At 36.7% G+C, this 144,179-nt stretch overlaps 4 protein-coding genes across 6 annotated transcripts; 2 read left to right on the top strand and 2 right to left on the bottom strand.

Moving 5' to 3' along the window:
• Positions 1-13,822: 13,822 nt before the first annotated feature.
• LOC127787859 (bifunctional monothiol glutaredoxin-S16, chloroplastic) lies at positions 13,823-17,598 on the bottom strand. Its single transcript, XM_052315909.1, has 2 exons — positions 17,098-17,598; positions 13,823-14,553 (listed from the first exon to the last, which is right to left on the bottom strand). The coding sequence occupies exons 1-2, from the start codon at positions 17,497-17,499 to the stop codon at positions 14,050-14,052; spliced, it is 906 nt and encodes a 301-aa protein (XP_052171869.1). The 5' UTR covers positions 17,500-17,598; the 3' UTR covers positions 13,823-14,049.
• Positions 17,599-22,532: 4,934 nt separating this feature from the next.
• On the top strand, positions 22,533-45,184 carry LOC127788655 (phosphoinositide phosphatase SAC8). Of its 3 annotated transcripts, XM_052317211.1 has the most exons (20): positions 22,536-22,782; positions 31,203-31,274; positions 32,694-32,821; positions 32,933-33,024; positions 33,160-33,217; positions 33,871-33,927; positions 34,156-34,189; positions 34,340-34,420; positions 34,507-34,613; positions 35,429-35,515; positions 35,589-35,666; positions 36,960-37,024; positions 41,701-41,799; positions 41,923-42,022; positions 42,233-42,341; positions 42,426-42,498; positions 42,579-42,672; positions 42,780-42,866; positions 44,303-44,369; positions 44,864-45,184. In XM_052317211.1, exons 1-20 carry the CDS (start codon positions 22,632-22,634, stop codon positions 44,989-44,991), a joined length of 1,767 nt encoding a protein of 588 aa, XP_052173171.1. In that variant the 5' UTR covers positions 22,536-22,631; the 3' UTR covers positions 44,992-45,184. The 3 variants fall into 3 exon arrangements, 2 of the variants coding, with proteins under 2 accessions (XP_052173172.1, XP_052173171.1); XM_052317212.1 differs by lacking the exon at positions 31,203-31,274 and having other exon boundaries at positions 22,534-22,782; XR_008020440.1 differs by lacking the exons at positions 42,426-42,498; positions 42,579-42,672; positions 42,780-42,866; positions 44,303-44,369; positions 44,864-45,184 and having other exon boundaries at positions 22,533-22,782; positions 41,915-42,022; positions 42,233-42,281.
• A 3,118-nt stretch (positions 45,185-48,302) lies between these two features.
• LOC127788658 (protein RESPONSE TO ABA AND SALT 1-like) lies at positions 48,303-49,669 on the top strand. The gene has a single exon (XM_052317214.1). It carries the CDS (start codon positions 48,660-48,662, stop codon positions 49,404-49,406), a length of 747 nt encoding a protein of 248 aa, XP_052173174.1. The 5' UTR covers positions 48,303-48,659; the 3' UTR covers positions 49,407-49,669.
• A 27,544-nt stretch (positions 49,670-77,213) lies between these two features.
• On the bottom strand, positions 77,214-124,105 carry LOC127788657 (acyl-coenzyme A oxidase 4, peroxisomal). The gene is made up of 13 exons (XM_052317213.1): positions 123,957-124,105; positions 123,474-123,578; positions 111,307-111,413; positions 110,660-110,737; positions 110,453-110,576; positions 110,262-110,335; positions 110,078-110,137; positions 109,157-109,266; positions 97,855-98,014; positions 79,870-79,946; positions 78,834-79,005; positions 78,657-78,749; positions 77,214-77,551 (listed from the first exon to the last, which is right to left on the bottom strand). The coding sequence occupies exons 1-13, from the start codon at positions 123,991-123,993 to the stop codon at positions 77,420-77,422; spliced, it is 1,329 nt and encodes a 442-aa protein (XP_052173173.1). The 5' UTR covers positions 123,994-124,105; the 3' UTR covers positions 77,214-77,419.
• Between the last annotated feature and the right edge of the window lie 20,074 nt (positions 124,106-144,179).

The following is a 144,179-nucleotide window of genomic DNA, read 5'->3' as shown; positions in this document are numbered from 1 at the left end:
ATTTTAGCATCAAGCCAAGTGTTCATATTTATAGCATGCTCATTACTTGTTTCGTGACTTTTAAATTTAGTACTAAGATTTTTCCAATCTCCACATCCTTCATTTGCTAATTGACCTATATTTGATTTCAAACTAAATAATTTACAACAATAACAAAATACTTTATCTAATTCTTTTGAATATACTAACCATTTTCTATTATATTTTTCTCCATTTGGTAAATTTCGAATATAATGAATTATAGAAAAGTGTCTAGAATTTTTATCTCTTGGAAAATCTAAAACATGTTTAATTGGACATTTCTCAACTAATAAATCAATTAATCTTGAGTTTAAAATTTTCTATTGTGCTGGATCATAAATATTTTTAATAGTTGTTTCATTTTTATTCTTGTCGATTAGAACATTTTCTTCTAAATTTTCTTCATATTCTTCACTATTTTTTGGTGAATTTAAATTATTATCCTAAAAAATTTCTTCACAATTTTCATCTAATTTTTCATTTGATTTTTCAAACATTTGGTGTTTAGTATTAATAACAAATCTATCGAGTACACTTTTTTGGGATTGAATTAATTCTTCTACTTTTCTTTTTTTCTTACCTTTTTCAAATTCAGAATCATACTTTTTACCATACATTTTTATTCAAATAATAATTAATTTAAACCCTTTAATATTATTTTTTAAAATAAAAATAATTTTAAAAAATACAAGAAAGTAGGAAGGGTAGCACTTGACCATGCTCCTTTAGATGTACTTTATGATGAAATAGCAATAAAACTTGATATTATTACCTGCAAAAAAAATAATGAAAATATACACCATTCAAAACTAATCATAACATTAAAACAAACTAAAATATACACTATTAAAAACTAATCATAATATTAAAATAAAAATAACAGAAAGAGAAATACCAAAAAAAAAAAAATCAATTGCCACATTGCTAAATTGTCAATATTCTGTATTCTGTAAGCTGTAGTAAATTAGAAAAATTAGAGAAATCATATACATAGAGAGAGAGGGGGGTTAAATGTAAGCTCGCTAAAACTTTTTATACTCTCATTCTGTTTCAATTTCAACGGCTTAATTTCTTACCGTTACCCCAAATCCCAATCTCATAAGTGATAAGTGATAGCTACATATATTCTGTAAATTTAGAAAAGCTAGCTATGTCAGCCAGCAGTAGTGAGATGAGCCTAACTCACACCTCTCTCTATCTCTTTCACTCATATCACATATCACTCAAAAGTCAATGTCAACACACATTTATTGTTGCGGCATCTTCACATTTATTGCATTTATTGTTGCCGTGCTTTGTTTTACTCTGCTATGTAATTTTTGCTTCTTGGGGGCCCTCTTTTTTAAGAGGCCCTATGCCTTGAGCCAACCCTGATTTAGGATGAAGAAGGTGAAAATTTTGTTTACTTTTTACAATGTTAAAGGAATTCAAGTCGATATGAAGAATTGTTTAGTTTGGGTTTAATTTGAATTTAGATAACCCAACTCAAAATACGAGTACATATAAAATTTTTGTAATTAATCCAATAATCAATTAAGTTAAGTTGGAATTTTGGACCTATTTCTTCTTCTATAAATAGAATTACATATATATTTGATTATTAGATTGCACGGATGTGCACTAACTAGGATGCACATAAGATTATGAGTTTGAAAGTTTGAGTGTACTGGGGTTATAAGTTAATAAAGTTTGACAGTTTGGTGTTGTAGCGACTCATAAATAGTAAATTAAATTAATTATTGATTTATTGTGTTAATCTAAATTAAAAGGGACTATTATAATAACTTGTTGTTATAAATAAAAATAAATTATGTGATTTTAAGGAAATAAGAAATTATGATAATTAATTATGTTATTTTAGAAAATTTCTAGAATAAGAAAAAAATTGAAATAAATTAAATTGTGGGATTTTTAAAAGTTTCGGGCATTAGTGTAATTAATAGGAGGGTGTGTGTGTTAATTATGGAAGTTTGGGGGTGCTAGTGCGAATTTCAGAAAAGGCCAAAAATTACTTCAAATATAACGTAAGGTATATATATGTTGAAGGTGGCGTGCGGGCGCGGGTTCGATTCGAGGTGGGTGCGTGAGGGCTAGATTTTTGGCTGATTTTAATTAGCCAAGGGCGTCCCGAAACGACATCGTTTTGGTGAGGCAGTGGCCTCCCAGTGGCTGGCCCGCGCGCTGCCACGTGGCTGCGCCTCATCCGCTCATTTTTGGCCGATTTAAGCCCGATTTTGGGCGTTCTTTTTGCAATTAAATAGTGAGCAAATTTCCAGAAAGAAGGCAGCATGCACGGGAGAAAAATTTGGAGAATTTGGGTGGAAAATTCAGATTAAATCCAGTTTACTTTAAGATTTAATTTGCCAGGTATGTAGACAAGCTAGTAATAAATATTTTGTACGGTCGAAATTTTGTTTAGGGTCCAATTTTATTAATTTTGGCAAATAATTGGAATATTGCAGTTTGTATAATTTTTACCGTGTTGGGTCTATTCGAGCCTAAGGATATTTTCGTAAAGGCAAGTTCTTTATGCCTCCTCAACGTTTCTTTCGTTGTCAATTTATTTGACTTCCCTTCGCTTGTTTTGACTATTAGTAAATTATGGAATTTTAAATGGTTTGTTTTAAAATTTAATTTATTAAACTGGTCTTGAGGATTTTATTCGTTGGTTGCCTATGGGGGTTTGTGCCACCCCCAAGCCTATGGGAATAATGTCGTACTCACTCGGGGCTAGGTTCTTAGCTATTCGGGTATTATTATGGATTTTGATTGTTTATAGGCTAGAGCGGTTGGGCAGTAGGGGCAAGGATCAGTTGTTCGGTGACGGAGTGACTGTTGTACGATTTATCTTAGGCCATTGGCTAGTCTCTCCTATTCACTGACCGTTGACCGGTGCCAAGCACTGTTGACTAGCTCTACCGTTACGTGATTATAGCATGACTGGTATCATTTTATTCTTGTTGCATGTTTTGATGTGCACATGGGTACGAGATGCATATTGGGGTTTTCATGATCTGGTTTTGCTTGGTCACGGACATCCTAGCTTGGTTATGATGCATCTAGCACGGGCATATGCATCGCGTGTGGTGATAAGGATCAATATTTCCTATATCCTAATGAATTATATCCCTATTTTGGCTTTATATTTATGCTTAAAGTAAATAATTATTCGTATTACATATTATTTCAGGATAAAACAAGGAAGTTGGCTTCTACAATTAATTAGGGGCATAATCGAAGACATTGGATTACCCATTTTAAAATTGCTCAAATTCAAAGGCCAATTATGAAGGCTAAAGGATATTTCAAGTGCACTTGGCCCAACTATCAAATGGAATCCAACCAAGGGCCCAAGATCAACCAAAGGCCCAAGACCAATCAAAGGCCCAACAAAGCCCAATTTGTAGAAGACTTTTCTTTGTTTTGTAATTTTTTTAAGTGATTTACTACCTAAAGTCTTTTGTATTCTTATGAGAAGTCCACCACACAAAGTCTTTTGTATTTTTTGTCTTTTACCTAATTTTCTTCCATTAGTTAGGTGAATGTTTTGTTGAATAATTGTGTGGCTTGCATTGCATCTTGTGAGCTATAAATAGCTCACTTTGGTGCATTTGTGAGGGATGGTTATTACTTGAATCAAAGTTTAGTTTTGTTCTTAGAGTTTCCCTTAGAGAATTTCTCTTATTCTCTCTCTTGTTTTCTCTTGTAATCTTACTTCATTTCTTTCTTCTTTTAAATTCTTATGTCATTTATTATTACTTTATTATCCACCGCCTAAATGGTCGGTTAATTTCTGCCTTTAAATTTCTGCAATTTTAATTCTTGTCTTTCAATTATCCACCGCCTAAATGGCCGGTTAGTTTCTGCTATTTCAATTCTTGTCATTTAAATTATGTTATTTAAATTATGCCATTTAAATTCTTATTAATTAACTTTTAAATGAAAATGAGTAGTTAAACCTAATCTTGGGTTAAGACAAGGACAGTGTCCAACGCCAATGATTCCCAAAAAAAGCTGCGCTTAAAATGAGTATCATTAATTTAAATTTCAGTATGAGTGAGTTTTAATTATTGGGAAATCACTAGGTTTGGATTGGAGCGTAAGCCTAACTTAGAGCTTTCATGTCACGCATGAGAGTTACTAGAACTAGAAACGCTATCATACCCAAATCTGGATTATTAATTTAGTTATTTTGTATATTAATTGTAATTAGATTTATGGTAGTTGCTTAAATTAGAATCCCGCATATCATGTATGGGGATTGCTTAAACTAGAACTATCATCATCTCTAATTGCATTTAGTAACAAACCCTCATATTTGAAATTAAATTAATGTTACTAATATTGTTTACTAAAATTTGGGAATCAATGGGTTGGTGCTGAAATTGTCTTAACTCAAGTGCTATCCAATTTAATATCCTCACATTAAGCATTTATTTTAACTTCTACCTTGCTTTATTTTCTAATATTTGTTATAAAAAAAATAAAAACAATTTTCATAAAACAAAATCTTGTTACCAATTCATCTAAATGCGTGTGCGTGTGTGTGACATTCTTTTGCTTTTGCCATGAATAAATCTCTCAGTAGACGACCTGGACTCATCCAGAAAATATAAATTTAAATTTGGACTACAACTGCACTCGTACACTGACGAGTATAAACCTCTCACCTAAATAAAAAAAATATATATATATAAATTTTTTATTGTGTTTTGTTTTGTGTTTTAATTACAGGGTGAGAGTGCAGTCATGTGGTTTACTATATGGGCGGAGCATGGCCTGATGCCTGGATGTATGAGCGCCATGTATCAAGTTAATGCTCACTACGCCATTGCATTTTTATGTGCATTGCATGGTTACTGGTAGTTATTAGTTCTCGGACGGGAGTACCGTTCCGAGGGAGCCTATGGCTCGGGTGTCGGGAGTACCGACATGGATACAGGTGACGGGAGTACCGACCTGGGACAATGCGCACAGGTTGCCTTTCAAGGCAGCAACAGGTTGGTATGGGACTTGGGTGACAGGTGTCTTATGTGGGCCCTAAGGATTGATATGTGCTTTTATTATGCTGCACTATTGTATTGTTGCGTCACATGGCTTGTGTGTACCTGCGGGACTGTGTTGGGGTGATCTCCTCTATTTATTGTACAACCTTCCTTTTCTATAACTTGCTGAGTCTTGCGACTCACCTTGCTTTCCATCATTCCAGGTAAGGGTAAAGTGAGGGTCGAGGGCGAGGATCGTCCCACCTAGTAGCTAGCCGTGTCGGTAGGGTGTACATTTAGCTTACCCCCATTGTCTCTGATGTTTTGTTGGAGTTCTGTCTCTCATTTTTATCTGTGCCAGGTTGTTCCTTGTATCTTTTATTTGTTGGCACAGGTGTCTGTATATTTTTATATAATCCTTGACCGTTGTTCCAGCGGGGTTCTTGTGGGCGTGCATGTATATCGTTTTGCTTGCGCTGTTGTATTTTTCTTATGTATGCATGACAGGGTATTTTTGTCTTGTGTTTATTTCTCTTCCTTTATGTAAGCGCTTTCGTTCGGATAGACCAGGCGGTTGGGATATCCGGGCGGGGGTGCTTACAGGTGTTGTATGTTATTATTCTATATCATCCTTGTAATAACCTTTTTTCGGATATCCTATGCTAGTGGGACTATCTGGGAGTGAACCACCACACTTTGACAGAAATTTTTCAACTTATTCATCAAATTCAACATTTGTTCATTAAATAGCTCAAAACAATCACGTGAAATTGTCTAACGAGAAGGAATTCAAAATTTAGGTCAAACAACTGACATAAAATTCCTAAACCCTTCACACTCCACAAATTTGAAAGGATGTTCATCTACCATCACCACATGAACTAAAGTCTTTCTAGCAATTCCTTAATCAAATTTCCAATAAATAAGTACATTGATATTCTCACCCTCATCTGAAGTTGGTTGCAATCATAATTGCATTTGTTGGGTTTTAATAGCATGAGAGTGTTTTTTTACAAGATATCATATGATTCCTTAAAGAAGTAGTTGTTAGTGTTAGTGCTCTAATGCTAAATTTAGATAACATCTAGCAGTTGTATTTTGGGACTAATGATGTAAATCTTGCAAATGTAATAAAATATGAATTTCATATTTTAATGTCATATCTTCATTCATACCTCTACAATCTTATAATATGAATGAGTTCTTAGATTTTCTGATGAAGGTCAGTTAAGAATATGTGACAAAGACTTTCAGATTAAGGATTTCTTAGAGTAATTTCTAGTTCTTAGATTTTTTAGAAGAGGACTATGATTAATCAATTATGGACTGGTACATGGGTTACTATCTTTGATTACTATGAGATACGTACTAATGATAAATAATGGTGAGTCGCATGCCATAATTCATGAGATGGATATAGTAGACATGTGGGTAAATGTTAGTTGAACATCTACTGAATGTGATACAAGTAATAGATTAAATGGCTGAAAGGATCTATGATTTGCACTAGCTTCAATTGTGTTACTGGTCCTTAGACCAAAGGCAACACAATTGTCTTATATGTTAGTACCTGAGATTTGTTGTTGCTAAGAACCACCTAGAATCCGCAATAGGAAATGCACTGTGCGGTCTTTGTGCAGTAACATATGGAGGCATGTGATTGCTAATGGGAACTATTGACCTTCAGCGTGATTACAACAATTTGTACTCGAATAAATTCTTGCTAAAGCTAAAAAATATAACCATTACAAATGCATTTAATGCACACTTTTGACTATTAAGGCTATAAAATTGCTCTAAATTATCTCTCATTCTTTTATCTTGATTTTTTAATATTCTAATAATTATTTTAAGGAGAAAGAATGTTGTTTTTTTTTGTTGTTGCAAATATTACATTTTTTATTCTCAAGACAGCCATCAGTTCTAAAGAGAAAAAGTATAAAAGGGAGAAAAGGTTAAGGAAAAAGTTGTTGTTTGAATTCTTTTTACTCCTACCTTAAGCCAAAGAGTTCTTCAAACTTTCATCTTCTATATGCTGAAAAAGATAAAGAGAGTTCTTATTTTGTTATTCTTCCAATCTCTCTTTTCTTTGTAAGAAGCTATCTCCATTAATTGAGTGATATATTGTAACAACTTCTCTAAGTTTTATCTTATATTTTTTTAGCCTATTAGCATGAAAAATCCAAACCTTTTTGAGTTCTTATGATTTTATCCAAAAGTTTTAATTTTGGCAATAAGGTCCCGATTTGATCAATTGGTTGCAATTTTATCCACAACCAGGATTCGATTTGAGATGCGTTCAAGACCTGCTGACATGGGATGTCACCTGGCATTTTAAAATATTTTTAGTTGGCCCCACATGCACACGTGTACAAAATAAAAAAATAAAATGATGTTATATATATATATGTTATATATATAAATATATATATGCACAAAGAGAAGGAAGTAGACGGGTAGAGGACGGTGATAGTGACAAAGGAGGACGGAGATGGCAATCGCTACGATGGCCAACGACAATGGTGATGATCAATCTGTAAGTTGGAGGCGACGATCAATTTAGGCTTCCTTTTGCTCAAAGCCACTTCATAGAAAGCAACCGATGACCTTCTGCTCTTGCTGGCAGATGACATCCTTTTCCTGCTGCCTCGGCCTCGCCGTCGATCGCTTGAACCGGCCCCATCAATGTCAACAATCGGCCATTAAGCTTCCAGATTCAGTCTTCTTCCAGATCAGACTCCATCACCACCTCCAATTTTTAGATCGACCACCGCCTCAAACCCAACATTGTCGCCTATCGCCGTTGCCGTCCTCCGTCATCGTCGTCCCCATCCTCTGTTAGCTTTCCTCTGTAAATATATCTATAATACACACACACACACACACACACACATATATATATATAACATATATATAATATTATTTTATTTTTTTTACATGTGTGCATATGGGACTCACTCAAAATGTTTTAAAATGCCAAGTGACAAGTCGCATCAGCGAGTCTTGGATGCCTCTCGAATCAGATATGGGTCGTGAATAAAATTACAACCAATTGATCAAATTAGGACCTTATTGCCAAAATTAAAGCTTTTGGATTTCTCGTGCTAATAACCCTATTTTTTTCTATCTTGTCTAAAGCTCCAAGTGTTTGTTCTTAAGTTTGTAAAAAGCATTTGTAAGAGGTTTAATCTAATCCATATAAAAGTTGTGTATTTGATTACTACTGATCCATTTTAAAAGTAGAGGTTACAATTGCATCTATTAAATGTTGAGATTATAGTTGATCATATAAAAGTTAAGTTGATTGCTAAATCCTTAGTGAAGAGTCAAGGTAGTGGAGTAGGCTGTGTGAGCCAAACCACTATAAAATCTTTGTGTGTTGTATTATTCATTTCTACTTTTCATTTCAACATGTTAAGTTTTTATTTTCAGCATTTAAAGTTTTTTGTATTAGTTCTAAAATTGATCTTGTAAAGTTCATTTTCACTTAAATCATACTCACATCATTATTTTCTTAATCAACTAAAGATAAATCTTTCAATAAATACTTTTATCATTATTTTTCAAAAGCTCTAAAAAAAACAAACAATTTTCTGTGCATAAAGTTGCTTCAAATTAAAAAAAGTTTTGAAACACCTAATCCACCCCCTCTTAGGTGTATATTATTTCTTACAAAGTCTTTTTCCCATTCTTGGAACTTAGGGTTATCACTACCCGGACTAGTCCAATCTAAGTGGCTAATCTTCCATTTCCCTTTCAAGAGCGTCTTCACCATCTGTGGCTATTGATTCTTTGAAGTTCTCCACTTAAATTAGTCGATGGGAAATCAAGAACAACTCTAAGATTGGATGTCACACTCTCAAAAGTCTCATACATCTTTCCATCGAATAATCAAAAAACAATGAAGGAGATTAAAGAGAACAAGAAAACTAATGAAGACCAAAGCAACAAAGGTGATGGCGATGAAGGCCAACAAGATACCTAGGGAAGAATAGAGGTCGGTAATGAAGGCTGACAAGAAATAATGAATAATGTAAAGGGTTAGAGATACCCGAGTACGAGTTGCTTTGATACCATGAAGAAAGTATCTTGAAATAAATATTGTTTTACAATATATACTAGAGATCAAGATATCATATCTCAATATCTTAGGAAAGAGAATAATAGAGAAGATCACGAAATATACAAAAGGGAAAGAAAGGAAAAAATAGAAATTTTTTTCTAAGAAATAGGAAAATGACATATTTAGGAAAGGGGATATATTTAGGAATAAATTCTAAGAAATCTCCAATAATCTTCAACATAAACTTTCTAAGTAAAATAAGTGTGAATATCTAGACTCTAATAGCCCAAAAGTGTAGGCTTTGTTCAATAGTATCAAGAAGAAATTAATTGACTACATTATAAGAAAAACAAACTTTCAGAGTAAAAACAAACTTTCATTTCAAGGCCTATCTTTTGGTAATTTTAACCATTAAACTGTGTTTTATATGGAGAATTAGGGAAACATTAGCAGCCACAAGGTTCATGACCTGAATATGGTAGTTGTGGATTATGGTTTCTCCAACCACTTTGACATGGTTGAAGGCCATTTTTTATTTTTTATTTTTTTTTGCCAATACAAGTTCTATGAACTTTCTCAAGCTGCATGGAGGTAATGTGTAGTAACTTTGCTGCAAGGAATGCCATTCATAAGTCTCCACAAAGTAATGTGCAATGTCTGCCAGGAATGGCATTATTTATAGTGGGTCCTCCTATCCATTTTTATTTTGGGCTAAACATAATTTTAAATATTTTATTTTATTTTTGACACATGATCTTTTTTTTTTTTTTTAATCTAGATTCTAGAAATAAGGTCTTTTTGAAAAATTAAAAATTAATATTTAAATCTACTATTTTTCCAAATAAAAAATTGTACTTATGATGTTTTATGAATAATGTTTTTTTTTGGGGGGGGGTTCTTTTGAATATTAAGATCTAGATTTTAATTATTATTGTATTTGCTATTAATCTTTTAAATTTTGGTAGTAGTATGTGGTGTAAGTCATTTATATAGGAAAAATATGACTTGAAGCACAAAATAATAATTTAAGATAAATTATATTATTCTTAATTTTTTATTAAGTATTCTTATTTAATGGGTTTCGAATATAAAGATAAGACTAGGTATGGAAAATAGATCTAAAACACTCTATTTCTTTGAATCATGAGATAAAGTAAACATTGTAAATAGATAAAATAAAAATTAAAAATCAACAATTTTAATGATGGTTTAGTAAACTCTCAAAAGATGTGAAAAAGTGAATGACAATTTTAGTCAAATGATCGACAAATTATGTGAAAAATCTCTACAAAATAATATTGGATAATAATATGTTATGGAAGAGGTTGAGTTCTTAACTCCTTAATCTTTTATTAATGGCTTGTACATAATATAATGATTGTTATATATGGGAATAAGTTGATATAAAGGTATTCAGGATATAAGTCGAGCGGTTAGATGAGTAATATATCGATATCAATTCGGTGAATTGTGAGCTCGATTCTCGCTCAATATAAGAGCCAAAGACCCAACTTACAATTTACTTCTCCTGACATAATCGAGGGCATAAACAGTGGGAGCCGCGCAAGGGCGATCATCCCAAGTTCATATAGAGATTGAGTAGAGTTTGATTATTTTGAGTATTTATCAATATGCATACATATATATATATATATGCTTGCTTGAGATGACAGCTACCATTAGAACATTTGAATTGGTGGCTCTTTGATTGTTTGCAACACTCACTCAACAATTAGTACGCTATTTATTAGAAATAAGAGTGAGGTGTTTATACTCGTCAGTGTATGAGTGAATGTGTAGCGCAAATTTAATTTCTGGATGAGTCCAAGTCGATTCACTGAGAGATTGTCTATAGAAGTAAATAATTATACCAGAAAAAAAAATATTTTGTTATTTTTTTTCTTTAATTTGAACAGTAGTGTGTTTGATTAAACTAAGAGTTGCAAAAATGAAGTAAATGGTAACTAAGTGTAGAGAACCTTGAGTCAAAGCAATTTCAGTACCAATCCTATGACTTCTCAATAACTAGATAACTGAAACACAAATTTGGATAAATTTTAAGGGTTTGCTATTAAAATGTATTCCAAGATGATGATAGCTCTAGATTTAGTAATTTCCATATATGATATGAGAAATTATAAGTTAAGTAACCACCATAAATTAAAATACATTCACTACACATAATGAATAGCAGATAATTTCTTTGAATCTGGGAATAATGGCATCTCCAATTCTAGTAACCTCCATGTATGATATGGAGACTCTAAGCTGGATTCATGCTTATAGTCTAGGTCCAAAGATTCAATACACACACAACATTTAAATTAACCAGACTTCTATTCATGCATATGGGGTTTGGTTATTCTAGGCAGTCTATGGCACTAGACTGTTTAGCCACAAATCTCCATTATTATATGCAAGAGATTACAGAATATGAAAGAAACCTAAAATTACAGAATGAAAACATTCAGTGTGTAATTTGCAGGGTTTAAAATGCTAAGAACTTAACTTTGAAAATCAAAGGTGTAGATGAACTTACGTAACTGAAAATACTTGAGATGAAGTTTCTTGAACAAAGATAAGATGAATCTGTTTAATCGAAAATGGAAGAAAAGAACATTAATGCAAGAAAATAAAGAAAATAAAATAACCAGAAAAATTGACAGTAGCTGAGTCTCTGCTTCAAGGTAACTGGTAAGGAGACTTTGATGATAGCCATGATTTGGAAAAATCTTTCGAAAATTTCACCTAAAAAAAAATCCCCCCCTTTTTCCAATGAGCATTAGTCCCTTTATATTCCTTTCTATTTTTTTTCTAACGGAACTCTCAATTTTCAAATCTCCCGATAGTTCTTTTTTTCATTTCTCATTATTCCTCATCATTCTTCTGCCCATGCTTCTGCAAAAGACTTTCCACTCATGCTCTCTTTTCATATGTAAAGCATATCTATACTCAATTTGTTCCCATCGTGCGAAGGTGTGCTCTATGCAATTATTTATCATGCATCCGGATATGTAATGTAATATCTGGATATGACTTCACTAATATTCGGATACGTTGTGGGGTATCCGGATGTTAGTCTTTGCCTCTTCTATCTAATATCCAGATACGTTGTGGGGTATCCAGATGTGTTGCGCGAGTTTTGTGTCTTACATCTGGATTCTTCATTAATATCCGGATATGTATTTTTTGGATTTTGCTCTTGTATCCGGATGTGTTGAGGGACATCCGGATATATACTCTTCATATCTAGATACACTATGAGGTATCCGAATATCTCTCTTGGCAGCTTCTTCGTTTGTATCCGAATGTGTTGAGAGACGTCTGAATGCAGCATCTTCATATCCAGATGGCTTTGGATGGTCATCCGGATGTGTCTTCATGCATTCAGATGCGGCATCTTCATATTCAGATGACCTTTGATGGTCATCTGGATGTGCTGAGTAACATCCGGATGTTCTCTCTCCACACACCCAGATATGACTTTGATCACTTACGCTATTTGCATGGCTTAGGCACAATTTCGATAAGTCCTTGCAAAAATAAATAAACATGCCAAATTATCTTATTTATTAGATAGAAAATGGATGAAAATATGATAATATTTGACATATTTAACCACTAATCACTCTTTCATAACATTTAGGGTAAATTTCATGTACCATTTTTAAAGTTTAATTAAATTTCATCAATTATTTATGTATTTTTACAAATGACACTGACCTTTTTTTAATAGTAACAAATTTTATGTAATGATTATTTTATTCTTATATTCAAATTACTTCTTTTTTTATCTCTTTCCTCTCTCCAATTTCTTTCTTACCCTCTTCCCTTAACCTCTCTTTCCTTTTTCTCTAGCATGGTTAAAAATATATATATATATATATATACCTTCATTGAACTAATATTTATTATCTATTTCTTTCAACTCCTTTCTTTTTCATCTTCTTCGTTTGTAAAATAAAACTCATTTAGTTTATCGATTGAATACTGATAAGAGAATATATGAAGAAGATGTTGGTATATTCTCTCTGTCTCTCGCGTGATTGGTGAACGAACAAAAAATATGGGTTCAAACTTAGATTTTTGGGTTTGACAAATGATGTTAAGTTGGACTAACCTAGGCTTGAATTCATTAAACTTAAATTTCTATATTTAAAGTCAAATCAAGATATGTTTATTCACCAAACCTATCGTGGTTTGATTTCAAACCTAAAATTGAGTTGATTTTTAATTTTTCGAGCACTCTTTCTCTTGATTAACTTCTGTGATAGATGAGGTTTATAGTCAATCCCATCATAAATGAAGAACTCAAAAATCTGAATTTGATAAACCTAAATTTCTAAGTTCAATCTAAGTTTAAAGAAGTCACCCCAATTCCTCTGATTCACTCTTTCTATCTCTCTCCTCCTATGGAACCCACACCAGCGGGTTCCACATGACAAACCTATAGTGCAATGGGTTTTGGTAGTAATTTGTTTTAGTTGTTCTATTTTATTTTTTTATTTTAGAAAGAGAGAGAATGAGTGAGAAGAAATATTTTAAGAATTTTTATAAAATTAACTGCCTTTACTTAACGACAAGAGAGTTTGGGTTGATAAATTTATCGGCCTAAAACATTTTATATCTTCGATTGATACTATGAAAACATCATATGAATGAAATTGCAGACAATTTTTTTGCATACCATGTTTATGTCATGTCGCATTTTATTATCCTACAAGATATAACCATAAATAAAAATGACCAAAAATTTCTAAAATTCATTCATTCAACCCCAGCTAATCATATCAATACTTCTTCTGATAACATTATACCATCATTCAGAAACTTCAAAATCTCATTCCTCACAGAAGTTAATCAATCTAACACAATTAACAAATAGTTGACTTGAAAGTCTGGGTTTCTCTATGATCCTAAATCATATTCGTCCCATTTGCACTCCACACCATTCCTATAGCAACAGACAGAGGGTGTATTCTACTTTTTGAACAAACTAGCAAGCTCACCCTTCTCATACATTGAAGACAAGATGTCACACCCCCCAACTAGCTCACCGTTCACAAAAATCTGAGGAAATGTAGGCCAGTTGCTGTACTTCTTCAGTGTCTCCCTCAATCCGGAATTATACTCTTCGTCGAGCACGTCGACACTTTCATAATCGACCCCTTCGGTTTCCAGTATGCTGATCACCCTCTGTGAAAACCCGCATAATGGGGTGCTTCTTGATCCCTTGATGAAGGCCACCACCTTGTTTTCTTTCACCAGCTGATCGATGAGTTCCTCCAGCGGGACTGTAAGCTGGACGTGGGGGCCAGGGGTTAAGCGTAGGTCAGGCTTCTTCTTTGGTGGCTGACGAACCCATGTTGTGTTTCCTGACTCGTTGCCTGGTGGAACCTTTCCTGTGGCTCCTATGTGTTCTTCCATCCATGATTTCCAGGCCTGGGTTAGAGCTGTTCTATCTGGCTCATCCATCACTCCAACCTGCATAGAAATTTTAGAACAAAATACTGTCATATTAGAATCATGTTACCCATCTATAAACACAAAAAGAAAAAAGTTGAATACAGCGGCATATACTTGCTAGAAATCTGCTTACAGCAACATTACACTTTACACCTTAAGAGCCAAACTTACACATTTGAAAATCCGACCATTGAATAACAGAATTCACCACTTTCAACTTGCTAGCTGAAGCGGAGATGGAGCCAGTTTTGTTTTTTTTGGCACTAGTTTGGCCTGCTCAACCTCAAAGGACTCAGCTTGATTTATCTGAAGCCACTTAATGCTCAAAACTCACAGGCATGGAGGATCAAAGGCACCAAAATGCAAGTGCTATATAATTTTGATTAAGGTGTCTCTAGTGCGTGAGACTGCACTTTGTGAGGATTGGAGGAGAGTTATATTTGAAAGCAACATTCACTTTGCATTTTTGCAAAGAGACTATCTCCATAACTCAAATCCGTGACCTTCTAGTCACAAAAGAACAATTTGACCCTCCCTGCCAAGGCTTACCCACAATTTTGATTGCACAACCTTTTTGGCATCATCCTCCAATGCCAACTCTAAACATCCAAAGATAGACAGGATAACTGTTAAGTAAACATTGCATGAACAACATGCTACAGATTCATAAGCCAAACACCTTTGTAGCATATGATAATCTCTTACAGCATTTGGTGTTCACAAGAAAAATTCGTAACTAAAGGTCGAGGCACTTGCCTGAAATGTTCCCATAAATATCCTGGCATATTTTAAGAACATGCTAGACCAAGGGAAGGATCAAAATTCACATGCAGCTGTCTTAGTGGGGGTCACATCTTGCAATAATCACAAGGAACTAACTTCTTCTAGCCAAGGGATCTTGTACTTAAAATAGCACCCATTTACCTGCCAATATGGAAACTGGACATTCCCCCTACCTAATTTCTGGACGCCTAATCATGAATCGCCCATTTACTATGAATTTTAAATTTACAAATGACAAATATGCACTAATATGCACATTCTCCTAAATCTTCCATATTGGCAATGCAGATTAATTCACCCATTAATCTGCCAATATGCATATTTGTCAGTTGTAATATAATTTTGATACTTTATTATGCTTTTAAAATGTAAGAATTTATTTTATTAATTAATGTATCTCAACTGTGTTGCGTCCTACTTTTTTAAAAGTGTCGTGTCCCCATATTGCCGCGTCCTTGTCCATGCTTCATAGATGGACACTATTCTCCATAAGTAAAGCACCAATAGAGTTGTCTAGATGAATAATGGAATTCTGTGGAGCATCCGACTCCAGTATAGTCTTTGATGCAGGAGCAGTTTTTTTTTTTTTTTTTTTGCTATTAGTGTTTTTACTTTATTTTTATTTTTTTAATTCTTCTTAGTATTTAAGTTATTAGGTTTTAAATAATTTTTTTATTTATTAGCTTTAAAAAGTTGTAATGTTGCTAGGATGTGACTATTAAAATAGATGGATTCCTAAGATTGTATGGATTCCTTTGTGATCAAGGATTAGGCTTTATTATAGCTGTAACGTAGTATAAATGGTCTTTTAAGGGACTTTGTAAGCAACTGTTTTTATTCTCATTCAACATTTGAGGTTTACTCAAACCCTAATTTCATATCTTCATTCCAGATTTGATCTTACACTGTTTTCGCACAATTTTTGCTCTTGTTTTTGCTGATTCTTCCCCCCCCCCATACTGCGTCCGTCTTCCAAGGAAACACTTGTTCTCATCAGATGGGGCACCGTAATAAACGCAAACAGAGAAAGAAGAGGGTTTCCTCCACTAGCCTTCAAAGCCCAAACCCATTGATATTCTCGCTGCCTTGCTAGTGACTGATCGTAAAGCATTCCAAGAAATGCTCTCATTAGATCAATCTCGCAATCCAAAAAACTCCACTTAAAATGTGAGGACCCAGTTATAAAAAGAACAGAAGAACTCACTAACGCCACCTTAGAATTCACAGCCAAGCAAAAAGGCTGGGGAAGACCTCAGACAAGAGCCTGTGGCTGCAGGAAAGAAGCAACTAAAGCCTAATCCTCTCCCACAATTTAATATCTTTTCTTCACTAAAATTGAAAAGAATTGGTTACAAGTTATAAGAATACAAGTCCAAACTCCAAGCAGTTCAAAGGATGAGCAAGGACGTGGTCTTATGAATCAAGGCCTAGGCAAAGTACACCGACATTCTGTCTGAATTGGTGGGCGGAAAACGGTGAAATCCCATTTTGCGCTTACATCAACACTCACAGATCCAAACACCCTCTAAATACTTCTTATATTTTATTTTTATTTGTTAGCTTCCATTTCTTCATCTGTCAGTGCTATTGTGTGTGTGATACTCAAATTAACGCCAAACACCAAGTAAAATTCTATTTTATAAAGCCCTCCACAGTTAAAGCCTCTACAAGGCTTCCTGCTGACAAGCAACAACACGGACCACTTCTACGACGTCGTTGGCGAAGCGTTCATCACGGAATTATCATAAAATTTCAGGGCTTAGGCGAAAAAGGCGTTACCTTGACGGACCAACAGAGCTGCGGCACGGATTTCTGGTGGGCGAGAATACTGGCGGCGATATTCCGAGATATCCCAACGAACTGCAGGTCGCCGTTCTTATCGTAGACCGCGTACACCCCGGTCTCCCCCGGGAATTTGGCGGCCAATTCGTCGGGTTCCTGCGGGACGACGACGGAATCGGTCTCGGCTAGCTTCCCGAGAGCCGAAGCGACGGCGGTCCGGCGGTGAGGTCTGGTTGGGGGTTTGGGTCGGAGAGAGAGAGAGGGAAAGAGATGGGAAGGGCTGGGGTGTGAATAGAGCGAGAGGGTGGGGCCATTTTGGAGAGAATAGGAAGGGAGAAGACGCAGAGAGGAGGAGGAAGAGGAAACTTGAGCCGGTGATGGTAGGTTGATTGCCGCCATTGACGAGAGGTATGTGAAGCAGAGCGAACCAGTTTCAGGGGAGATGGCATCAAACCATGTGGGTGGGTGAATGGTGAATGGGTTCGGATATTTTATGTTGGGTTTATTCTTGCATTTTAAAAATATAGTTGTAGGTACTGTCACTGTCAAAACTTACAATTTTTTTTTTTTGGATATTTATTTTTTATCATAAATTATATTCATTAAAATTTAAAAATTCTAGCAAGTGAAAAGAAAATGGGGACAATCAATCAATTTTGTCGGTGACTACAACCCATCTCTTTCTCTTTGTCTGTCTCTCTCAAAATATTAATATTAACAATAAATCATGATTTAATTAGAAAGAATAATGTATTCCTAACAATATTTTTATATATTATTATGTTTCATAGATGATGTGATTTTGAAAGTTCTTTTCTGTTGCCCGAACAGAACTGATGATTCTGAATAAAGATAAATTAATGAGATGTTGATGATAAACCTTCAAAAACTTAAAAAGAGTAATTTAAATTTAAGATTGAGATCAAGTTAAAAGGATGCCTCAAAAGTCAGGTTTGTTTGAAAACTTGGCCTAAGACAATTCAATCAAGTAACTAGGCGGTCATGCCTCAAAGCCTACGCCCATTGCTAGTTGGTCTATCACATCTAGAGAGTCAAATTAGATTCTTCTTGTGATTTGTCATCAACAATACTAATCCCACTACTAATCCCTCTATCTCTCTCTATATAAAGGGATCGTATTTTAGGATATTATATATTTATTATATTATTTTTAAATATAGTAATTGACTAAATATTGAAGGATCTACAGAAGGACTAGCTCCCATGCTCTTTTTTAGTAGGAAGAGCCAATTTAAATAAACTCGAATTTAAGACAATCTTGAAACAAAAAAAATATCGAAAAAGCATGAGTTGGTGATTGGCTTTATAACCTTGAGTGTTAAATGGGTTAGGCCATTCATGAGTTGGTGCAACATATCTATCAATTACCCTAAATCAATATGACCTATTAGGGTAACAAGGAGGTCATGTCTGTTTGATCCATCATTTTGGCCCAACCTAGCATAGCATGTCTGTGGCATGAGTTATTTGGCTTGTTAGTGAAAAAAATATAAAATATAAAATAAAAATAATAATAAATCAAGTACATTTTATAATAATTTAAGTTTTGAAGTTAATTTCAAAACTAAAAATAATATGTCAAAACATTTGGAGGTTAAATTTCTTTAAACGAATAAAAATATGTTTAAAATATTTGTATTTATATTTTAAAATTTTTACAAATTATTTTTTTTAAAATTTACATGCCCTAACTCATTTAAACCAAAACCTATCCCACAAGGATCAAGGTTGGCTTGACCCTAACCCAATCAAACATGACTCTTTTATTAAGGGATCAAGCAGAGTGTCGGTCCTTTTTTATAACACGAGTCTTTTTTTATTTAAATTAAAGTTACTTTTGAAGGTAAAAATAATATGAAGAAAAATTTTCACCACACCCAAAACCCTCTAGTGTTACAATAAAAAAAAAAAAAAATGTATAGCCTTGGCCAATTGGCAGGTGCATGGCCATAAATATATACTATATATATATGTATATATCTTTTATTTTTCTATCTTTTTTTCTTAATATATATGTATTTCTCTCTCACACATATATATACACATATATATATATTTATAAGACGAAAATAGTAAACATATGGGTGTTAAACATTTGGCCCCCTCAACTTTGGACTGAACCTATTGTGCCCCTCAATTCTTGAATTTGGAATAAACACACACTTCATTCCAATTGGGCGCACATGAAATATATATGCTAGACAAAGTTGGGCAGGTGGCGTGGGAGGCGAGCGGTCAATCAGTTGCCTTCCTTTCTCGTGCAAGTCGCCGGCAACAGATGCAGATGGGCAGACAATAGCAATGATGTGTGTGAGCAGATTTGGGTCGATGGTGTGGGAGGCAAGCAGTCGTCTTCCTCGTTCGTCAGCGACATGGAGGAAACACCACGCTTTGGAGGCTATTGTTCACCCATCACCCTCCTCATACACACGTGCTTTCACACGCCATGCTCACAAGAACAAAACGTGCATGATTGGACCAAAATTACAAAGTGAGGTGTGTGTTTGATCTAAATTCGAAAGTTGAGGGGCACGATAGGTTCAGTTCAAATTTGAGGGGGAAAAATGGCTCATTGGGCAAAGTTTGAGGGCATATTTATGCCTTTTGCCTACGAATGAATTCCTAGATCTATTGTTAAAGACCTCATTTTTAAGTTGTTAAGAATATTGCGACGAGCTTCTATAATATAGGATTTCTTAAAGTGTTTCTAGTCCTTAGATTTTTCAAATGGGGACTTTGATTAATTGATTATAGACTAACACATGGTTTACTACATTTGATAAGTATGAGATACTAATAATAAAGAATAGTGAGTCACATAACATATTGCATGAGATGAAAATAATAAACATGTGGGTGTTAGTTGAACATTCATTGAACGTGACGTAAATAATAGATCACATGGTTGAGAGAATTAGTGATCTATTATTTGCTTCAATTATGTAATTGATTCTTTAACTTGAGGTGGCACACTTGTCTTGTATGATAGTGTTCGGGATTTGCTAGTGAGCTAAACTATCTAATTACTAGGTGGGAATGTTCACTATGTGGTTCTTCTTCTACTAGTGTATGGAGGTAGGTGATTGCTAAATAAGATCCATTAACCTCTTGCGTGAAGTGAACATCCTATGCAATCTTTTGTTAGTGGTTGATTGGTGAAATCCTTGGCCAGGGTGTGAATGATTGGAAAGGAGTTTCCACTTGATCACATAAAATTAGATTGTGGCATTAGTTATTGAGTTTAGTGAGCTTAATCAATTCATGGCTCTCACTCGATTATTTTATAGGATCATTTTCATATAATGGTAGTTGTCACCATAACCTTTCGAGGTATTTTGAGAAGATGGAAAGATTCTCAAAATAGGTCGAAGAGTTCGATCAGTGTCAAATGGGTTTGAAGTTTTTGATTGCTATTTTCCGGTGAACCTAGAAGATCACACACCCAAAAGCAAAGTTATAATACCCCAAAAATCTAATGTAAAGGTTGGGTGATGCAATAAAGTGTTTTAATGGAAGTTTTGGAATTAAGTGTAAATGAAAATGGTTTTAAGGACCTAAATTGATAAAGAAGTAGAATCTAGATTGTGTAAATTGATAAAGAATTTTGGATATTACACAAAATGCTAGATTGTGTAACACACCCAAATCAAATATAGATATTACCAAAACTTATTCCCGGTCATATGTGGATATTGAAAGACCAAATGAGTTAATATATAGTTTATACAAATTAAATCAATTATAAACCACATCTTCCAGATTAAGAGCTAAATCAAAAGACTCCTACATTAACCATATCACATAATCCTCGATCAATTACATGGTTGATTTTTTTTTTTTTTTTTGCAAATTCTTTAAATTTGGATGTCTTATCTTGATAGTCTCGTGGCAATGACAACTAGAATGATAAGGCTAAGCTTTTCTAACAATGGATCTCAATGTTATAATGATAACTCATCTCCAACAACAATCGATTCTTATTGTATTGGAATGAGTTTCTCCATTGCTTGTGTCTATATTAGGTGTTATTCTTGATGAGTTGACTTGAATTATTTTCTAAAATGATGAACAAGTTGTCTTGCATGACTATAAAACAAAACTCTTTGTCTAAAATAGAAAAAATATTCTTTGTGTTATGTTGTGTTGTAACTATTTTGTTATATTGTGGTTATTAGTATTAAAAGTAAATAGTAAGATGAAGTGTCAAAGAAGTCACTATACTTTAGTTAAAGAGCCAAATTGATCACTATACTTTAAAAATGATCAAATAAGTCATTGTATTTTAAAAGATGGGATTAAATTAGTTATTGTACTTTAAAAAAATATAAACAACAAGTACTCAGGGTTCTTCGAATTTGAATTTATGATTACATGGGGTTATTTTGATTAGAAAAAGAGTTGAAGTTGTTTATAGAATTAAAACATTGACATTAAAAATATCAACCATAATGACTAATGTGTCCCTAGATCTAAAAGTATAGTAATTTATCTAACACTTTTTGAAATGCATGGTCAATTTAATATTGAATTTGAAAGTATAATAGTTTATTTGACTCTTCTAAATTTATAGTTGCCAAATTGGCCTTGAGGTTAAAGTCCAATTACCACTTCGATCTAAATAATAAATGTGAGTCTCACTATAAGTTAATTTATTTTTTATGTTTAATTGCTAAAAAATTACCAAACTTTCAATAGTAGAACAATTCTATAACAAACTATAAAACTTATTATTTTTTTTGTATCAATTTTAAAATATCATTAAAACTTGAATAATCAATACCCTTTTGATGCATTAATCAATTATCTATATCAATTCTAAAGTTATTGATATTGTGGAATTGACACAAAATTAAAAGTTTAATTGAAAAATTGATAAATTTTAAACTTTGTTGTCGGATTTATACATTAGCTAAAATTTGATAATTAGCCCTATTTTTTTTTTTTTTTTTTATAAAAGATATAAGTCCCTCACTTTGTTTCTAAGCAACCTAAAGGGTAAGATTGAGAGTTTGGGGAATAGTTAGGGTTAAATTGACCTTACTCAATTCTCCAATTTTATCTATGAGTTGAAGTAAAATGCAAGTTATGCTGCTGCTAATCTTATCTAAGATATAAAGTGCCATCCAAGCGATCAAATAATACCTTACTAAGTTTATGTGACCATATGTAATTATTTACCTTTTAAATTTTATTTAATATGATGGAAAATTATGTAAAACTTAGGAGTATTTATTTAAAATTTATAAAACTCGCTCAGATAACTGTGTAAACTACCATTTTCATAGTTTCCAAAAATATTTTATTCACACTACGTGTCTTGACTTGTCTAAATAATGGTGATGTGGATGGGAAAAAATGGAAACTGGGTGGTTGCAAAATTACAATAATTGGAATATGGTTAGGGGTTTTAGAGTCATTTTATCGACGATTCCTCAGTTTTAGTCAGAATATTGAGTCGATGTTTTGTTCGATCGGAAAACGATTCTAGGGTTTTCTTTTTGTTTGTTTCGATGGAGATTCAGCCACAGCCAGTCCATTTCAAGCTGTGGAAGGAATTGGAGTTGCACGAATTCGAAGACAAGTTCGTGATCCAGGCCGTCGAATCCCCCGGTCAAGGTTTCACTATCCGCCGATCCGATGGCACCATCGAGCCACTCGTCGGTCAGTACTTTCGTGTTTCGGATATTTTTAAGCTCTTTGATTTGCTTCGTTGCTGTGATAAATAGAAATGGAAAGCATTTGATTATGCGGCCGTTTCTTCCTTTTTAACTATTTTGAGCATACGTCCATTACAGTGCGTTTGGGAGATGGGGGTGGGAGAAGGTTCTCCTTGTTTGGGAGAGACAATGGTAAGGGAAATGCATGGGCGCACTTTCCAGCCATACCCTCCAAACCCCTTGTTTTTGTCTCCCTGAATCGGTAGCATGGATGGAATGAAAATTGGAAGTAACGTTAATTTGTTTTGACAATATTAACCTTAATAGTTTGTTTTTTTAAGAGTTCAAATTTGTCCTTGACTTCGTAATGTTCTATCTTTATGTTAAAAAGTTATTAGTGGTTGTTTGCTGTTAAATATTATTTCATCAATTCATTTCAATTACTCTCCTAAACAAGGAGAAACATTTCGTCCTACTTTCCATCCCTACTTACCCAAACGAGGAGAAGATATCTTGCATTCCATTCCATTACTAACTTTGTCCCTAATTGTGTACTCTTCTTAGCAAAAAAAAAAAATTGTCCTTTATGGAAATCGCATAACTATGGATTTTTTGGGTTTTATAATTTTTGAATGTTTAGTCACATTAATTTTGTAATCATTTTATTGATTATAGTGATTTCTATAGAAGTTAAGTGAGAAATTAGAAAATGTAATCAGAAGCTTGGAAATGAATGTTGAATGTATTTTTTCTCGGGTAATATGAAGCTTTTGCTAGTGATATCCAACATGTTAGATTGGTAAAACAAATAATTTGAAGAGCATACGCTTGCATATAGGTGTTCATAGGTATATATTTATGCATGATGGGTGATATAACTCATTCTGTTGTTGCAGTTCACCTTTTCTATTTATTTCATAATAAAACCAGACAATTTTTTTTGGTATAATTTCCAAGTATAGTATAAAAAAATTAGGGTAAAATATAACATGCACCCCTGGGGTTTGATATAAATTCAGGGTGTACCTCACCTTTTGGAAATTAATTAACTACCCTTACTGTTCAAAAGTTGTATCAGATTATCCCCAGGACCCCATCCATTATATTTATGTTACACAAGATACCCCTTATGTTTTATTTACTTGCAGGGACTTTTTAAAGTCTGTTTAATGGAGTGGAGGTTTTTATAATTTCCAAAATGTGAGGGGGTGCCAAATGTAATTTACTAAGAAGTAAAAGCACATAAATAAAAGGGCATCTCTAGTGCACAAGGTTCCTTACTTTGCAAGAGTTGGGAGATGTTTGTTTTTATACATATTGTTATCCTTACCTTGCAAAGAGGTTGTTTCCACAACTCAAACTGATAACCTTTTAGTAAAAAATGAGCATATTTTCCCGTTGCTGTCAAGGCCTGCCGTGCAAAATCACATATATGTTGCAGAAATGGTGCCCAGTGTTATTAAAGGCCCAAGGTGCAAAAAGGTGTTAGAGCTTAAGGCGCAAGACGCAAGACGTAAGGTGAGGCGCGTGCCTAATGGGACTAAGTGCATGCTAACTAAAAAAATGAAAAATATATATTCTAGTTTAAAACTAAGGTATAAAATAGATCCTAACTCCTAATAACATATTCACAAACATGTTATCAAGAAAATTAAAAAATTCAACATATACTAATGAAAAGAACAATAAAAAATGCCAAAAGATGCAATTTAAAAGTCTTTAAGTCAAGTTAAATTAAATCTTAAACAATTTATAGATCTTAAATCTTAATTAAGATTAACTAATTATGCATTTTAAATAATCTAAAATTCATCCTTATCATCAAGATCAGACATTTTCATATTTTCATCATTAGAAGCATCATCTTTAATATCCTCATCTTCCATGTCATCTCCCTCTCCATCTTTATCAAGTTCAAATTTAATTGGAGCATTTGAAGTAGTAGCCCTTTTACTCATTGTAAAATTTGCAGTTGAAACAATAAATATAAACCCTAAACAATAAAAAATTAAATAAAGTAATTGTTGTGAATCAGGGTAGAAAAATCGAGAAGAGTTGTCATAAATCAAGGAAGGAAGATTTGTCACAAATCAAGTTATAACTATTAATTAGCAATCAAAGATTAGCTGTCAATCTTTATGTAATTAATAGTCAATTAAGCATGTGATTAGATTTAATTAGCTATAATTTAGGTCTTAATTTTAGCTTTAATTATTGTACAGCTTATTATAAATTTCAATAGAGGGAGGCTAGACCTAACATAGAGTTCTACTTCTAAAAGAAGAGTTTTCTGTCTTTTCTATCTTGTTCAACATCTCTCGTTTCTGTCTTGTTCAACATGGTATCAGAGCTTTAGGGAACTCTCTGTGGGCAACCCTTCTCCGGCCTTCATTGCCGATTATCCTCCTAACCTCCAGCCTTCATTGCTGTTCAGTTTTTGGCAGCCTTCATTGTTGCAACCACACCTACTGATCCGTAGCTCTTTCTTTAGCCTTGTTTCTCCATTCAATCAAGATGTCTACTCAAACTAGTGAGATTAGCTTTTGTGATACAAGAGAAACAACAACACCTCTAGGGATCCTACCCTCTAGAGAATTGCAGCAGATTCATGCAGCCTACAGATTGGACGGAAGAAATTACCTCAAATGGGCTCAACTTATCCGAACCATTTTTAAAGGGAAAGGAAAGATAAGTCACATCACGGGGACTGGACCAACGAAGGAAAATCCAGTCTATGCAACATAGGATGAAGAGGATTCCATGATCATTGCATGGCTGTGGAGTTCCATGGCACTCGAAATAAGTGACACTTGTATATTTCTACCTACAACCAAGGAAGTTTGGGAGTCTATTCAACAAACCTATTTGAAAGTTAACAATGCAGCCCAGATTTATGAATTGAAAACCAAAATCGTTGTTATAAAACAAGGGAACAAGTTTGCCACAGAATATGCCAATCCCCTAAGAGGACTTTGGCAAGAAATAGATCACTACCGGGTTATTGAGATGAAAAACAGTGATAATGCAGCCACATTGAAAACCTTCATAGAGAAAGACAAAATTTATGATTTTATAGCAAGACTTAATGAGAGTATGATTAGGTAAGAATCCAAATCCTTGGTAAAGCTGATTTACATTTATTTAATGAAGTTATTTCAATTATATTGGCTGAAGAAAGCAGAAGGGGTCTAATGTTGCACCCTAAACCAATCGAGGCTTCAGCATTGGTGGCTAATGGAAGAGGCTGTGGATTCAAGAGAGACCCAATTGAATGGAGACAACGATAAGACAGTTCCTAAGCACACAGGGAGTGACAACCATGACAACTTATGGTGTACTTTTTGCAAGAAACTTAGGCATACTAGGGAGATGTGCTGGAAATTAAATGGAAAGCCACCAAGTAAAGAATAGGGAAATAAGGGTGGACAACTGCATCGAAGTCAAGGGCAAGCCAACATGGCCACTTCACACAAGGAAGAACAGATCCATGAACCAAAAGAATAGAAAGAATTCAATGAGAAAGAGATTGAAAGGTTGAGGCAATTCCTAAGTGCCTTGGACAAACCATCTATCTCAGGTAATTGCTCCTTGATACATTTAGGTAAACCTCTTATTTCTTATGCTTTAAATGCCTCTAATACTTATTCTCCAGATTCCTGGATCATTGATTCTGACAGTACTGATCATATGACACCTTTCTCCCAGTACTTTCACTCATATGCTTTCTGTTCTAGCCATAGAAAAATAGCTACTTCTGATGGTTCATTAATCATAGTAGTTGGCATAGGAGAAATTACAAATAACCCTACTCTCAATCTTAAAAAAGTCCTTCATGTGCCTAATTTGTCCACCAATCTCCCTTTTGTATCTAAATTGTCTTATGATGTCAACTGCAAAGTTATTTTTCTACCTTTTTGTTGCTTACTTCAGGACTAGGTCTCGGGACTGATGTTTGGGTGTGCTAAGGAACGGGATGGATTATACTACCTTGACAAATTTGAGAAACAAATTGCTCCCAAATGGAACCAGCCCCTAATCTACCTCTCTGAATAGTATCCGCCCCACAAGGACACTATTTAGCTGCATCATTATTGACTAGGACATCCTGCTTTCTCCACACTCAAGATTATGTTCCCTTCTTTGTTTACAAATCTAGATATTAGCAAATTTCATTGTGACATTTGTGAACTTGCCAAGCACAAGCGTTCTGTTTTTCCTCCTGGTAATAATGTAAGCCCTTTTCCTTTTGATTTAATTCATAGTGATATTTGGGGTCCATCAACTATTCCATATATTTTTGGTGCACGTTGGTTTGTCACATTCATCGATGATTATACATGGGTTAGATGGATCTTTCTCCTTAAATCTAAGTCTCATGTGAGTGACATCCTCCAGAATTTTTTCTCTATGATCCAAACTCAATTTGGGGCTCAAATCAAATGGTTTAGGTCTGATAATGCTCGAGATTATTTTAACCAGACTCTTTCCATCTATTTCCATCAAAAGGGTATTATTTATGAGTTTTCTTGTGTTTCTACCCACAACAAAATGGCCTTACAGAAAGAAAGAATGGTCACCTTCTAGATATTGTTAGGGCCTTGTTGTTTCAACATAATGTGCCTAAACACTTTTGAGGGAAGCAGTCCTTACAACAACTTACACCATCAATCGCTTACCCTCCCGTATGTTAAATTTTCAAACTCCAATGGCCATATTATCTCACTTCTATTCGGGTCTTTCTTCCACATCTCCCCTCAACCATAGAGTCTTTGGGTGTGTTTCTTTTGTTCATGTTCATAGCCATAATAGAGGGAAATTGGATCCTTGAGGAGCTGAATGTGTCTTTGTGGGCTATCCTTCTAACCAAAAAGGATACAAATGCTATCACCCTCCCACTAAAAAGTTTCTAATCACTGTCAATATTACTTTTATTGAGCATGAATCCTATTTTTCTCAACCTTATCTTCAGAGGGAGACTTCAATTATGGAAAATGAAGATGAGCCTATGCCACTCCTTACCTCCTTTCCACTAGAAGTGCAGAAACTTGAAGCTGCACCCAATCCCATGCCAGAACATTTACCTAAAGCTGTAAATCCTGAAGACCCTGCTTTTGAACATACAATTACAGAACTTGCCTTACCCCTGCACCAGAAACCCAACCTTAGTTTGCTTACCTTAACTAGAATCTCCTATATCAAACCTCTCTAAACCCCATGACCCTGGAAAGGGACAAACCATTACCAACGACCGTTTTTCACAGATTTATACAAGAAGGACTAATCCAGAACCTGAACCGAGGTTGCACCTATCATCAGAATTAGATTCTAGAAATGAGGTAAGATCTCTAAGCTCACATTCTAAGACTAATTTCGGGACAAAAGTAGACCTGCCCATAGCCCTAAGGAAAGGAATCCAAGAGTGTACAAAATATCCCTTATATCCCTTATCTCATTTTTTATCCTTTCAAAGGTGCTTTCCAACTCATAAAAGCTTTCTTGCAAACATTCATATGGTATCCATTCCTACCACATTATTAGAGGCTTTAAAGTGTAAAAAGTGGAAGAATGCTATGAGTGTTGAAATCCACCCTAGAGAAGAACAATACTTGGGAAATTGTGGATTTGCCAAAAGGAAAGAAACTAGTGGGCTGCAAATGGGTTTTCATAGTCAAATATAAAGCAGATGGGTTACTTGAAAGGTACAAAGTTTGGTTGGTAGCTAAGGGATACACCCAAACATATGGAATTAACTACCAGGAAACTTTTGCTCCAGTAGCCAAATTGAATACGGTAAGAATTCTTTTATCCCTAGCAGCTATTTTTGACTGGCTTTTACAACAATTCGATGTGAAGAATGCTTTCTTACATAGAGACCTGGAGGAGGAGATCTACATGGATACACCTCTAGGATTCAGTGAAAACAAACTTGGAACTAAAGTCTACAAACTCAAGAAGGCACTATATTGCCTGAAACAATAACCTAGAGCTTGGTTTGGGAGATTTTCCAAGGTGATGCAAACCATGGGGTATAAACCAAGCCAAGGGGACCACACTTTGTTCATAGAGCACTTAGGTTTAGGTTCAGCTTTAGTTACAACTCTTATTGTCTATGTTGATGATATTATAGCGATAGGGAACGATGAAAAGGAGAGACAGAACTTGGGGAGATGTTTGGCTATGGAATTTGAAATCAAGGAACTAGGGAATTTAAAATATTTCTTAGGTATTAAAGTGGCACGATCTAGGCATGGGATATTCATATCTCAACATGAGTATGTTTTTGACCTTTTGAGGGACACAGGGAAATTGGCTCACAAACTAGCCAGCATCCCGATTGATCCTAATCACAAATGGGAGAAGCAGAGGGAGACAAGGATACCAACAAAGAAGCCTATCAAAGATTAGTTGGTAGGTTAATTTATCTATCTCATACAAAACCAGATATAGCTTATGCAGTGAGCATAGTAAGTCAGTTTATGCACAAACTCAATGAGCTTCACTTGCAAGCAGTCTATAGAATTCTACACTACCTTAAAGGCACCCTAGGAAAGGGAATTTGTTAAAAAAGGGAGTTAAACTTACCTTATAGGCCTATACTGATGCATATTATGCAAGTTCAACGGTTGATAGGAGGTCTACTATAGGGTATTGCATTTTCTTGGAAGGAAATCTAGTTACTTGGAGGAGTAAAAAACAGATTGTTGTGGCTAGGTCGAGTGCAAAATCGGAATTTTGGGCAATGACACAAGGTATATGTGAGTTGCTATAGTTAAAAATTATTGTTGAAGACTTGAGACTCAAGTGTGACAACCCTATGAAACTTTATTGTGATAATAAGTCTGCCATCAGTATTGCACACAATTCTGTACAGCATGGCCGAACAAAACGCATTGAGGTTGACCAACATTTTATTAAAGAGAAATTGGACAAAGAGTTTATTTGTACTACTCCCTATATACCAAGTGAATCCCAACTAGCTGATGTTCTAATTTAGTCTTGTCTTGCATATGATTATCGTCAAGCTGGGGATGAACAATGTCTATTCGCTAGCTTGAGAGGGAGTGTCATAAATCAAGGCAGAAAAATCAAGAAGAGTTGTCATAAATCAAGGAAGGAAGATTTGCCACAAATCAATGAATAGCTATTAATTAGCATGTAATTAGCAGTCAAAGATTAGCTGTCAATCTCTATGTAATTAGCAGTCAATTAAGCATATGATTAGATGTAATTAGCTATAATTTATGTCTTAATTTTAGCCTTAATTATTGTACAACTTACTATAAATTTCAATAGAGGGATGCTAGACCTAGCATAGAGTTCTACTTCTAAAAGAATGGTTTTCCCTCTTTTCTATCTTGTTCAACATTTCTAGTAACTATCTTGTTCAACAGTAATAAATAGTAAAATAAAAACCTTAAAAAAATAGTTAAAAAAGTCCAGGCTTGCCTAAGCTCAAGGCACCTTGGGCCTAGGTGCGCCTTGTTGGTCTGCGCCCACCTGGAAGCATTCTAGGTGCGCCTTTAATAACATTGATGGTGCCAATGTTTTAAAATGTGCTAGGCGCTAGTCAGGTGCCAAACTGGGGCCTATCGCCTAGGCTGGGTCTAAGAAAATTGTGTGTTTTTTTTTTTTTTTTTAACTTTTTGATGTATCATGTAATTTGATGTTATTTTTGGGTAAATCAAAGTTGGAAAGACAAGTGAAATAATGGAATTAAGTCTAAGAAAAAAAATTGTTGTAGATTAATTCTGGGTTCAGGAAGGTAGAAGCAGCAATAATGCAACATAAACCATATCCGAAGAATCTATCTAATTAGACTTCTTCCTCTCCATATTCTTCCAATACACGATCTTCATCGGACTCAAAATTTATCTAATTGGACTTTTTCCTCTCCATATTCTTCCAATACACGATCTTCATCGGACTCAAAATTCATTGATTTCTTGCTCATCATCTTCTTCTGGTTAGAGATGGGTTGAGTTGGGTTCAGAGAAAAGAACGACGATAGGAACGATTTGGAGAAGAAAATGACAACGGGTTGTAGACTTACTTGCAGTGGCGGCAACGTGGCGATGGGGGAAAGAGATGACGGTTGTAGGCTGTAGGCGGCAGCGGGGGAAGAGTGAGGAGAATTAGGGATTTCTTTGAGGGGAAGGTTGAAATATCACACGAAGTAGGGAAGGGGGGTTTTCTTTGGGGATCGGCATTGTTTTGTGTCTAGGATGCTGACTTGCATGTATTTGCAGCGGCAAGGGGCCACCTAACGCCTCAGGGGTGCCTAGGCAGCCGCCTAGGCCGCGTTTTAGAACTGGATGGTGCCTAGTTATTGTATCTTTCTCATACATACTAGAATGACTGTTTTGTTGAAAACTTGACATATTTTATTAATGGCTCTGGAATTTAATGTCTAACTGATTGTCACAGACGATGCTTCTGCAAATCCCCTCAAGGTCTCTACAATTTATGGGTTGGCTGGAACTATTAGGTTACTTGCAGGTATTCACGCAACAAATTACTGCATGAAGTGCCGAATTCCATATGAGTTTGTGGTCTCATGCACATTACTTTTTTTGTTCACATATGCATGGCCATGTGGATATGACTTCATCTTGAATGGGCACTGACTTTTTATGTGTTTGCAAATTTAGGTATTGCAAATTAGGGAGTTTTAACATGCAGGAAATATAGTTCCCCTCTTGTTTATATGGTTTTGTTGAGTTCAATTTATAGCTTGTCCTTTAAAAGTTTGACATTACGTAATTTATCCAAAAAAGAAAAAAGGAGGAAGAGGTGAAATAACCAAATGGATGGATCTCATATATTGTTTTCCAAGAAAGTTGTCTTCCTTATCATCATCAGAAGCCTAATCCCACTAAGTGGGGTTGGCAAAAGTTGTCCTCGATGTGGATCTTATTATAGCTATATTGTTTTATTAATTTTCATGCTATGGATTGGTAATTCTCAGTCATACTCATGCCCCATTTTGTCATGAACTGAAAAAATAATTTCCCTGGTGTCAATTTGATACTTATTAATGCCAGAACATAGGGATGTCATCATGGGTGTTAATCAATGTAACATTGGTTGATATGAGAAAATTACCAAAAACTTCATGCTATGTTACAGTGTCCAGACATGTATCAGGCTTTCTGTTTTCCATTTTGATAAATAAGAAGTACGTCACCAACATACTGCTAAAATTAGGATAATCCTGCACAAAAAAAAGGGCCATATACGCATGAGGTTTATTTGTTTGAAACATCATGTACACAAGGAGATATCGGTTTTATGGTTCTTCCTCTGATATTGTCCCAACTTTTACATTTTGAAGACTGATAACGCAAGCAACTTATACTAACAAATGAGCTTTAATTCAAACAGTGTTAACTTAGCTAAAAAGAAAGTGTCATGATATTTTTCTGGATTCTGACTTTTGAGTTGGCTTATTGGAGGTGTTTGTTGTAGCTTTCTATTAATTAATTTAAGGAAAAATAAAAAATAAGAAATGGTGGATCATTGAAGTAGACATGGTAAATTAAGGACTTAAGCAATAAATGTCCTTTAAAAATGGAGTTCATTTACATCATGCTGCATGATGAAAATGCTAGAGTTGGTTTTGAATATCTTTTTGCAGAAGTTGCACTTGTCAGAGATATGTAGAATACAATTATGTGCGGGGATGATTTTTTCTGTACTCAAACAATAACTGAAGAATTGGTTCACAAAAATATGCTGTTGCATTAATTTATATATGCACACATATATATATATATATAAGTGTTTTTACATTTAAGGTGAGGTTTTAGTTAAGGAGTATTCCCAAGTGCATGACAAATAGGAAATATTAAGAAAATCATATGATCTTTACGTTATCTATATCAGGCTTTTGCACCTGTTCATTTAATTTTGCTGTAGGGACACATGTACTGGTGATAACATCTCGGCGAGAAGTTGGGAATTATCTTGGTTTTCCTGTTTTCCGTGTGATGTCCATGAAGTTCTTGTCATGTAATGAGGCTATGAGGCTTTCAAGCAATCAAGAAGTACGCTTTTCTTTCCTTCAATCTCTGGAGTCAGAAGTTAGAAAAGCAGTCTCAGCAGTGACTGAAAGCTGAATCATTGGCCAGAACCTAATGAGGGATTTTTTTGTGCAGAAAAGAGATGAGGCTTACTTCAGGACCTTGTTAAAGATAGTGGAATCAACTCCAGGACTGTATTATTCATATGAAACAGATATAACCTTGAAGTATGTACTTCTGCCTACTTGATCCTTGACTAAATTTCCCTTCATGTAATTGTGCTTTAAGTATAATAATTAGATGTCATCCTTACTTTCAGCTTTATATCATCTTCCATCTTATTTTTGAATAGTATTTACCAGCTTACAGAGAAGATTCAAGTTGGCTGAACGGTGGATGAACAAACCAATTTGGAAGCAGGTCAGTCTGCCTTTTTTCTTTATTCAATTTTCTTCTTTCGATAGAAAGGAAGAAATTTTGTAACAAAAATAGAAGAGCAAACAAAATAAAGCATTAATTTCTCCTCAAATGACAGTTGAAGATAAAAAATTTTGGGTCACCATAGCTAAATTTCTCTTCATACTATTAGTTATGTTCATCATTGCATTGTTCCAATAGCTGTTATAAAGAGCATTAACCATTAGATAGCAGTTGGCATAGCATGCACTTACCCAAGATCGAGGTTGTGGGTTCTGGTCATGTTGAACCTTGTTATTGCTAAGATGGTCTCACACCATATGTTCCACAAGTTTAAGTAGTGTGGGGGTGGATTAACGATGCTACTAAAGATGTTCCCTAACAAGGTATTAATAATGGCCATGGTCTGTCAGGGTTTGGGTTACCATAAAATGAATCCTACCAAGGTAGCAGGCAGAGGGAGGGAGGGAGAGGAGGGGGAGACTATTTATTTGATTTTAGTTGTTGTCCTCAATTATGGGTTTATCCAAATGTAAAGTTTTTAATCCCTCCCCCTTGTTTCCGCTTGGCAAGTTACAGTTTCTTTTCTTACACTTGACCCATTATTGGACATTGGCTGAATACTTATGGGTTCTATATTTCTATTTGTATTTCAGGCTGACCCCCGATTTGTTTGGAACAGAAATATAATGGAACAGCTCATCGAGAATAAGGTTAGACATTTCTTCTCTGTGAAATCCATCACTGAATAGTAATTAGAAGGACATTTTTTTTTCTGTAAATAATTAGAAGCACATGGTTGTAATCAAAATATTAAGTTTGAAATAGAAGGGAAAAATGAGATCCGTGATGAGATTAAACATCCCTCTTATTTGAATATCTGAAATGTGATCCTTTCAATACTCTGTCTAATGAGTTCTTTTTTTCCTTTTCTTTTACAGCTTGATGGTTTTATCATTCCTTTGTTACAAGGGAATATCCTTTTCATTACTATGCTGTCTCTTTCCCCCTTCCTGCCAATGTGCCTGTGTTTGCATGCATGTGGACATGCATGCATGTTAAATACTAGCTAAAGATGCAAGAGTTGCTTCCAATTTTTGGTGTTTTCTCTTAACCAAGGATTAAGCTTTCAGGCTGGATGGCTGAAGTTGAAAGATTCACCTGCCACAATTACATTAATTTCAAGAAGGTGTACACGCCGCCTAGGTAAGGCAATACTGAAATTATTATTTTTTGTTCTTATTAATATGGCTACGGTGAACAGTGCTAACTAGTGGTTATTCTGAGCATAGGGACCCGAATGTGGAGAAGAGGAGCTAACCTTGAAGGAGACACTGCAAATTTTATTGAAACTGAGCAAGTTTTGGAGTTTGAAGGTTTTAAGTCTTCGCTTTTACAGGTATCACTTTAATACTAAATATATGTTCAGGTAGTAATTTTGCTAGTTGAATATTTTTTTGACTCATTATAAGTCGATCAGTTAGCTGACACTTCCTTTTTCTGAGTCATTTCCAAATTAAATTTCTTTGAACAAAATGTGAAAGAACTATCCTTGTCGGAAGGTAGACATTTTTTTCCTTTTATTTTGTGCTCCTTGATGAATCTGTTTCTAGATGCTGACTTTTCCTGTTTCTCAATTTGCTAAACCAGCTTGAGGTGTTTTATGTATGTGCATTGTTTCTGTTTTTTGGATTGGCAAATAAGAATTATTATTTCAACCTAATTGAATGTACTCCGTCCATTCCTTAAAGAATGCCCTCTTTTCTTTGTTTGGATGGTTTCTAATGCTTGTTTGTGATATACACTTTCAGGCCCTGCACTTATCCTTTTGCTTTCTGTTTCTTGTTTTTATTTTCAAATTCTAAAAACTGAAAAAGATAACATGTTTGGGGAACTTTGTTGTTACCTTTTTGTGTTTGCAGTGGTTTCCAAAAAAAAAAAAATAAAAAAAATGATAAACATTTAAGTGGGGTTTTTACCTAAGACCCCCACCTACAGCCAAAAAAAAAAAAGAAAAAGAAAACCTTTACTGTCACTTCCACCACCCAGTAACCACCATTTCCATCCCCAATTAGCACTCAGCGTACCACACACATGATGTTTATGCATACCAAATCTGTTTGCAGTTTTAGGCCTTCTTTGTGACATTTGCTAATATATTGAGGATATGAGTTCATATTATTAAGTACGAATTACTTCTGTATCTCTGTTCAGATTCGTGGTTCCATTCCCCTCATCTGGGAGCAAATTGTTGATTTGAGCTACAAACCACGACTTAATATTATCGATCATGAACAAACTGTAAGCATTTTGTCCTCGAGGAAGCCCATTGTATTTGAGTTATATGCATCTGACTATGTTTTCCTACCTTCAGTCAAAGGTTGTGGAGCGCCATTTTCATGATATTATACAAAGGTATGGAGAGACTGTACCAGTTGATCTAACTGACAAGGTAAGGGAATTTTTTCCCCCCAGTGCTTACACCTGGGCATGAACCCAGTTGCAGTTTCAATATCTTGTCCATGGTTTTACCTAGAAGCTTAGGGGACCCAGACAATGGATACAATGTGATTTTCTTTTTGTCCAGAATCTTTCTATAAACAAGAGATTTTATGATGCTTAATAGGAAATCATCACTATGGTAGCAAAGACTAAAATAAACTTTATATCAAGAATCAAATATTATATTGTGTGCTGTTCTGGTTGGTTTGAAAGTGAATAATTTGGAATGTTTTGGAAAAGTAGGCTAACTGATGAAAAAATTTTAGAAACATATTAGGCGTTTGGAAAGAAAAACTAAGAAGTAAAGGGCTCAATCAGTCAATCTGAGTATAATTCAATATAAGGCATAAGCAACTTCTAAACAAATTAATTTCATCAAGCATAAACTCATATGCGGGTTCCAATAAAATAAACTTGCCATTTTATCTGAAATAGTAACTGTCATGCTATTAATAGTAAACAAAAGTAGTTATTTCTAAAGTTTGGGAAATCCTTCTTACAAACACGTTCTTTAAAAACAAACAAGTATTAGGTACTGTTAAATTAAAAGTTGAAGCAGTTAATTAGAGAATTGGGCTCATAACTTTTAGGTTCAAGTAATAGTAGGAAAGGAAGAAGAAGACTGCACCAATTATAATATTAATAGAGGCAAGACAATATCTATAGTATCAAAGCAAGAGGCTTATTGTCTTTACTATGTCCATATTTTTTTATTTTTTTTTTCTCTCCATTGCAATAAATTTTTAGATTTCATTTGTTTTCTAATAAACTTAAGAATAAACTTTATTTTGTTTTCTCTAAAATTTGTTCTCTAATATTTTGTTTTAATGGAAAAGGTAATAGAAGTAAATGTCATTTGATAATTGTAACAAGTGTCAAAACATCTCATCATTTTTTAATTTCTTAAATGTTTCAATGAGGTTCAATAAGTTTCCTTAGAAATATTGGACATTTATTTAATGCTGTTATATTGTCTGTCACCTAGGAAACAGAAATGGAAACTTTTGGCCATTCCAATCTGAGAGAATGAAATGGATATGCCGTTTCTTGATTTCTGTTTGTTTCTATGATGATGTCTATCTGGTTTAAGGTTTATGCTCAGCTGGCCAGCCTGGCTGACTTGATTGAGTCCCATTCAAAAAACTTGTGCACATAAGCTTACTATATTTTTACACATTTCCAATGTTCTTGTATATTCTCCCATTTGAATATGATTCATTTTTATGTTATCTTGTAAATATAGCATGGTGACGAGGGTCAACTGAGCATGGCCTATGCTTCTGAAATGAAAAAACTGCCAAATGTGAGGTAATTTTCTCTCCATTTTTTAATTTAAATTCTGAATATATGATGTTGTAAGCTTTTAATTTCTGTTTTCTAACATCCATGGAAACAATGAAAAGATAAAAAGATTTAAATATCTAATAATTTTCATTGCAAGTTTTGAATGTTTCCTGAATGGCTATGCTTATGAAAATTGTTCACCTTTTAACAGAATATAGGATGTGCGAGACATGATTAAGGACATTTTGGTCATGTGAGAAGACAATCAATAGAGGTTTACTGTGAGAAGAGTGGATGGAATTGAACATGTATTGAGCAAAAGAGGTAGAGGAAGATGAAGAAAAAACTTTGTGGGAGGCTTAGGTATGATATGAATTATAAGGGTCTCAAAAGATAAGGCCATAGATGCAAATGATTAGTGAGGTAGAATTCATGTAGCCTATCCCAAATTTGTGGGATTAACTCTTGATATATTGTTGCAAGTGTTTTTCAATCCCACTAAGAATAAAATGCAAAATCAGTGCAGATAATAAGTTGGATGAGATATACCCTTGTGAAAAGAGACATGTCATGGTCTCTTCTTTTTATGTTCCAGTTCTCATTCTTGGATAGTGTTATGCACTTTGTGTTAGGCTTACACTTCTAGAATATCCTTTGTTTTCACAAACTGGAATGTGATTTTAGATTGAGGGCCCTGAGTTCGTTATCTTATCTTGTTGGGAGCGAATATGGATTGACATAATCTTACCTTGGCACTTGAAGCATGCAGTGCATATAGCCTAGCTCATTAGCTCAACAATCCAAGGTAATTTAAGTGACATGGACAACATAGGAACAAATAAGGTAATCATATAGAACTCATGTAGCTGTCTCACTTAGTGAGATTAAGGCCTCTCTTGATAATGATGGACAGCAACAACACATTAAACAACATATCAAGCATAAAATTAACTAAAAATAGTGAATTGGGCCCTATTGGAAATGTATCAAGTGCGCCTATAACCAGAAAAACCAAACAACATTAGGAGTTTGTCCTTGATGTATCTAAAATATCTTATACCTAGCTTGTTTGATCCTAGCGATGTAGAGTAGGATTCAATTGCAACAAGCAGACTGAAATAGGCCAAAATAGCCTCAACCATAACTAGGTCAACCAGCCATATAGGTCGTTGGCCTTCCGTCTGGGCTGGTTGATGTCCACTAAATCTGGTTTGGCCCTTGAGCTTGGGCCTAGGTGGGTAGAGTCCAACAAGCCTTGTGTTGGTGGCTAGGCGAGGCCTGGTTGAGCTAGGCCAACTGACCCTGGGTTTAGCTCAAATGGCTAAGCTCAATAAGTTGGCCAATCCCTTTGGGCCTTGATTGAATTGGACTTGACCCACTTGGGCCTAAAACACCTTAGGCTCGCTCAATTGGACCTTATTATTTATAATTTCAAGTTTACCCAGTGAAAAACACAGTTAGCTTAGAGGGGCTGCGCCGCGGGGGGGGGGGGGGGGGGGGGGGGGGGGGGGGGGGGGGGGGGGGGGGGGGGGGGGGGGGGGGGGGGGGGGGGGGGGGGGGGGGGGGTTGGGTAATTAAGCTTCACCCTTAAAAATATCCCAATTTAACTGAAGTAAAATGTAAGGTAAAATTTAAAGAATGCAGCGCACAGATTTTATAGTGGCTTGGCTACCTACCTATTCTACTACCTTGACTTCACACCACGGATTTAGTCAACCAACTTACTTGGGTAGCTTTTACAAGAGGATCAGCTACAAACCTTCTTACAGGTGGCTTTTAACAGGTTTAGCCACAACCACTGCCTTTTGCAAAGATTAGGCGTAACCTTTACAACTCACAAATGAACGTGGATAAAAGATATACATGAGAAGGTATGCAATAATAACATAATACAATCACTTCTCCTAGATTACAGAGAAGAAAGGTTAGAAAAGGTAAGCTCAATCTCTCTTTTTCTTTATAAGGATGTGTATGAATGAAGCACACTTGAAATAAGCTTTTTGAGAATGCAGATAGCTTTCTGTTTCTTATTTCTATCTCATTTCTAGTTCTTCTGCTGTCTTCAAAACTCCAACTCTTTATATAGTGTTTCCATGTTAAATGCTCAGCTGGTTTTTCTTGAATAAAAAAAATTCTTCTTTGTAAGAGCCATATTTTCACTCTACACAAGCTCACAAAGAACTTAGAAATAGATAGTTTATATGTAAGTTTTCTAAAAATGATCAATTAGCATTTAATGAACCAATCATGAACTGAAAAGCAGAAATTGCATGCATTAAATGCACTGTAACAACTATAAATTAAAAAACAAGAATTTATTCGAGTAGAATTTGTAGATTACTTGACTAATTTTGATAAATACTCGTATTCATATAGTTTGTAATTGACTAATTTTGTATTTTACTTGATTACAAAACATTTGTATTCGATTATATTTTTGAGACAAAGACTTGTAATGATTACTCGATTGCATTGTTGAATATAGTCGATTATGCTTTAACATCTACTCGATTACAAATATGAACATTCAATTACACTAAAAGTCTAGAGTCTCCACAATTCACTAGAGAATTAGTACTTGATTAGAATTTGGATTTACTCGAGTGTACTAAGACATTTACACGATTATAGCTTTGAGTATTCGATTACTCTTGCCACTCTAGAAACTTGACATAAATATTCAATTACAAAAGCAGATTTAGTCGAGTATTCTTTCATACTTACTTGAATACAATGCAACTTGTAATTCGATTATCTTCTATGCAGAAATGACTTACTTGAATATAACAAGATTTTACTCAATTGACTAATAGACATATTCAATTGAGTTTGTTTTAACTTGCTTGCTTACTTCAAATGAGATTATTATTCAAGTAAAGAAATATTTTATTCGATTACAGGATAGAGTACAGAGATGTACTCAATTACAATTTGACTTTATACTCAATTAAAATGATGAGTATAGGCTATAGAGACTCAATTGCCTAAATCAATATTTTATTTGAGTAACATGGAATATGTACTCAATTAATATTCTGATATACTCGATTCAAAAACGACCTATATTCGAGTGATATGATGACATACTCGAATGCTATTATGCCTTACTCGATTATACCTCTATAAACTTTCATCTCTAACATTGTTTTGCATATCATCATCAAAACTATTTTCTCATCAACATCAAAACCTAATATATGACTTAACACCCAAGCAACCTGAATTGAGCCTATCTCAACTGGGGATTTGTTATTCTCAATTGGCATGAGGATACCCTTATCTAAAATGAGGATAGGACTGTCCTTATGACCAAGCATGGGGAATTCTGAAGGGTTTGAATAATGGTTTCTCAGAATAAGAAGGGTTGCGTTGTAAATCGAAATGGCACATGGCTCAAGGGGGCCTGTTTGCCACCTCTAGCCAAGAAGATAACTGAAGCCGCCTAGGCACTGCCTATTTCTATAGGCAAAAGAGGAATATCAAAGGTTAGGAGTATCTAGTGAATGGAAAACGATGGCTTCAAATTGACTGTACACCAAAGACGATGGAGATGATACTTGGAAACCCTAATGGAGGGTAAACTACTGCAAAAATCCAAATAACAATTCCCAACCTGAAAAACTGTGGACAAACCATGCCCATGAGTTTAGGCTAATCAATGGTAAAACCCTAACACCCGAAAAGCAAAAAAAGAACCCACAGATAGACTAAGGCTGACTACATTGAATACAGGAAGAATCAGGAGATTACATGACACTGGCCCTAAAATATTCTATAAACACCCAAACATATTGACAACATAATGGGAAGTCAATACACACATTCATGATGGATATGGAACTTATTTGTATTGAGTTATGACCCGTTACTGGGATTGTTTGACCCCCTATTGTCACAAACTGTTAGAATGGGGAATAACAAGTATATGAATAGTAGAGGGTAAGCATCAAGGCTAGAGGTCGGGTTTTTAGTTGGGGTTGGGGGAGGGGAGGTGAGGGTTCCCAACTATTTGAGACCACCCCCCCCCCCCCCCCCCCCCCCCCCCAACCATTGCCCTAATGAGGCTGGACCCTCTGTGTGGCCCAATACTTTGCACAGCCTACTTCCTGGCAGGCTTAAAAGAAACTGTGCCCTGGCCCAATCTAGCAGGCAAGGGCCTGTGTATATGTGTTTATACATATAAATATATTGTTATTATTGTATATAATTATGTATTTTATTTTTTTTTTTAATTTTTACATAAATAAGAGCCCTAAAACAGGGAGATCATACCTTCTTAAATCACATAAGCTGTCAGGGTTGGAAATAGTTATCTTTATTTGTGTTAATCAATGAAAGGATTGTGCATCACTGGACACCCAGCAGGTCATTGAAGAGAACCTGAATTTGAAAGATTGAAGCTTAAGTGAGGGCACCATAGGTTTTTCCAGGAATTGGAGAAAGTATATGGTTCTGTGAGATGAATTAGGTTGTAATCAGAATTGCAAATGATGCTCTGGGTGGTTTTGACGGTTTAGGTGGTATGAATTTTTGGCTTGTGGTAGTTGTGTTCTCTATTATCTATTTGCTTATGCTTCTTATAACAGCATCTTTTAGATTTTCAATTCCTACTTAAGAATGGAGAATTTACTTTTTGCTTCTTGTTGATTCAGATATATTTCATTTGACTTCCATGACCAATTACACTTTTGTTGATTCAGATATGTTCCATTCGACTTCCATCACCATTGTGGCAACTCAAATATTGACAATATAAATATTCTCTATGACCAAATCTCTGAGGACTTAGAGAAGCAAGGGTATCAACAAACCTGATAATGGTTTTCTTTAATTTCTAACTTTTTTCTGAATAAAATGTCACAATCCAGGTATATGGGTTTTCCATAATTCTGTTTTTAATCCGTACTATTCCAGCTGAGCAGATACTTCCTCGTGGACGCAGTAGGAAATATACTATCTGAGCAGAAAGGCATTATCAGATCTAATTGCATTGACTGTCTTGATCGAACGAATGTTACACAGGTTTGAGGGGTTGTACTAATGCTTGGTTCTTTTCTAAAACATATGGGGAACAAAATGAAACTTGAAGCACTATAAATATTAGGATTCTGTGTTGAATAAGTGACAAGTTTGCATTTATTTTCCTTAAATCTTCTTTTCTGTCAGAGATGGTATGACTTGTGAGGTTTTCTGTGTTGATCACTTTGTGTGGTTCACATTTTGTTTTGACAGAGTTACCTGGCTCAAAAGTCTTTGAATTCACAGCTGCAAAGGCTTGCTGTACTTTCTTCCAACGAGTGCATTTCTATGTTTGCTGAAGATTTTGAAATTTTCAGAACTGGTAATGTTAATTTTTTCTACCTTCAAAACTTGGATATTCTGCATGATTATTTTTCTGCTTCTACTGAATTTGTCTTTTTTGAAGCCTGGATGGAGCAAGGCGATGAGATAAGCCTTGAGTATTCTGGGACTCATGCACTGAAACGGGATCTTGTCAGGTAAATCTCCACTAAACTGAGATATCAGAGAATTTATACACATTTTTATCCTTCGTGATGCATAGCTTCTGGAATTGCAGATATGGGAAGCAGACTATGGCAGGACTAATTCAAGATGGGATTAGTGCACTTTCAAGATATTATTTAAATAACTTTCAAGATGGTGTTCGCCAGGCAAGATTCCTGCAGCATTGTGACTGTTAAATGGTTTTCAAACTATTACAATAGCAGACAGTAGATTACAGTCTATGATAGCCATATAAACCTAATGAAATTTTCAGGATGCAATGGATCTTATAAGTGGTCGCTACACTGTCAACCAAAACAGTCCTTCCCCACTTCAGCAAAGTGGATTTGAATCATTCTCTGTAAGAAAATATTACCTTCATTTTACATTCAGTTTGGTACATAGGGATGAATGTTGTGGGAATTTTATGTCTTCTCAAATCATCTACTTTGAGAAGTGAACAGTCATATTAATAACCCTACGGCCAGTACAAAGAAAGCATTTGTTGTTAGGCATTCACTAAATTTCAAAGGTGATGTCATAGTGGACAACCATGCTGATTCAGTATCATTAGATAAATGCCATATGTTCATAAGATTTTTTCTTCTTTGGAAGTTTTTTGTGTGTGTTATTTGTCAGCTTCCATGCCAAAAATCTCGAAAAATTTATATCTGGAGCCTGCCAAGGCTCTAACAGCAATCTTGAGTGTGGAAGGTGTTGCTTGGTTCTGCTGCTTTACAAACTTTTTGTGTTTATTTCTTGCCTAGTAAATATATGAAGAAGAAATTAATAAATATCTATTAAAACCATTGAAACCACTGTTTGAACTAATGCCAAGTTCATTGGTTGAGTTATGGTTTGGTTATGATAATTATAATTATGACTGTAACATATGAGAGAGCATGTGGCGGAATATATAGCTTGCTTTTTGACCAGATCCTTGGCATCAATGTCAACCTTAGTTACCAGGTTCTCTCCTCCTCATAGGAACTCCAATTTGGATCATGTGTTCTAGATGTTGGTTCTTTTGCGTCCCTGGATCACAAGGAACAGAATCCAGAACATTAAAGTCTGAATAATGTCTGAATAATTTTCAAAGAACATTAGAGAAAGACAAGCTTGCAATACCTCAGTTCTTGTACCTTCTATTGCATTTTAAATTATATTCTAACCTGACTTCATTTGCATAGGATTCTTCATGGCATAAGTTGTACAAGAACATAGAAAAGAATTCAAAACAAAACAAAGAAAACATGCCAGCATGTATAATAAGGAAGTATCAATCCAACTAATTTCGACCCAAGTATAACTATAAAACATAGCATGACCCTAAATAATGAACCTGTTAAGCCTAGCCCTTCCATACCAGAAATTAGCATGCTAATGTACTTTGTGCCTATTCCGTATCACTACCTGGAACGTATCAAGTTCCTGGAAACAACTATGATATCAATCCATGATGACTAACTCAAGTGGAGATCTCATTAACATTCAATTGACTTAAGGATGAATTATGATTTTTAAAATTGAGAAATGATAATTGAAGATGGTACAAAATAACCCTATTGGAAAACTGGTGAGCATATGGGTCTTTCTTTAGCAGCTAAAAAGGGGCCAAAAAAAAAAAAAACAAAAACAAGACAAGACAAAGAGCAATGGCTGCAGTCAGGCTTATGCCAGATTTTCTAAATTTACAGTAGTTGCAAACTAAAGATTTGATGAGTCTGTATCAGTAGTAGATGTTTTAATTGGATTACTTGTCTTACGCTACAACTCTCATTATTGCAAAAATTGCAGTACCTCCCTGTAGCGTCAGCTCTATTAATTGGAGGATTGACAGCAACATCAGTCACACTCAACCAAGGTATTGCTACACTTTTGGACCGTTTCTTATGCAATAGCTAGCTAGACATGAAACAACAGTGAACCTTCTTTGAAGGTGCCTTTTTTGTCTTCCTGTTGGATTTATCTTGGTTGTTACCATTTTAATGGCTTAATGCCAATCCCCCCCCCCCCCCCCCCCCCCGGCTAACCCCCCAAACGATAAATAAATAAAATCTAGAAACTTGATATTGGCCAGGTAATGTTTTGCATGTTATAGTAAGGTATAATGTATATACCCCAAGAATGCCAATGTGTTGCTTCATACTTTTTTTTTTTCTGTTTAATGCAGCTGCATACATTTTTCTTTTTTTGCTTCATGCATTTTTACGGTTAGTTGAGTTGGTATAATTATACCTTAGTGCATTTTTGTGCGGTGGTCACATTCATGCACATAGATAGCCAATAGTCTGTTACTCATGCCAGAGTCCTAACCCTTCTTTCTTTCTGCCCCGCCCCCTAAAACTTATTTGGCAGCTGGACGAAATACACAGCGTTATATGTCCTCACTGATATGTGCTGGTGTAGCTGCCGGAATGATGGCACTTGCCAGAGCAAATGGCAGGCAGTTCTGCTCAAGGCCGCGCTTGTGTGGCCTTCTGTAAGTATATGTAACTTACCCTTAAATAAGAATCCCATGTAAACTGCATGAAATGAACTGGATAGAATAAATACAGCACCAACCTAAGATTGTTCCATAGATGTAGAATCAATAATGCTGAGTTACCGGAAGCAACTACTCGTTCAATAAAATTCATGGGTTGATTAGATATATGATGAGATTGGCTGTTGTCTTCATTTGTTTAGTTTGACACCTACTAATGCGCCTAGATTCAGAATGGTTAGATGGCATTTTGTAGCTACAAAATATTGAGAGGATAGGGTCGCCCAGATCCAATGGCACATTGGACGAAGGGCATAGCCCATGGTTTTGAGGCCATTTTTCTAAGCTGGCACTCAGAAAGAGCCTTTGGCCTTGTGCGTTGATAAGATGATTACTGCTGCTTCAAGGCCAATTTTTGTACTCTTTGCCTGACTTGTTCTGCTACATGTATCCCCCTTGGATTCCTTTCCATTATCACTCAGATGTAGGGCCCTAAACTAAACGAGCTGTGTGTGAGACCCTGTTTATTATTTTGCTGCCATGTCGAGCTGGGTTTAGGATATTATCAATTCAATGAGCCTTTTATATTGATTCTACATCTCTTTATTTATTTCCAGCACGAGCCTTTTATATTTTAGGGTAAATACTAAATACACCATGCAGTTTTGAGATTTGGTATAAATGCATGAACTCCCTCCTGTTTAAAATATATATATATATATATATTAATTATCCTTATGGTTCAATTGTCCTATCAAATTACTCTATTTTTAAATTTACATTACATGGGATACCCTGTTTAAGAGATGAGAGATTAGTGCGATTTCCGAAATTCAGATGGCTGCATGTAATTTGGTGAAACTTTAGAATGTTGAATGCAACTTACTGTTTATTTGTAAGCTCGAGCGGGAATAGCTTACTAATGCTTGTTTAGTTGTGGTCTTAAGTTTTAGCATAAAAAAAAAAAAAAAAACAGAAAAAAAATAGATAATCTTATAGGGGACTTAATTTTTATTTAAAAAAAAATGAAAATTATATGAAAATAGAGAGAGTGAGTGTGTATTACTCTTAATATAATAAATATCGTTTGTTAAAATGAATAAGATAAAAGATATCAAAATAAGTTTGAAATATTTTTCGAATTAAAATATGTAATGATCAAGATAAGGTTGGAAAATATTTTAATATTTTTTATAGATTGTTTGTTAAATTTTTTAAAATTTACTTTTGTATTTTTTTTATGTATTTTTTAATACATATGTTAAACACTAAGATAAGAGTTATTTTTATCAAAATATTTTATTATTAATTTATTTAAAATTATTTGTTAACATTAATAATAAATTTATGATTAAAATAGTATTTTATAATTAATATGAATTGTCAAAAAAATAAAAATAAAAATAAAAATAAAATTTTATTTTTTAAATTTATGTTTAAAAATAAATTTAAAAAGAGTTGAAAAAGTAGAAATAATTATTTTTGGAATTATAATAATTTCAACTACATAATTAAAAATGGTTAAAATATATTTTTATAATAAAAAATAAAAAATAAATAAAATAATTTAAAAATTGATAAAAAGAATTGTATTAGTTAATAAAATATATATATGGTGAGAGAAATTTAAATTTTAAAAATTGATGAAGGGGATAATGTTATTTAAATTTTATAAATTATTAAAATATATGATAATTTAAAAATGTATTAAATAATATTAATTATGAGACTTAAATGAATAAGTTTTTTTAATAAATTTAAAATTTTAAAATGTATTAAATAACATTAACTATCCTATCAGGGTCATATAGGTAATTGAGGTTTATTTATAAAATGTTAGATAAATTTATCTGAGGGGGGAAGTCAGATAAATTTATTTTAAAAGAGAGAGATAAGAGGTCACGTGAGGGTTTTTTCGAAAATGGTCAGATAAGTTTAACAAATACGTTGGAAAGGCCAAACATTTGGAATGCTTCTCATATCTGACATTTTCTTCATCTTATCTTGGTTAACAAACACTTCCTAAAAAAATAGGAGGAGGGCATAAAGAAGTGAGATGTGTTTGACTCTTGAATCAAATTTGAAGACGGGTAATACAGTTGGAAGACACAACCTCTACCTCTTACCATAAAGAGTAAATGCATAGAAAACGGGAAAATCACACCAAAGATCACTTAACTTTGGTGTCTTTTCTATTATGGTCACTTAACTTCAATTCTTTGCTTTGTGATCATAGAAGTTTGATTGGTTTTGCAATGTGATCACACCCCCTCGCCAGAGTGGGTGACATGGCAAAGAGTAAAAGTTTATTTGTTGCTTGTGCAATAGTAGCTAATCAAAACATGCCATGTGTTAAATTCTTTTTCTCCTTTCCCCTCTTTCCTTGTTTGAGCCCGCACCTATACCCTTGTCGTTGCACCCGTCGTCGCATCAGTTGTCGTCCGTCCCTTCTGATGCAGCTACAATTGCCTCCATCACCGTTTGTCGCTGTCGCCATTAACGTGTCTGGTCGGTTCGCCTCTGTTGTACCCGCCGCCAATGCCTCCACTCCATGGCCATTCACCTATGCCGTTGTCTCTGCCATCAACGCTTCTGTTCGTCGTTGTTGTAGCCTTCACCGACGTCTCCATTTCCGTTCGCCTGCACTGTCATCGCCTCTGTCTTCGGTCACTCGTTGTATCACTGTCGCAGACACTCAAACGAGGAGAGAGGGAGAGTGAGGGAAGGGTACAAGCCGTTCGCCTGCACCGTCACCACCTCCAACAACCCTCTCGTCGATGTTCACCTCCGACTACTTTGTTGTCGCCTCTACCTTTGGTCACTCGTTATATTGCTACTGTTGATGCTCAGATGAGGAGAGAAGAGATGAGAAAAAAGAAAGGGGGTGTTGACAAGTGATATGTTTTGATTAGTTGTTATTACACAATCAACAAATAAATTTTTATTTTTTGTCACATTTGCGTCACATTATCTACTTTGACGAAGGGTTACCGAAAAATCTAAAGTGTGATTATATTACAAAACAAATTAGACTTATATAATCACAAAAATAAAAAATTAAAGTTGAGTGATCAAAATAAAAATGACCCCAAAATTAAGTAATTTTTGGTCCCATTTATCCTCACAGAAAGCCCAAATAAGTAAGATGTGCGTCCCATTCTAGAACCCCTTTTTTTTATTTTCAAAATTGTTAGAAACAAATAAAAAGAAAAAGAAAAAAACGACGTCCCACTAAACGACAAACAACACCCAGAGTAGAGTGCCCCCCGCCTCTCTCCCAGCTCCCAAAAGGTGCTTCCTTCCTGTCGGTGGGTGGGTTTTGCCGATAAGATAGAGCCACCGTTTTCCTTCCTTTCCCCTCCTTTTCCCCCCTTCTTTCCTATTTCTCTCTCCCTCTCTCTAAAGGGAAAAAAAAAAAAAATTTATTTACTCAAAGACGTCTCTCTCTCTCTCTCTCCGTGAGTACAAATTCCCAGGAGCTCTCTAGTCATGGCCGCCCGGTTGACAAACGCCTTCTGTGACAGTTTCCCTTTACTTCTTCCCTAGTCCCTTCATTGCCTCCATTCAACATCAAAAATCAAAATTCCCCCCCCCAATACATACGTATATATAAATTCATTCCACTCTGCCCCCACACCCACAAATGCCCTCTCTCTCTGATCAACAATTATGCCTTCTTCTTCTGGAGCATCCACGAGCAATAACAATGGCGGCGTTGGTGTTTCATTCGAATCCTTTCTAGAAGGCTGGCTGGTCCGTCAAGAGCACTACCTGGACGAGCTCCTCACCGCCCAGCAAAACCACCACGAATCCCACGAGCGCGACCTCAAAGACTTAATCTCGAGGGTCCTCTCCCACTACCAGCAATACTACGAGGAGAAGTCCCGAGCCGCCCATTGCAATGTCTTCATCGTCTTCTCCCCCACCTGGTTCACTCCCTTCGAGAGGACCTTCTTGTGGATCGGCGGCTTCAAGCCCGGCATGGCGTTCAGCCTAGTGGAGACTGCCGTCGACGACCTGACCCAGGACCAGCGCCGGCGGGTCGCCCGTCTGAGGCAGGAGACCAGGGCGGAGGAGAAGGCGCTGACGGACCAGCTGGCCAGGATTCAGGAGAGCGTGGCGGCGCCGCCGGTGGTGGAGCTGGTGAGGCGGGAGGGGCAGGGGCAGGGGCGGAGGGAGGGAGAGGAGGGGGACACCGACGCCGTGGTGGAGGCGCTGCGGGCGGCGATGGAGGGGGTGCTGGGAAGCGCCGACACGCTGAGGACGAGGACGGCGGAGAGGGTGGTGGAGATTCTGAACCCGGTTCAGAATGTGAAGTTCCTGGCGGCGGCCGCGCAGCTGCAGCTCAAGATCAGGATGTGGGGCTTGCAGCGGGAGAGGGGCCCAGCACCCGCGGCATCTGGGTTTACTACTTGATCATTAACATACATACACACACACACATATATATATATATATATGCTTTTGGTTAGGCTTGGTTTGGGTGATGGTTTATGGTGGTGGTGTAGGAAGGAAGTTCGTTCTTAAGAGAGTTGAGAAGAAAGAAATGATGAAAAATGTGATTGCTTCATGTATGCTCAAAATCCTCACTTAACCAAGAGGAAAGAGGCGGGGTGTGAACCCTTCCCCTTCCCCTTCCCCTTGTTAAATTCAGTTAAATATTTACTAAATTTTAATTATGTCTTACTACTACTACTACTACTACATCAATGATTTCCTAAATCCATTGGGTCAGCAGCTGCTGCTGCTTTATACCCAACTCTAGTTTTCGCGTCCTTCTCCCTTCTTCTTTCTTCTGCACCCCCCCCCCCCCCTCTCTCTCTCTCTCCAACAAACATTTTTCTATTTCATGTATGCATAAAATTAATTTTATATTATTGTTTCGCGATTACAACAATAAATTTATAGATGGGGAACTGCTGATATGGCTTATCTGAGCGATGGATGACCTCACTCGGGAGAGGGATGACTCTAAGCCAAGCGAAGGATGACCTTCCTCGGGGGATGGATGACTTGCTGAAAAGAAAATCGATTAGGAGCGCGGGTGAGAATTCCTGCACGGACCCTCTGATGCCTAAGTTAGACCCTCGTAGAAGTGAAATGCTTAAAAGCAAAAAGTAAGTCTGAGTATTAGATTTTGAGTATCGAATGAGGGGAAGAGACCCTCTATTTATAACGATGGGAGGGGCATCCATGTGTCGTGTGACCCGATCTTCACGGTAAGAATCTCGGAGAGGCTTTGATCGAGTCTTACGGGGGCAATCTAAGCTGATTCTATCGGAGGTGTTGGCTCGAGAACGCGGGGCATGCGGATGCGGTCGTGGTACCCCAAATGACCCTCACTCGGGGGTGTATGCGAGCGCGGGCGATGACGAGGGCGCGAGCAAGGAGGAGTGCATGCATGCGGGGCTGTGCACACAAGGTTGTGCGAGCTAACACACGGGGCCAGCGCAAGTGTGCGTGGGATCGCCCGTGCTGGTGTGCGCGTAGACCTGTTGTGGCCGCACGCGCTAAGGCGCAACACCCCGAGTAGGGGCACGTGGCCAGGTACGAGAGTGGGCCGCGCCTTACGCTCCCCCCAAGTGACCCCCACCCAGGTGGCCTGGGAGGCCACCCACCCATGGCTAGCTTGCCATGTGGTACTTCCAAAGGCCACCACGTGGCATTTCATCATTTTCACCATTTTTTTTATATTTTGCCCAATATTTTTATCAGGCATAACAATTACTCCCTACTCTTTCTGTCGAGAGTCTCGGGAGGAAGAATATTTTGCTTGTATTGTAACTCTATTTTCAAGAGGTTATTTTCTTTTTGAGAGAATTTTTCTGTATCTATCTCTTCCATCTTCAAGTCTCTCGTAGTTATCTTTTCTACAATGTCTCCTACGGACAACTATAAAAGGAAGGCTTAGCTTTTCATTTGACCATTACTCTAACCATTCTTCCGTAAGAATTCTCTCGACATTCTAAATTTCTACACAGTATACTTTCTCATCCATGGTCTTGTGTCACCCCCAAGAGACCCTCATCCATAGGAACTTGTAGATACTTCTCTCCTGCGTGACCCTCATCCATAGGAACTTGTAGATACTTCTCTCCTGCGTGACCCTCATCCATAGATCCATTTGTTGTTTGTTACCTCCTGTGACCCTCATCCATGGGTCTCATCCTTATCTTTGTGTGACCCATCCATAGGAGTTCTAGTCCACCTGAAGCATACGTGCTTGTTTCTTCCCTTTAGGATTTAAGCGCTTGGTAGGGGTTGTTTTAAGATTGCTTTACCACCTCCACCTCCTGTTTCCAATGTATATATATCTCTTGGACGATGGTCCTCGATGAAGAAGAGGGAATTAGCCGGGATCCAGTCTCATTTCCAAATTCTCATCGACCACCATATTAGGCTCCCTACACCTAAAGAGATAAGTACTACCCTAGTAGGAGGACACGGTTTCGAGGTTTACTTGGCTTCTTTAAGAGTAGGTCTTTGTTTTCCTTTATCTAGCTTTGGTATGGAGTGGCTTGATTGCCATTGCATTGTTCTAGTACAGCTTTATCCTAATGGTTGGGCTCAGTTGGTCGGTTTTACCGTTCTTTGCCATATGATCCAAGTTCCTCCTTCCATCGAGTTGTTTGGTTGTTTTTATAGGTTGAGAAGAGTCGAACAAAGGGGAGTCTTTTTCACACTTCAAAGAATTGTAGGTCTACCCCCCCTATTTCAGAAACTTCAAAATAAGATGGACTTCGAGTTCGATGGATTGTGATCGAGCCTTCTCCCAGTTGGAAAGCACCGCTTCGTTGGTGTTGGGATAACGAGCGGGACATTTAGTCGGAGAAGCTTGACGACATCGAGATTTCTCGAGTTGTCTATCGCCGAGTAATTGAGAGATTATGTGCTATTGGCGCTTGTAATCTACCCGACTTGCTTACCCCATAAAACATTACAGCTGCAGGGTGGGGCATTCGGCTCGAGGACATGCCTGGGATCTCCACTCTTGCTTTTGTGCCACCATCGGCTATGCCTGAGGATGCCTTACAAGTAAGGAGGAAGAGGGTAGCGAGGAATTGAGGACGAAGGCCCCGAGAAAGAAAAAGAGGAAGGGGGAAACTCTTTAGGGAGTATGGTCTTTCTTGGGCGTTTTTCCTCTGAGGGTAGAACCTCATTATCCCAGAGATTGCCTTTTAATTACTAGTATCAGTTGTTGACTTTTACTTTCATCTCTTGTTTGTAGACATGAATATATTCAGAGAATAAACGCTTAAACGCTTAAATGACGTGGTAGGAATTCACGTTCGCCTGGCGAGCAAAGCCCACAACCTCATCCACCAGCACCTCTTGGCTCGCTACAAGGGCCTCCGTCGATGCGCCAGATCCTAGTCTTCTTCCCCCACTAGCTCCTAGCTTGTCTCGAAGGTGTCTTAAAATGAAGAGGTCTGAAGCGGGTACTTTATCCAGCCTTCCTTGCCCTGAATCGTTGGTCCCAACATTGGACGTACCTATGTTAGACCTTCCTAACCTCGAAGGCGCTCCTGGGGGTCCACCCTGGCTCTCAAAGAATGGGAGTTGGTAGCTCTCGTTCCCCTTTTTGTAATGAACTTGATCGAATCAGGGAAGAGAGTCGTCAACCATTTTTCCCTTTTCGTAGGGATCGATGAAAGTTGAAAGCTGAGCTCTCAGATTTTCAGTCAATTCTTCCTCCCATTGCTGAGCCTAGACGAAATTCAGTACCCATTCCTAATAGCACTCGAGTGAAGGGAGACCACTTCCATGTGCACCCTGTGCTAATTGACACAGACTCGATAAAAGACCCAGGGGTTGGCGCCAGGATGATATATGCTATTGTGCTCCCTTAGGATGAATAGGAGTTCTTTGGCATTTGGCCTAGTGTTGCCAACGCTCCTGAATAGAAGATCATCGAGGTAAGTTTCCCTTATTGTGTTTGCATATCTTATTTCCCATTTGACTTGGTTATTGGTCTTATAATGCACTGTTTGCTCCCAAGAGGGGTCTAAGGGTTGGTGATATCCAACGTTATTGGAAGAGAGTACCATCACCAGGCAGAGCAGGAGAAGGCGAATGCGAGAGAAAATATGATAAAGTGGTAGGATTGTGAGCGTTCCTACCAAGCAAACCTCAAAAAGATGGGCCGTGAGGTGGAAGACACGCGCTCTAAACTGACGGAAGCTCATGCTGAGTTTTCAAGCATGAAGGGGGAGATAGAAGAGCTCCGAAGGACTAAGGAGTCACTAACGAGAGAGCTCATAGGGGTCCGAGAAACCCATGAGAATCTCTTGCAAGAGCATTCCTTGAGGGTGGATGACCTCACTCACCAAAAGAAGCAATATAGGTTGCTCAAGGATCGAAGAAATGAGGAGATTTCGACAGCGTGGGAAGAGGCTATGAGGGACTCTCGCCTCTCGACGGACTGCCAAGAGAGCAAAGTCCGCTACGGGGGTTGTTTTACTAAGTACGGATTTTACCTTGCACGTTCATACTTGGAATCCAAGCGCCCATGAGAGCAATTTCCTGAATTGGTCTACACAGATAAGGTGGAGGAGTCTGAGGTTCCAGATTGGCATAGATATAACGATCCAGATCCCACGAGTCCCACGACTTACTTGAATGCCAATCTAACTGATAATTTGGAAAACTTGTCGAGTCCATGGAAGTCGTATGCCTTTGCTTCAGAGGAAGTGGAGATGACCGACGCCTTCCCTGCAATTAATGACACAACTTTTCCATCATCTGGTCAAGAAGAAGGTGAGGTCCTATTGGCCCTGAGTAGTAGTGTTCCCCCTTATGCCTCTACCAGCTTTGGCAGGAGGAAGCGGACGTAAAGAATATTTCCTTTTGCTTCTTCTTTGTTGAGTGTGGTAGCTTTTTATTTTCCCTTTTTTTTTTTGCATAAATAAGATTGATATCTTTGTCTCTTTTCTTTAATAGTAGAATATCACTAGTTTTCTTTACTATCATTGCCCATCAAAGGTCTTATTTTGACTGTAGGATTTAGGTTCTTTATGCCATAAGGCGGACTATTGGCATTTAGGCCCTTAGTGGTCCCTTAGCAATTTCTTGCTATTAGGCTTTGCCAATTAATAGGCTGCTGGGATAGCTTTTGGCCCTTCCCAAGTTAGCTGAACATGTTTGTTGTTTCATTGGACTGAGCCACTTGGCTTTGGGGTAGGACGTTAATCATAGTCGTTGGGCCTATTGAGCCATGCTTTTCACATAACATATTGCGTGGCAGGGCCTTTTGTATTACTATTGGGCTTAGTAGAATATCCTACTAGCGGGACATATATTGTTTAAGGGATACTGATATTTAATTCTTTCACTTCCAGGCAAGACTAGCCATATTGTTTTGCGGGGAAGCAAAAGTTTTTTTTTTATGAGGTGAGGACCTGTAGTGAGTCGCTCCTTTTATCCTTTGTCTGGGAATAAAATTAACAAAAAACCAAACACAAGTATTTTTACGTGATTCGACCAAATGTGCCTACGTCCACAGTCCCTCCTCGGGCTCATATTATTATTGCATTACATGTCAGGGGGAGAGTACAATTTCAAATGATTTGTGCTCCAAGTCTTGCCCATGGTTTCACCATAGAGTATTTGGAAGATACATGTATTAGGGCCTATCATTTTCTGGATGCGATACGGCCCTTCCCAATTAGCTTGAAATTTTCCCTTATCTCGGAGTGCATTAATGATGATTGACTTTCTGAGGACTAAATCTCCTTCATTCAGAGGCCTGTTCTTTACCCGAGAGTTGTAGTAGTTGGTAATCCTTTTGTGATAGGCAGGGATTTGTACAGCCGCCTTGTCTCTCTATTCCTCCATAAGATCAAGACTTTCTCTCAGTGAATCAGAGTTGTCTGAGCTATCACATTTCTCAAAAGCATTCAATCGGGGTGATCTGCACGAAATTTCTACCGAATTAAGGCCTCTGTTTCATACACTAGGTTAAAGGGTGTTTCACCTGTTGAGACCTGGCTGGTCGTTCAGTAGGCCCACAAGACGATAGGTAATTCATCCACCCATGCTCCTTTTGCATCTATCGGGTTTTCAAGCCATGTAAGATTGTTTTGTTGCTGATTTCTGCCTGTTCATTGGCTTGGGGATACGCCACTGAGGAAATCCGTAACTAAATACTCAGGCCCTCATAGAAACTTCGGAAGAAATCGCAGTCAAGCTGCCTTCCATGATCGGTGTTAATGATTCGTGGGATTCCAAATCGACATATAATATCTTTCTACACCATGGCCTCTACCTTCTTTGCAGTAATAGTGGCTAGAGCTTCAGCTTCAATCTACTTGGTGAAGTAATTCGTTATAACCAAAAGAAATTTCCTTTGACCTATAGCTTGTGGAAATGGGCCTAGAATATCCAAGTCCCATTGAGCAAAGGGGATAGGTTGGAATGTGGGTTGGAATGTGGGTTGTAATTGTGATATCGGAGCAGAAGTGAATCAGAGTGTGCCTCTAACATTTATCACATTCCCTGACTTTCGTTTGAGCGTCCTGTTGTAATGTGGGCCAAAAGAAACTAGCCCTTAGGATTTTGGTTGCAAGGGCCTTTCCCCCTAGATGTTCACTGCATATTCCACTATGAACTTCAATCAAGGCATACCCCGCCTCTTGAGGACCCAAGCATTTGAGGAGCAGCATAGTGAAAGCTCGTTTGTAAAGTATTCCATCGATCACTATGAAACGAGCCCTTCTAATTTTAATTTTCCTAGCCTCCCTTGGGTTTGCCGGTAACTCTCCCGCAGTCAAGTATTTGTTAAAATGGGTTCTCCAGTCATTATTATTCTCAACGCATGCTACCTCAGGTTCTTCTATACTTGGTCACTAAAGGACTTCCACGTACACTATTCTTCTAGTGGTTTCTTTAGTGGAAGCCAATTTGGATAAGGCGTTTGCATGACCATTGAGGGATTTGTTGATCTGCACTAGCTGGAAACTTTCGAACAATTGTGTAAGGGTCCTGACTTTTTACAAATACTGCCCCATGATCGGCTCTCTAGTTTCGTACTACCCATGGTATTGCTGAACGATCAATTGAGAATCACTATGGGCTATCAATTGCGTCATTTCAAGTTTTCGAGCTAACCTCAGACTAGCAATTAGTGCCTCATATTCAGTCACATTATTCAAGTTAGGAAAGACGAATCTCAAAGAGTATTCAAGGGGTTCCCTCTCTGGCGGGACAAGCACTATTCCAGCCCCACTCCCTTGGGAACTGGCGGCCCCATCAACAAATAATAACCATTCTGTTCCGCTCTCCTCTTCGGCTTCCTTAAAGGGAGTACATTTAACAATAAAATCTGTTAACGCTTGTCCTTTATGGCCTGCCTAGGATGAAATTGTATGTCATACTTGCTCAACTCAATGGACCACTTGATGAGACGACCGGAGCATTTATGCTTTTGTAAGATGCTTCTCAATGGTTGATTTGTCAGTACAATGATAGAATGAGCTTGAAAGTATGGCCTCAATTTTTTGGAGGCATTCAGCAAGGCCAGTGCCACCTTTTCAGTGAAGGGATAACGTGCCTCTAGACCTTGTAAAACCTTACTGCCATAGTATACCGGTCGGTTCACCTGTCCCTTCTTTTTAATTAACACTGCACTTATTGCTTTGTCGCTCATGCCCAAGTACAAATATAATGTCTCCCTCATTTCAGGATGGGTCAATAGGGGAACTTCTTTCAAGTATTTCTTTAATAACTCAAACGACTTCTGGCACTACTCTGTCCACTCAAACTTTTTCCCAACCCTTAGCGTTTGAAGAAACAGGAGCTCCCACTCGGCTTACTTGGAGAGGAAATGTCCTAGAGCCACCATCCGACCTGTTAGCCGCTGTACATCCTTAATTGATGTTGGGGGTTCCATATCCAGTATCGCTTGAATTTTTTTGGGGTTCGCCTTGATGCCCTTTGTGTGATCATATACCTCAAGAATTTTTCGGACTGTACCCTAAATGCACATTTTGCTGGGTTTAGTCGCATTTTGTATTACTTAAAAACTTCGAGCATTGTGCCAGCTTTTTTACATGTGATTCCTTCTTTCGACTTTTCACAATCATATCATCAACATATGCTTCCATTGTCTCATCCAACAACTCCTTAAAGACTTTATTCACTATGCATTGATAAATGGCCCCAGTATTCTTGAGCCTGAAAGGCATGACCTGGTAACATGTCCCATTCTCTGTAATGAACGACGTTTTCTCCTGATTCAGATGATACATCATTATTTGATGATACCCTGAGAAGGCGTCCAAAAAGCTTAACAGTTGATACCTAGATGTTTCATCTACAAGACGGTCAATTCGAGGCAAGGGGTAGGAATCTTTGGGACACGTCTTGTTGAGGTTGGTGAAGTCTATACACACGCGCCATTTTTCATTGGGCTTTTTGACCACGACGACATTTGCCAGCCATTCTAGATACAACACTTCTCGAATGAAACCCGCCTTTAGCAATTTATCGACTTCTTCTTCTAAAGCTGTCAGTCTATCAGGGGCAATATTCCTCTTCTTCTGTCGAACAGGCTTGAACTGAGGATCTACATTCAGATGGTGACATATCACGTCTGGATTGATTCCCGGCATATCCTTTGGTGTCCAAGTAAAGACATCCAAATTTTCTCTAAGACACTTCACGATCTCTTCTTTTACTGGTTCTGGAAACTGTGTGCCAAGATATGTCAACTTCTCGGGATCAGTATCGCTTAAGCATATTGCTTCTAACTCTTCCACTGGTTGGGGTTTATAGGCGATCTCTTCTGCCAAGGATTTATGTATGACCTTCTCAGCAATGGATAAAGTCTCTTCTGTCTTTTTTTCCTTTGTAGATGACACATAACAGGACCTTGCCTTCCTCCAATCCCCACGAACCTACCCCACTCTTGAGAGCGTGGGGAACTTCATCAATAAGTAGCAAGAGGACACTACAACCCTTATATCATTGAGGAGAGGTCAGCCCAAAATCACGTTTTGTGCTGTTGAAGGGGCTTTGACCACCATAAAGTTTGTTTATCGAGTCACACTTTGGGGGTCTGTGACCAATGTGATTGGTAACTGAGCAGACCTTGCCACTGGGACAGCCTCCCTAGTGAAGCTATACAAGATTCTACTAATGGGGTGTTTGGCAACAACTGTAGAAATTACGATTGGATTGTCGTGCGGGAGTATTATATCACCCTTATCAGTAGGAGTGAATGTGATTGGCTCCTCATCCTCTCTCACTTCCATCACTGAATTAACTTGGTAAGTTTGACAGGCATAGGCTTTTCGAGAAGAAGAAGTATCCCAAGCTAAAGTCTCACCACTAGAGATAACATGAATGGCCTGGTGTGTCGACTTATTATCAAGGGGGGCACTATTCTGTCATTTCTTTCTCATTCGTTTTGCCGCACATTTCATCTGTCTTGAACCCTTGGGCCTTTCTTCTCTCCTTTGACATTCTCGGTCATTTCTTCCTTCACTTCTTACATACCTTTGCAGGTGTCCTTCACGAATGAGTGCTTCAATCTGTTTTTTTAACTCCCTACACTGATCGGTGGAGTGGCCTCGAGTTCGGTGATATTTGCAGTATTCCTCTTAATTTTTACCCATGGGTCGATCTTCCCTCTTCGAAAGTTGGAGAAGGCCCGATCCTTTTACGGCCGCTAATATAGCTGATCGGGGTTGATTGAGCCTAGTGTAGTGATGGAATTGTGGTCCAGCTATATCTGATCTCTTGATCCGTTCTTTTCGCTGGTTTGAACCCTCTTCATTGTCTCGTTCCTTTCTCTTTCTCTCCCCATCTTCATTTCCCCCTACGGTTCTCATTATTTCCGTATGGAGTATGTACTTATTGGCCCTAACAAACAAGTCTGGTAGTGATTTCGGAGGGTCTAGAAACAATGATTTTTGCAAGGAAGTTAGTCGTGTCCTTTGGAACATAGTGGACACTTCCATTTCAATCGCTAGATTACAAATCTCAAGTGTGGCATTCCGAAATCTGTCCACGTAGTTGCATAGGGTTTCTTTACTCTTCTGTCGAATGCTAAGAAGAAATGTTGCATCCTTCTTCCTCTGACTGTTGATAATGAATACTTTAATAAATTCCATTTTTAACTGGCCAAATGAAGAAATTGACGCTTTTTGGCAAACCGTTAAACTAGGCCCGAGCGTGCCCAGTTGAGGTTAATGGAAAGGCTCTACACATTATCTAGTCGTCCCATCCATGAAGCATCATTAAAGACTCATAATTTTGCACATGATCATAAGGGTCGTCCTTACCTAAATAAGGGGTTATCTGAGGCATCTTAAACTTTCTCAGCATGGGTTTTTCCATTACCCCTGCCATAAATGGCAGTTTTCCCTGAGACTATTCCTCTGGAGCTGGTAATAGCTTATTTTGTTGCAGCACTCGCTCAATTATTTTCTTCATATCAGCTGTTTCCCGCACACTGAATGTTGTAGGGTTGTCATCAAGCTCGTCATTCCATTTGGTTACAGGCTTAGGGGAATTCTGTCTTTCTTCCATAGGAGTGCTGGCCATCATTTTGGAATATCATCCCCTTTGAGGGCTTCGTCCTTCTACCCTTCGACGATCAGTCCCTCCTTGATTTCCCCAATGGGGATAAGCTTGGCTATGAGCCCCTCTCAAAGGAGACCTTGGATGATTACCTGAGGAGGGACAAATTGAGCATTAGTTTTGAGGGTCACTTCCCGATAGTTGTCATTTTCTGCACCCCTTCGGCATGTTGTCGTAGGGCCTCGTACTCATCCCAAGGAACCACAGATGGGATCTGTATACTTGAGTAAGGTCCTGAAATGACGTGTAAGGTATTAAGAGGTGGCACCTGAAGTTAGATCCCCAATGGGTGAGAAGTCCCTGGAAATGGTGGTTGCTGATGAGTGATGGATAGATGACCCTCACGAGGGGACTGATGGGTGAGGGTCGGTTGTCCCTCATGGGTGAGGGGTGGCTGACTTCCATGGATGAGGGATGGCTGGCCCCCATGGATGAGGGGTAGCGAGCCCTCATGGGTCGGGTGGCTACCCCCCATGGATAAAGGGCACCTGGCCCTCGTGAGCGGGTTGATGTTGTTCTTCCACACAAGACAGGGTCTCTCTTTGGGATGATTGGATGCCACGGGAGAGAGTCTGACGATTGCTTCAGGTTTGTGCCATAGCGAGGGAGTTGTTCTTTAGCTTTTTGTTCGAGTTTCCCACAGACGACGCCAAATGTTGTTTCACGATTACAACAATAAATTTGTAGATGGGGAACTGTCGATGGATAACTCGCGTATGGCTTATCTGAGCGATGGATGACCTTACTCGGGGGAGGGATGACTCTGAGCCGAGTGATGGATGACCTCCCTTAGGGGATGGATGACCTGTTGAAAAAAAAATCGGTTGTAGGCACGGGTGAGAATCCCTGCGCAGACCCTCCGATGCCTAAGTCAAACCCTCGTAGAAGTGAAATGCTTGAAAGCAAAAAGTAAGTTTGAGTATTAGAGTTTGCGTATCGAATGAGGGGAAGAAACCCCGTATTTATAGCGATGGGAGGGGCATCCATGTGTCGTGTGACCCGATCTCCACGGCAAGAATATCGGAAAGGCTTTGACCGAGTCTCGCGGGAGCAATCTAGGTTGATTCTATATGAGGTGTTGGCGTGAGAACACAGGGCATGCGGATGCGGGTATGGTACCCTGGATGACCTTTACTAGGGGGTGTATGTGAGTGCGGGTAGTGACGCGGGCGCGGGCAAAGAGAAGTGCATGCGGGTGGGGCTGTGCACACGAGGCCGTGCGAGCCGACGCACGGGGCCAGGCGCAAGGGTGCACGGGGTCACGAGTGCGAAGGTGCACGGGGCCGTGCGTGTTAGTGCGCGTGCTAAGGCGCAGCACCTCGAGTGAGGGTAGGACTATACGCGAGGTGCCCCCGCCAGCTTGTCACGTGGCCCGCGGGTGGGTGGCGCCTTGTGCGTCCCCTAAGTGGCACTCAAGGGTGCCTTTTCTACCACCCGTGACCCCCATTCGGGGGTGGCAGCCCCACCCGGATGGCCTGCGAGGCCACCTATGGCTAGCTTGCCACGTGGCGCTTCCAAAGGCCACCACATGACATTTCATCCTCTTCACCATTCTTTTTATATTTTGCCCAATTTTTTTTTGTCAGGCATAACATATATCATTATTACTACACTTTCTAATAAATTGCTTTTTTTTGCATAATTTTTTTAACATATTCATACAATTTGGCCAGCAATAAAAATGAATGATTAAATTTTAATAATTAAGATTGCGTTCTCTTTACTGTTTTCAAGTCATTTTTAGTTTTCAATTTTTTAAAATAATGAAAACACATTCTCTTTACTATTTTTAAAAATACATTTTGAAAATAAAAAAAAAATTATAAAGAAAACTCAAAATAACAAAAAATTATTTTGAGTATTTTCATTCAAAACAAACTCTAAATTCAAAACACATTTATTTATTCATATTTTATTATTGTAATGAAAAAAATATTAAAAAATTTATTAATTTAAAAATGTACATATTTTTTTAATAATATATTCACATTAAATATTTATAATTTACTGAATAATCAAATTTATTAAATAAAATATTATTAAAAAACTATTTTTAAAATTTCAAAGATAACGTGTTTTCTAATTTTTTATTTTGAGAAATAGTTTTTTAAAATGACAAAGAGAACACGTTTTTAATTTTTTAAAAACAGATTAGTAAAACAGAAAATTGAAAATGAATTCAAAATTTAAAATTAAAAATTGAAAAGTAAAAGAACGTAGCCTATTTTATTATAAATTTTAAAATTTAATCATTATTATATATATTTGTATAATATAACTATACGTGACACTAAGGGTGCGTTTGATAGATATGAAAAATGAGGATGAAATTTATTTTCATCTAAATTTCAAGAAATTCTATCAAACAGTTTTTCAATTTCATAGAATTCGAATTCGATTTTAGTTTAAAAAGTGAATATTTTTTTTGAAATCAAGGAATTTGAATTCTTAAGAGTTGAGGTGAGAATTGGAATTCCATGAATTAGAATTCTATCCTCATTTTTTAACTCTATCAAACGCACCCTAATACTTTATAACTTCAAAATGGATTTCCGCTCAAGAGCTTTAATGAATTCTTTTGCTTGGAATAATAATAATAATAATAAGAAGTATTATAGGAATTGGAATCTCGCATCAAACTTTAGAATTAGAATTTCCATTAAGATTAGTTGAAATTATTAAAGAATTGAAATTCATAATCTTTATTTATTTTCATTTTTGCAAATAAATTTCCATTTTTATTAATAATATTTATTTCTCATTTGTGAAAAAGAAAATAATTGTTTGAAATCGTATTTATAATTGTTTAGTTAATATCTTATTTTTCTTACCGCAATTTTAACTAAATAATGTTATAATTATACACGTGATAACTACTAACTACGTCATCTTACTTTTGGTACTTAATATCTTTTTTTATTTTTTTTGTTTTTTACAATATAAATGGTTGTAACTCAATATTATTTAGTTTGTGGAGGATATTTAACAATTAAAATTAACTCTATAATATTGTATATTAACTTTTTAATTTCATTGGATTGTTAATGGTAATATCATCAAACCAATTATTTAATTTTATTTTATTTTTATCCTCGTCAAACTAATTTAATTCTATTCTTATTTAATTGAAATTTAGTGCCAGCGGTGGTTCACATTACATAAAAACAAAAATAAAAAATAGATACAATATGAAAGAGAAATAAAAAAATAACAGGATTTTTTATAAATATAATTTTAACATAAAATTATAAAAAATAATTATTCAATTTAAAATTAAATAAAATTTTTATAATACATTTAAACAAATTTTTTTAAAAAATAAAAAATTTATGTTAGAGATGAAAAAAATTCCCCCTGTAACTTTTTTGTGGATGGGAATATGTTTTTAAATTAGAAATATATTTTTGATATTTTTTAAATATTATAAAATGATCTTTAAAAAATCTTAAAAATAAAAACAATTTTAAAAAAAATAAAACGACACACCGGATAAATTTACATTTGTATGGAAAGATTGATAATTGTATCAGCGGTGAAGGGAAGTTTTTAAATTATGGCACGGATGGATAAAGCATAATCTGGAGGTTGGTGGCGCGCGGATTGTTTGGTTGGGGGCATGTTTAGTCAACCTTGAGTTTGACTTTCCAATCACCTTGTATTTTACAATCTATTTAGATAGTATTTTTTATTATATTTATTAAATAAATTTAATAATTTTTAAAAAATAAGTCACGTGACTTCTTATCTTTAATTGTTCAGATAAATTTCTCTCATCATGTTTAGATAAATTTATTTTAAACTTTACAGATAAAAAAAAAAAACCTAAATATCTTTTAATGCATTTTTAAAATTTTATCAAATAATTTAATAAAAATTTTGAAATAATTTTTAACTTTATCTTGATCATTTTATATCTTAATTTAAAAGTATTTTAATTTTATCTTATTCATTTTAATAGACTTTAAAATTACTACACTTTAAACAACATAGTAATATGCGTTGGCAAATATATGGTGACGCGGTGATCTTAGTGTTTGTGGGGCTGATAATATTCCTCGCATCATAATTTAATTCTAGTTTTTAATGTTTTGAATAATTATGGAATTAGAATTCTATTCTATTAGAATTGATTTTAAACAAACTATAGTATTGGATGATCCTAGTTCTTTAAATTCTAATTTGTTTTTCTAAATATAAAAAGGACATGAAAGCTGTTGAGCCATGTTGGCCAAAGCCCAAAAACTTTATTACCATGACTAAAAATAAGATAATTTATTTAGATAATATTTGTTAAAATGAATAAAATAAATTTGTATTAAGATAAGATTTAAATATTTTTCGTACTGAAATACGAACTGATCAAAATAATATTAAAAATATTTAAATTTTTTTATTAAATTTTTTAGAGTGCATTAAAGAATATATGTCTTTTTTTCTTATCTATAGAGTACAAGATAAATTTATTTAGAAGAAAAAAAATAAATTTATTTGAATAATTCTAGATAAAAAATCACATGACTTTTTTTTAAAAATATTAATAGATAAATTTAACAAATATAATAAAAATCTCTTTTTGTCTAAAATATTTTTTATATTTCATATTTTTTAGTTTATAGAATGCCAAGTAATGGTGACCAAGACTGTCTGCGTCCTTGTCCCTGCACCCCAAACCTCCACCCCAATGCCTAGATGGTGGATTAAAATTGGACTCCAGCCTTGCCCCTAAGCAGGACGCAAATCCTTATTCTAAAAAAAAAAAATCATCTTTTATATTAAGCAATAAGGAGTAAGAAAAATTACTAATTTAAAAGCAAGTAAATTGCTTGTTGTCCGAATATATATGTATGTAGTTTAACAATAAAAAATTTAAATGAACATATATATATATATTATATTTTATATTTTATAAAATAAGAGATGTGATTTTTTATAAATATATAATTAAATTTATACATATTGTATAAATATAATTTTAGATTTATATGTTTGAGAACCTTAAATCAGTCAAACGACATCATTTTAATCTAGGCCTACCTCTCATCTTGCTTTCTTTTCCTCTTCTTAGGCTATCTACTATGGGTAGTCATTTTGCTCGCTAAAATCATGTATTGGGAGCCAAATACGAAAATTGAGTTCTAACGGAGCTCACTATAACCAAATCAGCTCGCTAAAAATTTTACAACCTTAGAATCCCTCGCCACAATTGATGATCCAAAACCTTGCTAGCCTTCCTCGTCATCTCTCTCCTTCCCCACGGCCATCAACGACCACCATATTCAGTGACGACCCTGCAATCTCCAATTTCAAGCCTTTGACTTTGCCCCAAATGAGGTAGGGCACAAGGCCAGTCCTACTCCTAGCAAACAAGTTTCCTTGTCATCCCTTCCACACTGCATAGGGCCTAACTGATATTTTACACTTGTGATTAGTTTTGATGATGAAAATTGATATTTTACACTTGTGATTAGTTTTAATGATGAAAAACATTAGTTAGTTTTGATCCCCAAATAACGAGTCAAGTTTATGATTTTTAACAAAAATTAATTTCAAGTACCTATGTGAAAATAAAAATCGAATAATCTATCATTTTTTCTAAGTTTGGAAGATTAGTACATTATAAGGAGACATATATGAAAATGTTTTCATTTTGAAAAACTATCTCCCGATATTTTGATATCTAATATTCATTGTTATTAAAATAATTTTTAATGAATTTTTCAAGAAATAGAAGGTATGTATTTTGGGAGTGATAAAATCGCAAAATCCTAACTTTGTACTAAAAACCAAATTCTACTTTTTTTTATTGTTATAGATTTTGATTTTTTAGATATTTTTATTGAATTCAAAGAGAATGTACTTTCTTATTTACATTTATGTATTAAATTAAATAAAAGGTAAAATATAAATAAAAGAAAATGTGAACATTTACTTAAACTAAAGAAATGTAAATATGTTGTGAATTGTATCATCAAAGCAAACAATGAATTTTTGTCTTGGCAAATTGTCAACAGTTTGTTTCAAGATGTCGACAGTCTAATAAAAACTGTCGACAGTTTCAAATCTTTATTCTCTGTATCTAAATGTCGACAACTTCTGCATAAAAAATGTCGACAGTTCTTCCATACTGTCAACAGTTCTTCATAAAAAATCGACAGTTTATGTCCCAAATAGCTTCCAACAGCTAGATTCTCCATTGTTCAAGTCTCAAATGGCTATATTTTTGAATGGCCTCGAGATACTCTATAAATATAGATCAAATGGATGAATCAATACAACCAAGAGATATCATTACAAACTTACAAGTGTTTATTCTTCAAGTGCTTCATCATTTCATTTGTTCTTCATTTTTCTCTCTAAAGGCTTTATTTATCATTTGTATTTTCTTGTTCAAGCCTTGTGTTTATATTGAGAGATCTTGTAACTAAGAGTATTTACTCTTATATCCTCCCCTTTTATTATTCTTGATTTTCTTAACTTGTTGCTAGAGGATTTGCTTGTTTAAGCAAGAGGTTATGATACATAACTTGGAGCTAGAGGGCTTACTTGTTTAAGCAAGAGGTTGTAAATTCCTAACTTATTGCTAGAGGGTCTATCCTGAGAGATAGGAGATATTTAGTGGATTGGTTGAAAAATCCTTAGTGAGGAACTAAGGTAATGGATTAGGCTTGGTTTAAGTCGAACCACTGTATATCGTTTTGTCTCTTGTTTACTTGTGCTCTTCCTTTCATTTATTGGTCCAAGCATTTTAATAATTATCACTTCTACTAAAATCTCGTTTTTCATCAAAAGGATTTTTAAATTCAATAAATTTTTTACAACCCAATTCACTCCCCTTCTTCGGTATTAGCGCCATTGCTATTCAAACCTAACACTAACATGCGTACTAATTTTGGTCCATTAAATCAAATATTTATTTTTTTAAAAAAATTATAAATTAATTAAAGTATAATTTAGTGTATATATATTACTTTAGTGTGTTTTGTAGTTTTGTAGTTTTTTGCATTATATTTTGTATATATCTTATAATTTTTATTTCTCAATATATATATATATATTAGGATAATAAAAATATTTGAAGTATTATTATCTTATATTTGATTTCGACATTTTATTGTTTATTTGTTTTTTAAAAAAGGTTTTGCATCTATAGTTAAGCATAACACCTTATTGCTTTTTTTTTTTTTCCTATCTTTTTTATTACAAATTCTTTTATTTAAATACATGTGTTTACTAATTATCTTCTTTCTGTGTAAATTATTTTAAACACCTCTAATTATATATACATCTTATCATGAACATACATTATGATAACTTTATTACAAATAACATGATAGTGTACTTAAATACTTGACATTTTTAAAGTAAATTTTTACTAGATAAAAGGGAATTTCATAATTTAAGAAAATGTTAAAAAAACACCTTTTCATTTAACCCACAAATAATTATTTTAGTACCTCTCTAGCTTTTTAATGAGGATAAATTGCTAAAAAATATACTAAATTTTTAACTTTACTTTAATTTTGTAATAAACTTTTAATTTTTTTAGTAATATACCAAACTTTTAGTTTTATTTTAATTTTATGATTAACTTTTAATTTTTTAATAATACACTAAACTTTATGTTTAATTTCAATTTTATATAGAATATTGCTGCAGAATACCTTAAGAAAATCCCAACATCCAAAAAATTAGAGAAGTATTTTGCATAAGTTCGGATGACCTTAGAGAGCCTCGTGTACTAGAGTCCCCTAGAGCCTCTGGAGAGTCTCCAGGACAGTCGAGTCTCAGCATCCTTAGCCCGAAGACTCACCCAGACTTTTTCGGGCCCAACTCACTCGGTGGCTCCCAAGAGTCTTCAGACCCACTCGGAGGATACTCATCGAGACACTTTTACCTCGAGGATACCACCAGACCCTTTGGCCTCACCCGATGCATCTTCCAAGAGACTTTTGTCTGTGGAGCCCACCTGATGTTTATAAATACCCGCCTATTCCATAGCAAATAGACCTTTTTGGTCGAACCTCCTTGAGACCATAGTCTCAAAAACTTAAGACTCTAGACCCTATACAACCCATCAGGAGCCTAATTCCCCAAAGACCTACACTGGACATACCACATTTATACACATTTGCATACATTTGCATTCCATTCTCAGACATCAAAGTTTGACTTAGGCATCGAAGGGCCCTCATAGGGAAGATCCCTATGTGCCTTCTAATTGTCTTTGTGCTACAGATATCATTGAGGCTAGTTCCTTGAAAACCCTTGAGGCAGTTCCTCGAATACCCTCGAGGTAGTCCCCCAAAGACCCTTGAGACGACTCCTCGAAAATCCACAAGACAATTTCTCGAAGACCCTCTGGGGGCCCCAAAGCCTTAGTCCTCCCAGGCTACAGATCAAGCCCTAGTCCCTATTGACCCCTTTGAACAACATCTCAGTCCTCTTCGTTCCCTCAAGGGACTCTACTTAGTTGTTCTCAAGATAAATAAATTTAATTGTTGTAGTTTGGAAACAACAATATGACACTGTTTGCGGGAAATGGATGAAAGGTCATCTACCATGGGGAAATTTATAAAGACTGCTTATGTAAGCATGCTGCTCTAGTTTGGCAATCCCAACAATTTCACGCCCCCACATGGAGCACTTTCTGGGGACTCAGTTTCCAAATCCTCTTGAGAATCAATAAGGAGCTTCCGCGAGACTTTTCTCCTACTATTATAAGCCTTCCAAGGCTTTTCCCCCACTATTATGCCCTTCCTTGGGCGAAAAACATACCTTCCCATATTTTTTCATGTGCATCCCTCTTCCTGAGGAACTAAGCTAGGAAAATTGGAAGGTCAAGGAAGACGTGCCCTCATGCATGCCCTTCTTAAGCTGGGATTTGATGATGAAGGTCATAATTCCCTAATCATGCTGGCCCCTGTGTAAGAGCATCGCCTTGAAGTAGTTCAAAAGTGAAGCGACATCTTTCTCGGGTAAAGTTGTAATAGCCCGTCTTCCGAGACCCCCATTAGCATAGAGGATCCATGAGAAAGTCGCTAGTAGTGTGATATAAAAGCCACTCAATACCCAAATCATCATAAATAAAAACCATCAAGCATATATAAGTAACCGAGTCAAAAGATACATCCTTTGAATATGATACAACAAGTCATAGCCACAAACATAATACATCTTCGTGGTACAAGAGTCCAACTAACTCTAGCAATACATCAGCCAAAACACCCTATGACCCTTCTTCTAGTGAGCTCTGTACACATCTATAAACACGAGATCAGCCCATGCTAGACTCAGCCTCAACCCTATCCTTGCCTTTACTTGGAATAATGCAAAGAAAGGAATGAGCCACAAGGCTCAGCAAGTATAACGAGTAAAGAAAGCATGATCCAAGAACAAAGAAATATCAATAACTCATCATTAACAACCTAATTCATAACACGAGTATAAGCTAACGAAACATGCCAATGCCATGCATACCAAACAACCCATGAGTTCGTATATCACACAAGTAGTATCGTGACATCTTATTTTACGCCCACAACCACCACTGATGCTTGGGGCCAGAAAGCTCACTCCTAGAGCCGGCTCTCTCGCCACACAACCCTTGAAGACATTCAGCTCCCACCCAAGGTTATAATCATAACACAAACCACAAGGTCATTGGGCTAGAAAACTCACTCCTGGGGTGATGCTCATGAGTACATACACCCCTGAGGACATTTCGCTCCCACCCAATGCCTCTATCCACCCTTATACCATGCACATTAACTATATATGTATAAGTAAACATGCTCATGTGGTGTCTTCTAACTCTTTTCAATGCACACAAATGAGTTCAATGCCATGCCAATAAATGCATAACCGCTCAAAATATGCAAGTTAAGCACAAACATGTACACCAGCTACATCCCAACAAGGAACGCATCATTCCCAAAGGTTTATAAGATAAAATGAACCCTATTTTGAAACTCAAAGGAGATCTCCTTAATTTTCAAAAAAATATACTTAGTCCTCATGACTTTAAAAAATTATACTTTTACCCCAATAACTTTGAAAAATTACACCTAAGTACAAAAATTTTCGGATATTACACCAACATGATGAGTGATGCTAAGCACTTAATACAAAGTTGTGAATGGTGCTAAAATACTTCCAACTTGGTGCATATCCCAATGGCTAAGCTCATCTACCTGGCTCTACCCTACCCTTTCATTCAAGAAGGATAGACATTATATGCCCTTTTCTTCTAGTAATTGGGCAAAACAAATATCTGATAGTGGTCATTGATTATTTTATGAGTGGGTGGAGGTCAAAGCTAGTGGCCACATAATTGCTCAAAAAGTAAAACGATTCCTTTAGAAGTGCATCATATGTTAGTTTGGGATTCCTAAAGTTCTCGTGATGAATAATCAAATGCAATTTGAAGACTGCTTGGTTTAAGAATGGTGTATGCAGCTCAAAATTAAGCAACATTTTACTTTGGTAGCTCATCCCCAAGTGAATAGATAAATCGAATTAACCAACAAGACCTCATTCTAAGGGCTTTGAGCATGAGTAGAAAGAGTGAATGGTTGATGAGCTGAAGAATTTTCGAGCATCCTATGGTCCTACCAAACTACTCCCTAGACAATAATCAAGTAAACTCCATTTTTGTTTATGTTATGGTTCAAAAGCCCTCGTCTTGGTAGAAAAAGGGAAAAACACTTATCGCTTTGATCTAAGGTTAATAAGCAGGGTTTGCGAGGCAAATTGGATTTGCTGAATGAGGTGCAGGATCGAGCAAGGATTAGGTAGGTCATGTATAATCAACATATGGCCTAATACTATAACCGTCTCATGCAAATGAAAAGCTCCTTGCTTGGAGACACTCAGTCCTTCACCATACTATGACAATAAACTTACCCCAAATTGAGAAGGGTCTTACTGAGTCTCAGAAACACTCAACTCATGGATCAAACATACTTGAAACATTCCAAATCTTTGAAAGTTCTATTAATAATATAGAAAAGAGACTACTCCATTCTAGATGTACAAATGTTTTGGGTATCAATGATGTACCCCCATTTCTAACACTTTTTGTCAACATACGATGAATGAGTCAAGGACACCCCGAGTTGTTAAAAACATCTTGGGAACCACCCCTATTGATTCTCACAGAGGATATATCGACATACGGGGAAGGATAACTAGCTCAGCTCCTATCTAAGCATTAAAGGATTGATTTCCAATTCGAAGTCTTTGACCTTAATCTCACATTAAGTAAACAAAGGTTAAAATATAATTAAAGGCTAGCTAAGAGGTCTATGGTTGCTCACATTTTCCTAGTGCTAAGGTATCACAAACCAAAAAATTCTTAACTATGAATCATCTATCTCTATTGAGGATTAAACCAAAGAATATTGCAGAATGAGCCACAAAGCCAAACAATTAAGGTGAAATATTCCTATCTCGGTACATGACCAAGCTACAATGCCGATCAAACATTAATAAAAAAAATCAGACATTGAAAGAGTTGCTTGAACATTTTCATTTCATTCATTGAAGTGTCGAAAGTACAGAGAGGAGTTAAAAATAAATGTAAAAGAAAAACTCTGATTAGGAAGGGCCATCTTGTCCCCGAACTAAGTTAGAGTCTCCCTTGTCTTGGACCCTACCTCTTTGGTTTTCTCTTTAGTTGGCACCTGCTCCATCTCGGCAATCACCTCATCCATAGATTGGATGGAGGAGTGAATGAGCTTAGGGAACGCCTGAGCAACCTTAGCTTGGTGTCGAGCTAACCTTTGCTTCCATACCTCATTTAGTTGGCTTGAGGGAGTCTTTTATCGCATGAAGGGAGGTAGGATTTGCAAGCTAAGTCTCGAGCCTCTCATACTCTTATTGAGCTTTGCTACATGCCTCATTCAACTCGACGACTTGAAATCGCTCCAAGCAAAGATCAATCTCTAACTTTTCAGCACATCAATTCACCCTCCTTAGCCCGACCACCAATTTTGAAACACAAGCAAACATATTGTATTAGATTTATTTATATAGATATTATCATATTGTATCAAAATAATCTAAACAATAATATACATATAATTAGTTGGTGTTAATGCTCCCAAGTGGCCAAAACATGAGCGTAACAATGAATTGAGGCCAAATGTATGATAAGGTTTGATGGTGCTTAATGGACATAAGACAAAGAAAGTTGTAATTAAAATAGTTTAAATCTATGTAAAGAAATTAATAATAAAAATATTTACAAAGCAAGCTGACAAAATAGAAAAATATTGTAAAAGAAGATTTAAAAAATTAACGAAAGCCAACAGAGTTGACAAAAAATTATCTTGTATGAATTATAGAGCTAATTGATAATTTATAATTTTTTGTAATCGTCGGGTAAAATTAAGATTTTCTAAAGTTCTCATACATAAAAAGTGGGTAAAAATGAATTTTAATTTTAATTTTATTTTAATCTTTATCATACACTATCCATTTATATGTACTATTAAAAATTTGAAACATGGATTAGTTAGTCGCATAACATCACAATCTTAGTTGAATATTATAGAAACAATATATATTCCCGTTGCAAGGCCCAATTCCGTTACGGCGCCTCAAAAATACACATGTTTTTCCAACATCAACCACACTCCAATTGGACGGACGGACGGACAATGTTGAGAGGTTTCTGAAATTCATTCATTCATTCGTTCGTTCGTGTGGGATGTGGACTGCTGTGATTTATTAAGAATTTATTAATTCCAAATTAAGGCGCGTTTGATCGATTGATGTCTTGAATTTAATTTATGAAAAAGTATTTAAAGAATTCGGCATAAAAGACCATTTATTAAGAAGAATTAATAATTTATAATAATAATAATTATTAATATGTATTGAAACAACATAGTAATAAAATACTTCCCTGAGTGAGAGTATCATAATAAAGCATGCATGCATATTACCAACAACAATCACCGCACTCTTATTTACTGAAAGGCAACCACCCAACAACAAAAACGGTTAATTGAGTGGTAATGCTACTCAAACATCTCCGATAGAGATGAATAGCAATGATTGTGATAACTTGTGTGAAAGTATTTATCTAGAAAAGATGAAATGATGTCTAAATAGACTGTCACATCACTATTATTTTATTTTTTTATATTATTTAAATAAATATATAATACTCATTAAATATTTCTATATATATATATATATAGTGTCATCCCGCTCGAGCGATAGGAAGGTCCGGAACAACTTATCCTGATGGGTTTACACGAACTTCCCAAGGGGGTCACCCATCTCTTGATTACCCCTGGTCAAGCACGCTTAACTTGGGAGTTCTTTGTCAACATTCAGCCCAAAAGGTATCCAGCTGGTGTTGTTTCCTTTCTTACACTATTCTTGATATATACTAACTTCTCTAGACTCTCAGGGTATTACATATAGACTGGCACATCACTATTATTTATTTTCACTAGAAATGAACAGCATTGTTCTAATTGAAATGAACGATTGAAATGGAGAGAGAAAAAGAATTTAACATATTAAACATGAAAATTACTTTGTTATTAGTTAAAATTTCAAATATATATATTAAATTTTACAAACAAAACACAACCTAAGTGGGTTTAAAGAATATATCGTATTCTAAACCTTTTTTCATGTTTTTTAATATGTGAGTCACATGTCATTTTCAAAAGAGAAAAATAACGATATTTTTGTCAAAATAGGAGTCCAATATTGTTGGCCAAGTAAGAAAAAAGAGAAAAATATCCCTACTTTGGTACTAGTTGATAGTTTACTCTTGATAATAAAATAATTTTGATAATAACTATATGAAAATCAATCTCTAAATCTTTATGAGTAAATATTTTTGGATAATAAAATATATTAAATGCACATACCATATAAAACAAACATTATTTAACACAAAAATACCTCTTCGATCCATAAGTGATGATGAAAAAACTTGATTGAAATGGCAAGTACAAATGCAATGCACCAAACTAGATCTTCCTCTTCTTCTCTTCTATTGTGCCTTAACATTTTTTTAATGAAAAAAAAATGGTGTAATAGATTGATTAGAGAAAAGAATAAGCCTAATCATATATATATATAAAGCCAATAGAGTTTTACCCATCACAAAACTCTATTGGGCTTATACTTATTCCACAAATCATATATATACAAATAGATTTAAGTTTATTAAGGTACACGAAATCCAATGTCCAATTATGATCACATATAACCCATTTGGGCCTCCAGACATTATTAAGTTATAGTCTAACTGATTTTTTTCTCAAAATAAGATCCAATTAATATTACACATTGTGAAAAATTCTAACATGGTAAAAATGAAAGAGTCTCTTAAATTATACCTTGGTAAAGAACTACTTGATCGCTCTATTCTACAACTCTTTTGCTCGATACTAAAGTGTGCATTCCCGATGCCTTAGTCTATCCATTTTGTTAAGAGATGAGAGGGGTCATATTCATGTATGTTACATTTTTACAAAAATCCTATTCTCATAACCCAATTATGTAACCTTATTATTGTTGTAAAAAAGATGGCTCACTCTTTACTTAGTAATATTTGTTAAAATAAGTAAGATACAATTATATTAAGATAAAATTGGAATGCTTTCTAAAATAAAATATAGAATGATCAAGATAAGTCTAAAAAATATTTTAAAATTCTTATTAAACTGTTTGTTAAATTTTTTAAAATACACTAAAAGACGTATGTGTTTTCTTTTTTTTTTTTAATTTGTAAGCATCAAGATAAATTTATCTGGATAGAAGATAGATAAATTTATCTAAAAAAATCCAGATAAGAAATCACGTGACTTTTTTTTCAAGGGTCATCAGATAAATTTAACAAATAGAATGAAAAATATTTATATCTAAAATACTTTTCCTATTTCACTTTTTTGATTTATATCTTGATTAACAAACACAACCTAAGTAAAAAAAAAAAAATAGCAGTAGCCATTAGAAACTAATTACAGTTACACATACATGGCTAGTGAAAGTAGAGATGGAAAATGGGCGAGCCGGGTAATGAAAATTGGGGCCTGATACGGTCCTGTGGCCCTTAATAAATGGGCCAAGGCAGGCTAGGCCGGGCCATCCCCTATCGGGCGGACCCGTGGGCCTGGCTGTCTGGGCCGACACGTGGCCCTTAATAAATTATGTTTTAATTTTTAAACATAATTTTTTTAATTTTTTTCTCAAAGACAGCAAATATTTTTTAAAATATGTTTATAAATAATTAGTTTAAAATATGTTTATGTTTGTAATTACTAATTACAAACATAATTTTTTAAATATTTTTTTTTAGTTTTTGGTAGGCTAGGCCGGGCTATTTTAGCTGGCCGAGCCGGGCCGCGAACCACAGATCACTAGCCCGACACAGCCCGCATTCTTCTAGTTGGGCTGGGCTAGGTCGAGTTGCGAGGTGGGCCAGCTAGCCCGGCCCATTTTCCATCTCTAAGTGAAAGGCTAAATAGAGTACTGATTCCATAATAGTTTACACAAAAGGTGCCAATTCGTTAGGAGTGTTCAAAAAACTCGTTGGATCGCGGTTTCCGGCCGAACCGAACCGGCCAGTTTTTTGAATTGGTGGTTCGGTTCGGTTTGAAAAACTGCCAAACCACGCGGTTCACGGTTTGGTTCAAAACCGAATTGCCCGCATATATATAATATATAATTAAAAAAAATAAAAATATAAAATATAAAAGGGGCGCCATCGGCTATTCCTCCCTTTTCCCCCAAACCCTAACTCGTACCTACCCACCCGCCGCCATAGTCTTTCTCTCCCCTTGGACCCTCGGATCGTCAATCGGTGCCAACCTACCAGCGGCCCCCCCACATCGCAGACTCTGGTCGTAGCAGACGGCGGACGCACCTCTTGACACCACCATCGTTGCCTCGCAACAGCTATCCTATCGCCTTCTTCCCCCAGCGTTTTCGATCGCCGATTCATCGATTGCTGGTATAGGCATCTCTTGACACCGCCATGGCGTTGCCTCACAGCAGAGCCCGTCGCCTTCTTCCCCCAGCGCTTCCGATCGATTCGCCAGTTGCTAGTATACCTTCACGACTCTCTCTCTCACAACTGTTTCTGATTGTTTTATGTTAGGTTTTCCCCTTCACTAAAGACTGAACATCTAACATGCCCCTGCCCCTTCCACTTGCGCCCATTACATAGACTTTGATTTTTGCAAATAAATCATCCTCTTCGATTACTGGCAGTATGCTTGTTTTTGTTGCTATCATGGCGTGCTTGAGCTCACCACATATGGATTTTAGGTCTATTTTGCATTTCCTTAGTGTAAACAGTGAGTTCGTAGCAGAAAAATACAAATTTAGAATCGGTTCAGGTCGAACCGAATCGGCCCGGACCGGACCAAATGCAAAAATTGTCAAATTGCGAAAATCGAACCAAATTGAACTGCATTTTGCCGTTCAATTTTTCGCACCAAATGAAACCATTCGGTTTGATTTGGTAGAAAATTGAGCTTGCAGTTCGACACTTTAAACTGACTAAAAATCGACCAAATCGAACTGCAAACACCCCTACAATTCACCAGCAAGTAACCTATCAAAACTGAAGTTCACAGGCATGGAAGTTTTGCCTAACAAAAAGAATTACATAATGAATCCTTGTTAAAAGTAAAACCCACTTTCTTTCAATGACCATTGAACATCAAATAGACAGGTAAAATGCTCCTAAAACAGCATAAAATTGTGGGAAGAATCTCGCATTGAATATTAGGTTACAAACCTAATTTTGAAATAATTCACATTATTAAATGAGAGAAGGAAAAGAAATATTATTATATAGGTAGTTATATTTTTAAGAGATATAAGGCTTCCTATCCTAAATAGACATAACTATTCTAAAAAAAATTATGACTATTTATAAAAATATGTGACTTTTAAATTTAATTATATGTCAAGAGACATGTTTATTAGTTTAAAGTGAAGAAACGTAGGTTTTCGTTTAACTTTCAAGGTAAAAAAACCTTGTTTAAAAATTAAGAAACGTGCGTATTCATGTATGTTTTTAAAAGGACATAATCCATTCATAATTATATGTGTAATTATATTTAAAACAAAAAAAGTACAATTTTAAGACAGAGAGGCATGTCTTTTCACCCATTATATATGGGTGAACTCATATTAATGGATTTAAATTGATTGTTCTCTCTATCTCCTTATCTCAAAATATACCAAGTCAAGTTACCCTAAAAGAACAATCTTCACAAGTTGTTAGTTGTAGATTTCTGGGACTTTGATAACTCTAAAGGTGAATCATCATTTTAACCCTACAACAATTCTAGTGGGAGCAAATAACACCTTAAAAGATAGTGATTCATTGTAGACAAAATCACGTTATACAGAATTCCCCATAATTTTTCCCAACACATTAACACTTATCAAGCTTAATTTTAAGGAAATGAAGTTGGTTTCTTGGGAGAATACCATCACTCATGCTTATTACCTTAGTTTCATGTCGGAATATTATTATGCTTATAGCGCTAATTTGAAACCGCATGCATTCTTTGGTTTCGTGTCCTAAGATGGAAGTATTTTTGGAGGATACCATGCAATGCAGCACGACATCACTCAGAACTAAACACAATCAGTAAATGTTCTCGAAAGCAAGAGGTTTTAGTACTTGTAACAACTTCAACTAGAGTTTCTCCAACAGTTACCTGAGCAAAATGAAATTACATCTATTTACAATTTTAGTTCACCCTTATATTTCACAAAAGACAATCCATAGAAGCTTTTGATTTGTTGCCATTATTTCTTTTGCAGTAACATACCAGCGAAAAGAGGGAAAGTATGCAACATTACAGGCGGCTGCGCTGGTTCAATGCAGCTGGTTTGAAACTGCCAATTCCAGTGACTTCCCTGCCTGTGACCAAGGTGTTGATATCGTAAGTGCCTTCATATGTATGTATGGGCTCCAAGTCACAGAAAGCCTGAAAAAACACCCGAAATGAGCTGTCAATGCTGATGTTAGAAGTGATTTGGGTAAAGGTGGCCTAAACAGAAGAATTGAGGACCAGCTCAGAATATGAACTTCTATTATCTGTACTTGCAGGTCAAAAGTAGACAAGAAACAGAATCCGGACAGTTTAGCTTCAAAATGAGATTTGTCATGCAACATATTGATCTGAAGCATGGAAATCACTGCAACGGTAGATGAAGATGACTTCTCAATCATTGGAGAATTGCCACCGGTTCCAGTTCCAAGTAGTGGAAGTATTGTCAAAAAGAAAAAAGGAAAAAACCTAGACTAAAGACTGGGGATATAGGAACAGATTAGTCTGTCAATTTTCTTTCTGATCTACAAATTGTACATAGTATGTTACCAAGTAAATTACCACAAATTAAGGTATTCTGAAACCCAGAACACAAATTAGACTAGTATTTCAGTCTCAGATTTAATCACGTGCAAGGATTCAGATAGTTAAAACGTTCTGAGGCAAGCATGCATTGACCGGGCTAGCCTGTTGCATATTGCATAATGTATTGGCCGTGCAATAAAATCTAAGTTAACAAACAATACTTGCTAGGGCAGCCATCCGTTATTTTTAACTTCTTGTCCAGGACATTCTTCCAGTACAATTTTTACAAAAATAACGGCAATGGCAGCAACAATCCCAAGCCTTAATCCCACCAAGTGGGCTTGGTTAGATGAATTCTAAGCTTTCAACAATTTGACATGATTCCAGGCCTAAAAAATTAAATTATGAACTAAACCTTAATAATATAATATAATGATATTATATTATTATAAAATATTATATTTATATATTATAATATCAAATTATATTGTATTATAAAAATATAATATAATATTTTATTAACTAAAAGTCAAGTAGATAATTTAAGAAAAAAATTTATATAATCCCCCCAACCTTACCTCTGACTCATTTTTAAGGCTCAACTCCAAACGGGCCCTGATGGTAGATGGGAGTTCTAAAACCAAGTTTGTACCTTGTGGTGTGAATTCAGACAAAAATCCAATCCTTTTCAGATTAACTTAGATGGGGAGTTCTAAAATCAAGATATGATGCAAACCTTTGCAACTAAAAAGTCCGTTAAGATTCCATTTCCACCAAGCAACTCCCTCCCAAGAGATACAGTCTCCCTTGCTTTCAAAGTGATCCATGCCTGAAACATGTAGAAATATTTTATCAATGCAACATGATCATAATCCATATTGCCTAAAGAAAATGATAAAATAAAAAATCCTACCTTTCCTAAGCTAACATGACCTAGAGTCATTTTCTCCTTTTCATACAACTTACAAAGACGCCAACCAACAAGGATCATTGCCTGAATATTGCCCAACATTTGAACTAATTTCTGTTGGGGAATCTGGAAAGCAGCCAACGGTGCTCCAAACTGTCTCCTCTCTTTCAAATACCTGCCAGTTAAAATAAAAAATCATAACCTATCAAACTGACACTGGAAAAAAAAAGAGGGTTGATGAATAAACAGAGTAGATACGGCAGAAAATAACATCCCATAATCCTACTTCCACCTAGATACCAAACAATTTCTTGCTTCTAATTTCTAGTTTCAAATTTTTCCTTCTAGAAAATCACGAAGGGAATTCCTTCGAATTGTTTCTTTTCTTCTCTTATTTCCTCTTTCTTTTTCTTCTGGCTGGCTAAGTGTCATCTTCAAGCTCAAGTCAACTATGAACACATGATGTCCATTGTAAAAATCATCTTCTATTATATCTTAGGCCAAAGTATTAGTAAAGGATGAGGGTTTTGCTTTCTGATGGAATGCACAAAAACAAGGAGAAGGTTTGGTTTGGTGGAGACTGAGGATTAAGGTGGAGATGAAGGAATTTTTAGGAACTGAAGTCATAAAATACCAAAATGCATCTTAAAACTTGATTGGCCAAATTGTGATATGCAAGGATAAGATACTAATTGGCCTGATCCATGGTATGAAACAGAGACTGGAAAAGGAGGTATATTATTTGTCCAAGAAGCACCAGCAGGTGTTGAGGTGTCAAGCTGCTCTACATGAAAAGAGGGTGTCAGATAGCAATTTCACTCACAAGATTAGACAGTTGCCTTATCCACATATTTGTAGATTGAGTTTGAGGAGGGGGTCAAGAAGACTTTCCAACTGCGATAATCTGGCTCCTTCAGGTAATAGTTGATAGGAGGTTAAGTGGTAGCCCTCTACCCTATGATCTTCTTCCAGAAAGGAAGGATGATAAAAACAGCAGTCAAAAGGTTCAATCTAGTGAAATCCCATAAATGATCCATACCTGTGACACATATCATATACACCCATGGAAATGCCAATAGGTTGCCAAGCAACAATGAGACGTGAAGCAGCAAGGACCTGTAAACAGGCAGCAGAAAGTAAACATGCAAGCCAGTAAAAATCATGAAGCAATATAAATTGAATTGATACAATTGACAGAGAGTAAAAGATAGCCTCCCCCCAAACAACAAAAAAAGGAAAGCCCTCACCTAATCTGCAGAGGAAATAGAATTCACAACTAAAAAAGATCATTAACAGCTAGAAAACACAGAAGTAGAATTGGCATAAAGAGGCCAGGAACTAAACAATTTCTGATGTTCAGCCTAAACTCCCTCATGTCCCAACAAAACGCTACAACACCAAGCCTTAATCCCCTTAATCCCACTAGGTGGGGTTAGCTATGTGTTTTCTAACTTGCTAATCACCTCTAGCTCATGACAATATCTTCTACCAAGACCATTATATTCCATGTCATCCATAAGACCCTTTCACCAAGTTCTCTTTGGTCTTCCTCAACTATTTTGCCTACATGCTTCTTCATTTCATCCACTCACTTCACAGGTGCATCTACCGATCTTCTTCTCACTTGTTCAAACTATCACTTGAACTTTATTGTGAATAATTCCATTTATAATTCTGTTTTTTCTTGTAGCTGCACATCCATTTTAACATCTTCATCTTAGTTACAAAACAACAATCATAAGCCTTAATCCCAGTAGGTAGGATACATCCTCTTCTTAGTTATGGTTATATCTCGGACAATTTTGTGCCATACAACAACCTTAGTCTTAGTCATCTAATAAAAACTTCCCTTTTAGTTTTAAAAAGATTTTACAATCTCATAAAATGTTGAAAGCATTTCTCTACTTCAACCATTTTTCCTTGATTTCATGTGTAACATCCTCAATAATCCCTCCTTTTTCTTAATAATTTATATGAGATATCTAAACAATCTTTTCGTCAATTAACTTGACTTTCAAGTCTCACCACAACATTCTCCCCATTTCTACAAAACAACGTATCAAGCCTTAATTTCATTATAGGACAACATTATCCCATTTCTATTTTCACTATATTTACATTCCATGTATTTAGTTTTAAATTTCTCAATTTGAAGCCTTTGAATTCTAAGGTGTCCTAGAATTCAAGTTTAATATTTATGCTTTCTTTTGTTGCATCCAAAGAATATTTGCAAATAACATATGCTAGGACATTTCTTTTATATGTACTTACCTGTAAAAGTATAGACATGGAGAAGAGGTCGCCATGCTAGTGTCTTCAGCGTGTCGAACGTGATGACACGCTAGTGATATGTGTCAGGCACGCCACATTACTACTTTCATCATTCTCAAAGGGACACTAGGGGTGGGGGGGAGGACACGCATGTCCCCTTAAGGACACAATGAAGATGAATGGATACCTAGCTATTCGACTTGTCTGACTCCAATTTATTATTGTCGCACAACTTTTAGATTGGTTTCTTCATCTAATTCTTCGATCTTTTTATTGAAGCTTCCCTTAAGCTGTATTTAACATCATTCATCAATTGTTGGAACTGGAAGTTTGGAACGTGAATGAGAAAGGAAAGCCCGTGCTTTGTTTTCATCAAGTTGCTAGCAAATTGGCGTGGTGTGAACCATGAAGTTGAGATCTCTAGCGAATTGTGGCAATATCAATGACAGCGACTGGAGACTGCCAGACTAGGTGCATTTGCCAATTGCTACTTGTGCTTTGCTTTATCTGAATGTATATGTTTTGCTTTATATTATCCATTTAAGCATATATGTAATATTATTTTACATTACATAATACATATAAAATAATATATGTAAAATGTAATATAAAATAATATATGCTTTATTATATTTCAAGAACATTTTTTGTTATATTATTCTATACATATTAGTTAGTTAATATATATTTTGTATTTTATTTTTATTAGATTGCTTAGTCTCAAAGACAGACTCTCTTTCTAATGTTGATGCTACTACTATTCATTTGGAGGAAAACTTGGAAAAGCCTTTGTGGAGATATGTTACAAAAATTAATGCTTCTCAAAAGGGAAGGGGTAAGGTTCAATGGCAATGTAACTTTTGCAATGAGAAGTCCTAGATCATATACAAGGATTAGAGCTCACTTGCCAAAAATATCAAGAGAAGGTGTTCCAGCTTGTAGAATATTCTGGGAAATGATTTCAATGAGGTACAAAACTTAGCCAATGAAGCTAAAAAAATAGCAAAGAAGAATGAGCCGAAAAAAATTCCTTTGCCCATTAAGGAAAGGTTTGTGAGGGGTAAGATTTTGGATGAACTTTGGTGGGATGGTGTTGATTATATACTTAAGTTCACAACGCCTATATATGACATGCTTAGAGCTTGTGACACAGATAGACCTTGTCTCAATTTACTTTATGAGATGTGGGATTCTACGATTGAAAATGTGAAGGCAACAATATATAGGCACGAGGGGAAAAGCCTAACCGAATTATCTATCTTTTATGAGGTGGTGTATGACATACTTATTGATTGTTGGACAAAAATAGTACACCACTGTTGTTTAGCTTATTCTTTAAATCCAAGGTAATTCTTTCTATCTTTTTTTTTGTTTAAATTTATATTGAGTTTTTGTTTTTGTCATTTATATACAAACTGATTTTTATCTTTTTTTCTTTTTACTCTATGTTTTACTAAAGGTTTTACAATGAAAAGTGGCTCTAAGAAGATCCAAATCTAATTGCTCTAGATAAGGATTTCAAAGTGTTGGAAGTAATTACGGAAAGGATAATATGAGCTAAATATAGGATGGTTGACTAGAATGACACCCAATTATGATAACCAAATCCTAGGCAATAGTAATATGAGCTAAATTCTATAATTTCCTTTTGTATTGTTTCCTTTTTTATGTTTCCTATTTTGTACCTTCCATTCTATATAAATAAAGAGAACGAGCTGTAGGGTAACTTCAACCTCTACCATTCGATTCTAGCCTAAGTCCTGAAGTTCTAACATGCTATCAGAGCCAGGTTAGGCTAGAACTAGTAGAGTCATTCTCTAGTCAGAATGTCACAAGAAGAAGACAGATCCTCTGGTGTAACAGGCAATGTACAAACTAGTGAAGGAGCCACAACTATGCTAGCACATAATCCCTCTTTTTTTTATAAGCCTTGTGAAGTTGGATAGAAGCAACTACCTAGCATGGTCTTGTTCATGCAAGTTGTTCATCAAGGCATAGGGACTAGAGGATTATATTGTTAGTGTTAGTGCCTTTAATGTTGGATTTAGATGACATCTAACAGTTGTATTTTGGGACTAATGATGTAAATCTTACAAATATAATAAAAAATATTTTTATATTTTAAGATCATATCTTCATTCATACCTCTCTAATCCATATATATGAATGAACCCTTAGATTTCCTGATGAAAGTCTTATTCTTTAGTGTTAAGAATATGTGACAAGACTTTTCGGATTAAGGATCTCTTAAAGTGATTCTCAGTTCTTAGATTTCTCAGAAGAGGGTTATGATCAATCAATTATGGACTGACACATAGGTTACTACCTTTGATTGGTATGGGATACTAATGATAAAGGATGGTGAGTCACATGCTATAATTCATGAGATGGATAGTTGAACATCTACTGAATGTGACGCAAGTGATAGATCACATGGCTAAGAGGATCTATGATCTGTCATTGGCTTCGATTATGTTACTTGTCCTTAGACCGGAGGTAATATAGTTGTCTTGTATATTGGTGCCTGAGATTTGCCTTTGATAAGAACCACTCGGTTTCCGCAGTGGGAGATGCACTATGTGGTCTATGTAGTAACATATGGAGGTAGGTGATTGCTAATGGGATTTATTGACTTCTGGCGTGAAATGAACATCCTATGCGATCAATGGTGGTTGTGATTGTATAATTCTCTGGCCAAGGTGCACTTGATTGGAAAGGTGTTTCCAATGTCAAAAGGAGTTCTGATGTGTCATCTCGATCACACCACGCTTGATCTTGGCATATCTATCGAGTTAGTGAATTTGATCAGTCCATGACTTTCTCTCAATCGAAATGTTAGTCGATTGAGGGATTATAAATACACAGGAATCGAAAGCCCAAATAGGTTCTCTTGAAGTATGACTTCATTACTGGTAGGATTGCCTTGACATAATGCTAGTTGTTAATCAGGGTTTTTCGGGGTACATCGGGGAGATAGAGAGATCCTTGTTGTAGACCAAAGTGTGAGACATATTTCGATTGCTACTTAGTGGTGAACCTAAAAGGTCACACGCACATTTGAGTGTAGTGGTTGACTAAGTGATGAAATGCTGTAATTATTATTGATCACCATTAAGAGTTAATGATGACACCTTTAAGAGTTAACGGATCAGGTTCAAATTAATTGGAGCAATTGTCAAGAGTTGACAGGCATGCCGTTAAGAGTTAACAAGGGCCTTGGTTTCATTATAAGATAATAAAAGGGCTATTAAGTGTTAATGGTGGGCTTAGATGCAATTTACGAAAACTTGGAACAAGGGAACATAACCGATCAACCGACCTTAGAGGCGGTTGACCGGATCGTGGCCAAATCAGTCGACAGGTTGAGAATCGATCGATTGGATCTTGCTGACAGGTGAAAACTGATTGACTGGATCCCCGAAACTGATCGACCGTTTTCTAGTAACGAGGTTGCGATTTAGCACGATTTCTTTATCGTTTTTGTAATGGTTTGGGACATGTGGTTGAGGACGATCGGAAAGGACGACATGCATCCATCTTGTCTCCCCTTGTCCCCTCCCTCTCTCGCCTTGTTATTTGTCCAATCTTGAGCAATTAGGGTTTATACATGTTCATATATAAGGCAATTTTGAAAGAAGAAAGAAAGAGCTTTTGTTTTTAGGGCTATTACAATTGTTACAACACTTTCTCAACCACAACTCTCTTCTTCCTTCCAGAGCCTTATTGAAACCCTTCTTCCCATTGCTCCCCACTTCTCCTTCTTCGTCATTGTTATAGTAGCAATTCCAATCCAATAGTGACACTGTGGATTTGGAACCACTAGATTTGAACCCATTTCAACCTGAATAACCTACAAGAGGCTTGGCTAGCACATAGGCTCTCTTGTAAGTCTCAACCTCTATTCAATGCGTGGACCAACTAGGGCCCTCGTATTTTTGGGGGGATGGATCGGTCATCCAATTTGTTGATCGGAGCAGTAGGTGACTGCTTGATGGAGCCGTTTGGGAGCTGTCAATGAGCAATAGTTGCTGCCACGGGTGGAAACTCAGACCTTACATCGAACTTGGAACTGCCAATGAGGTATATGTTTCTAATGCCCTATGGATGGTTTTAGTTTTGTATTGCATATGGTCGTTGATACCGAGTCTTGCAAGGTGATCTTGATTTAATTTCCGCTACATATTGTATGTGTTTTCGAAAAAGTTCTTGAAAACCGGTAAAACCCTTGCATGATACACCAAAAGTTGACATAATCCTTCATATATCACCAGAGTAAAAGGGAAGAAACCTACTTTTGGAGATCTAAGTGCTCAACAATGGGAGATTGAGAACTCCCTTGTGATATCTTTCCTGATAAATTCAATACAGCCAAGTATTGCAAAAGGATACTTACTCCTCGATACTACATGCAAGATCCAAAGTGTAGCTTCTCAAACTTACAAGTAAGGAATGATGCTTAGATCCATGAGATTGATAAGAAAATCCACAAGACAAAACAAGGAGAATTGACTGTGGCTCAATACTATGCAGAGTTTAGCAATTTGTGGCAAGAACTAGATTACTATCAAGACTTCCAAGTAGAATGTCATGCAGATGCTATTAAGATCCAAAAGATGATAGACAAAGAGAGGGTTTTTGATTTCCTTGCTGGACTCAATGTTGAGTTTGATCAAGTTAGAATATTAAGCAATTAAGCTAGAATGAAATGGCAGGCGAGACTACTTACCTCACGGCTCCTCCTCTTATTTATATGAACTAGAAGATACAAAATAGGAATCCTAAAATGGAAACTATGTACATGGAAATTACATATATTACAGCATATATACAGAACATTAAAACTGTCTATCAAAAAGCTGCCTTCCCTAATTCTTGCCCAATAAATCTGCTGCCATAATTTCTTGTCATTTTTTCAACCTTCCCATAATTAGTTTCAGCTATACTCCCATGATTCTCCAACACTCCCCCTCAAGATGGCGTGTGAATATCCTTCATGCCCATCTTATAGATAATAGAATGGAAGTCTTTACTGCTGAAGCCCTTAGTAAAAAATCAGCCAGCTAATGCTTTAACTGTACAGACGGAATAAAAAGCTAGCCACTATATAATTTCCCCTTTATGAAGTACTTTTCAATCTCAATGTGTTTGGTTCTATCATGTTAAATCGGGTTGTTTGCAATACTTATAGCTTCCTTACTATCATTGTACAGTAAGAGCAATCCTTCTTTAGTGAAGTCCAGTTCTTCCATCACTTTCCTTATCCATAAGAGTTCACACACTTAGAGCAATTACCCTGTATTCGGCTTCAGCACTAGACCTAGCCACAATAGTTTGTTTTTTACAACACCATGTAACTAGATTTCCTCCAATGAAGGTGTAGTAACCCAAGGCTGACCTGTGGTCATCCAATGATCCTGCCCAATCTCTGCATTAGTGAATCCTTTGACATTTGCATGACCTTGGTTAGAAAACAACAGACCTATATCAGGAGCTGATTTTAAGTATCTTAGGATCCTTTTTACAGCTTCAAGGTGAGTAGACTTTGGATTTTGCAAGAACTGGCTTACAACCCCCACAACATAGGCAATATCTGGTCTACTATAAGAAAGATAGGTTAGCTTACCCACTAGCCTTTGATATATGTCCCTATCAACACCTTCTCTTCCATCACTCTTAAGCCGATGGTTGACTTCAATAGGTGAGTCTGCAGATTTGCACCCTAACATGCTAGTTTCTTCTAGCAGATTTAGGACAAATTTCCTTTGAGAAATGAAAATACCCATATTTGATTGGGCAACCTCTATTCCTAGGAAATACCTTAGCTTACCCAGGTCTTTGATCTCAAATTCTTCTCCTAAATATTCCTTCAGATTCAGTATTTCTTCAGGCTCATCTCCTGTCGCAACAATGCCATCGACATGGACAATAAGGATTGTTACCTTGTCCCTTCCTTTCTTAAAGAACATAGTACGATCAATATTACTTTGATGATATCCAATTTTAATTACTGCTTTGTTAAATTGATCAAACAAGGCCTTGAGGCTCTAGAGTCTATAATCCAGGGACATTGTTCTAATGAGGTAGAAATGTTAAGTGTTGTAATAGGACTAGAAATTGTAACAGTTTTACCTGTTTGGGCATAATGAGAGGAAGGTACTGTAGGGAAGAGTGATGATGATGGGGCAGGTGATTCCATCTTAACCTTGGTCATCAACTGCTACAAAAATGCCAACTCTTCTTGTGAAAGATTGGCAGTCCCAACTTCAGCACGTGATTCAGTTTCTGCCTGTGCAGTCTTTAACGAGTGTGCTTGAGGACGACCTTCATTTTTCTTCCCTCTTCCTCTGTTAGGTCTACCATGGAGAGACCAACATGTCTCTTTGGTATGCCTTAGTTTTCCACAAAAGTCACACTGAAGTAGGTCTTTATTGGTGGTCCTTTGACTGGAAGTATTTCTGACAGTTGAGGATTTTCCTGCCATGGCTGACCTATTATTTGTAGTGGGTAGGAGCATGACATTTTTTCTGCTTTCCTCTTGTTGAACATAGGAATAAGCTTGTTTTAGAGTTGGGAATGAATCTACTACCTAGAATTTAGATTCTTTACTGATCGAACTCTACATTGAGTCCAGCAAGGAAATCGAAAAACTCTCTCCTTGTCTATCATCTTCTGGACTTTAGAGGCATCTGAAGGATATTCAGGCTGAAAATTCTGATAGTGGTCCAGTTCTCCCCAGAAGCTGCTCAGTTCTGCATAATATTGAACCACAGTCCACTCTCCTTGTGAGTAGGTCTAAGATGCTGCATTTCCTGATTTCATCGATCTATGCATCTTTCCCTATTTGTGAGTAGGTCTAAGATGCTGCATTCCAGATCTTCCATGCAAAATCTAGTAGTAAGTACCCTTTTGCAATGCTTGGCTGCATTGAATTTATCAAAACCAAGACATGACAAAGGAATTCTCTATCTCCCATTTTCGAGCACTGATATCATCAGAAGTAGGCTTCTTATCTTTCACTCCAGTGATATAATCTTCAAATCCCTGTGCTTTGATGAACAGCTTGTAGGAGCAAGACTATGCCAGGTAGTTGTTTATCCAGCTTCATTGGGCCTATCAAAAGAGACGGATTATCAGCAGGCATTGCAACTTTGACTCCTTCACAGAATTCTGAGTTGCCTGTTACACCAGAGGACCGAACCTCTTCTTGAGACATTCTGCTCAGATCATGCCTCCCTAGTTCTATCCTAATCATGGCTCTGATACCATGTTAGAATATTAGACAATTAGGCTAGAATGAAATGGTAGGAGAGACTACTTACCTCACGACTCCTCTTATTTATATAAACTAGAAGATACAGAATAGGAATCCTAAAATGGAAACTATGTACATGAAAATTACATATTTTATGGCATATGTACAAAACATAAAAATTGTCTATCAAAATGCTGTCTTCCCTAATTCTTACCCAGTAAATATGCTGCCATAATTTCCTGTCATTTTTTCAACCTTCCCATAATTAGTTCTAGCTGTACTCCTGTGATTCTCCAACAGATCAACAGTCCAAGTCCTTGGTCGAGATCCATTCCCAACTGTAAAACAGACACTCATATGTCCAACAAGAAGAGAGTAGGAGGAATGTCATGCTCCAACCCACAACAAACAATAGGTTAGCCATGGCAGTTAAGTCCTCATTTGACAGAGGAACTTCAAGCCAAGAGACCACCAACAAAGACTTACCTCGTTGTGAATGTTGTGGAAAGCCAAGACATACCAAAGAGACATATTGGTCTCTTCATGGTCGACCCAACAAAGGACAATGGAAGAAAAGTGAAAGGCGGCCTCAAGCACACGTCAGAGACTGCTTCAGTGAAAAATAAATCAAGGACTAAAATAGGTGCTACCAATCTATCAAAGGAAGAGTTGATGTTTTTACAATAGTTGATGGAAAAGGTTAGGTTGAAACCATCTGCTTCATCATCCTCTTCCTCAATACCTTCCTCTCATTATGCTCAAAAATGTAAACCTGTTACAGTCCCTAATTCTATTATAGATTCTATTATAGCTCTTAATGTTTCTACTTCATTAGATCCATGTCCTTGGGTTATAGATTCTGGAGCCTCAGCCCATATGACAAGTTATTCCCAACTATACCTAAACTATTCTCCTTGTTCTAGCAGAGATAAAGTGAGAATTGCAGATGGAACCCTATCCTCAATTTCTGGAAAGGCCTCAATAAACTGCACTTTATCACTAAAACTCTCTTCTGCACTTCATGCTCCAAACTTTTCAAATAACCTATTTTTTTTTTGTTCTCTCCCAAATGATCTAAACTGCAAGGTCACTTTTTTCCCAACTCATTTTTATTTCAGGAGTTGAGCACAGGGAAAACAATTGGCTATGGTAGAATGCGTGACATTGTATTTGTCGGAGAACTATTTTTCCAGTCCCAAACCTGACAGCCAAGCCCTACAAGCTCCTCCATGACCACAGCACAGAAGCAATTGGTTCAGTGGCACTGTAGATTAGCACATCCATCCTTTTTGGTGTTAGAAAAACAGTTTCTAGGTTTAGCAAAACATTGTAGTCTCAAGACTTTAGTTTGTGATGCATGTGAATATGCTAAACATACAAAAGTTTATCCTACAAGTAGTAATAATAAGTGTTGCTCCTTTTATAATTATCCACTCAGATGTTTGGGGCCCTAGTTGAGTCGTTTCACTGTCCAACTATTGATGGTATATTACTTTCATCAACTGTTATAGTCCCACTACATGGTTATACTTAATGACTACAAAAAGTGAATTTGGTACTTGTTTCCGTACATTTCACAAAATGGTCTCCACACAATTTGATGCTAAGATCAAAGTGTTAAGATGTGACAATTGTTTGGAGTACAAAGAAAGAAGTTTTCAAGAGTATCTAAGTGATCAGGGGATTGTGCATCAGACTAGCTGTGTTGACATCCCAGCTTAAAATGGTGTTGCTGAGAGGAAGAATAAGCATCTGTTTGAGGTGGCCAGATCTCTCTTTGTTTACTATAAGGTTTCAAAATGCTACTGGGGATATCCAGTACTCACATTTGTATATCTCATTGATCGGACACCCTTAAGACCCTTGACTTCAAGATACCCTTGGAATTGTTACTGGATAATTCAACTTATACAATTCCTCCGAAGGTATTTTTCTGCACTTGTTTTGTTAGGAATCACTTTCCAACATTGAGTAAACTGGATCCTAGAGCACTTAAGTGTGTGTTTATAGGTTATTCTGCCACACAAAAGGGCTACAAATGTTATCACCTCCTACATTGCGATTCTTTGTTAGTATGGATGTTACATTTCAAGAAGATTAGAGCTATTTCTTGTCTGCCTTGTCAATGAACCACGATGATTAAACCATGATTGAGCTATTTCAAGAAGATTGGAGTCTATAACAATTCCTACAGATTGAAAGCAAGCAATCAATGACCCATGATGGAAAGAGGCCAAGATAGAAGAAATGAAGGCATTGATAAAAAATAAAACTTGGGAACTCTCTCCTCTTCCAGCTGGGAAAAAGACTGTAGGTTGTAAGTGGGACAGCAAAGTTGATGGAATGGTAAAGAGATTCAAAGCAAGGCTGGTAGCAAGGAGATTTACCCAAACATTTGGAGTAGACTATGAGGAGACATTTGCTCCGGTTGCAAAAATGAACACCATTTGGATACTATTGTCCTATGCTGCTATATTTGGCTGGGAATTACATCAGCTAGGTGTTAAGAATGCTTTCTTACATGGAGACCTGGAAGAAGAAATCTAAATGGAGGTTCCACCTGGCTCCATAAGTCCAGAAAATGAAGGGAAAGTTAGCAAACTAAAGAAGGCCTTATATGGTCTAAAACAATCTCCCAAGGCATGGTTTGATTAGTTCAACAAGGCAGTAGTTGCATTTGGGTATCAGCAGAGTAATGTTGACCATACCATGTTCATTAAGAGAGTAAAGGACAAGGTCACGATACTTATTGTTTATGTGGATGATATAGTAGTGAGAAGGAATAATTCTGAAGAAATGCTCAACTTAAAGGGATACTTAGGAGAAGAATTTGAGATCAAAGATTTGGGTAGGTTAAGATATTTTCTAGGAATAGAGGTTGCCAGATCAAATAAGGGTATCTTTATTTCTCAAAGAAAATATGTCCTAGACCTACTTGAAGAAACTGGCATGCTGGGATGTAAACCAGCAAACTCACCAATTGAAGTCAATCATTAGCTCAAGAGTGATGAGGGAGGAGGAGTTGATTGAGGCAAATACCAAAGGCTAGTTGGTAAACTAATCTATCTTTCTCACACTAAGCCAAACATTCCCTATGCTGCTGGAGTTGTTAGCCAGTTTATGCAAAATCCAAAATCTACTCATCTCGAAGCTTGTATATCAGATCTTACACTACTTAAAGTCAGCACCAGGGAAGGGTCTATTTTTCTCTAATAGTGGCCATGTAAACTTTGAAGGGTTCATTGATGCTGATTGGGCAGGATCATTAGATGACCGCAGATCAACATCAAACTACTACACCTTCGTAGGAGGAAATTTACATGGCGATGCAAAAAACAAACAATTGTGGCCCCGTCCAGTGTTGAGGTTGAATATAAGGCAATGGCTCTTGGTGTCTTTGAGCTAATATGGCTAAGGAATGTGATGGAAGAACTTGGTTTAGCTAAGGATAGACCACTCTTACTGTACAGTGACAATAAGGCAGCAATAAGCATTGCAAACAACCTAGATCAACATGATAAAACCAAGCATATTCAAATTGATTGACACTTCATCAAGGAGAAATTATCTAGTGGCCAGCTTTGCATTCCGTTTGTGAAATCAGAACATCAGTTGGCTGACATCTTTACTTAGCCTTAAGTAATAACGATTTTTATCCTATTATCTGCATGATGGGCATGAAGGATATTCACACATCATCTTGCGGAGTGTTGGAAGTAATTACGGAAAGGATAATATGAGCTAAATATAGGATGGTTGACTAGAATGACAGCCAATTATGATAGCTACTTCCTAGGCAATAGTCAAGAGAGACAGCTTTTTATTATTCTGTAAATATGTTGTAAATTCTGTAATTTCCTTTTGTACTATTTCCTTTTATGTTTCCTATTCTGTACCTTCCATTTTATACAAATAAAGAGAAGGAGCTGTAGGGTAACTTCAACCCCTACCACTTGATTTTAGCCTAAATCCCTGAAGTTCTAACAAGAAGTAAACGAAGAACGAGGAAAGTGCATGAAAATATATTTTCCTAATAATGAGGAATGTGTTAAGAGTTGCTATTGAATTTACAGATTTTTCATTGATGAGAGAGGAGTTTGCAGACAGTGACTCTATAGCAGACAAATACTCAATGGATCCAATTACACAGCAGAGCCTCCATGGGTCTTTAGCTCCTTTGCTTGAGGGGTCAGGATTTAGATTACTTATGCGGACATCATCCTCTTCCTGTTGTGAAAGAAATTGGAATATTTACTTTTTTGTGCATTCCATGAAAAGAAACAAGATGACTCTAAAGCGTGTTGAAGATTTGGTTTTCATTCATAATAACCTTCATCTTTTGTCAAGAAGATCTCCACAATAAATGAAAGGAGAGGCTAAGGATATAGGTGGAGATTCGTTGGATTCGTTTGGGGATGTTGGGATGCTTGAAATTACTAATCTTTCTCTGGATGACTAGACTTGGAGGGTATGATTTTTGTGGATGATATTGATGATGTAAAGCCTAAGTATGAAGGAATGAAGGATTATTTACATGTTGCATTTATATATTTCTTGTTGGAGAAACAGAGTTTAAATAGAAGCCGAAAGGAGACGAAATGTGTTGGAGAAACCAAGTTGACTAGAAGATAAAGAGTATTTGAAAATGTGTTGGAGAAACCAAGTTCAAATAGAAGATAAGGAGTATTTGAAACTAAAGAGATAAGAAAGATGAGAAAAAGGAGAAGATAGAGATAAAGAGATAAGCTGTTAAATAAAACTACCACTTGAGTTTAAATCCTACCTTACCTGTTTATAGCATATTTAAACTTGTGTTTTGTATCCTATCCTTATTTTTTAGGAGTAAACCATGGCCTAGCTCATGTATAAATACCCATCTAAACTCAATACAAAGTATGAAATACAATTAAAGCAATATAACTTTGTTTTACATGGTATCAGAGCCATCACCCTAGGGTACCGCCTTCACTGCTGCCTATTTTTCTAACCGGTCTCCAGCTGTCATTGTCTCTTCGGTTTTCATTGTCAGTTTGTTGGCCTTCATTGCTACCATCTCTCCCAGCATCCCTCGTCCATTGTTCATCTTCAGCTAGCGGCAGTTTGTGTTTCCCCAGTGAATCTTGGTATCTTTCGGCGACTGTTTGAGTTTCTCCAGTGACTGTCCGGCTCTTTTTCAGTGACTGTTACTTTGCCCCGATGAGATATTTCTTCGATTTCTGTAACCAGCAACCCTAGCCACACCTCAGCTGACCCTAACGCTGGTTCTATGCTATTTGGAGCTGCTTACAATACTACAGGAAGTGACTTCCAGAATCTTAACCCGTCCTACCGAATAGATGGGAGAAACTACCTACAATGGTCTCAAGTGGCGAGATATTCTTGAAGGGTAAAGGGCAGCTGGATCATCTTAATGGAATGGGACCACCAAAAGAGGACCCGAGATTTGTAGCATGGAATGAGGAAGATTCGGCAATTATGTCATGGTTATGGAACTCTATGCAGCTTGAAATTAGCCGCAACCGCATGTTTCTATCCATTGCCCAGGAGATATGGGAAACTGTTCGGAAGACGTACTCAAAAATGCAGGATGTAGCCTTGATATTTGAAATCAAAACCAAAATTGCATCCACGAAACAAGCAAGTTTTTCTGCGACTGACTATTACAATACTCTGAATGGCTTGTGGTTAAAACTTGATCACTATCAGAATTTAAAGATGAAAGTCAATGAGGATGCCCAAATCATGAAGGAGTTCATTAAACAAGTTTGAGTATGAGTTCTTAGCAGGTCTAAATCCAGAATTTGACCCTGTTCGAGTTCAAATCCTTAGAAGAGGAAAGTTGCCACCATTGGGGGAAGTCTTCTCTATTGTTTGGGTTGAGGAAAACAGGCGCCTGGCTATGCTTGAATCTCAGCAAACTGAAGGGTTTGCCATTGTATCAAGGAAGCCTAATGGAGGAAAGAAAACCATGGGGAGTCTCACAAACTACCTTAAGCCCTCCAATAAAGATGGTCTTTGGTGCACATTTTGTAAGAAGCCATATCACACGAAAGAAAATTGTTTCAAGTTTCATGGAAAGGCTCAGGTTCTAAGTTGAACCGGTGGATTCAAGGGACAAGCACAACAATTAGCAAGCACTGCCAAAGTAACAGATTAGTCCCAAGATGCTTTTGCTAGCAGTGACGAATAGTTGAGAGGTTTCATCAAATCTCTTTCTAGCTCTAGTTCTGCATGCTCTCTAGCCGCCTCCGGTAAGTGTCTCTCTACTTGTTCCTTTAATGGTCATGCAAGCCCACATCCTCCTTAATGGATTCTTGACTTAGGTGCCACTGATCACGTGACATTGTGTCCCACTTTTTTTTACAACCTATAAACCCCTTTCGGGCCACAAAGGGATTGTTGTTGTGAATGGATCTCATATTCCTATTGTTGGTCAAGGCAACATCAATCTCATTCCCCATATCCCATTAACTAATGTTCTTCATGTTCTCAAGCTATCTGCCAACCTTTTATCCATAAGCCAACAAAATCTTTGAATTACAATGTTACCTTTTTAGACACACTGTATTTGTCAGTACAAGATTTTAGGGAGGACGATTGAACTTACTAAGGTTAAGGACGGTCTTTACCATCTTGAGATAGCGAGTACTTTAATGGATCGGGGCACCAATTGGCTCTCTCATCACAATGTCAACCCTTTCCTACTCCTTCCAAGATCTTGTTACAGCACTATTTGTTTGGCCATCCTCCATTTAGTCTCTTAAAAACTATGTTTCCTATCTTATTTCACAATGTATCTCTTGACAATCTTCAGTGTGAAATCTGTGAACTTGCCAAACATCTTAGGACTTCTTTTCCCTTAGTGAATAAAAGAGTTGTTTTCCCTTTTTCATTAATTCATAGTGATGTATGGGGTCCTTCACAAGTTCGTAATTACACTGGGCCCCGATAGTTTGTTTCCTTTATTGATGATTGTACTTGGATCACTTGAGCTTACCTCACGAGGGAAAAACCACCGAGCTCTTGAAATGTTAGGAACAGTAGAGGGGCCCCATATATCATTGTGAACTAGTGTGAATGGAAGAGAGCTTCTTTTATTAGTAGGAGGAAATGAGACTCTTTTATGTTTTGCAAGTTCACACACATCGCGATAAAAATGCTCAACATCTAAGCCTTTGAACAATAAAGGAAAACAACAACTTAAGGACCCTAAAAGACGAATGACCAAGACAAAAGTGATGAAGCCACAACTGATCTTTATTAGACTTAACTAGGAATGATAAAGGAGAAACTTTCCTTTTCTGAACCTGTCCACTAAGGTCTTCAAGGTAGTATAGTCTATCTCTCTCCCTAGCACGCCCAATCCTCCTCCTCATGTCTTGCTCTTGAAATTCAAAAAAGGAGGGACAAAAAATGACATTATAGTTACAATCTATAGTAAGCTTTTGGATGAACAAAAGGTTTGTGAAAAGTTTAGAAACATGTAGGACATTTTTTAGGGTGAGAAGACTGTTAATGAAAACATCTCCTTGGCCAACAACAGTTGTCAATGACCCATCAACCATGGTTATTTTCCCTGTGCTAGGGCATTGTGTATAGGTTATAAACTGGTGGGAGGAGCAGGTCATATGATCTGTGGCTCCAGAGTCGAGAATCCATGTACTTGGAAGGGTTGTATCTGAAGCATGAAATGCAAGAGAAGAGGAAGCTAGACTTGTGAAAGCTAGAGTACAAGTACCTGTCCCGAGTTTCTTTTCCAAGGACCCCAACAAGCTTCTCAACTTCTCAATTTCTTCCCTATTGAGCTCCATCGTTTCTGCTTGGTCTTGACCCTTTCCCTTAGCAAATTGCTAGCTACTAGCCACATGAGCTTGCCCCTAGCCATTTAGTTGTCCACCCTCAGAGGGTTTACCATGAAGCTTCTAGCACTTTTCTATGGTGTGCCGAGGCTTCTTGCAATAGCTGCACCATAAGGAGTCTTTGTTAATTAAGTTTGATGAATCAAACACCTTCCTTTCCTCCTTAGGTTGCTTTTCTAAGCTAGAACCCCTTACCATCACAAGTGCTGAACTTTCTGTAGACGAAGTCTCAAGCATCACTCCTCTCTGTCCTTCTTTTGCCCGCACAATTGAGATCATCTCATTTAGAGATAGCAAATCCTCCTTTCTAAGAATCTGAACTCTAACTACATCAAACTCTAAGTTTAGCCCAGCAAGAAAATCATATACTCTCTCATTTTCAACAAACCTTTTCTATAAAGTTGCATCATCATTGCACTTCATTTGGATACATTAATAATGATCCAACTCTTGCCATGAGGTCTACAAGAGGTTGGCATCACCTTTGTACTTATCTCATAAATTTGTGCAACATCATGAACTTTAGAGTATGTTAGCTTCACAGCATCCCAAATCTCTTTAGCAGAGTTTAGAAACATCACCGTGTCACTAATCTCTAGTAGCATGGAATTCCAGAGCTAAGACATGGCCAATGAATCTTCTTCATCCCAGACTGCATATGTAGGATCCTCCTTCTTAGGTTTGGTCCCAAGTAGATGGCTAAGCTTCCCTTTACCCTTCAGAAACGTTTGGATCAACTAGGATCACTTCAACTAGTTCCTACCATTCAATCTATAAGCAACTTGAATATTTTGCAGTTCTCCACTTAAGGCAATGCCATAATTTCCAAAAAAAGGTACCTCCGTTGTACCACTGAATTCTGTTGAATTTGTTATGGTTATAGGGTTTTGATAGCTATGAAAATGGATTGGATATCAATGTTGGCTACAGTCAACCAAAAAACACAATGGCTGGCTCTAGGAATATGAACCTAAGGCTCTGATACCATGTCAAAGGTAGCTGAGAAAACACCAATCTTATTCCTCATTGTAGGGTTTTCAAGATTATATACAGTTGGTAAAGGCTAATAGTCTTCTACATTAGGCAGTTTCCTAATCTAGTTACTACTGAAAATAGGAAAGATTTACAAGATACAGTTAAGATTAGAGAGAGGAATATAAAGGAAATATAGAAATACAAATCAAGCAAATAAATCCTTGAATATAATGGGAATCTCAGTATTTTTCTAACACCAACTTGTTGGGAGAAATTTTTCACCTACTGGCATAAGCGTGGAGTTCAAGACATGCTAGAAAAACCAAATTAGCGTTTTTAATCTTGCGATAAGGGTCAAAACAGCACTTAGGAGGGATAGTCCTAATGTTGTTGCCACTATTGATGTTCTGTTTTGGCCATCAACCTCACAACTACACATAAATCTCCATGTAGAACTCACTCGATAAAACAAGTACTTATGGAAGGCAAGAACTGAATGGTGACTTCTATAGGGTAGCACAAGGACCTCTAATGACAGCAAGATACCAAATGTTTTAAATTTTCCATTGTAAAAGTCAAAAAGGAGCCTATGTGAGTATGCATTCCTCTGTATCTATCTAGAGGGTTGAGAGGGCCATTGAGCATAAATTCTTATTCATTGCCATACCTTGTTTATGTCCCAAAAAGAAGTGATACCAAGCAGTTTGTCCTCATCAGGAACAAAAACTTTCTTCAATAGAATATCTCCATTTTGCACAATCCGCAGGCCAATCTTATTTTCTATTTTAGTAGCTTGTAGACCAGGAGCATCCTTCTTTACTATAAAACTGAAACAAATTGAAGCACAAGTTGTGATGACATAGAGTATAAAGATGCAAAAAGACCCACAAACAATTAGCATTTTCACATCTGGGTATTGCAAGCTAAAAGCTAAAAACCACAAAAACCAGAACACAACAACAATGGGTCAAACAGAAATCAATTACAAGCTTCTCAACTTAAATATATATATATATATATATTTTCTAATATGTTCAAGCAGAAATCAATTGGTCTACCATATCTTTTTGGCATTCAGAAACAACAAATGGAAAATGCAAGAACAGTGAATTGCCAATTTCATTTACGGAAAAAAAAAAAAAGAATTGCCAATTTCAGCATACTGATGTAAACACACAGATATGCAGGTTACATTATCAATCACTCAAAATGATGAACTAACCTGCAGACACTGTTGGTCAGTTTCCTGCCCCTGAAAACATTCAGTTGCTAACCAATTGAGCAAACATCAACAGATTAACCTTACACTGTTTCATTTTTTTCTTCTATGTTTGGTGAGAGTAAAAATAATAATATATGTCAAGATCCCGTATCCGGTCAAGATCCAATATACTCCTATTTTAGGCAATGTATAGTTAGGAAATTATACAGCTTCCAAATCTCATTGATTACTCCTTTGATTAGGGTGATTGAAGATTTTTGGAAATCTCCATATTTAGGAATGTAATTAGATCCTCTGTGTGTATATATACACAACGCATGTACAATTTTTATGATATACAATCAATTGAGGTATTCGTCACATGGTATCAAAGCAAAGCTCCTAGGGTGTTTGTTTGATATTCATCCCATGGCTTGTTCTGTCTCCCAGCCTTCATTGCTAGCTACCCTACCCTCTTTTTAACGAAGGGTTTTCTTTGGGTTCCTCTGTTGGGACCAATCACCGCCGCCGCCACCACTGGTGCTGCCCACCAGAAATTCAACGGGCAAAAGGACTCTGACATCAAGTCCGCGCCAAAACAGTACATTCAGCTCAATTCCGACACCATCCCAACCTACCTAACTCGTCGACATCGTGCAACTTGAATGCAGAGCCAGGTTCATGGTCATCGGCCTTGATCGATCTTACCAACCCGTGTTGTCTCTATCGTCGCTAGTATTGTCCCAACCCAAGCCAACAATCGATGCCAAAGGAAAGTTGTTTGTTGTTGCTTCTCATCGGAGACCACAACAGGGCCTCCTCTGCATCGAGGAAAATGCCAAGAACTACTTCTACCACCAATCACCAGTGGTTGTTACTATCAACACCTTCTTTCGAGTTCAACCAACTAACCTTCTTATGCCACTATGTCTGATCACTCATCCTCTAGCACCAGCGGTCCCGCAAATCCCATTTTAACCAATGACCCAACTAGCCATCCATCCTCAGGAGAATTACAAAATCTCCATGCCTCGTATAGATTGAACAAAAGGAACTACCTAAAGTAGTCACAATTGATTCGTACATTCCTCAAAGGGAAGGGAAAGCTCAGCCACTTGCTTGGTACAGGTTCAAAATCCAATGATCCCAAGTTCGAAGCATGGGATGAACAAGATTCAATGGTTATGGCATGGCTGTGGAACGCAATGGAGCTGGAAATCAGCAATACATGCATTTTCTCTCTACTGCAAAGGAGATTTGGGAGATTGTCGAACACGTACTCCAAGAATAATGATTCACCCAGATTTATGAAATTAAGGTCAAGCTGATGACTACCAAACAAGGTAATCTTTCCGTCACTGAATATACAAATTTGTTGAAGAACCTATAGTAGGAGATGGATCACTATCATTCCCTTCCAATGAAAGACCAAGAGGATGCTGCCGCTTTACGACAGTTTATAGAAAAGGATCGTATATAAGATTTCTAGGTTGGGCTTCGACCTGAATTTGATCAAGTTCGGGAGCAGATTTTTGGTAAGGAAAAGCTGCCATCTCTAAATGAGACCATAGCCATTGCTCGGGCAGAGGAAAGTTGGAGGAATGTGATTCCTACAGACATGGTTGTTAAACTTCCGATTTTACAGGTACGATTTTACGATTTTTTGTACCGAATACCCTTAGGATTTTACGATTTTGAAGTTGAATCGCACTCGATTTTACGATTTTACATGTCGTACACCCTCTTACGATTTTACGATTTTAACAACCTTGACTACAGACCAAGGAGAGGAGGGATCAGCACTAGCCACACGAGGCAACAAGGATAACCTGGCAGCCAAGCAAACTGCTCCGCTGCCAGCAGGTAGGTGGTCTGATTCTAAGTCAAATAACCGATCTCATCTTGTGTGCAATTATTGCAAGAAGAAAGGACATGTCAAGGATAAATACTACAAGCTTCATGGCAGACCCCAAGAGGCTGATTGTGGATATGGCGGACAACAGAAGGGGCAGGTCAATCTATCCCAGTCAAAAGAGCTGCCTCAATCAAAGGAGGAGATGGGATCTCAAGAGTCCTCTAGCACAATGAGGCTTGACACACAGGATATTGAAAGGCTGAAAGCCTTTCTCAAGACTCAAGGTACATCCTCTACTAGCTCCGGTGTTTGCTTATTTGTGCAATCAGGTATATCTCTTGCCTCTCAAGGTTATAGTGGCTTAAATTCCAATCAACCCACTTCATGGATAATTGATTTCAGCACAACTGACCATATTGACCTTCTCTTCAAGTTCTTTCTCCACCTATATTCTTTGTTCCAACTCTTGGAAAATTATCACAGTTGATGGTTCTCCCATCACCGTGGCAGGGATTGGTGATATTCATCTTAGCCCTTCACTCACTTTAAAAAATGCCTTACAAGTTCCAAAACTCGCCACCAATCTTATCTTCGTACACCACTTGCTTCATGATTTAAATTGCCACCTAACCTTTCTTCTCAATGGCCGTGTTTTATAGGACCGAAATTCAGGGAGGATGATTGGGCGTGCTAAGGAAAGCAATGGGCCCTACTATTTAGAAGAAGCTGATAACATCAATGGGTTCAATAAGGATCATTGCTGCACTTCTTTGCTGTCCAGCAGCTCCACTTTGCATCAAATTTGGCTACAACATCATCGTTTTGGTCATCCTTCATTCAAGGTTCTTCAAGTCATGTTTCCATCCTTGTTTAAACATGTTGATATCAACACATTACATTGTGATACTTGTGAGCTTGCCAAGCACAAGCGTGTCCATTTTTCTCCTAGTACTACAAGATCTTCCATGCCTTTCTAATCCATACTGATGTTTGGGGATTGTCTCATGTGCACAATAGCTCTGGCGCTACTTAGTTTTGCTACTTTTATTGATGATCGCACCCGTGTAATTTGGGTTTATCTATTAAAGAAAAAATCTGATGTGTGTGTTATTTTTCCAATCTTCCACACTATGATTCAAAATCAATTTGGAGGTAAAAATCAAAAAGATAAGGTCTAACAATGCACGCAATTATTTCAATCACACCTTATCTTCTTGCTTTCACACTGAAGGCATCATCCATGAATCTTCATGTGTCAATACTCCCTAGCAAAATGGTGTGACCGAATGGAAAAATGGCCATCTGCTGTTCACTACTCATGCCCTGATGTTTCAAAATAAAGTCCCAAAATATCTATAAGGGGAAGCTGTTCTTACTTCTGCTCATCTCATCAATTGCACACCCTCTCATACTCTTGGATTCTAGGGTCCTTGGCAAGTGTTTTCCTAGTTCTATACCCATTTCACTACTTCTACCTTCTTGCCCCCTCAAGTCTTTTGTTGTGCTGTCTTTGTCCATCTTCACTCCTACAATTGTAGCAAACTTAACCCTCGAGCTCTCAAATGTGTCTTTATTGGGTATTCCTCTACTCAGAAGGGGTATAAATGTTATCACCCTTCTTTGCGAAAAACTTTTATCTCAGTTGATGTGACCTTTGTTAAACATGAGTGGTTCTTTGACAATCCTGGTCTTCAGTGGGAGCCTCTACTTGTGAAAGACCGCGATTGGATTCATTTCTTATCCTTACCTAGTTCGATTCCCCAACAACCTCTTGTCCCATCGATCTCTCGGGAATCCACCCCCATTGAACCCCAGACCGAGCCTGAGTCCTAACAACCAACACTCCTGGAACCTAAATAAAGGCCTCTTATTGAGTCAGTCTATTCAAGAATAAAGGGTACCATGGCTTCACTAAACCACGCTCAACTGCCTGAATCGAATCCCAACCTTGGAGTAAATACAGAGGTTAGTACTTCTACTCCTCCTGTTATTGATTCTAACCATGATTTGCCTCTCTCAAAATCCCATAATCGGGAGCAAGATCTTAATCTCTCTATCGCCCTTCGAAAAGGAAGCCAGAAATGCACAAGCCACACTTTGTCCCATTTTGTTGACTCTTGATAGGATGCCACCTTCACACAGAAGCTTCCTCACCCATCTTAACTCAATCAAGATTCCACAGACTGTGTTTGAAGCTCTAGAGAGTGAGGAGTGGAGACATGACATGAAAGTGGAAATGGATGCACTAGAGAAAAACAAAACATGGGAGGTGGCTGATTTACCGTGAGGGAAAAAAACAGTTGGCTGCAAATGGGTGTTTTCTGTGAAATACAAGGCAGACGGATCCTTGGAGAGATACAGGCCTGGCAAGTTATAAAGGGTTACACCCAAACATATGGTGTTGACTATCAAGACACATTCGCTAAGATGAATATCGTGAGAGTCTTACCATCATTGGCAACAAATTTCGATTGGAATCTATACCAATTTGATGTGAATAATGCCTTTTTACATGGGGATCTAGAAGAAAAAATTTACATGCTCTATCCATTAGGATTTGACACCGATATGAAGAACAAGGTATGTAGACTCAAGAAGGCTCTCTATGGGTTAAAGCAGTCCCCTAGGGTGTAGTTTGGTAGATTTACAAAAGCGATGCTATCAATAGGATATTGACAAAGTCAAGGGGATCACACCTTGTTTGTGAAACACACAGGGTCAAGGGGAGTGACTATGCTCCTAGTTTACGTGAATGATATTATTGTTACTAGTAATGATGAGAAGGAAACTCTGCATGGGGATGTTATCCACTGTCGGTCCCAAGCCCGAATAAAGGAGGATGGTTGTGTTAGGTAGCCGACAGCCAACGTAAAACTTAGTCGGACCCAAATCATGAACTCTAGACAAACTATGAAAAACTGTTAGGGCGTAACCCTTCATAGCGACGCACTACACTGCCCGCATGTAGTGTCAAGTGAGCTAGGACCGCTACATTGGCGTTCGAATGTAGTGACAAATGAGCAAGGGTCCCCGCATTTGCTTGGACTGATGTGGGTAAAGAAGTTAGTCCAAAATCAAAACCAAAATAAAAAAACAAAATCAAATTCAAAACCAAAATCATAGATTAAGGATGGAACATAGGAACATTAACAGGCAAAGCTATGGAAGTGGTAGATGTGATGATTAGGAGAAAGACTAATATTATGTGCCTTCAAGAGATGAGATGGGTAGGGAAAAAAGAAAAAACTCTATCAGAAACTGGATATAAAATATGGTACACAGGAAATGATCGAGCGAAAAATGGAGTGGGGATTATTATGAATAAAAGCTTGGTAGATGAGATAGTGGATATAAAGAGAATAGGGGATATGATTATTATGGTGAACGTTGGTCTAGGAAGAATGACTATGAATATCTTTAGTACATATGCACCACAAGCGGGGTTAGGGGAGGAGATAAAATCAAAATTCTAGGAGGACCTAGAGGGACTCATACAAATGATACAAAGAAAAGAGAAAGTGATTATAGATATGACTTAAATGGTCACGTGGGTAGAGACGGAAATAGCTATAGAGAGGTACATAGAGGGTATGGATTCGGGAAAGTTAATAATGAGGGTAAGCCTATTTTAGATTTTGTTATAGCATATGAGTTCATCATAACCAATACTAGGTTCAAAAAACGAGACGAACACTTAATCACATATAAAAATGTCTCATCAAGCACCCAAATAGATTACTTCCTCATGAGACAAGAGGATCGGTCATGTTGTAGGGATTGTAAGGTGATACCGGGGGAATGTTTGACTACTCAACATAGACTTTTGGTACTTGACGTCCAAGTAAGAAATTGGAAGAGAAAAAGTCACATAAAACAAAATCCAAGAATTAGGTGGTGGCATTTAAAAGGGGAGAAACAATTAATCTTTAAAGAAAAATTAAGGGGTAGAAGGGAATGGAATGGAGAAGGACAAGCAAACCAAATGTGGAGGGAAATGACTACTGTCCTGAGAAGCATAACAAAGGTAGTCCTTGGAGAGACAAATGGTAGAGCCCCAAACCTTAAGGAGTCTTGGAGGTGGAATAAAGAGGTATAATTGAAAATTAGAAATAAGAAAACTTGCTATAAGGCTATATATCAGTGCAACAATGAAGAAAATCTAAAAACTTATAAAGAAACGAAAAAGGTAGCAAAATAGCTGTTAGTGAAGCAAGTCAAAAGCATATGAGAATCTATATAAACGACTTGATACAAAAGATGAAGAAAGGGATATATATAAATTAGCTAAAGCAAGAGAAAGAAAAACAAGGGATCTAAATCAAGTGAAATGCATAAAAGATGAAAACCAAAATGTATTAGTGAATGAGGAAGCGATTAAGGAGAGATGGAAAGAGTATTTCACAAAATTATTCAATGATGGTGGGGTCACAAGAGTTAGGTTGGGACATCTTAGTAACTCTGAAGGGAACGTGAGCTATACATTTTATTGACAAATAAGTTCAAATCAAATAAGGTAAGCATTAAAAAAGATAAAAAATCATAAGGCGGTGGAACCGGATAATATACCAATAGAAGCATGGAAATGCATGGGAGAAGAGGGCATCTCCTAGCTAACGAAATTATTTAATACGATCCTTAGATCAAAAAAGATGTCTGATGAGTGGAGGAAGAGTACTTTGGTACCTATATATAAAAACAAAGAAGATGTTAAAAATTGTGAAAATTACAGAGAAATTAAGTTAATAACTCATACTATGAAACTCTGGGAGAGAGTAATAGAGCAGAAGCTCAGAAAAGAAACAGACGTCTCAGAAAATTAGTTTGGTTTCATACCTGGTAGGTCAACAATGAAAGCTATATACCTACTGAGGCACCTAATGGAAAGGTATCGGGGTCATCAGAAGAACCTGCATATGGTGTTTATAGATTTAGAAAAGACCTATGATAGGGTCCCTAGAGAAGTATTATGGAGGGTTTTAGAGAAGAAATGAGTCGGAATAGCTTATATACAAGCCCTTAAGGACATGTATCACGGTGCAAAGACAAGGGTTAGAATATGCGGAGGGAATATTGAACCGTTTAAAATTACAATGGGACTGCATCAAGGTTTTGCACAAAATCCATACTTATTTTCTTTAGTAATAGATAAACTCACTAAACACATTTAGACAGAGGTGCTATGGTATATGCTATTTGCAAATGACATAGTGTTGGTGGATGAAACAAAAGAGGGAGTGAACACTAAGCTTGAGTTATGGAGAAATAATTTAGAATCTAAGGGATTTAAATTAAGTAGAAGGAAAACAGAATATATGGAACATAAATTTAGTAAGAATGCAAGACTGGAGGAAGTTATAATAAAATTGAAAGATCAAATCTTACAAAGAAAAGACCATTTTCGATACTTGGGATCAGTGATTCAAAAAGATGGAGAAATTCACGAGGATGTCACGCATAGAATTAAGGCAAGTTGGCTAAAATGGAGAAATGCATCAAGGGTGTTATGTGATGGTAAAATCCTATTAAAACTGAAAGGAAAATTCTATAGGATAATTATAAGACCAGTCTTGTTGTATGACTCAGAATGTTTGGCAGTCAAATACCAGCATGAGCAAAAGACGAGCGTAGCGGAGATGGGAATGCTAAGATGGATGTGCGGTCATACAAGAAAAGATAAAATTAAAAATGAGGTTATTCGTAATAAGGTAGGAGTAGTGCCAATCGAGAAGAAGATGAGAGAGACTAGACTAAAATGGTTTGGCCATGTGAGAAGAAGACCAAGAGATGCTCCTATGAGGAGAGTTGATGAAATAGAACAATTAGTCAAAAAAAGAGATAGAGGCAGACCTAAGAAGACTTTGGGAGAGACATTAAAGTTTGATATGAAGTGTATGGGCCTAAATGAAGATATGACAAAAGGCAGAAATACATGGAAGTCTAGAATTCATGTAGCCAACCTCACATAATGGGATAAATGCTGAATATGTTGTTGTTGTTATAGTAATGATGAGGAGGAAAAAACCCTAAGGAAATGCCTATCTATAAAAGTTGAGATTAAGGATCTGGGACGGTTAAGGTACTTCTTAGGAATAGAGGTGGCACAGTCGAGAGAAGGTATCTTCATGTCACAACAAAAATATGTTCTTGATTTACTTAATGAGACTGGGCACACAGGGTGCAAACCTGCAGACATGCCACTTGAGGCTGACCACAAGCTCAGTGAAACCGCTGATGATGAGTGAGTAGATTGAGGAATGTATCGGAGGTTTGTTGGAAGACTAATCTATTTATCACACACTCGACTGGATATAACCTATGCAGTCAATCTAGTTAGTCAGTTCATGCACAATCCCAAGAGGACACATCTTCAGGCAGTTTATCGCATCCTTCGGTACTTGAAGACTCATATGGGTAAAGGAGTTATGTTCAAGAAGAGTACAAGTCTCAGTCTTGAAGCCTACACGAATGTCGACTATGCAAGTTCCATAATTGATAGGAAATCAACTTCAGGTTACTGCACCTTTGTTGGAGGCAATTTGGTCACGTGAAAGAGCAAGAAACAACCAGTAGTAGCCAAATCAAGTGCGGGAGCTAAGTTTAGGTCTATTGCAGTCGGTATTTACGAACTACTTTGGCTCAAGATAATACTAGAAGATCTCAGGATTAAGTGCGAGGGTTCTATGAAACAAAATTGTGATAACAAGTTAGCCATTAGCATTGTTCACAATCTTGTTCAACGTGATTGGACTAATGTTCTAAAACGCGATAGGCACTAGTCGAGGGCCAGATGGGGGCCTAGCACCTAGGATGCCTAAGCAAGGCCTAGGAAAAATGTTTTTTTTTTTTTTTTAATTTTAACATTTTGATGTAATTTGATGTTATTTTCAGATATGTCGTTCTGTTTCTTAGCATTTGACTTCCTTTCAAGAACTGAGGAGGCTTCAGATGATGTTCCCGTACTCCCAATCCCATCCGACATCATTTGATTTTTTTTTTTTTTTCTAAGTAATTGACATTGAATTAAAATATACAACTAAGAAAGATTAACAACAATTTGTTGCTACTTGCTAAGATTGAACAATAATTTTTTTTTTTTTTCCTGAGTATTGTAACTTGCTACTTGCCAAGGAGGAAGTTGGCTTACTACTTGCTGCAAGTAGAAACGAGCAAGGACTTCCTCCTTGCTACTACAGCAAGCAGCAAGCCACAACAACGAGCAAGGAGCAAGGACCGGCGGGAGAGAACAACCCTCTCGGATGCGAGTGAGACGAGAGAGACACAAACGATGACATCAATCCAACGAGAGAAAGTGAACGAGAAAGCGAGAGAGAAGAGGAAAGTGGTGAGAGACTGAGAGAGTGACAACGAGAGAGAGATAATCGGCCCAAGCTGCACGCGACCCAGGCTACGCTCGACCCAGGCGGCAACCAAGGCAGCTAGGCGCCGCTTGGGCGGCCTAGGCGCTGATCGGACCTGATCAATCAGGCCCGGTGCCTAAGGGTGCCAACTAGGGCTTAATCGCAGTGGCCAAGGGCCACCTAGCGCCTAGGCAGCCACCTTGGCCGCGTTTTAGATCACTGGATTGGACTAAGCATGTAGAAGTAAACCAACACTTTATAAAGGAAAAGCTCAACAGTGGATTAATTTGCACGCCGTATGTCTCATCCAAGGATCAGCTTGCTAGCGTTCTCACTAAGGGATTATCTAATCAAACATTCCAAAAAATTGTCGGCAAGCTAGAAATGGTAAACCTATATTCTCTAGCTTGAGGAGGAGTGTCAAGATCCTATATCCAGTTAAGATCCAATATCCTCCTATTTTAGGCCATGTGTTAGGAAATTATACAGCTTCCAAATCTCATTTATTACGCCTTTGATTATGGTGATTGAAGATTCTTAGAAATCTCTAGATTTAGGAATGTAATTAGATCCTTTGTGCGTATATATACACAACGCATATACAATTTTTATGATATACAATCAATTGAGGCAATCGCCACAATATAAAAGATAAAATTAATCTGTTTACCAGCTTAAGCTGTTAGATAAGATGGTGATTAACAATTCAACATAGTATTAGAGCAAGTAACGGGTACTGCTAACCCAATATTTAAATAGTTGTAGTGTTTGGACCAATTATGCAATGAAACCTCACCACATGTATTGTTATGGAACGAATCAAGCGATAACAAAACTTGGAAAAAAATCGCACGCACACACAAGATAAAATTTAATTGGTTCAACAAAGAATGCTTATGTCCACGGCCACATTAGGTGTTTTTCACTATTTAAAAAGGTTACAGTTACAAGAATTATGCCCACATATTTATAGAAGAAAACTAGGGAGATAAAACTCCTAATTCAAATAGGATTTCTAAATTTGTTTAGGTTTCAGAAACAATTTCCTATTTAAGGTTCGAGGGCTCTACCGCGAGCCCCCACAAGGGTCACTACCCCCCTTGACCCTTTCTTGCTAATCGGGCAGCGGGACCTAATGCCAGCTTGATGTAGGTGTCATAAATCGAATCAGACTCCACACTCCAACACATACGAGACATATTGAGAGTAAAAATAAAAATACAAAAGATAAAATTAACCACCTATCTATCAAATTAAACTTTTTGATGAGATGGTGGTTAACAATTCAACAATGTTTTTATTCCAAATTTTCAAGGTCTCGTAAATTTGGACATAAATATGAATTTTTCAATATTTTCTTCTGGAATTTCTGCATTTCTGGTACTTTTGGATTATTACTAGTTGATAATATAAAGTAAATGACCTATCCTAATGGTTTATTCTGTATAGTTGCAGCCTCCTTTGCTGCACTTGTAATTACAAATCCATCCTCAAGTATAAACTTCCAGTATCTTCATCCTAATATAGATATCAGAACTGCACATTTCTTGCTTACGCGTTTAGCTGATTTGTGGATGTGTTCCTAGCAAAAATAACCAGTACATCAGCAAAAGTGCTGTTTCCTATCCAGCGCTTTTGACCTTCAAGGATCCAACCTCCTGCAACCTGATAACAGCATGAGGTTAAAATTAAAGAGGTTGATACGAACACTCAAAAAGAATTTGATTAAGAAGCACATAGACAAAATAGGATACATAAGAAAATAAATATATGGCTTATATGTGTACAACAAATAGAAAACTGTTTCTCATTTTTTGTGTATTACAGCTACATACACATTTTATTATATTACAATAAAATGCTGTGAGTGCAAGCTTTGTGTAACACCAATAAAATTGCTCCCTTGTGATTGGCAGGTCATGGGTTTGAGTGTGGAAACAGCGACTGCATAATACATATGGGTAAGGTTGTGTGCAAAAACAATCATCATGGACTGTCGAGACTCATGCACTAGGAGTGCCTTTCTAAACTTTTAAAATACCGTAGTCCTTTCATTATGTTATTTCTTTTTCTTTTTTTCTTATACATTCATCATACGTTCCTAATATCCATTTTGCAAAATCTTTTCATAAATGAGTTAAAAGTTCCATATTCAAAGTTTGAGAAAAAAGTTAAATATAGGTTTAGTAGATATAACTCTTAATTGTTTTATTTTATTGTTTATTTTTTACTAAAAAATGGTTCTAATTTGTTTAAGTAACAGATGTACATGTGTCCCTCTGTAACATGAGTGTCCTCTAGTGTCCAGTTGGTAATTAAATTTTTAATAGCATAAAAAATATTAAATGTTTGATGAGCATCCAACATGCATTAGAACTAATGTCCAACACAATAAGGCACCCTTTTAGAAGTGTGTATGCATCTTCAAACGTGGTAGTTAAAAAGAGTAACTATGCAAGAAATGAGGAACTTAAACCTTTGTTGCTGTTGTCTGCAAAGCACTTGCATCACTTCCATAGTTGGGTTCAGTCAAACCCTGTAGTGTGAATAAACAATTTAGGTTACATGTTGGCAGCAGATTCTTGTATCATAATTACATGAGAATATAAAGATGCTAAAAACATCAGAGGGAAAAAAGAAGAAAAAAATTGGATTCTTACCCAACAACCTATGGTATTTAATTGTGCCAATGAAGGCAAGTACTTATTTTTTTGCAATTCAGAGCCACCTATTGCTGTTAACAGAACACAAAGTCTTACAACTCAGCATTCATAAACCATAGTTGCAAGAGTGATGAGAAATGGAATGGCTGACAACATAAACTTAAAGTCAAAATATGACACGAACTTACAAATAGTGAGCATTGCTAGAGAAGAATGCACCAAAATAAAGGTAGAGCAGCTAGCATCAACTCTTGCAACTTCTGCCGCTGTGATGGCACTTGCACTGATGGACAGACCTGGACATCCGTACCCCTAGAAGAAAAAATAAACTTAATGTCCCAGCTCCCACTAAAACAAGCTAAAAAATAGAGATGAAAACAATGTAATGAAAATACCTTAATTGTGCCACCAGCAATACCTAGGGCACCAAGCTTTGGAACAACATGAAATGGAAATTCTGCCCTCTCCCAGTACTGAAAATGGTAACAATACAATTCTACATAAGTTGTAGGGAAAAATCTAGGCGTAAGTATTAACAAACATATGAGAAAGTCACTTCAATCAGTACACTCTGTATCTAACAACTAATAAAGTCATAACGGCACATGCAGGCCACTTTACATGGCTTGTGGTATGAGTATCTAATGCAGGTATGGTCTAGCCTTCAGACCATTTTAAACTGTTAATTCTACAATATTTCTTGTAAACTCATTGTGCATATTTAATATGCATTATTTGTTATTCTAATTAACATATCATTATTATTTAGGAATGTATTTGAGATTAAATGGAACTCAGAGAAAATAAGACCTCTATCTCCCATTCATCTGGAATGACTGAAAGCTTCAAACAATCATATGAGAGTTTTTTTTTTTTTTTTTTTTCTCCTTTAAATATCATTAAACTTTTAGAGGATCAAATTCTATCATGTCAGGCATATATCCTATACGCTTCATATCCTATGGGCAATGTACAAAGGGGAACAGAAAAATCCATATAGCACTGCTGCTTTGAGTGAGTTCAGAGGAGAATGAGAAAATACCTTTGCCATTATTGGAGCTATTTCTTTTTCCATAAACTCTCTCACCTTCATCCTGATGGTCTGCTCCTCAGGAGTCAATAGGTCATCAAATTCATAATAGTCTGAAGCTGTAAAATTTAGGAGCTCAAGATATTTAATACAAAGCAATTTCCCAAGAAACAACCCTAGTTTTCAGGCAGTACAAGTGCATAATTTCATGCATTGATGTTGACAAGTTAAACTAGCAGTTACGAAATTGGATCAAAAACAAATAACAATCAAACCATCAATCACACACGAACACAGAATTTAATGTGGAAAACCCAAATCGAGAAAAAATACAGGCAGAAAGAATAAAATATCACTAAACAAATATTGCTACAACAAAAGTGATATTGGCACATATTTATAGACCTAAAATCATCTATAAATGTATACAGAAAATCATATTCTGATCAGAAGATGATTCATGAGAATATTCTTATATATGAGATAAATCCCATTCAAAATCGAATTTGACATCCTAATCACAGTCAAATTCGAAGTCATAATTACAGTCAAATTAGAAAACTCAATCATAGATGAATTAGGATTTTGAGTCATAATTATCACAAATCTTCGCCTTTGACTCTAAATCTACATATGGAATTATCTAGAATTCTTTCTTCCAACGAAATCACGGAGAATTAATCTCCCTGATGAATACTAACCAAATCCACGCAATGCTCAAACTTTACAATAGGCAGGGACTTGATTAACATATCTGCAGGATTATCATGCGTGCTGATTTTTCTCACAATAACTTCACCACAAGCAATATTATCTTGAATAAAATGATATCGCACATCAATATGTTTCGTTCTCTCGTGAGACATCTGATCTTTAGTGAGGAAAAAAGCACTTTAACCGTCACAATAGACCGAACTGTCTTAAAGATTCTCATTGATTTCATCAATCAACCCCTTCAGCCAAATAGCTTTTTTAATGGCCTCAGTAATTAGCATATATTATGCTTCTGTAGTAGACAAGGCAACAGTGGACTATAAGATAGCCTTCCAACTAATAGCACAACCACCAATGGTGAACACATACCCGATAAGCGATCTTCTCTTGTCAAGATCTCCTGCAAAATCTAAATCAACAAAACCTATAACTCCATTTCTAGAGTTTCCAAGCTGTAAACATGCATCAACGGTACCATGCAAATATCAACGAATCCATTGGACCGCCTTCCAATGTTCTTTACCAGGGTTAACCATGTATCTACTAACTACGTTCACTGTAGGAGCCAAATCAGGGTATGTACAAACCATAACATACATGAGACAACCAACTACACTAAAGTATGGAATTTTAGACATCTTGTCAATTTCAACATCTGATATAGGAGACAAGCTAGATGAAAGTTTAAAGTGTGCAACTAACGAAGTACTTATAGGTTTAGCTTTCTACATATTGAATTTAGTTAAGACTTTCTCAATGTATCCTTTTTGACTTAGATATAATTTACCCGTCTCCCTGTCTCTTGAAATTTGCATTCTAAGTATCTTTTTTCCTACTCCCAAATCTTTCATATCAAATTCTTTATTGAGCTGAACTTTCAATCTCCTTATCTCATCCTTATCTTTCAATACTACTAGCATATCATCAACATAAAACAACAACAACATATTCAGCCTTTATCCCACTATGTGGGGTCGGCTACATGAATTCTAGACTTTCATGTATTTCATATAGAAGCATATATATAAAGGACCAGTTCTTGTTCCTTTTAAAATAGACACAACTATCATAACTGCATCTATTAAAATTGTGCTTAATCATAAAGAAATCAAACATTTTATACCACTGCCGAGGAGACTCTTTCAGACCATATAGAAACTTCTTCAATAAGCTATCAGGTGCAGCCTGACACTGGTGAACTCTCGGTTCTTCAAGAACTAATGCGAAAGAGAGAATTGACAGAGAGAGGGAGAGAGAGAGAATTTAGACGGAGGGAAAGAGTATTTTAGAGAGAAGGAGAGTGTTTCTGAATTGGAATCAATGTATTCATACTTCTATCATGAGCGATCAGCCTTTTATACTGATCACTTACAAATTCGAATGAGAAGGAGCTTCCCACTCTTATTACTCCCGCCCTATAACTACCGCTACACGTGCGGTTAGTTACTCTCTTATACTAGCATTTACAACAAGAAATTTAAGGGTAGTAAGGGAATTTAGGAGTAGTTCGTGACAATTACCCTCCCCTTGAAAAATTTCTTGTCCTCAAGAAATACAAAATAGACTGGCAACTCTCGGAAACTGTTTGAGTAGCTCCGGGAGGTATTCCCCAAGTACTGTCTTCAGTAGGCAACTGGCTCTATTTCACTAACACTTGATTAGGGCAACCCCGTGCTTATGGATCACTCTTTTGTCGAGGATAGCTTCTGGTTCCCTTGGCAACTCAGGTTCTGGACTCTTGGTGGGTAGGCAGGAACTAGTAGGTTAGTCTCCCACACCTCTCTTAAGCAATGATACGTGAAAGCCCGGGTGAATTAGAGATCCCTTCGATAGTTGGAGCTGGTTAGCAACCTTTCCCAATTTTGCTGTTATAGAGAATGGACCATGGTACCACGGGCTCAATTTAGTAGTGGGCTCTCCAGTCACCGCCCTCACCTGCATTGGCCTCAACTTTAGGTACACTGACTCCCCTATTGAAAACTCCCTCTCGCTTCGCCCTTTGTCGGCTTGTTGCTTCATTCGGTTTCTTGCCATAGCTAAGTCTTTCTTTAACTGTTGAAAAATTCCTTGCCGCTGCTGAAGGTAGTCATCTACCACAGCTACTTTAACAAACTTAGGGGTACTGGTAGGAAGGGGGGTTTATATCCAAAAAGAGCTTCAAATGGTGATCTTCGTATAGAACTGTGGCAGTTAGAATTATACCACCACTGAGCTAAAGCCAGCCACTTGTACCACTGCTTCGGCTATTCAAAACTTAGGCACCTCAAGTAATTTTCCAAACATTGGTTAACCCTTTTCGTCTACCCATCCGTTTGAGGATGGTAAGCCGATGACATGCTAAGTTTGGTCCCCATATTCTTCCATAGAGCCTGTCAAAACAAGCTAGTAAAGACCTTGTCACAGTCAGAAATAATGGTCTTGGGAACCCCGTGCAACTTAATAACTTGATCCAAGAATACTCTCAAGACCTCTTGGGTAGTATAGGGGTGGGATAGCCCGATGAAATGGGCAAATTTCGTGAGCCGATCAACCACTACCATTATGCAGTTCTATCCTTTAGACTTAGGAAGCCCTTCCACAAAGTCCATGGACAGGCTTTCCCATGCTTGCCCTGGAATTTCTAAAGGCTATAGGAGTCCCGGTGTGGCCACTATTTCATATTCGCATCGTTTACAAGCATCACGCCCCATAACAAACTGAACTACTGCTTCCTTCAACTTTGGCTAGAAGAAAAGTTGCTTAACTTTGATGTAGGTGTTCTGAATCCCTGAATGTCCCCCCAAAGGACATCTGTGTAAGGCATGGAGGATCTTGTCTTTTAGCTGTGGACAATCTCCAACCACTATCCGCCCTTTATATCTTAGCACCCCATTCTGTAATGTGTACCCTTTCTTACTATTAGGGTCCAACACCAGTTGCTCCAATATCTTTTTCACCGATTCATCAAGCTCATAACTGCTTGCTACTTCTTGATACCATTCAAGTATGGTCATTGAAATGGCTGTGGTCTCTCCCTTCTCCATACAGTGGGATAGAGCGTCTGCCACTACGTTGTCTCTCTTTTTTATATTGTATTGTATAATCAAGTCCCATTAACTTAGCCATTCCTTTTTTTTTGTAATTGTGTGTGGAGTCTCTGCTGCAATAAGTATTTGAGACTTTGGTGGTCAGTTTTGATCACAAACTGCCCTCTTTCTAAGTAGTGCCTCCATTTTTCCACTACTAATAAGACTGCCACAATCTCCTTCTAGTAAATACTTAGCCTTTCATGTCGTGGGGATAATGCTTGGCTGAGGCAGACCATGGGTCTGCCCTCTTGCATCAGTACCGCCCCCACCCCCATTATCACAAGCATCTGTTTCAACCACAAACGTTTTGTTGAAATCCGACAATCTCAACACGGGCACCTCACTCATGGCCTTCTTCAGCTGTTCAAACGCTGCCTCAGCTTCCGACCCCCACCTATCCCCACACTTATAGCAGAGATTAGCTTGTCTTCTCTACTCTATTAGCTTCTCCCCTTGAGCTATGGGAGCTGGTGGAAGTGAATTCTGCATTCCTTGTACTCCCTTCCAATTTTCTCTAATCTGAGCCCTTCCCACGGGAGTTAACACATTGTGTGTTCCTCCCCTACTCACCAACCGTTGCTTCTTCATGAGCGACTCCACTGCTAACTCATGCAACCGGGCACTACCAGTAGCATGCTTAAGAGTCTGGGGTTGTAGCACCTTCACCATAGGCTTCAATTCTTCATTCAAACCACTAATAAAACTAGAGACAAAATAAGCCTCCGTGAGGTAAGGGTTATGGTTGAGCATCAATGCCTTCAACTCTTCAAACCTCCTCTGGTACTCAGCCACTGATCCACTTTGCCTAAACTTGTTAAATTCTTCCACCACGTCACTCATTCCCCTTTCTCCAAACCGCTCGTAGAGTTCTGTTGCAAACTTTGCACTCTTCCTTTGTCTTCGCCCATCCTTGATACCAATCATCCCCAGCATCGTTTAAGTAGGCCATAACCATGGCTACCCTCTGGTGCTCCGGAATTCCAAACCACTCGAAGGCCTTTTCACATCGCCTAATCCACCAGCGGGGTGTATTCCCATCAAACATGGGGATATCCAATTTTGGCATCGGTATCCCCGAATGCCCAAGGGTACCATTTCCTCCTTGCCTCTGGTCAGTCACGTGATCTCCTATTTCCCCCGGCTCCTCCCCAGCCTTCGAGGCTACTGGCCTCCTCTGACTCATCCCGTGGCTGGGAAGAATCGGATCCATTCTATCCCGAGGAGGAAAATATGGAGAGAGACTTACCAGTTGTTCCAACGCAAACATAACCATGAAGCCTTGAAGTTGCTCTCTAATTTGCGTTCCTACCTCTTCCCTGACCTGTTGACTGCCCCATCCAGTTTGCAATCAATGGAAATGATCGCCTCGTGGTTACGATTTGATCCCAATTCGAGCTTATCTACTCGCGCCTGTAAGTCAGAGACCGTGGACCCGAATTGGTGTAGTTGCGCCTCCATGTTCTTCATCCTTGTGATGTTTGCCATCACTAGATCTGTTCGCAGCTGGATTGGCTGGGATCGCTCTGATACCAAATTGTCAGGTGTAGCCTGACAGCGGTGAACTCTCGGTTCTTCGAGAACTCACGCGAAAGAGAGAATTGACAAAGAGAGGGAGAGAGATAGAATTTAGAGGGAGGGAAAGAGAATTTTAGAGAGGAGAGTGTTTCTGAATTGGAATCAATGTATTCATACTTCTATCATGAGCGATCAGCCTTTTATACTGATCACTTACAAATTTGAATGAAAAGGAGCTTCCCACACTTATTACTCCCGCCCTATAACTAACACTACATGTGCGGTTAGTTACTCTCTTATACTTGCATTTACAATAAGAAATTTTATAGTAGTAAGGGAATTTAGGAGTAGTATGTGACATAAGCACACATAGTCTTCTTTGCCTAGAACTTCAAAACCCTCTAGTTGATACATATAGATATCTTGATCAAGTATCCCATGTAAGAACGTTGTCTTAACATCCAACGATTCAAGTTTATGATCTTGAATAGCCACAATACCAAGGAGTGCCCGAATGGAATTGTGTTTCACAACTAGAAAAAATACGTTTGTGAAGTCCACACTTGGAATCTGACTGTATCCCTTCACTATGAGGCTAGCTTTGTAACTCACGTTTTCAACTCCTAGTGTACCTTCTTTCTTCTTAAATATCCATTTGCACTTAACTACTTTCTTATCCTCGGGTAGTTTCATCAACTTCTAACTACTGTTTTTTTGTAAAGATTTCATCTTTTCTTGCATTACTTTGCTGTAATCTCTCTCCCAGATTTAGCATAACTAGCTACTTCAGAATAAATGGAAGGCTCTTCACTATAGTCAATATCTTTAGCCACACTCAAGGCATAGGCAACAAGATCAGCTTCAACATACATTTGAGAAGGTCTGATATTTCTTCTGGATCTATCCTTAGCAATACAATAATCTAATGGACTGGCACGTTCTTTCGAACTTGTTTTGGGGCTTGACTTAATCTAAGATGACGACGGCTCAGATGTTTCTTTTTGTCGATTTCAAGCTCCACTTGAATATCAGACCTTTGGCAACCTATAGCGTTAGATTCTTTTACAGATGAACCATGAAGCATAGCAATTTCATCAAAAATATCATCTCTGCTAATTACAACTTTAGGCACTTCTAGATCCCATAACTTACAACCCTTAACACCAAATTTATAACCAAGGAAAAAACACCATTTAGACCATGATTCTAATTTTCCATTATCAACATGAACAAATGTAGGATATCCAAAAATTTTCAAATCAAAATAATTCATAGGAATACCTGACCATAATTCTTCTAGAGTTTTCTTATCAATAGCAAACAAAGGAGACCAATTAATCAGAAAACATGTCATGTAAGCAGCCTCAGCCCAAAAAGACTTAGATAGTAGACAGCATATATCGTACCTTTTCCAACAAGGTTCTATTCATCCACTCAACTACACCATCTTGCTATAGGGTACCTAAAACTGTTAAATGTCTTAAAATTCTTTCTTTCTTGCAAAAATCACTAAATTCATTTGAACAAAATTCTAAACCATTATTAGTGCGGAGACATTTAATCTGTCTATCGGTTTGTTTCTCAATCATAGTCTTCCATTGCTTGAAAGTAGCAAAAACATCAGTCTTCTATTTCAAGAAGAATACCTAGACTTTCCTAGAAAAATCATCAATGAAATTAACATATATCTGGCACCACCTTTAAAGGGTACTCTGACTGGATCCCAAAGATCAAAATGAACATAGTCCAGTATACCTTTAGTATTGTGAATGTCTTTATTAAATCTGGCTTGTTTTTTCTTACCAAATACATAGTGCTTACAAAACTCTAATTTTCCAGTACTCTGCCCTTCAAGAAGTCCTATTTTGCTCAATTCAACCATACCTATTTCACTATATGTCCAAAACGCATATGCCATAACTAAGTGATATCAATATCAAATAAAGAAGAAGTAGAAACAGAAGCATCACCTGTAACGATAGAACCTTGCAGAACATATAATCTATCGTACTATTTTATACCTTCCATCACAACAAGAACACCTTTACTGACCTTAATAACTCCACCTTCACCAATGAACTTGTATCCATTCAAATCAAGAGTATTCAATGAAATAAGATTTCTTATGAGATCCGAAACATGTCTGACATCAGTTAAAATACGAACGATACTATGAAACATCTTAATTTTAATTGTTCCAATGCCAACAATTTTACAAGAAGAATTATTACCCATCAACACATCACCAGAAGTTGAAGTTTTATATGTCGAAAACCCATCCCTATTAGGAGACATATGAAACGTGCATGTTGCGTCAAAAATCCAATCTTCACTAGGTTTAGTAACCACCATAAGTTCCCCATCACTACTGTTATCTTCAACAACATTGGTTTCACTGGAAGTTTTTGGTTGTTTCCCTTTCTAGTCAGATTCCTATCTCTTAAGTTTGTTCTACAGCTTATAACACTCCTTTATGTGTCTTTTCTTCTTACAATAATTACAGGTTTTTTCTTTGTTTTTGGACTTGGAACTACTTTTCCTTTTACCACCAGAATTTCTATCATTTGTTCTCCCTCTAATCACCAAACCCTCTCCCTGATTTTCAAAATTCCCCAATAACTACTTATCGATTTTTTCTTTCAAGAATAAAGCATCATAAACTTTATCTAGGGTGAGAGTATCACAACTATAAAATATGGTGTCTCTAAAAATTGAATACGAGGCTGGTAGAAAACATAACAAAACTAGACTCAAATCCTCATCATCATACTTAACCTCCATGATTTTCAAATCAAAAACAATTTCTTTAAAAACTGTTAAATGGCTTCTAATAGACGTACCTTCAGCCTTTCGATGAGAATACAGCCTTTACTTTAAACGCAACTTACTAGTTAAGCTCTTCATCATACATAGCTATTCCAATTTAAAACATAGAGCAGCAGTAGTTTTTTCTTTCAAAACATCCTGTAAAATTTGATTTAATAAATGCAGATGTATTTGAGATAAGGGCTTATGATCCTTACACTGTTTTTCTTTAGTACTCCATGATTTTGACATTTTTTTAAAGCCCAAAAATGCATCATCTAAATCCATCTATGCCAAAATTGCACGAATCTTAACTTGCCATAGCGAAAATCTAATATTCCGATCCAACAAAGGAATATCATACTTCAACGAAGTCATTAAATAACCCCAAATAATATCAAATAATTTAAATAAGAAACCAAATTAAAAACAGACCAAAAAATACCAAATATGGGCAAAAAACCAAATTGAATCTATCTGGCAAATCTAGCATCGGATCTAGCCTAATAGGTCAACTCTGGGCTGACCAAATCTAAAATGAGTCTGGATGGGTAAATTGGGTTGGGTCAAATCCGAACCAAATCTGGGCAAGGATCTGGGTTTGAAGCTTGAAGCTTCTTCAATGGCAGAAGCTTGCAGGGATGAGCAAAAATTAACGACGACGAGGGAGCTTCAATAGCCGACGATGGTGGAGTGGCTAGAGAAACGATGGCAAGAAGGAAGACAACTGATCTTTGAGGAAGCAAGGAAAAGGCTAGTGGTCAAACAAGTAACCGAAGAAATCAAAGAGTCACATTGAACAAACAAAGGCTGCGATGGTGGTTGTTGATGACGACAGAGGCAAAGGTGTCCGTCAATGGTGGCTTTGAAAATAGTTGAACAAAAACGCAAAGGAGTCAAAAACTGCTGATAATGGTTGATAACGGCGATTGGAACTGGGCTCTCAGTGGTGGTTGAATGGTAGAAGACCGATGGTCACGATCAGCTATAGGCGAAGGCGATAGTGGTCAGCCGAAAACACTATGAAAAGCGATGATTGACAATGGCGACTGCCAGAGAAGAAAAAGGAGATGGCGACCGACTGTAACGACCCGTTGGTGGGTCTAGGTCGAGCTATCAATATTTCTACGTGTGTTATATTTTTTTGCCATTAATTAATCGATATGTTGGAATTATTTTATGTGTTGTGAAAGAGGCAAAAATAACTAAGATAGCATTATGTTTGAAAAGTCAAAGTTTGTAAATGTGATTTTGTGGAAAGAAAAATCAAAAATCAAGAGAATGGGGGGGAATATATATATATGTGTGTGTGTGTGTGTGTGTGTGTGTGTGTGCAAGTGTATGTATGCAAGTGAGGGCATAATGGGAAAAGAGAAAAGTGAGTGGGGGCATATTTGGAAAGGGAAATGAGTGTGGCTATTTGAGCTTGTCGTGCAAGCTATTTACCCCCTTCTTCTACTTCATTCCACCATCTTCTTTGTTCTTCTTTTTGATTTTGGAGCTTCAAAGAAAGGGAGAGTTCAAGATTTGGAGGGTTGTTTCTTTTCTTGGGTCCAAACATCCGAAATCTTCAAGGCAAGTTCTCTTCTCTTCTCCACTTATGTGCAAGTTCTTTCCCCTCTATTGCTTTCAAGAGTATGTTCTTTCTCCCTTCTTATTCTAATATGCAAGATCTCCTTTTATTTACTCTTTATACGCAAATCTTGATCCTTTTCCTTGGCTCAATGTCCTTGGATCGTCTATTTTCGGGTATTAATGCTTGAAACCCAACTTTGTTGTGATGTATGTGGGTTCCAACCCGATTATTTGTATTTCGTGCGATTTTTCTTGAAATTTTGGTAAATCGGGTCTATGGTCTAAATGAGGTCTTGATTCACCTCATCTTTTCAAAGGAATGATGTATTTTTGGATTAGGATTTGAGCCATGTAAGTTTTGGCTGAATTTGGGTACATCCTGTTCGTCCGTTTTCGTTTCTAGGTCTCAGGAGTCAACTATTTTGAGTGAAAATCGACTATGTATATTAAGCTCTCGGCCAGGTCGACTAAGTTGATGTAAAAATCGACTTTTCAAGTCTGGAAGTTGACTTTCCAAGAGTCGACTTTCCATGTCAAAAGTCAACTTTTTGTTTCAGACTGCGCATGTTGTACTCTTTTAGGTATAACTTTCTGTAGTTATATCCGATTCGAGATTCGTTTGTTGCGTTATAAACTAGACTTCATAAGCTTCATTTTGATATAGAATTTGGATTATTTGGCCAAGTTTTGAGCATGTAGATACCATTTCCTGGAATTTGTTATGAGGTTTATGATAAAAGTGCACATTATGGGCATGTTTGCATTTCTCTTCTTGTGCATGGTATATGGGTAGATCAAGGCATTGGGTGGGAGCGAATTGTCCTTAAGGGTGTATGTACTCATGAGCATACCCCTAGGAGTGAGCTTTATGGCCCCAATGACCTCGTGGCATGTCATATGACTATAAACTTGGGTGGGAGCTGATTGTCCTCAAAGGTTGTATGGTGAGGGAGTGCAGCCCTAGGAGTGAGCTATCAAGCCCTAAAAGTCACTTGTGGTGGTGAATGCAAGGCACGGAATGCCTCGGTGTTGTTCTTGTTTATGTTGGTTCATGGGTTTTCTTTTATATGCAGAGCATGGACATGATTTGTTAGCTTTGTTCTACTTTTTTCTATTGGGTTATTGTGACTTAATCGTATTGGTTCATGTCTTTTGCTATTCATTGTTATACTTGTTAGATCTTGTGGCTTATTATTTTGCTTTGCATCATTCCAGGTAAGGACAAAGATAAGGTCGAGGGTGAGTCTAGCAAGGGCTAATCTTTTGTGGATAGATGTGTACAAAGTTCACCTAAAGAAAGGTCTTGGGCACTTTTGTGTTGAGATGTTAGAGCTAGTTAGGCTCTTGAACCATAAGAGTATATATACACGTGTTGTGATTATGATTGGATGTATTATAACCAAAGGGTGTATCTTTTGTTTCCTGTGGGAATGTATATGTTTAATGTAAAAGAGAAATCTGGTAATGTTGCGTCATGATGCTTTCTAACGAGAGTTTATATAATATGTTAGTGGAGTTTGGTTTTAAGTTACTTTTATATCATTCTATTAATGACCCTCTCACCGATCCTTTATGCTAGCGGATGCTTCGGGTGGCAGGTCATTACACCGATGATTGCGTGCAAGGCAATAGGCGAGGAGGCGGTTGACAATAGATGCTGCCAACGACGGCAACAGCGACAGCTTGGTAGCTTGAAACCCTGGCACATGAAGGTGATGAAGGGTTGTAGATCCAACAGTTGAGATCTACCAAACGTTGATAGTTTGATCCAACGGCTCTGATACTAGTTTGTTACGAAATTGAATAAAAAACAAGCCACAATCAAATCATCAATCACACACATGAATACAGAATTTAACGTAAAAAACCCAAATTGAGAAAAATCACGAGCAGAAAAAATAAAATATCACTAAACAAATATTGTTACAATAAAAGTGATATTGCCACATAATTCCAATGACCTAGACACCTATTTATAAATCTAAAATCATATATAAATGTACATAAGAAATCATATCATAATCAGAAGATGATTCATGAGGATATTCCTCCAAATAAGATAAATTCACTCAAAATCGAATTTAACAACATTCTAATCACAGTCAAATTCGAAATCATAATCACGGTCAAATTAAGAAACTCAATCACAGATAAATTAGAATTTTGAGTCATAATTATCACACTAGCAACACAATGCAAGAGTTCTGTAATTCCCATAAATAATTATAACTACTAGATATCATCTAAATAGCTTCCAGCATAACTGGGAACATCAACATACTACTAATATATTCGTTTGAATAGACAAATCATACACCCGTTAAAAAGGAAAAAGAATATGACCTCACTTGAAGCTAGATTGTTTTTTTTCGCTTAGAAGATGCATAGGTCTTTACCAAAAGAAGATAATTTTCGATTTAGCTAGCTATTATTTCCCTTTCGTTTTCTATTTCTAGCAGAAGATTTTATAGAGGTAAAAGAATAAAGTTTTCCAATTCTTACTGCAGGGAGGAAAAACTGAAGCCGGAGTTGCCTGTGGAAAAGCAAGGGAAATGTCCAACGCTGGTAAATTGAAATACGAACTCTTCTCATCTTTATTTCGCTCATCTGCATTCATCAAAGCCAAGTCTTTCGATTAAACAAACACCCAAGTCCACAAAAACAGAAACAAATTCAGCCACTATACAAAGCTAGGAAGGAAATAAAAACTGATACTGTTGCTGAAAGCCACAGAAATAAAAAAAATAAAAAAAGAGTAAAAAAATAAAAAAAAGCGCAGCCAGTTCGTCAAATTCCAATCAATTCTAACCCTATGTTTCACCGCAGATCAAAAAAGCTCTGCGTAATCACCAACACCAACAACATATACTCTGAACTCGGAGCTTGTCCAAACAATATTCGGCACAATAAACCAAATAAAGAATTACCACTGGAAAATTGTGTACAAACACAGATAAACATTTTTCTAGATACAGAGATAGAAACCTTGATTTTCTGGCGATCGAGCGGGCATGGCGACCATGATTGAAGAGAGAGAGAGAGAGGAGCCGTTCAACTTCAATGCCTGGTCAAGCTACAGAATCCAGTCATAGACATCGTCGGTGGTTTAAAGAAGTAGTTTCGCTTTCTCGTTCTTATCTTTTAATAAGTTAAAATAGTAAGGTGACTATTTCAAACGTTTTGAGTTTTTAATTTTTTAAAATATTAAAAATATTTTTTTTATTTTTAAAAATATAAAATCCAAAACACTGAAAAGATGGAAAACACTCGGCCAACCCCTCTATTAATCTCACACAAACTTAGCATCTCTCATGTCTCCTATTTTTTCATCTTTCTTCTATTTTCTCTTCTTTCGGTCGTTAACCGTCACTGCCATCACTATCACCGTCGTCAATTGTGCCCGCCACTGCCACTTCGACCACCACCGTTGACTGCCCCCATCGTTCTATTGCTAGTTTTGTCTCTTCTCTCCCCTTTTCTCTCATCTCTCATATCTTCTCTTTCTTCTCTTGCTGGTTTTTAGGTATGTTGATCGATAGACCTTTGAGTGTTGGGTGATTGTCTCTGATTGTCGGAAACCATCGGCCACGATAGCCGATGACGATTGACAATGCATTTTTCACTTGTGCCCAAAAATTAAAAATTAAATCTATGAAAATCCAATCATTAAATTTGGCTCATTTTTGTGTATGTACCCCCTTAAGTTGGAGTTTCTAATGGTAGGCTCGTATCGTGTGAATCTTCGGCCGACGGTGGTTGCTAATGACGAAGAAGATGTAGAGTGTTGGAGAAGAAGAAAAGAAAGGAAAAAAAAAAGAGAAAAAAAGAAAAAATTATTATTCAATTTTAAAAATAAAATTATATATTTATTTAAAATTTTAAAAAATGTAGTATATCTACATTATAATTAAAAATATAGGATAACATATAGTATATTATTAAGTATATAATTTAATATAAATTATTGCTAAAATGTAGGCTAGTCATTTATTAATCAAATTTATTATTTTATTTTAATAGTAGAATTTCATTAAAATGAGTTAATTTTATTATTTAATAATTAAATTCATTAAATAAAATATCATAATGACAAAAAAAAATAATTTTTCAAAATTTCAAAGTAAGCGCGTTTTCTAGTTTCTATTTTAAGAAACAGTTTTTCAGAATAATAAAAAGAACACATTTTCAAAAATCTTAAAACAGACACTCAAAATACAAAACTGAAAATGAATTCAAAACTTAAAACTAAAATATGAAGAGAACACCACTTAAGCCTCTTATTTTATTATTGAGGTATTAAAATTATCTTATAAAAATAAGAAAAATGCTCTCAATTTTTAGGTTATACGAAAACGAAAATGAAAAATATTTTTGATACAAAACGAAAATGAGGAAATGGTATTTTTTTTTAAAAAAATAGAAAACAAAAACGTGGAGTAAAGTGTAAATTAAAAAAATATAAGATTTTTTTTTGTAAATATAATTTTTAATATTAAAAATTATAAAAAAATAGTTCAAACATAATACAAACAAATATAAATAATAACTATAAATTTCGTAATGCATTCAAACAAACATACACATAAATTTTGCAGTAATGCATTCACAAGACATAACCATCAACAATATTTACAATCAGAGCCAACCATTAGAAACACCAAATCAAGGGGTCAACATACACAAAAATGGGCCAGATTTAACAATTGAATTTGCATAGATTTGGTTTTTAAGTTTTCGGCCAAAATGGAATGCGCACTACCAATCGCCACAAGCCATTGCAGATGATTGTTTCCAGCAATCAAAGGCAACCACCCAATACTCTTACCCCCAACAACCAACATATCCAAAAACTAGCAAGATCTGATGGCTAAATCTTCGTAGATCTAGGTTAAACTTTCTATCCAAAGAACCAAATACGCATTTATACATACATACATATATATATATATATCAATGGATCTTGCAACAAAAGTTAATAATAAAATTGAAAGACTTACCTATTTGTAGATCTGAGCCACTTTCAAGGTGAAAGTATGGTTAGATCAAAGATTGGATAGTCAGATTTTACAAAACTTGTGAATCCAGAGGTGTTCTTGAGACAGTGTTATAGAGAAAATTAGAGAGAGGGAGAGAGAGATCATATGATAAAATGGTGATGATTGAGAGAGGGAACAATCAACACCGAGGGAATGATGATCTTCAACAAGGGAATGGGGAGGGGGCAGCAAGAAGAAATGGCTACTAAAAGTAAAAGAACGACAAGGGAGCACCCGAAGCAACAAGTTCTAACGACTGAGAAAAGAAACTTCGGAATTCGAAAACAAAACACTAAAGAAGAAGAAGAAGACTGAATAAAGAGAGGGAACTTTGGGATTTGTGATGTTGGGTCGTTGGTAATGCATTTCTAACCATTTTATGTAATTTGCGAAACGGTCTTGGAACATTTCGCAAATAATAAGAATGGCTCGAAAAATTTTTTGAGCTGTTTTTACATTTTCCGAAATGAGAAATGGTTTAGAAATGCCAACACAACGTCTCCCAGTCGTTTTCGTGCTTCAGAGCTCAATTTATATGAAATTATTATTATTTAACTCATTTTCAGTGATACTAATTAGAGGAATTAATTAACAAAAATATATACTAGGGTAGTTATATAGAATTTTGACAGATATTTTCATAGTTTAATATATTTTTTATATTTTAACTCTTTTAACATCAAGTGTAACACCCCTAATTTTTCAAACATGTTATAACTTAGGATTTCATGAATTCTTTATTTTTTTTTCACACCACATCCACTGATGTACAACATACAATTCTTAAAAATCCTAATTTCACCTTCTTAATCTATCAAACCCAATGATCAAATAGCTAAGACAGGTGATATTATTACAAATGTGGAAGTTAGATCGAATCTGATATGGTACATAATTACCATAACGCTTAATTCATCATATAAGAAACTGTTCAAAACGTCTATAAAATGAATTACATGGATATCATCTCTCATAAACATTAATTAAACGTCACAAGCATGATCGAAAACATACTAATGTTTACATCAACTGAAATTCTCGTATATAATTAAAGATATGCTAAAACATACTACATTCAACAAAATAAGTTTATTCTTCAACTATTTCATTTCCCTTAGAGCCGCTTATTGAATCTGGAACGTTTGAATATTTCGGGGATACAATCCAATTAGAAGATAAATCTTATCGTGAGAACTCCAAAACAATTTATATATATACATAAACAGGTGTAAAACGTATGAGGAAACAACGAGAACTGCTCCAAAGTGCCTTGTGAACATGTCAGCCTCCTCCAACGAGAGTTTTCTCAATGACGCATGCACAACGCCTCTCAGGAGATCCCTAACCATGTCACCTCAGCCTATTCTCATAGAACTCATGCAAATACCACATCCGTTGTCCCTTAGGCTCACGGTCTTCCTCGCGAGATCTTTCTTGATGGTGCATGCATAACGCATCTCAGGAGATATCAAGACTTTTGTCTTTGGGCAACAACAATAGGTACAACAGTATGGTCACACGGACTTTATGAATGCAACAGTTTGAAAGGCAACGACATATATTTTCAAGAAAACACATTTCAAATATGCTACATGATTTCACAAAAGAGAAACAACAAGAGTTTGCGTACAAGAGTCTTTACACAAGACACATTTCATGCAATAGAGGTTTCACTTAGGAGAAAATTAGGGTTTGGAGTATTAGAACCTCACACAAAATAAGAGTATGAGTACCGGAGTCTCACCTTGAACTTAACTCGAGATTTCTCAAAATTCGTGCCCAATTTCGATTCTCGTGCCAAACATACTATTTCTCAACCTTAAGCCTCAACGATCCCTAGCCATCATATTTATTCAAAGGAATATCAATATCTATTTTTTCTAATTTTTTCATATCTTTTTCTTATTTTCTCTTAAAAAATTCTAAAATAAATACCTTCTTAAGGTTTTTCCCAATTTTTTCTCCACTATAATTCATAAAATATTTTTCTAAAAATATTAAAAAAATTCTAGAGAAATACCTTATCCCACGAGCCCTCACGTGTCTGAGCATGAAGACCCACGCATGTATCGCACGCGCTGGTAGTCTTCTTCCTTTTTTCGATCACCGGAGATGCTCCGATCACCGATCTTTTGGCACCACCTCGAAGCCTTCCTCAAGTCGATCCTATTAGCATGCTTCTTGGCTTGAAAACACCACCGGAGATGCCCCAAACTAACCAAAAATAGTCCAACTCTGGTGATTCTTCATTTTTCCATCCAACCTTCGAATACCACTCAAATCATCTCAAAAACCCTCTAAAATTTTCAAAAATGATCCCCACAGCCCCTAGAGCAAAAGCCCCATATCTAATCTCTCCAAAACACTCCCAAACTCAAGAGATTGACACTCCATTTTTAACCGAAACCCTTGCCTATTTATAGGCAAAATCCAGCTTCTCTTGGGCCAATCACAGGCCATAGCTTTACCCTCAAGCTTCCTAGGCCCATGCTTGGCCATACCCTAGCAAGATATTGTCATCCCATCGCCAGATTTTGGCTCCATGTGCGGTGGTCAGATTCGCCATGACTGTAAGTTTCGAAAATTACACTTCCACCTTAGCCTTTCTCCAAATGCCATTTTAGCCTTCATTTCAAGTCCTTAGACTTTGATGTTTTACCACATGAAACCCTAAGTCCCATGCTTCACAATTGGCCCAACAAATTTAAAAAAAATATCATCACCCCTTTACAACTAGAATTGAAAATTACACTTAGGCTTGAATGCATGTTTTGATCGCAAATCCTTTTGTTTCATCTTGAAACCTCTTAAAGGTTGTTCCTTATGCAAAATATGAACCTTCTTAGGATTCCGTTGACTTTCTGGAATTCCCTTACCATCATTCAATTTTTCAGGCCGACTTGTAGTTGTATCGAAAATCCTTTCTAATTTGATTTATTTCGGTGTCATAAATCTCGTCTCGAGACGCTCGTCGATGTCATACTCTTTCTTTAGACATCTAAGTTTCGAGGTGCTTCTTGTCATCGATTCAACAATTTATTTTACTATCAAACCATTTTTTCGATATTTCAAACTCATTTAAATTACGTGGCAACCTAATGAAAACATGGGGTATTACATTTTCTCTCCTTACAAAAATTTTTGTCCTCGAAATTTGACATATACTCGTATTCATCGAAGGTCAAATAAATATTGCACTTTGGAATATAATTTTTGGAAGAAAATATAAAAAATTCATATCCCATTTCCATTTTCTCGAACAAATAAGGATATTTCCTCTTAATTGTTTCCTCGAGTTCCAACGTTACCTCATCATCAGAGTGCTTTCCCCACTGAACCTTCACTAAAGAGATTTCTTTATTTCTTAAGACTTAAGTTTGGCGGTCCAAAATTACTCTAGGCGACTCTGGGTAAGTTAAATCATTTCTTAGCTCAATTGTCTCCACTCGAACTTTGAGGGTTGGATCTGGAACATGCCTTCGAAGTTGGGAGACACGGAACACATTATGAATCCTGGACAGACTAGGTGGGAGCTCCAACTGATAGGCCAAAGGTCCGACTCTCTCCACAATCGGATATGACCCTATATACATTGGCTTTAGCTTTCCTTTACTGCTTCCACGTGCCACCAAATGTTGAGGTGTCACTTTGAGATATACCAAATCGCTTACTTTGAATTCTAGATCCATTCTTCTATGATCAGCATACGATTTTGTCAGCTTTGCGCAGCTTGGATCCTTTCTTGGATTATTCGAATTTTATCTATAGTCTGTTGCACAAGTTTAGGTCCTAACATCTTTCATTCCCCTACTTCGGTCCAACAGATGGGCAACTAACACTTCTTTCCATACAAAACCTCATAAAGAGTCATCCTGATATTATCGTGGTAACTATTATTATATGCAAATTCTACCAATGGTAGATGCTCACCCCAATTTCCTCCACAATCAATCAAGTGTTTGAATAGTCTTCTCTGATTGTCAGTCAGTCTGTGGGTGATAAGCTGTACTTAACTTCAATTGTGTCCCCATGCACTCCTACAAACTCTCTCAAAACCTCGAGGTGAATCTCAGGTCTCGATCTAAGACTATGCTCACCGATGCATAATGGAGTCATACTATTTGCTTTACGTATTGTTCTGCAAATTTTCTCATTGGTTGGTCAATCCTTGTAGGTAGGAAATGTGTTGATTTTGTTAACCTGTCTACCACCACCCAAATGAGATCATAACCCTTCCGACTCTTCGAAAATCCTGTCATGAAATCCATCATGATATGTTCCCATTTCCACTCGAAAATTTTCAAAGGTCTCATCAACCCTGCAGGTTTCTGGTGCTCAATTTTTACCCTTTAGCATACATCACACTGTGCTACCCTTCTAGCCACGCTAGCCTTCATCCCAGACCACCAATAGATTTCTCAAAGATCTTGATACATCTTCGTGGCTCTTGGGTGCACGATATACTTAGCTCTGCGGGCCTAATCCAGAATCTTTTGCCTCAATTCTTGAAGGTTCAGCACATATACTCTACCCCGAAACCTAAGAATGCCATTCCGCATCTCAAAATTTGAACTCTTGGGATGGCCATGCTTATCTACCCACAAATGTATACATTTATCACATCCACATGCCTCCCATATCTTATTCTCCAAGTTCAGCCTAACTGCCAAGCCAGTTACTAGGATGGACGATCTCTTCCACACTACACTCATTGTCATCAGGCTAAAAGCCTTCAACAATTACCACTCACGGGCCATCATCTCGGCTATAACAATAGGCACACTCCTACTCAAAGCGTTAGCCACCACATTGGCATGCCTCAGGTGATACAAAATGGTGCAGTTGTAGTCCTTTAGGAGTTCCATTCACCACCACTACCTCATGTTCATCTCCTTTTGCGAGAACACATACCTCAGACTCTTGTGGTCTGTGAATACATCAAACGTCTCTCTGTATAAGTAGTGCCTCCATAGCTTCAAAGCATATACCACAACTATCAACTCCAAATCATGTGTTGGGTAGTTTACTTCGTGTCTTTTCAACTAACGTGATCCATACACGATCACCCGACCATGCTGTATCAACACACAACCCAAGCCAACCTTCAAGGTATCGATGTATACAACATACCTATCGGGCCCACTAGGCATTGCCATAATAGGTGCTGAGGTCAGTCTGCCCTTAAGCTCCTGAAAGCTTTCCTTAGACTTGGTAGTCCATTTGAACTTAACCTCTTTCCGTATGAGATTCGTCATAAGTGCAGCTATCTTTGAAAACCCTTTCACAAATCTTGGATAGTATCCTGTCAATCCCAAAAAGCTTCGCACCTTGGTCATGTATGTAATACCCAAGAACGTTGGGTTATTAAGAAATAAGTATTTCATTAGAAAAACGGAAATTCAGGGAAGATTAGTGTCTAAATAGCCTAAAAACTTACTAAATCAGTCGTAGGTAGTACCTTCAGGCTTAGATATCCGAGAAAATAGGAATACCTTAGACTCGCGCCTTAAGACATGATTTTTAGCACCAAAAGAAATGGAATCAAAAACCATTTTCGATACAGCTATGAATCGGGCTGAAAAATTGATTTGTCATAAGAGACTTCTGAGAAGGCAACGGAGACCTGATGAGGCCTTCATTTTTTTAGAAGATCAACCCTTAAGTGATTTCGGATCAAAACGAAGGGATCTGCAATCGAACTGATAAATCGAGCTTAAGTGTAATTTCCCAAAATTGGCCGAGGGAGGTCGAAACATCATTATTTCCAAACTCTCAGGGTGTATATGAGGATCTTGAATCTTGAGGGCCTTGTTAGCAATAAAGGAAAGTTTAGGGCTTGAAGAAAAATGGTAAAATGAGAAAAGTCGAAAGTTGGAGGGGTAAAAGTGCAAAATCCCCAAAGTTCAAGCTGTCATGCCCGACCGACCACTGTAAGCCTTTGATCGGCAACTCTGACATCAGGGAACCCCAGGAGGGTGGTCGTGCACGCATAGGGGACAACTCTGGATTGACAAAGGCCACGAGAAGTGGTCGATTTTTCAAAAAAACCCGGCCAGTCTTGGCCGAAATGTCGGAGACCTGCAACTAGTATTTAGAGGCACTTGTCACCACTTTTGGGCTGATCAAGGGGAATATTAGACATTTGAGGCATCGATGTAAGTGAGTTTGGGGGTTTCGGGGGCCGAATTCAACTATAAATAGGCCTCGAAATTTGCCATATCTGTATATATATATTGTTGCATCGATAGTCATGATTTTTTCTTGACATGATATTATTGGCATATCGATATTTGTGTCAGGATGGGATGTTGCCCCGATAGTGTAGCCGTAATTCCCCAAGGGCAATTGATGGAACAATGTTAGGATTGTCCTAGGAGATGTTAGGATTCTGTCTAGGGTTCCGTGTAATAGCTTTGATGAGTTATGATAAAATTGATAATTAAGAGAATAATGGTATATGAAAATTTTCATAATTGCCCTTGAATTAAAGGGAAGGCATATAAAAATATAGGATGCCTTAAGAAGGGCAAATTGATAATTTGGAGTTCCTTCCCATAAAGGTAAATTATTTTTTGGAGAAAATATTTATATATTGGGGAATTGGAAGAATTTAATTCTTGTTTAAGAGCATGGAAAAATTGCATGGATATTAGTAATTAAAAATGGAAGCCAAGTGGAATAGATTGGTGACACTTGGCAAGATCTTGTGAAGCAAGATGTGAAATTTAAAAGAAATTCAAAAAGGAAAAAGAAAATGATCTTTCAAGCATTAAATGAGAGACATCATTATGTTGATTAAAGAAATTCTTTATGAAATTAGATATTAGTCATGCATTTATGTGAAAAAATAGTGGGAATAAAGTAAATGCAAATAAAAAGGATTTATGTCTTTCAAGAGTGATATAGTGAAAATTGTCTCATTTAATTAAATAGTAAGAAATATGCGATCCAATGGTTGAGGATTTAGCTTGGAGAGGATCAAGATCTAATGGCTACAATTAATTTTTGAAAGTGGCATGGATTACAAAAAGTATATATAAATAAATATATAATGAGCCTAATAAAAAGAATGGATGATGCAGATTTAGTCTCTAATTTATCATCAAGAGTAGAGATTTGAAGAGACTAGATGGCAAGGATTGTGCTTTTCGTTAAGGGTGGAGACTTAGTTTCATCTTGATCTATGGCTAAGAATAAACCTTCTTAAAACACAAGAATTGTGCTAGTTTCAAGGGTTGGGATTTGTTCTTTAAAAGAATGATCAAGGGCTAGAAATTGGTCTTGAATTTGTGAGATGCCAAGTCATTATATATAAAGAAGAAAAATCTCTAAGTGGAAGTTTTGCTTGGTGGAAGAAAATTAGAGAGCAAAATAAGAGTTCTCTCGTGAGCTTCCAAAGGAAAGGAAGGTAAGATTTTGATCTAGGTCTTTTCTAGTAGAAAGAAAGAAAAGTCTTCATTCTCCCTCTCATCTCTTAGTCTTAAAGATCCTCTAATGTTCTAAGAATCTTTTTCTTAAGGTGGTTGAAAGCAAAAGAAGTCTTGGAAGCTAAATCTTGTTAAGGCTCTCAAGAGATTTAAGGTAAGGGATGACCCCAAGTGGTGGGGTTTGCTTGCATTTGTAAGTGTTTATTTATGAGTTGCATGTAGTGGTCACATTTGCATGATATGTGTTCTAGTGTACTTATGGCCATATGGAGGACTAGTGTTATGGGAAGGGTTGGTTGGTACCTTAACTTATGGAGGTTATGAGGGCATGAAAGACTACCCATTGTTGCATTACATTTTGCATTACATGATTTTCTCATGTTACATTTACTTATGCATGGTACCCTTATTGAGCAATGGCTCATAAGGTCCTTTTTGACCTCTTTATAGGTGGGGAATCTTCAAAGGGAAAGAGTATCTTAGAGGGTTGAAAGATATTTGAGTAAGAAAAGTTATGTGAAGATGTATGTTTTTGGCTTGTATAGTGGAAGTTGATGTATTTTATTTTGGTTGAGATGTATGTATGCTTGATGTGAGAGAAACGAGGAAAACTTTGTTGTTTTTGGAGGTATTTGAGGTATTTTACTATTCTGGAAATTATGGTTTAAAAAAAAAAAGAAAAAGAAAGGGCCAGGAGGTTGCTGCTGCTAGCAGGCATGCGCGGGCGCGGTCGCAAGCACAAGCGGTCCGAGCTCGCGACTAGCGCGGCAGGCACGCTGTGGGCGCGGTTGGTGCTGCTGCTGCCCCTTTGTTGCCTTTTTATTCTATTTATTTTATTTCTAGAATTTTTGGAATAAAATCATGTTTATAAAAATAAATAAATTTGGACTTGAGCCTCCAAATTATTTATTAAATTAATGTAAATTTTGAGGCATTTCCAAAAAAATTTCTATATTTTTGGAAAATAAAATAAATGAGTAGTTTCCTTGAATTATGGGAGAATGGATGAGAAAAACTTGATGTTTTGAATTTCAAAAATTTACTTCCTAAAGGTTGGAATTTTGTGTATTTTTGAAATAAATAAAAGGAAAATAAATGAAGATTTGGCTAAGGAAAAATTTAGTAAATTTTCAAGAAGAGTTAACCCAAGTATTTTTCTAAGGTAATTGGGAATGAGAAAATAGGTTAATAATTGGGCTAAATATATTTTCAAATAATTAAGGCCTTATGCCATAGTGAAGTAAAGCGAGTGTGGGTTGCTTGTTTTGTTGAATCTTGGGAAAGGTCATCATTGACTTTTGATTAAGAGCTAGAGAAGGGTGACGCTTCACTAAGGTTTCGAGTTTTATTTCTGCAAGGTATTTTGATATTTTTTTTGAATTCTTAATTGGAGCGAAGATAGGGGCGAAGCCTAGTTCCCCCCTAGGACGTCTCTTATTGAAACATAGCTCGTCTCTTCATTATTGCCTTAGCGAATGAATAGTTAGTTGATTATTTATTAGTAACACCCGTGGTGGGAGCGAGGCGTTACATTCCGTGCTGGGCTAGGCCATGGAACTTACACTAGGGCAAAATGATTGTTCATGTCCATGCATCATTCATTCATTCATTTATGCTTATTTTAACCCTCATTTAGAAGATTCATCTTCTAATGTTGGACTATGTGCCTGGAATATTCCACGTTCCAGGCGAGACAAGCTGTTGGAAGGGCAAAGAGGTGATCGAGGCATGAGCGAGATGGAAGTCTTTGTAAGGCCTATGCAGGACTAGGCCTAGTTATTTTCGGTTAATTATGTTGTATGGCTTTAAACTGATGTTGTAATATTATGGACAAATAGTATGTATGAACTCGTTGTATTGCAATTTTCGAGGCTACTTAAGGTTTTGACCCTGCTTCTTCTTTATTTAAGTATTTCATTACCTTAATTTTGTTTTGGGAGTGTTATACCTTATTTGGATATGCTTGAGGATTTTAGTATGTTTCGTCTATGAAAAAAAAAAATCCTAGCATATGTTTATGATATTAACACCCTGGAAAGGCGGGGTGTTACAACACACGTTGACTTTTTCCATCCTTGAACAACCTTAACCTTGGCCAGATCCACTGAGATCCCTTTGGTCGAGATCACATGCCCAAAAAAATGTAACTTGGGATAGCTAGAACTTGCACTTCGAGAACTTGACATACAATTGATGTTTCTTGAGAGTTCCCAACACTATTCTCAAGTGCTCCTTATGCTCACTCTTATTTGAAGAATACACTAATACATCATCTATAAATACTATCACAAACCAATCCAAGTAGGGTCCGAGCACCTTATTCATGAGGTTCATAAACGCTGCTGAAGCGTTTGTTAGTCCGAACAGCATTACGAAATACTCAAAATGGCCATACCATTACCGAAATGCCGTTTTCGAAACATCATCTGGCTTAATTCTCAACTGATAATATTCAGATCTCAAATCAATCTTCGAGAATACTTTTGCTCCTTGTAGCTGATCAAATAGCTCATCTATCCTCGGGAGTGGATACTTATTCTTTACCGTGGTCTTATTCAGCTGACGATAATCAATGTACATCCTTAGACTCCTGTCCTTCTTCTTTACAAATAGCACTGGCGCGCCCCACGGCGATGTGCTTAGCCTAATGAACCCCTTATTAGTCAGTTCCTATAGTTGACTCTTTAATTTTTTTCATCTCTTCTGGAGCCATCCGGTACAGTGGGATTGTTATCAGTTGGGTTCCTAGTACTAGCTCAATTGAGAACTCAATCTCTCGAGGTAGGGGTAGTCTCGATAATTCTTCCTGAAACACGTCCTTATATTCTTGTACCACTTATACCTCACTGAGCTTTGGTACCTCTTTATTTCCTGCTGAGCATAAGTTATCCACGAGCTCCTAGGGCTCAACAACTTCACCGTTTTCATTACCAAAATCATTTTTCCAACATCGGGGTCACCTTGCCCCCCAAATTTGACCCACCCTCTCTTGGGTTTTCTTATGGTCATTATTTTCCTTTGGCAATCTATATTAGCGTCATACTTGGATAGGAAGTCCATCCCTAAGATGATGTCAAAGTCATAAACTTCCAATAAAATTAAATTAGCCTAAAACCGAACATTACTTAGACTAACTTCGCATCTTCTTACCATTTCTGAGGACTTCATACTTATTCCCATAGGTGTCGAAATCACCATCAGACACCCTATAGGCTCGGTTTATATTCTCAAACTACTAGCTAATGCATACGACATAAAAGAATGAGTAGATCCTGGATCTATCAATACATGCACAGGAGTATCTAGAATGAAGAGAGTACCTTGAATAATCATGAGATTTGCCTCTACATCCTCTTTGGTCAAATTATAGACCCGCCCCTATCGGGTCCCTTTCCCTTATTCGATCCTCAATTGCTGCTCTTTCTTTTTCGGGCAATTTCTTGAGATGTGCCCGTGTTGGTTGCAGTTGTAGCAAATCACGCCCCCTGGTGCTGCTGCCATGGACTTATCCTCTTGGACCACGTTCCTTGGGCAATTTCTGGAAATATGCCTGGGCTGTCCATAGGCATAACAAACAATGCTGTGGCCATCGTACCTATTGCCCGGGTGCTTCTTTTTGCATCTAGGGCATACCTTGCCATTTTTCAAAATTCTCCCATGCCGAGGTCCTGAGTTCGTGTTTGGTTTCTCCGTCTGCCCTCCACTTTGAGCTGTCGTGGCCTTCAGCTCTATCACTTGCGTCATATTTTCCTCTGTTGTCATAGCTTTGAAAACTATGTCTGCATAAGACTCCATGTGGACCAGGCTCATCAGCTGTTGGAATTCAATTCGCAAGCCTTACAAGAATTTTTGTCCTTTTTCCACATTGTCCATTTCGTACAACGCCATATACTTGATTAACTACAAAAATTAAACTTCGTATTGGGCCACAAACATATTTGACCCTTGGCGTAGGCTCATAAACTCTCGAGCTCTAGCCAATTTCTAGCAAGTGAGAAAAAATTTCCTATTAAATAGTTCCTTGAACCGTTCCCATGACATCTGGGGTGCCTCCCCCAATTCTTTGTCTGTCGTTGACCCCTAAGATCCTGCCAAGTTTGGTATCGACCACTGCATAGTCTTCCACCATTGGCTCACTTCCTTTTCCATCATATAGGTCGCACACTCGACCTTGTGCTCATTCAAGATTCTCAACCTTTGTAGGATCTTCTCAGTCTAGTCCAACCAGTATTCACTGATAGTGGGGTCATATGTCAGTTTTCCTTGAAATATTGGTGGATTTTGTCACACATACCTCTCCAAAGTATCTACTCTTCTTTGCTCAGGCTACAACTCCAAAATTCGCCCAGCCATATTGTCTAGGACCTTCTCGATCCTATCCATCCAACTTTCACAGAGGTCAGCCCTTGCATCTCCTTACCCTCCCATGTTGCTTCCTGGGTGGGGGTTGGTGTTACTTTCTTTGTCATTACCTCTCTCATGCCTACGTCTTCTTATATTCACCATCTTAAAAGAAGACAAGGCGAATTATCATCATTAAATCACTAAGGCATGGCATAATTCAAATCGAATAAGCAACTAGAGTATGCCACTAAATATCTCAAAAATCTATCATTCGGCTAACTCGATAATGACTTGGGTTTTATGTGGGCGCCTAGGGTATAACCTACCCACATAATCCTTGAACTTACTAATCTCCACATGCAAACCTTTCCTTATGTTTGCTCTGATACCAACTATAACACCCTTGATTTTTAGGGCGTGTTATAACTTAGGTTTTCAGGAATTCTTTATTTTTTTTTTCACACCACATCCACTGATGTACAACATACAATTCCTAAAAATCCCAATTTCACCTTCTTAGCCTATCAAATCCAAAGATCAAATAGCTAAGACATGTGCTATTATTACAATTGCGAAAGCTAGACCGAACTTGATTTGGTACATAACCATAACTCTTTATTCATCATATAAGAAACCGTTCAAAACATCTACAAAATGAATTACATGGATATCATATCTCATAAACATTAACTAAACATCTCAAACATGATCGAAAACATACTAAGGTTTGGATCAACTGAAATTCTCGTATACAATTAAAGATGTGCTAAAACATGCTACATTCAACAAAATAAGCTTATTTTTTAACTATCTATTTTCCCTTAGAGTCGCTTGTCGAACCTAGAACGTTTGAATACTCTAGTGACATAGTCCAATTAGAAGATAAATCTTCTCGTGAGAACTCCAAAATAATTTATATATATACATAAACAGGTATAAAATGTATTAGAAAACAACGAGGACTACTCTAAAGTGCCTTGGAAAACATGTCAGCCTCCTTCAATGAGAGCTTTCTCAACGACACATGCACAACGCCTCTCAAGAGGTCCCTAACTATGTCTGTAATACCCAAGAGTTTTGGGTTATTATTTTAAAGGAAAAATGGAAATTCGAAAAAAATTGGTGTCTGAAAAGCCCAAAAAATTTATTGAATTAGTCAAAGGAAGTACTCTGAAGCTTGAATGTCTAAGGAAATAGGAACTCCTCTAACAAGCATCTCGAGGCATGATTTTTAGCATCGAAAGAAACTGAATCAGGAACCATTTTCGGTACAGTTATAGAACGGGCTGAAAAATTGAATTGGTGTAAGAGACTCCCAAAAAGATAACAGAAACCTTAGGAAGCTTTGATTTATCGAGTAGAGCAACCCTTCAGTGGTTTCAGGAAGAAACGAGTAGGTTTACAATCAAAACAAAGAATCAGGCCTAAGTGTAATTTTCCAAAATTACCCAAAAGAGGCCAAAAAGTCATTTTTCCTGGATTTTCAAGGGAGAAATGAAAATATTAGAACTTAAGGGACTCAGTAGAAATTAAGGTAAGTCCAGGGATTATGAGAAAAAGGGTCAATGTGAGAAAACCAAATCTGGAGGGGTAAAAGTACAAAATCAGAAAAGTCATGGCAATGGGAAATCGATCATGCTTCTGCTGGTTGTCGAACGTCGCTTTCAGCTACTGGGTTCGCACAGGGGGTGGTCAGGGATGGCCAAGGAGTGATCATGAACTGATAACGGCCATCGAGGTGGCCGGATTTTTGAGAAATCCGACCAAGAAAGCTAGCCGAAATGTTAAACCCTGTAACTCATTTTTTCGGTCGGATGAGGATGCTTCCAGGTCGATCTAGGGGAAGGGGAGATGTCAAAGGTAATGGGTAAGGCTGCTAAAGGCATTTTGGGGTTCGATTTTGCCTATAAATAAAGCGTGAAGTAGCTGAGATTTTCAGAACTTTGACCTTCAAATCGAAGGCCTTTTGAATGAATTGAGAGCTAAGGATAGAGGGCTTTTGTTGCCAAAGAGTAGTAGATCATTTCTGAAGCATTTGGTGACCAACAAAGTAGAAACGAAGGAGATTCGAAGCCTCGCCTGAGCCCTAGGCAGACTGCTTAGCCGAGACTTTGAGCTCTCTATTGAGCCTTTTCCAGACTTCATTTCGAGCCAATCAAGGTACCATCGTGATCGACTTAGCTTGTAGATGGTTGAGATGCAAAAATCCATATTTTTCGGTGTGCCGTTGCAGGAGAAGACGACCGGCTCGTGGGCTTCACGCACTAGTGTCACTCGCTGATTAGTGGTTAATTTTATAAAATTTTGTTATAATTATAACCCCCATTTTGATTTTAAATTGGTTTAATTGAATAGTTATGTGTAATATATATATAATATAATATATTATAATAAACATGTAAATATAATATATATATTATAACATAATACTGTTGGAAATGTATGCCCTAAAGACACGTTTTGTTTAATTTATGGTAATGATGTTTCTTTTAGTCAGTTTATGGCACATATATAATTTGCATTTAATTGTTGGAAAAGTGTCCATGCTATTAAGTAAGTGATTCATGTGATGGGTCGTTCTTCACAGTTAGGCATGAATCATGGGTACTTAATAAGCAAGAAAATATTACTCTTGATCTTTTGATAGAACTGGGCATTCTATCATGATAAGATCATTGTGCAATAGATCCTAATGGATGATGGCTTACCTTAGCCAGTAAACAGTCCGTTTACTCTAATTGTACAAGCGCATTTGGAATGCGTAGAGTGGACCTGTGATAGAAGCTAATGACAAAGTACTAATTATCATGGAGCTAGTCTATCACTGCTACTACGTGGACGAGTACTCTAATACTTGAGTATTAGTTGGTGGTCTAGTGAACCTAGAGCTATATTCTTAGATTCACTGTAGGTGAGGTCTATCAAAGATCAATAACCTTTTGAGTTGGGAGTATGTTTTCTAATTAGCTAAGACAGACTAATACAAGATAGTTTCTGTGATTCACCCCCTTGTGATTGTCCAAGAATAATCAAATAATCTAGAGCCCTGGGAACGTGACTTAAGAGTGTGTGCTTCTGGGTAGCTCCTAGTGATAAGCAAGTACATTCGAGTAGTCACGGATTATTGGACTAGTGATCTAAGGATGGTAGAAATTATTTAGAGAGGTGTTAGTACATTATTTCTTTCTAAATGATGGGTGTTACGCAGAGGGGTATTTTCGTCATTACACTAGTAGGTCAAAGACATTGCATATGCAAAATTATTCGTGGGGTCAGTGTTTCCATATGGTGATAGTTGGAACACTTAGAATAACAAAATATAGCTACTAGGTAGCAGGGATATTTTGGTCATTTTAGTAGCCGTGAATAATTTGTCTTTTGGTCCCCGGGGTAGCTCGATATAACTCATGTATTATTTAATACATTTGGCTTGTTGGGTGAATTACATTGAGAGAGAATTATTTTATTCAGAATGGTCCATAATTAATTGGGCTAGAATAAAATAATAGTTCATTAGTTTTTAATTAATTGGGTTAACCCAATTAGAAAATTAAATAAATGAACTTGGCCCACTAGGGTTTGGCCCACTAGGGTTTTAACCCTAGGGTTCTCCCTATATATATTCTCTCCTTGGTTGTTTTTCATCTAAGGTTTTTTTTTTACTCTTCTTCACCAAAAGAGAGGCCACGAGTTTGAGTCATACCTTGGAAGATCAAGAGAACGTTCACGTTCTGATGCGAAGGAGCCGAAGGATTGCAGGACAGCCGTCATCTCCACCACGCGAGGAAGCTCCCGCACATCCTCCTCCCATCGCTTCATTTCGTCCGGTAATCCGAAGAAAAAGTAAGTTTCCTAGATTCTAATCAATACGAGGAAAGTTTTTTATTTAAAAACGCTTCCGTTGCATGCTATGTATCCTCGTGATGATCCTTCAAATACATATACTCAATGGAGTGCATGTATGGAGCATTTATATAATATATAAGTATATAATATACTATATAATATATCATATAAATATATACATAATATATAATTTAATAACACTTAATTGTTTGCTTGTAGACATGAAGAATGTGGGCTTGGAGACTCAAATTGGATTGAAGAATGAAGAATTAAAGCCCATGAAGAATTAAATCCCATGAAGAATTAAACCCCATGAAGAATTAAGGCCCAACTTGAGCAACCCATGGAAGATATCATTTGGAGAAGGCCCAAGCATTATTTTTAATCTCAATGAAGATCAAAAACCTAATTGTAGAAATTTATTTTTAGATATTTGTTTTGTGAGTGCTTTATTAGGTGTATTTTTTAGCTAAAATTCATTTAACTATTAGGTGTGCATTATAGCTAAAATCCATTTAACTTTAAGAGTGCTTTATTAGGTGTGTATTTTAGCTAAAATTCATTTAATATTACGTGTGTATTATAGATAAAATCCATTTAATTTTAAGTGTGTGAGTGCCCAATAGATATAATTATGTTTAGTTGAATAATTAAAATTGTGTGGTTTGTATTGCATCTTGTGGGCTATAAATAGCTCACTTGATTGCATTTGTAAGTGTGATTATTATTCTTGAATCAAAGTTTAGTTGTTTCCTTAGAATTCTCTATTTGAAAATTGTTTTTATTCTTTCTTATTTTCTCTATTGTTTTCTCTTGTGATCTTACTTCCTTTCTTTCTTCTTTTAAATTCTTATGTCATTTATTATTACTTTATTAGTCACCGCCTAAATGGCCGGTTAATTTATACCTTTAAATTTTTACAATTTTAATTCTAGTCTTATTAATTATCCACCGCCAAAATGGCCGGTTAGTTTCTACTATTTTAATTCCTGTCATTTAAATTCTGTTATTTAAATTACGTCATTTAAATTCCTGTCAATTAACTTTCAAATGGAAATGAGTAGTTAAATCTAATCTTGAGTTAAGGCAAGGACAATGTCCAACGCCAATGATTCCCAAAAAAAGCTGCGCTTAAAATGAGTGACATTAATTTAAATTTCAGTATGGTTGTGTAGTAATTATTGAGAAATTATTAGATTTGGATTGGAGCGTAAGCCTAACTTAGAGCTTTCCTGCCATGTGTGGAAGTTACTAGAACTGGAAACACTATCATACCCAAATTCGAATGATTGATTTAGTTGTTTTGTGTATTAATTGTAATTGGATTTATAGTAGTTGCTTAAATTAGAATCCCGCATATCATGTATGGAGATTTCTTAAATTAGAACTATCATCATCTTTAATTTCAGTTAATAACAAACCCTCATATCTGAAATTAAATTAATGTTACTAACATTGTCTGCTAAAATTTAGGAATCAATGGGTTGGCGCTGAAATTGTCTTAACCCAAGTACTATCTTATTTTATATTCTCACATTCAGTATTTATTTTAATTTCTGCATTGTTTTATTTCCTAGTATATGTTGTCTAAAAAAAAATTATAAAAAAATCTTGTTGCCAATTTGTCCAAATACGTGTGCGTGTGTGTGACATTTTTTTTCTTTTGTCATAAATAAATCTCTCAGTGGACGACCTGAACTCATCCATGAAATATAAATTTAAATTTGGACTACAATTGCACTCGTACACTGACAAGTATAAACCTCTCACCAAAATAAAGAAAAAAATATAAAAGTTTTAATGTGTTTTTATTGTGTTTTAATTGTAGGGTGAGAGTGTAACTACTCCCCCCTATCACGCACTGGCGCGTGCGGGGCCTTGTTAATTTTTGAATTTTTTTTTTCATATTCCTAGAAAAATATTTTAGGATTTTTAGTGGAAAAAGATTTGGAAAAAAAATTGATATAGGTATTTATTTTGGATTATTAGAGAAAATAATTGAAGAAAAATAGAGAAAAATGCAAGAAAGTTAAGGAAAAATATTTTTTATTGATTATTTAAATAAATATATTACCTAGGGTGCTCTAGGATTTGAGGTGAAGTAGTTGGTGAGATTTTCGAGGTTGGCACAAAAATCGAGGCTGATGCACGCTTTTTGAGGTAACTTGAACTTTGTGAAAGGTGAGCAGTTTTGTCCCTAAACCCATATACGACATGATTACCTTTCTATGCATGATTTTTATCCCAAGGGAAATTGATGGAACAACATTAGAATTATCCTGCAAAGGTTCGGGATTCTACCTAGGGTTCCGTGTCGGGCTGGTGGGCCATGGAAGTTATACTATGGTATCTATTTGTATATGTTCATGCATCATTCATTCATTCATAATTGTTTAACCCTCACTTAGAAGATTTCATCTTCTAATATTAGACTATATCCCTGGAATATTCCACGTTCTAGGCGAGGTAAGCAGCCGGAAGGGCAAAAAGGTGATTGAGGCACGATTATGATGGAAATTTTGTGGGTCCCATGCGGGGCTAGGACCATCTATTTC

This window comes from Diospyros lotus, chromosome 13, assembly GCF_014633365.1.
Source record: "Diospyros lotus cultivar Yz01 chromosome 13, ASM1463336v1, whole genome shotgun sequence".
Taxonomy (NCBI): domain Eukaryota; kingdom Viridiplantae; phylum Streptophyta; class Magnoliopsida; order Ericales; family Ebenaceae; genus Diospyros; species Diospyros lotus.
Note: the sequence above shows the minus strand (reverse complement) of the source record. Positions and strands in the feature narration are given on the sequence as shown.

Bases quoted from the DNA above. Each gene is read 5' to 3' on its own strand.
- LOC127788657 (XM_052317213.1), bottom strand. From the start codon at position 123,993: ATGGTCGCCATGCCCGCTCGATCGCCAGAAAATCAAG. The intron at 110,577-110,659 runs GTATTTTCATTA...TTTTTCTTCTAG, and splicing joins TTGCTGGTGGCACAATTAAG to GGGTACGGATGTCCAGGTCT. The intron at 77,552-78,656 runs GTTTGCATCATA...GTGTTTTTTCAG, and splicing joins CGGACTTTTTAGTTGCAAAG to GCTTTCTGTGACTTGGAGCC.
- LOC127787859 (XM_052315909.1), bottom strand. From the start codon at position 17,499: ATGGCGGCAATCAACCTACCATCACCGGCTCAAGTTTCCTCTTCCTCC. The intron at 14,554-17,097 runs GTAACGCCTTTT...ATTTCTATGCAG, and splicing joins AGCTCTGTTGGTCCGTCAAG to GTTGGAGTGATGGATGAGCC.
- LOC127788655 (XM_052317211.1), top strand. From the start codon at position 22,632: ATGGAGATTCAGCCACAGCCAGTCCATTTCAAGCTGTGGAAGGAATTG. The intron at 42,499-42,578 runs GTAAATCTCCAC...CTGGAATTGCAG, and splicing joins CTGAAACGGGATCTTGTCAG to ATATGGGAAGCAGACTATGG. The intron at 42,673-42,779 runs GCAAGATTCCTG...TGAAATTTTCAG, and splicing joins TTCAAGATGGTGTTCGCCAG to GATGCAATGGATCTTATAAG.
- LOC127788658 (XM_052317214.1), top strand. From the start codon at position 48,660: ATGCCTTCTTCTTCTGGAGCATCCACGAGCAATAACAATGGCGGCGTT.